This window comes from Perca fluviatilis, chromosome 5 (genome assembly GCF_010015445.1).
Source record: "Perca fluviatilis chromosome 5, GENO_Pfluv_1.0, whole genome shotgun sequence".
NCBI classification, from domain to species: domain Eukaryota; kingdom Metazoa; phylum Chordata; class Actinopteri; order Perciformes; family Percidae; genus Perca; species Perca fluviatilis.
In genome coordinates this window covers 16,668,415-16,790,310 of record NC_053116.1, presented here as the reverse complement: position 1 = coordinate 16,790,310, position 121,896 = coordinate 16,668,415, and the positions used below count along the sequence as shown (strand labels likewise).

The following is a 121,896-nucleotide window of genomic DNA, read 5'->3' as shown; positions in this document are numbered from 1 at the left end:
TAGCTGATGACTCACTTTGACAGGCTGGTGTGGGGCTGGCAAGAAGAGGGTGGGTGGATGGGTGAGTGGGTAGGTGGTGGTGAAAAAAGGGGAGGAGGAGGCAGGAGTAAAGCTCTCTCCCACAGCGAGTACGCTTGTGTGCATTGTTGTTATGAGGGCATGCTGGTTCTCACACACTATAACACAACATAAATACTTGCAAAGGGAGTCAACTCAATCTACATACACTTCCTCACTGTTTTTCTGCCTCTCCAGCCATGGCTGCCTGTAGTCAGACTTGAGGAGAGACACAGAGCCTGGAGGAGAGAGAGAGAGAGAAAGAGAAATAGAGAGAGACTTGTGCTGATCACAGAGGCTGCAGCCCCCAGCCTCCTCTCTGTTGCTGCTACAGTACGTGTGAAAGGCAGAGAGGGAGAGGCAGCTGAGCTGGTGTTTGTCTCTGATACTCGGTGAGATGAGCACTGTGAGCTGTGAGCAGTGCAGAGCAGTGAAGAGACATTCAGTGCTCTGGTATGTGCCCAGTGTGAGTGACTTAGTCCAGTCCCTGCGCATCTCTGCTGCTGTCTGAGCAGCCTTGCACAACAGGACTCTGACAACCATCCTCCCAAACAGGTGAGTCTCAACAGCCTCATCATGAACTACTCTCAGTAGCGTCGTGCCAATTTGACTTGACGCTTATATAATATAATTATGATTTGGTGTTTAAAAAAATCTAACAAAAAGAGACAATGTATTTTTTTAACAAAACATGGATTGCTGAAAGTTTTAAGAAATGAGGTGCATCCATCATTAGTTTTGTGTCCATAGGGATGTGACAAGTGGGGGTGTTTTTTTACTCGTATGTTTTGCATGCGTGTTAGTTTGTGTGAAGGCTAGTTGAAAAAGAAAAAGATCACAGGGACTTGGGGGTGATCAGAGTGAATCCGTTCGATTTCATGTGTAAATCCATGTGTCCCTGAAACAGAAAGTGGGTGGAGTGGGAACCGTTTCAGCTCTGCTACTGTTATCTCAATCTTGTTTGGAAACAGAAAACAAAAACAAAAAAAACTGATGAAGACAGTGCCATCTCAGATGCTGCGCTTTAAGCGGACTACAGTATTTGATGGTATGCAGATTGTGCATACATTTTGGTTCGTAGCGTGTGTGGACAGTCATTTATCGACAACCGTCAGGGCACTCTGCGGTTGTTTACATGTCAGATGTACACAGTTTTTTTTTAGCTTAGTGTGAGCCTTTTGTCTCAACTGCGCAAGAGAACTACTGCATCCAGCCCTAATTGTTATAGCATTGACAGGATGCCATCATTGTAGTATATAACTGTAACACTATTCCCAGATCAAAGTCTAGTCCATTACATAATAAGGTTTTCAACATACTGGAGTCATTTCAAAAACAGAGCTGACATTTAATCATAGATACATGTAATGAGAAAGATAACGCGAGGCTCTTTTTCTGTAATATTATGTGCAAAGGACAATGTGTTGTTAATTTGGCAGGAAGTAGATTTTGTTGCACATATGTCCACTGGTGTCACAGTTTTCTGACTGATTTCTTTTCTAATTGCTTTGGACACGACTGAGCTTAATCTGCATTACATTACTTTATTCTGATATGAATCTGTCTTTTAATTTATCATCTGAACCAAACACTGGAGAATTCATCACCTTCTCCTCCTTCATGTTAGTATGTGACATTTGTCGCTTCTACTGCTGCATCCTGAAAATGTCATTTATGTGTAATGGCAGCTTAGGAGAGTTTACCACAGGAAATCAGCAGGTCGGTCCAGAATTATTTCCTCCAGTGCACCACTTGTTGAATCAAGTTCAGTTCTTTTTAAAGTTTGCCTGTGAAGTTAGTCTTAATCTGCTATGACTTACTTCAAGCCTGTATGATTTGCGGGACAGAGAATTACGAGGCTTTGAATAGGACCATATGGCCGAATGAGATTTCACAGAGAGACATTGTCAGGGTTGAGATGGTTTAAACCCCTGAGCCATGACCGTGATCTGGGCTGCCATTTGAGAGTAAAAAAAAAAATCCCCTGTGTTTGTCTCTCTCACTGTGGATGCTGCTGTTGTTTGCATCTGACTGTCAATCTGTCACCGACTGTGATGTTGAGGAATCAGCCCCAGCTCCCCATTGACCCTGCCACATCCCTTTATCACCCATACCTCAATATAGTATCTGTCCATCCATCCACCCATCCCTTCATGTTTCTCCCACCGGGTTTCAAATGTTTGTCTCTTCACTTTCACCGAGCACCTCCCTCCACCCCCCTCTTCGCACTGGTCGCCACAGAAACGGCTGATTCAGGAAGGGTGGGCGGGTGTCTCAGAGCTCTTGCTGCTCTGCCCCATGTGGTGCTTTCACAGTACATTTCTGCTTCTGTGCTGCTTTTATGGCCCCCATATGCTGACAGTTCAGGTGGCTCAGTCAGATGTTATACAATCATATCAGCAACACAAAGGCTGTTTGTTTCTTTTCCACAAAGGACATGTTCTGTGTTTAGAGCTGCATTGCCATTCATGTTCAGTTGGTGCAAACCCAGGGAACCTCTTCACTGCCCGCTGACAAATCCCTAGCGCTGGGAGATTTTTGGTTAAGGTTTACTGTGCGGAATTTGAGCAGTCATTATTTATGATTCTGACATAAATGTCCATCTCTTGACTGGTCTACTAATTAAGTGTTGGTTTAATCCTGAGAGATTGGAGGCTATTTTTGTTTAAATGTATATGACACCCGGGTCAGAGCCATACTGTGTGTGTTTAGAGATTACACCGAGGTGATTAATAATGTAATATACCATGACTGAGTCATTTAATAATAGATATGCTATGACCTTTCTCTTATATAAGGTTGGTGATGCAGAATGAGAGTGATGGCGTACAGGATTGAAATGAAAAGATGGAATTTAAAAGATATTCTTGGATAAATTACCCCTTACATCACACTCAAAATAAGTGCCAGATCAAAGATTTTCATCTGTAATTACAGATGAATTTATCAGAAGTGGCTTTTTGTTTTTTGTGTTTTTTTTGTTGCATGTTTAGCTTAGCTCTGGTTGCCATGGTGACAGTTTGTACAGTATCTTAAAACACTGCCTTTGAGAAAGGCTTCTGAACAGGACTTGAAAACTGTGATGCACCACAGTCAATTCCAAGAAGGACCCCAAGAGCTCGTCCTACTGTGCCTGATCAAATTAAAATGGGAATTTGTATCCACTGAGGAGGTAATGGGGAAGACCAGCTCTGTCTATATTGTTGTGCTCCCTGAAAATCAAGGTTTTAATGTTGTTGTGTTCACTGTACAAACACATTGTTAGTCACAGTCTTACTAGGGCACACCATCTCAGACGGATTAGCTGTTGTGAAAAGTTCCTTGCAGTTAATATTATTTGACTATTAATTGTTGTGTAAACAGGGATGAAGGGCAGTTTCTAGTGAGTCTGACCAATATTAATATTAACTTGCTCAAAGCACAATTTGATCTCATCATATTTATTGAAACCTCAAATTATGGGTTTTCTTTTTAGTTTTTGAGAACAAAAAGGTGTAAAGATATGCATCCTGCAGGGCTTTCTTCACCCTGCAGTGTTCAGCCATTACAGTCAGTGGTGACGCAGCCCGAGCCTCATACAGCACACTGCAGACCCGTCACTAGACACAGCCAGAACAAAGAGAATACACTGTCATCTAAGAGAAAAACTCAACATGGAAAATAACACAGAAGCAGCCTTTTTACAATGCAAGGACTGTAGAAGACTGGGAGATACAGAACGTGATGAGACCCGAGTGGCTCATCTGACGACTTTTTAAAGACACTGTCCCAGGTACAACTGTAGCACCGGACACCTCAGGTGGGACACTTTTAGATCAGTTTGACATCTATTTGTATGTACCTGTACCTATTCACTTGTTCATGTGAACATGTAAGGTTGTAAATGTATGAGGAGTTCACAGATGACAACAAGCTTAACGTCAGGCACCTTGATGATATCTGTGAGACTGCAGCCTTACTTTATGGTTCCACAAACGCATAACTAAACCGCAAAGGTAAGTTTATACAAGAGGAAATCAGACAATTTGCATATCAATTGACAAATAATTTAAAATGGTGAAAAGGAAAATGTAGACATAAGGTTTTGTAAATACATCTATGTAGACCCCAGCAACATATAGTGAGCGTTGCTGTGATAGCTAAGGAATCTAAATAAAACAAAACTTGCAGCGATCTAATGCAGATTTTAAAGCAACACGCCGACTTATTGAGAATTTAGCTTATTCACCGTAACCCCCAGAGTAAGACAAGTTGATACATACCCTTCTCATCTCCGTGCTTGCTGTAACGCTGTCTGACGGCTCCAGCATTAGCTTAGCCCAGCACAGATCCTGCAGGTAACTGGTTCCAACTAGCCTACTGCTCCGAATTGTGACAAAATTTACAAAATAATGGCAACATGTTCCTGTTTACATGTTGTGATTTGTAGAGTCACAGCATGTACAAAAAACAACGGAACATGAGACAGCCATCTTCTAACCGTAAACAAACCGGGAACTATATTCTCAGACAGGCTTGCTGCGAGCATATCACTCCGCCCAAGTACTATATTCTCAGACAGGCTTGCTGCGAGCATATCACTCCGCCCAAGTACTATATTCTTCCGCCTGAGAATATAGTTCCCGGTTTGTTTACTGTTAGAAGATGGCTGTGTCTCATGTTACGTTGTTTTTTGTACACGCTGTGACTCTACAAATCACAACATGTAAATAGGAACATGTTGGCATTATTTTGTCACTTATTCAGAGCGGGCCAGTATGGCGGGCCAGTATGGCGTTATATATGTGTCACATTTCTGAGGGAGTAATTGTATGTTTTGAGCGCAGAGAACTATATTTTGCAAGCACATTACATTACATTTTGAACAGAAATTTACACTCGCAAAAAATTATTTAGTTTGAGTAAACAAAAACCTATTTCGGGCACAATAAATGTAAGCAGCTGCGCTCCGGTCCTGTCTCCCTCGCTCTCAACCTCTTCTCTCTGTGTGCTCAACTCTAGACACGCTCGCTCAGATTTTCACAGCGTTACAAGTGTGCAACAAAACCAACCAATCGCAGAATCAAAAGGTCAATTCTGGTTGGCTGTTCGTCTCCAATTAGATTGCAATATCAGGAAACAAAAATCTAGGAGGAACCGTCTTTTTCAGTCAACACTTGTTGGTACGGCAAATACCGTCTACAGTGGAGCTGTTCAACTAATGTTACTGGATTAAAACACATTTCGGTCAGTATTTTGTATTATTGACATAGCTATATCACAGAAATGTCTTAATATTTGTGTGTACTATAATGCCGTTGTTTTGTTTGACTCATATCTCCTTATGTTTGACTTATCCTTCACAAGCAATCTAGCTAGCTCACACACAGCAGCCGACATGTCATCTGAACAGGCCTCGCAGCACTAACTAGCTAAGTTAGGTCTCGCAATGCGAGACTGAACAGCAGTAGGCCTGTCACACTATAGCCACGTGTAAGTAGTTTTTAATACTTTGGTTACATTACCGTATTTTATTAACCTGAATTATGTTGCTATATTAGCTTGCGAATGAGCTATCCGTTGCTAATGCTAATTTATTTCAAAAAGCAGAAACGTTAGCTAGCTAACTAATGCCAAGATATGATTTCACGAGAGACCAGAGAGGTGTTATAAGACTCGTCAAGTGTTGTCATCTGTCTTAAAATGAAATCATATCTTGGCAGTAACGTTCGTCAGCTACTGCTTTTTGACATAAATAAGCTAGCTAGCTAATGTTAGCAACGGATAGCTACTTTGCAAGTCAGTTGAACCAACCTTAAAGAATTAAGGTTAATAAAACACCACATCGATGTAACCAGTATTACAAACTTCTTTTAAGTGGCTGTATTGTGACATTTTAGGTTTTTTCAGATGAATATGTTGGATGCATAGACTGTATCCATGCTGGGCTAGCTAATGTTAGATTTCTTGTGAAGGATGATGTTAGTCACACACGGAGATATGTAATTAAAAAAACGGTGTTGTGATTGACACAACTATTAAGGCATGTCTGTAATATACCGGTCGGTCAATAATATAAAATACTGTGGATCAGTGCTTTCCAACCCTTCTGGTCTGAGGTTCCCCCACATCCCTGTCATATTAACTCACATACCCACCCCGTCAATTCCCAATGTGTTCACACTATCCTATTAAAGTGAATATTCTTACATTTTCATGCAATTGAACTATAGACATTTAGGTTGGTTTGGTCAGAAATTCTACTAGCTTGGCCTTTTACTTGAAGTGTGGTTAATGTTTTAGAAGTCATACATTACTTTTAACTAATCATTTAAACTGTTAGCTAAGTCAGTAGGCCACTTTTAGCTTTTATTTCTACCATTGATATACGCCTATATGTTTAAACATATGTGTTGAGCTGTTTCAGCTGATACATTGTTTTAAATCAATCATAATTAAATTATTTTGATTAGTTAAGCTGCTCCACAATCTTTCCAAGTACCCACTAGCTACAGCAGAGATACCCCTTGCTGGGGAATCACTGCAGGAGTTGTGTCAAAAACTGTTTCCGTGTAGATATGTCTTTCCTGCTACTTGCGATCTAATTGGAGGTGAACAGCCAATCAGAATTGACCTTTTGATTCTGGGATTGGTTGGTTTTGTGGCACACTTGTAACGCTGTGAAAATCTGAGCGAGCGTGTCTAGAGTTGAGCACGCAGAGAGAAGAGGTTGAGAGCGAGGGAGACAGGACCGGAGCGCAGCAGCTTTACCTGCGAGCAGAGAAAGACATGCAAATACATTTATTGTGCCCGAAATAGGTTTTTGTTTACTCAAACTAAATAATTTTTTGCGAGTGTTAATTTCTGTTCAAAATGTAATGTAATGTGCTTGCAAAATATAGTTCTCTGCGCTCAAAACATACAATTACTCGCTCAGGAATGTGACACATATATAACGCCATAGGCCAGTACAAAAGTGGGTGGGCCATTTTCTAAAAGACGAAGTAGCAAAAAGGACTAACTGAAAAAAACAGCAACGATTTTACCTTCCAACATACTGCATTACAACGACAATAACAGTACTGTCTACAACATACTCAACCAACAAAGCTCCGTCTAAAAAGTTTGTACACAACAATATAGACAAAAACCTGTAGATTGTAACATATTCAGGCTAAAATATATTTGCACCGGCAGAAACAGCAGCATTGGCTCTGCACAGCACTGTTATAAAATTAACCCTTTTATTGCACAAAGTGGCAACTAAACATGAACCCAAACAGCAGAGAAGGCGTTTACATACTGCAGGACATAGAATAGCCTACATCAGACAGAAATCACACATGTAACAATGCAACAGCATTGTTGCTTCAGGACTATGGTCAGATCATGAGCAGCAAATGGCTACCAGCAGTAAAAGAAAATCAAAGAATGAAAACTTCCAGCCAAGCATTGTTTAGCTAAATTATGAAAGATATAATGAAAAGTGGCCAGCCAGGTGCCAAATCTTAGACAGTGTATTAAGTCCACGGCAGTGACAGGATCAAAGAAAACTCAAAACTAGGTCACTCACAGAGAAGTTATCTTCTTATTTAATGTGGGCAAAACACAAACGCGTTTCAGCTAGAAGCCATCATCAGTATTCACCATTTCTTACTAAAATAGGAAGGTTACTAGGTTAGCTAGGTTACTTAATTAATAACACAAGAAGCGTGAAAGACGTTTGACTTAATGTTACCTGTGTGAGGGCCTCCTCTCTGGATGATGGGCTGTCAGCTCCGCTGGGGAAATGTCTGCACATGCTGCAGAAAAGCTCGTCCTTATTTACACTGGATTCCATCCAAGAAAACTGTCCATACCACTTTAAAAAGAAGCCATTGTTGTCGCGGTAACTTTTAACAGTGCATTGCTTAACACATCCGTGGTAGCTAGCTACGTTGTCTAAATAGCCAGCTAGCTAACGTTAGCTGCTGAAGGCAGCCCGGAGAGTCTGCCTGTTGTTACCATAGCAACCAACTACGTTCCGAAGGCATTTGATCTAATTGTTTGATTGTTTGGTTTAAACAGTTTTGTTTTAATCAGAAGAAAATACACATTAAACACACACAACTAGCTAGTCCTGTTATTATTTCTTTTTTTTTGCATACATTTGAATATTTTTCATAACAAAACGTATTTTGATCAAACTTGGCTGGACGGGCCAGTGAGTAAAGTGGGCGGGCCAGTGCCGCCCTGGCCCATTACTGCCTACGCCCCTGATTCAGAGCAGTAGGATTACTGGAACCATTCACCTGCCTGTTCTGTTATGGGCTGATGCCGCTGGAGCCATCAAACAGCCTTACAGCACGCACTGAGATGAGAAGGGTATGTATCGGCTTGTCTTACTCTGGGGGTTACGGTGAATAAGCTAAATTCCCAATAAGTCGGCGTGTTCCTTTAAATGAATGAATAGATAGAGGTGAAGCCAACCTAGTGCTAGGCTACACTAATATGGTAAACTACCACCCCACGTTTTGCAGGTGGCACTGCAAAGACTACCTGCAACATAAAAAGCCATATGTTTGGTCCACAAATCTACTGACAGTGGCGGAGCACAAAAACCCTTCCCCCTTTTAATACACTCATTATCACACCTGTACAAGTAACTAAAACAACAAGTAAACACATGCATCTGTAGTGGTTATAGGGCAATACATAATCAGTAATAAAGTGTTTGTAATGAATTTTAGAAAGTCTGCACTAAATTAAATCTTTGCATCATTCAAATTATATGATATTGTTTAATACTTATACAAGAGAAGAAGCTCTTATATTGTTTAGCAGCAATAAAAGGTCTGTCAAATATATTCATCCAACAGTATGTAGTTTACATACAGTGCCAATAATGTAAAATTTCAAAATACCAAACCAGAAATAAGTGTCACTCAGTGCAAGATAAACAGGGAAAGTTTTGGAAGCTGGTTTGTCTTCAGAGGGTGTGACACTTCCCTATAAACTCACTAAAACACAGATAGAAGCAGTAAAGAACGCTTGTGATTCACACCAGGCAAAATAAAACTGTCTGAGAAAGATATACCGTAGAAAGGCAACACAGCAGCAGGGATCTTGTTCACTAGCATCAACCTGATTTACCATGATAATAAAGAGCCACAATCATGCACAAAAAAGGTAAACCCCATTTACCTGGGACTTCAGTGTATGAATAAATCCCCAGCAAACCACAGAATCCTGGGCCACATATTGTGCTCCTCCAAAAATGGATAGGAATAAAAATTGTGAAAGGATAAGTCTGGTGAAATTGTATATTTTTCTTATTGTCAGTAAATCCCATTAAAAGACCAAAACCAGGTTATTTCTATTGCTATATTTCTATTTTCTATTTATTTTGAGTCAATCCCACGTACACCATCCTGCTGTTGTACTCACTACAACCAATGTTTTGGAGCTAAGGGGCCACAGACAGGGAGGGGTAGTCAAAAAGTAGACAGACAAACTCATTGCTGGTTCTCCTATTTTAATAGGATTATTTAACAATAACAAAAAGGCAGAATATTGCCAGCCTAATCAGTTAAAATTCAATTAATTAAAAGCCATCCGGATCTGTTAAAAATCTATATCTGACTAATAATTATAGTAGAATAACTTCACCTCTCACCTATGAAAAGGACACACCTGCTAGCTCAAGACAAAGTGTTAACTAAAAGACCAACTAGCATACCTCACATATATGTAGTAGTAGTAGTAGTAGTAGTAGTAGTAGGAGTAGTAGTAGGAGTACTACTAGTATTAGATGTTATTGCTGATATGAAATGGGGGAGCAAAAAATTCAGACTTAGTGGTACTTATAAAAAATTATATTAAGAATATTAGCAGGGAATTCACTGCTCATGTAGGGAGATTGTTTTCCTTTGCTTTGGTGAGCAGATTAATGAGTATTGAGTGTTTCTTCCTTTATTGACTTTACTCTTTCTACACTCTGCAGCCACCAAGAAAGATGTTTCCAATAAGTTGGCCCTGCCTTTTAACTGAGCTATTCTGGTGTTGTATTTGGTAAATAATGTTAATAATGTGTTAACTAATATCTTAGAAATGTGAATGCAGATAACTTTTTTGTAATCTTGGCCATGGACAAGTGAAACGTGAATTTTTGCTTCCCATAAGCTAAAAGGAGCATACTCAGTTTAAAATACACTGAGAGGAAATCCGGTGAATCATGCTCTAAATAATGTCGAGGTGCAGACGGCTTGATTTGATTTCCACATGGAGTGAAAGGTGAATATTTAGCCTCTAACCGGTCGTTACCACAATCAAGCCTCTCTTGAAGTGGATCCTGGATGATTCCCTGCAGTCTGATGACTAATGTTCTCCCAAATGCCATATTAAAGCCTCTTAATTGGTTAGAATAAACCAATCATTAACTTGCTCATTAAAGCTTATTGCAGGGCTGAGCCCACTGTGGCTTGATCATAGCAAACTGCTGTAATTGTTCCCAAAGCCGAGTCATGGTCCTGTCTGCGACATTATTCAGGACTCATCAACACCAATGTCCTGACTCATTTTGGTTCTTTAAAGATTCCTTGCCACTTAGTACCAGGGGGATTTTGTGCTAACCTCGCTTTTCTGGCCACAAATTCCCACCTGGACACACTCTTTCTGCCAGCTGCTTCGCTGCTCTCTTACTGGCCGGTTCCTTTGACAGTTGTGGGTCCTCCAGTTCATAATGGCCCCCACACACACATTTATTTTGGATGAAAAGAAGAAAGGAGGCGAACTGGAAGAATAGAGGAGGAGGCTACAGAGGCACAGAGATTCATAAAGCTCTGGGTTTAAACTGGATTCACCACAGTGCGTTTCTTTAGCGCAGTAGCACTGTGCGTCTCAGCAGTTTCCACCCAATCTCTGTGTATCCTAGAAAGTGCTGACTGGCTTACGATAGGGATCACTAAGAGAACAATATGCAGTTTATGCTTAGTCAGAGGAAGACTGTTTCCCTTAAATTAAAAGTTACATCCAGAGAGGAGTTTAGAGAGACAGGGACAAACTGAGGCTGCAGGTGTATGGAGAGAGATGGCATGATGTAAATGCTGCTGCTGCTGCCGCTGTTGCTCGTGGTGTTGTTGGTTTGGATGTTGGTGCTAGTTTGGCCTCACTGACTGATAGATACAAGGAAACTTAACTCTAGGGTAATCATCTGTGGTGCTGCGGTGCCCTGAGGTTTAGTATTCACTCTATCCTCATACTAATGGCATCATTACTGGGCTTCTAAAATAACATTTTGCAAATCACCACAATGTGTATGTGCACACACACGCAAGTAGTGCACTGTATCACCCATTCACATGCACACACAAAAACCCACTGACTGATGCACACAAAATACCCCAAGAAAAGTATTGTATGTGTGCATGAATTTATGATTGAAAAATACATACTTCCATTTAAAGTAAGATTAATTCAACCATATTGCATTACATTACATACACATACATTTATTTTTTTACAAATAAATTTAGTGAAATAAGTGAAATGTGCAAAATAAGTGTTTCTCTGTGATCCTGACTGAAGTACTTACTGATCTATATTCCCCTACCCTTATTTAGATGACAGGGATGATATAAAAGGATGGAGGGAGTAGCACAACATGTATCTGCCAAATAGGACATCCTTCTACGAGCTTCATTTTGAAATGAAATCATTTCATGACATGTTTCACAGGCAGATGTGAAAATAAGATATGCAATAATACATAGTACCTATAGTTCGACATATACACAAAAAATGGCTGCTATTGAAAAATAGTGACTGAAAACCAAGAACTGAATTTATAAATGCATCCCAAGGACATTTTAAATCACCGCCTTTTGTTTGCTTTATCATGCTTTTACACTCAGATGCAGTATCCAACTGCTGAATAAAATACGTTGCCCATTGGCCAGCATTTTAACTGATTAAATAAAGCATGCTTATTCTGACAAGCGAAGGTTTTTTTAAATTGGATTCCGTATTCATAAAACCCCTTAGATGGACATGATCACTATAGAAAAGGTATTCACCTTTCAACAGGGTATCTGCAAGTCTTTAAAAGCATTACATTTCGTTTTCTTGTACTAGTTATACATTTAATTCTCAAAAGTCTTACATATTTAACATTTAATAAATGTTTATAACACACTACAATGTAGGTGTAAGCAGATATAAGTGTTTATTAATGCATTTGTTAACAACTATAACTTTTTCTGTGGACACCCAGAGCCTGGAGTATAATATAATACAATATAGTATAACACAGTTGTATAACAATAAAATATATAAAATGTGTCTTCATAGGAGAAATTATATATGTTGTTTTATAAATATTTTACATTAATAAACACAAGGATGTCCTTATATCTTTGTCGGCTCCAAAAGGCATTTTACCAATTGGAACGTTGTTCAAGATGGCAGACCTCAATCGATTTTCAGGTCATGGAGAAGCAAAAGAACAAGGATGCATAATTAAGCAGCTGTAAAGAACCCCGCATCACCCCAACGTCCTGGATCCAAATCCAGGAGGGGCCTTTGCTCTGTGTGTCATCTCCCCAAAGCTCTCTCATATTTCCAGTCGCTCTTCAGTTTTAACTATTGTATAAAGACAACCATTTTTTAAATCACAGAAACAAAGGTAAATTGATTGATGATTTCACAGTAGACTATGTTGCTTTGACCTGCCTTATGATAGAAACCTTTTTTTTTTTTAAATCTCCAATTTCTCTTTTTCGCAGTTCCGTCTGTCTTCTCAAATCACTCATGAATTTATCTGCAGCCCTCTTTAAGTCTCATACAATTAAGAATATATGAAAGTAATGTTGAGTATATTTTTTCTTATATTTGAATGGGTATTCCATCTTGGCAAAAGCACTTGATTAGGAGGGTATGGCCAATAAGTGATTCAATAAACTAGTTTTAGGACAATAATCAGAGTAGTTTAGGATTAGTTTCATTTCACAAAAACAAAAAGGGAAATATTGTACCGGACTTTTGATTATAATTGACTTGAATTGATTGATTCAATTAGCTATTTGATGCTAACATTATAGCTGTAATACTGTAAAAAAACAATTACCACTGTTCAAAATACCATACAATTAAATGCAAAGTCAGAAAAGTAACTTGAAAAACAAAACTAAAGCCCCTTTCACACATGCACTGCAAACCTGAAATTATCTAGACATTGCCCGGCCAGCGGAGCTGTATGTGAGAACGCAAATGTCCGAATTGGTTCGACCGGACATCAAGCGCTCTTTGCCCTGCCAGCTTCCTAGTACAAGGTCTGTGTGATCTCCGATGATGGGATTGTTATTAGTTTTATAAGTATTTGGTCATAAACCAAATAACAAAATGTTGACCTGATGATGGCACTATTTGAAAACATTCATCCAGTAGTTAGTAGTAGTAGAATATCAGCTTTAGTTGAGTTATTAAGAAACATCCTCTAGCGACCATGTACATTTCATGGCAATCCATCCAGTAAATGTGAAGATGTTCCTGTCTGGACCAAAGTAGTGGGTCGACAGACCGACCAACATCACCATCCCTAGAGCCTTGCTAAAAAGTAGCACAATCCCCCCCCCCAAAAAATCATCATTTTTGGGCGCCTGGGTAGCTCACCTGGTAAAGCGCTCGCCCATATAGAGGTTCACTCCTCGACGCAGCAGCCGCGGGTTCTGCTCCGACCTGCAGCCCTTTGCTGCATGTCGTTCCCCCCCCTCTCTCCCCTTTCATGTCTTCAGCTGTCCTATAAAAATAAAGGTCTAAAATGCCCAAAGATTATATTTAAAAAAATAATAATAATCATCTTTTTAAGCGTTAGTTGCATTGCTATTCATAATTTAAGTTGATTTAATTCAACTTTTTCTAACAAGGCAATTTGTGTAAATGTAAAATCCCCACTGCACCCCAGAGATGATGTAGAAAAAGACAACAATGCCTGCTCGATCCATTAAATCTTCCGTTACTTGAGACTGCCGTGGAATTTCTTCACTGACCAAAATCTTTGGTTTCCTCTTATGAGCTCTGCGTCACTCTAAAGTGCTTTGACGAGATAAGGATGTGAAGCTGTTAACTATTACATCTCCTCTGAAAACCACACACACACACTCACTCAAATATGTCTAACCACCTGCCTCTCATCAACCCCCTCATCAAGCAGAATAACATCACTGTTAATCCACTCGTCTCAGCCCATGGCATACCAACAGCGCTCCCACTGCAGGGCTCAGCTGTTCCCTCAGGGCTTCCCGGAAGCCAAGAGTATAAGAAAGGTGCTCACAGCCTACACACTTCCTTTATGCTTCTCCCTCCCTGACTTTATTTTATGCACATATGCATCTTTGCTCTTTACTTGTGTTGTATTCTGTTTTTTATTCTGTAAAGGACAAGGTTAGTGGACTTCAGAAAGTCAGGCACATAAACGAGATGTCCAGTCATGAAAAGTAATTAAGTACACTTACTCAAGCACTGCTCTTATGTAGAATTTTTAGATACTTTTCATTTTATTGTACTTTTACTTTACTACATTTTAGAGGCAAATATTTTCCTTTTTATTCCACTACATTAGATATATATATAGATAGCTAGATAGATAGCTAGATAGATAGATAGATAGATAGATAGATAGATAGATAGATAGATAGATAGATAGATAGATAGATAGATAGATAGATAGATAGATAGATAGTAAACCACCGATTCCCAACATTTTTAGCTTGTGACCCTTTACAAAAAGAAAACAGTGTCTTGTCACATTTCAGATGTCTATGAGTTGTTTAAGTTCCATCAAAGAGACATTTCTATATGAGTATTTTTGCATTGTTGTATTGGTCATCTTACTTAAGAAAAGTATCTGAGTATTTCTTCCTCCACTGCTGATGTCTAGGTTTGATTTGAAGTGGAGACCTTTGGTCATCTTAGGGTTGATTTGTATGTCTTTACTCTCGCTGCTCTCGGCTAGCTCCCTAAATGTTTCTCTGACTATTTCTGATTGTGTTGTTCCGTCAATGGCGGATCCTGATGACTGACCTCACAAAATTGGGGGAGTTATGGGAATTATTTTGCTGCAGAGCCCTCCAGAGGACCATCAGGGGAGATCCAGTAACAAGGAGGTAATTGAATTTGTGGTTTCAGCTAATGATTTTTCCAACAGAGGGACATTTTCCCCCTTCTCCTGGGCTCGCAGTGTCATACATGGCCTGCGCAGAGCGTCGCTCAGGCAAGCCCTTAATTATCCAATAATGACTTTGGAGAAGCTTAGTACCTCTTACTCTTTTGACGTGTTATTTAATAGCACTTATTAATCCAACAACATATACAGAGCTTTCCATTTTGTGTGTAGCTGTATAGGCTGTACTGAACAGATGTTAAACTAGATTCATCGCCTTTGGACAAGAGCTTGATTGTTAAAAAACAATTAGGGGCTAATGAATCTCAATGAGCTCAGGATACTATATTAGAACTTCACATAGGAATTCATTAGTTGTCTTATTTAGGTTATTGTGTTTTAAACTACTAAAGGAAGTTGTTAAACCGTTAACCAAGTCACTGACTTCCAGTGGTGGAAGAATCAAAGTACCAATAGCACAGGGTATAAATACGCTGTCACAAGTAAAAGTCATGCATTCAAAATTGTACGAAAGTAGAAAAGTATCGGCATCAAAATATACATAAAGTACCAAAAGTGCTCTTTATGCAGAATGGCCCATTTCAGAATATATATATATATATATATATATACATATACATATATTAATTTGAATCTGCAAAGCAACTAACCTCAAAATTGTACTTAAAGGACAAATCCGGCGCAAAATTAACCTAGGGGTTAATAACACGTGTCCGAATTTGACCATTCTCTAGGATATGTTTTCATGCTAATCGAATGTTATCTTATAACGCTAGTCATCGGGGCACAGATAAAGTAAAAATAAATCACTATTTCTATACCACTAACAAGGCTCAAAATAGCACCACACTTCCACTGTAGCATAATGAGGGTCCCTACATGTAAACTGAAGCATTGAGAGTATTGTAAGTGTACAGACAGTTTATTGAAAAGATAGTTTAGAAAGACAGTACCGTTGACGTATACAGGCAGGTGCCATCTTGGGAAAAAAACAAAAAAAAACCAGGGGAATTTTTTTATTTTTTTTTTTTAAAAAATTTTCCCCATAAATAAATTTAATTTTTAAATTTTTTTTTTATGTTTGTTGGTTTTTTTTTTTTTTTTTGTCACAAAAACTTTTTTCCCTCTCTTCTTTTTTTTTTTCTTTTTTTTTTTTTTTTTTTTTTTTTTTTTTTTTTTTTTTTCTTTTCATTATTTTTTTTTTTTTTTTTTTTCTTTTTTTTTTTTCTTTATTTTTATTTTATTTTTTTTTTTTTTTTTTTTTTTTGTCGCCCTTTTTGCTAAAATTTTAATTTTTATTTTTTTTTTTTTTTTTTCCTTTTCCCCTCAACCACAAAAAAAAACAAAAAAAAAAAAAAAAAAAAACAAAACAACCCCCCCTCTCCTTTCCCCCCCTCCACCCCCGACATCTAGTCGTTGCCCTTCAGCTGAACAGACTCACAAGCTAATGGCCACCAGGTTTTTCTCATTAGATAATTGTGTTTTGTGATAAAGTCTGCAGCTTTGAGCTGTTAGCCGAATGGATTTTAGGCTAATGGTAAGTGATCACCTCTGTACATAGACCAAAATTGGCCTTTTTTGTTCTTGTTGCATTGTCATGGCCGTGTATTAAGCCATTCTTCATTCAGCCACACAGACAAGCCAGTGTTTGTGTCAGTGAACTTTTCTGCAGCATCCTTTTGCAGTATGACTGAGATCAGATGAAAAAAAAACTATATCAGAGATAATAGTGGCTCCCATTGGTCTATATGTAATCATACTCTTACAGGATAGTTGCCCAATATAATTTTCCTCTCAGCCTCTAATTCCAGTTTTCCAGTCATGGAGGTGTGATTCACGGATTCAGTGGTAACACCTGCAGCAGCTTAACACCAAGACCTACATACAAAGATTTGTTCCTCTCAAAATCTTTGTCTGGCTTTGACTTGATCTATTGAGATCTGATCGATTTGTCCCATCTCATTGTCTGCTCCTTTTGGTACTGTCACAGTTAATTATTTTTCTTTGTTCACTTTGGAACGACTCTGACGTGAGTCATTACATGTCCATTGTTGATTGCGCTGCTGCACAAAAGCGCTGGTTTAAAAAAAAAAAAAAGGGCTACAACAATGACAGAGGGTGTCAAATGAATCATACCTTCAGTGGCTACTTTCTACTCATTTGAATTTGGTTTGGTACCCAACAGTCAGTATTGGATTCCCTTTCTTTAAACCCAAGGCTTCTGTGCCAAACAGATGTTGGTGGTGGATTTTCCACTTGCGAATTAATTTTTATAGCGCTTTTTGTTTACAGCACAATGTATGAACTTGTGGTCCTGCAGCAATGATTAAAAGGGTCAACTTTCTTCTTTTTTTTTTGGAGAAGACATTGTCCGGTGTACAGCTAATACATAATCACGCTGCCTCGTCATGGCTTCTCTGACAAAGTGGTCCAACAACAAGGAGACTCAGCCAACTTATCTCCAGACTGAACACCAAAAGACGTCTCTTTCATATGCACGGCACTTTACATGTGCATGGAGAGCAGTAAATGCTTCCCATATGGCAGCATCCACACATTTGTCAGCCCTTCTGTGTTGGTGTAAAAAAACAAAAAATGTTTGCAGCTAGTTCACTGCCATTAAAAGAAAGATTATATATATAGAATATATTGAGATTTATAAAATTGTTTCAGGAGGGAATGCTGATATTGTTACATTCATACAGTGCTGTCACATCGAAGCCAAGTTGTTATCAGTCATAGATGTCAGAAAAGAAAAAGGCTTTCTCTACTGAGCCCTGAATAAATTACCTCTTTTATAATTTATCACATTATAAGTGTCTGGATCATATGTGTGCCATTGTCATTGTCAGTGCTGGACTTAACCCACTAGCTGAAGGTTGCATAATAACGCTAATTTAATGATACTTGCCAAAGAAAGTAACATAATGTAAGTTATTTTCTCATACGACATATGTTAACTTTCTAGTGACAAAGCCCTCTAGCGGCACAGGAACAAAGGAGGAAGTCATGTGACTGTATTATAGAGCCACAATGTCTGCATAGGGAGGCTGTCGGGGTGGATGGATGGGTCAACAAAATGTTGGACTTTAACACGGGAGACTGCTGTTCATTTTTTTGTTTCTGATCATTCAACGTTGGTTTCTTTAAACCAGTCAGTCATTCCCTCACCTTAACCACATGTTTATTATTCTTATTATTCTTATTATTCTTATTATTAACCATGGTGACAATAGTCTCTGCCTACCTTAACTATCTTAACAAAGTACTTGTTTTTAACCCAAACCATGATCATGAAGTTGTTTTCTGCCTATGACTTAACCTCAACCATAGCGTTGTCACATCATAAAACTGATTCATTTATTTATAACAGTGATTTCTAACAGTTTAGGAAGGCACTGACAAATAATGTCTCCTGCCGATAGGCGTCCTTCTGGAGTGCATGGGCTAAGGATGTATTTTGTCGTTTAATTTAAAAAAACTTGTTGCCAAGGGATATTGAAGCATGAAAGCTAGAGAAATGACATTATTTGGTGGGTTCTTTGTGGAAACCCCACACGTTACTTTAATAGCAGCAGTTGGATATATGGATGTGAATTTTGGGCCATTATGGAGCTCAAATGTTACATATGACCCAAATAGCATGACTCTTCACCACAGGTTAAACTGCCAGATAACATAATGCTTCATTCAACCATAAAACACTGTAGTGACTTCACCTGCAATCCATCAAAGTAATGGAGCAATCTGGCGAACCAACAAGCAATTTAAGGGGGTTCAAGCCCTTTTTCCTCGCAGCATCAAGACGGCTCAGGGATGTGCCTGACCTCTAACATTAGGCTGAGGCTTTCAGGGCTTTTACTGCTAAAGTGTTGTTGCATCACAGGAAAATGGCTCAGCTATATGTGTTTAACTCCTCTCTGCCATGATGTTTTATGTGAAGAGACCAGTGGAAGGACATGTAAAAATGCATAGCAACAGACTCTTTCTCGACTGCTCTCTCTCTCTTTTTCTCTCTCTCACACACAAACTCACACTAACACGCACATGCACAGATAAATAAACACACGCCTGTACAGATATAGCACACATGTACCCTCTTAACACAAGGCTCTGTGGAATAATAATGGCCCCATATTGAAGATTACACCCTCAGGCAAAAGATGTAAATGGCAGCACACAATAGCAATTAGCCTCAGTTTGTGAATCACCAGCAGCAGTGGAGGGAGAGCATGCGCTGCTGTTCGCCCAGCTGCACTCCTCACACAGGTCATAGCTTCGGTCTGGAAACTGATCCGCTGTGTGTGCATGTGTGTGTGTTGCCATCCAGACTCAGTCACTCTCCCGTAGCAGCCCACCACTTGCCTGTCATCAAACCTGACCATGCCTGTCTGTCAGATCATTTGGTGAAATTCCCACAAAGATGGGGAGGCTTATGGACACAGGCAGTATCTATTTCCCTTGCTAAGATCCAGGATTGTGCCTGTGCAGTGGTGTAGAGTGCAGATTTGCCTGTTGCAACCCAGCAATTCTATTTCAGGCCATCCCACACACAGTGGGAGAGGAGCAGAAATGTGTCACCCTTTAATTACAGCTTTTCAGGTCCTTGTGAAATTTTGTACATCTGTAGGTAAGAGATTCCTACTTTGGATTTCAGGAACACACCTCCAGCAATTAGCACATCAGTGATATGAACAGCAGTGCGTGCGTGCGTGCGTGCGTGCGTGCGTGCGTGCGTGCGTGTATGTGTGTGTGTGTGTGTGTGTGTGTGTGTGTGTGTGTGTGTGTGTGTGTGTGTGTGTATGTGTGTGTGTCTGCGTGCTTTAATCAGTTTGATTTGAGCATTTGGGTTTATTTTCCCATACTTTTAGGATCCACAGCTTTAGCACATGAAAATGATGATTCCTTCCAGCTATTGATGACAACGCCACGTGAGTAATGCAGACGGCCAATTTGAGTGTGTGTTATGTTCCCAATTATATCACCAGTATTGTCACCCACTCTGAGCTTTTCTCAGTCTGTTCTGCCAGCTGAACTGCAGAGCTTTATTCCTATAGGGTCAACCGCCTTTCAATTAATTTCTTGTTAGTCCTGATCCAAATAAGCTGCAGTAAGAATTTAATCCTCATAACTGGATTACGAGCTGATTGGCGCTGCAAGAGAGCTGGTTGTTATTGAAATGAAGGGTTACATAATTCTGGATTTGATGAGGTATTGACAGCCAATCAGAACTGAACCGTTGAACAGTTGCGTCGTTAAAATCAGAATCTTGTTTTCACAGAAAAGAGGATGATTTCTGGCTCCTATCAGGAGACGAGATTTAGCAGCGTATTGGCTGTTTTCATGAGTGTCCTTGGTACTGATTTTCCACGCAGACCTAAGAGAGCCAATGAACACATACACACACACACACACACACACACACACACACACACACACACACACACACACACACACACACACACACACACACACACACACACACACACACACACACCCCCCTCTGTGCTGATTAAAGAAACAAGATGGAGTAAGGAAGGACACAGAACTTGCTTGAAAGATTGCATTTAAAAATAATGTTTCCACTCCTTCTCAGCTAGAAGTAATCTGACAAAGAAATCTCATATATCTTCAGTCGTCTATTCTATCTTCCATCCAAACACACCGACACATCTTTGTCATCTCCTGCATCTGTATTCCTACATTTAGATAAATGAATAACATATTTCCTGTCGAGCCTCTTTCTTAGTTGCCATGCTGTTATTTTCCCTTTTATTACATGGTGTATATCTGAGAGTTGGGCAAGGGTTACTGTATTTACTCAACCAGCCTGACTCCATGGCGACCGGCTCTTATGTCATTTTCCTATATAGAAGGTTATTGTGCTCTGCCACACTAGTTCTCATCTTTCTGGAGGTATGGATAGAAAGGCTGGAAGTCTGAGGATTGAGAGGTGTTGGTTTTTGTGTATGTTTATTTATAACCCTTATTATTAATCGGGGATAACTGTGAGTTCAGCAGGGGAGGGGGAAAAGGCCAAGGGTTGACATTTGGGCTGTTTTAAGGCCAGTAGGGAGGCTCACACACCAGTGTTAGTGGAGCAGTAGGTTACTGTTTCAGTCCTGCCCACAGTGCTTTGTTGTGTCGCTTTGAAGCTGTGAAAACACATTTGAATGTTTGTGAAGGGGCATCACATTGTGGCTGATTTCAACAGGAATATTTTTTTTAACCTTAAGATTTGTCACACTACATTTATGTGTGTGTGTGTGTGTGTGTGCGTGAGTGTGTGCGCGTGCGTGTGCTTGCGCGTGTTCGTGCGCCTGGGAGGGTTATTGAACACACTCGCCCCAGAACATTGATTCAAACTGTACCCGCTGAGCCATTTGAAAGCCATTTGCATCAGGATACTGGTTGAGGTGAAGAAAATTATACCAGATTTCGTCCATCTGCTGTCTTGTAAAATTTATTTTATCAGTCGATTATGTAAGCGAGTAAAGAGATGAGCCAACAATTTAATTTCATAGTGTAGCACTGGAAGCCAGCAAGAAGGATCCCACAATCAGTTGATGAAACCAATATTATTAACGCCTATCAAAGCATATCTGTTTAATCAACCTTTTCTTTTGTAAAAGAAAAACTATAATATGATACATATCTGAATCCTCTTGTTCTACTTCAAAACCTCTCCATGATTTTCTGTAAAGGCTCTTAGGCAGATAATTACTATTCAAAGTGCTTTAAAAATGTATCTGGGAATATCAGTCTTTCAATGTTTTATGTTGAAAGAGCACAGAGAGGCACACCTAAACTGGAAAATAAATTTGAGCTGTTTCAGCCTCGGACAACAACTAAACAGATATTGCAGAATGTAGCTTATTTTGTATTCTGTATTGGTTGTGTCTGTTAAATGAATGAATATATAAATGGGGCCTGACTAAAGCCATGATACATGTGGGACAATACATTAGAGGACATCAAAAATATCCACTCTCTGTCTGCTTTATGCTACTGAGCTACAGTACACTGAAGCTTGCTTACTCCACAAAAAAAATAGCATTTCAAATTGTTCAATGACTGACCTTTATGTACTTTGTCGCATTATGTATTTGCCTGCCACAATTCTCCCAGCGGCATATTGTTGAAGTGTTTGATGTGTTACAGTTTTTGCAGAGGGGGCCTGAGTACAAAATAAACCACTACCACTTCTTTAACATTAGGAGCATGTAACTAACCACTACACACACATACACACACACGCATGGAACAGAGTGAGCAGAAAATGTATCCAGTGAAAATCTTCAAACCTCCCACTGTAACCTGGCTTTAATATTTCATCGGATGTGCTGAGTCTTTGAGAATGTGAGGCTGTTGAAAGTAGTAAAGCGCTGCCGTTACAAATAGAGAGTAACATGATTTTGACTCTTTTGCATGTGATTTTTAGTTGTTTCATGCACATAGTAAACTGCATTCACAAATCCTGAACCATTGTGTACTGCAGCAAAGTCCACAACAGGATGATTAATGTAATAATAATAATAATGTATACTTTATTAATCCCACTAGGGAAAATTACGTGTGTGTTTTTCCTGTGCTAAGTGTGTTGTGTGTGTGTTGGAATAATAATTTGTTATGTTTGTTTACAGTGAATTAATTGCCTACATACAGCACTGAGATTAGCTGACAACCAAGAAGAGGCGATTAGTATCCTCTTTGTTTGGCTTTTGTGTGTTGAAGGGGACGCGGGAGTGAATACATTCAATTTAAAACTCTTCACCTGTTTTTCAGATTGAAGCCTTTGATGTTTGGTTTCATTTAATGATTAATGTTGATTAGATATATCCATGAAACGCATAATAAGCCCATGTCTCCATTTTTGCATTGTTTTAAAGGGGGAAATTGTAAAAATAATAATAATTTTAAAAAAGAAAATAGAAAACCACGGAATATGTCAACCAAAGGAAATTGTAATGACTGCTGATTTACTGTAAAGTGGTAGCCTAATATAAAGGAGATTAAAAGTCAGCTTTGCGTTGTTTTTGCTGTCGTGGAGAGTCTTTAGTTGATTTTGATTGGTGTTGCTCTCACTGTGTAGAGTTAATAGAGCCTTGGTCAGGCTCTGTGCTTCAGCCGAGCACCTCCTCTCATGTCAGCTTTTACATAAATAAGAGCTTTTTCTCTCCATCACTCCCTCTCCTTTTCTTTCTCTCATGCACACCCACACAGAGCCTGTCAGAGGCACATGAGGATGGGAGGAGGAAGGAGGGAGGTGGGTGAAGCATGACACGTGAAAAAGGAAAAGCGATGCTCTTAACACTGCATCTACAGCCGTCTATTGTTTCTCTGAATTTTCTCTCTCTCCTTCTGTTTTTCAAATATCATATGTATTCAATACTATTTTCTCTTGCTGAAATTTGAGCTATTGTGAGTTTATACGCAGAGTCTCTTCTCTTTGTTCTCAAAATTACCCAATTATCCAAGATCGTCTCTCCTCTGGAACAGAGATGTTGATTAATCTCAGTTGATTTATGTGTGAATTAAGAACTAATTGGATCTAACTGAAGGAAAGGCAAATTCTGGAGAAGAATTAAATTCAGTGATGACTTATGATCTGTAAAGCATGATATGCCTACAGCACATACATTATGCATTATATAACCTCGGTGTGTAAAAAAAGAAAAAGCCCACTAAAATATTCATGCTCCCCAACAACGACAGTGGTCATAAGAAAAATATATTATAGGTCTCTCTCTGTTTGTATTTTTATTGTTAAATCAATAAAATCATATATTTCATCAGACATAGTAAATTGCTGTTGTTCAAGAATTTGCACACCAATCGGTTGCCACAGCAACTTGCAGTGTTTTTTCCAACCTACAGTTGGCTGACTGCTGCCTCACTGAGGTTCAGTTTGGATGAGTTCTCTTCTACATACCAGTCCCTGCACCTGGTTAAAAATAGTAATCATCATTTTCAAATAATTCATACAGTTTTATAAAATCAATTATAATAAAACTAAATCTAGCCTCTCAAACTAAACTCATCACTTAGTTGTGATTATTTGAGAAGTGTCAAGTAGACAATAATTAATTAATTACACTGACCTAAAGGGAGGTCTTCCAAAAGCAGCAAGCTGCCTTCAAAAAGGGTGAATAATTATATTTGTCTACCTGGACCCTTTTTCCTATGCATTTGTGTGAACAAATGTGACTATCTTTGTAATTGGTCCAGTATTGAGTGAGAACGCTGAAACGAGCTGCCACTGACAGGCTCAGACTATTATTCTCTGACTACATTATAGGGGTGTGAATTTTCACTGGTCTCACAATTCGATTTGATTACGATTATCCTGTCAACGATTCAATCCGATTCGATATCCCGATGCATCACGATGCGTCACCTCCTCAAAATGATTATTTATTGCTACGCATGGTTTTCATCAACATATTCAAGCAGTCATATGTATAAGAACTTGCCTTTGTATTGTATCTGCTCTTAAAAAAGACTTTCCTAAATGTAGCGTAGTCTAAACACAACAGACAAAAGGACCGGAAAATCAACAAGTAACATCGATAGGCAATAATCAATTATGGTCTGTCCCTGCATCAATGTAGAATTGTCCACGTCTGCGATGCATCGATGCAATGATTCATTTCAACACCCCTACTACATTATGGAAAGATGGATAAGTTGCCGTTATCCTGCCATACTTTGGTGTGTAACTTACTGATGCCAGGTCAACAGTAACTTTAGCTAATAGCATTAGCTTACCTCCACTCTGTCTGCAGCTCTCCACTCTTGGAACAGCATTTTTCTTTAGGTAAATATTTCTTCTCTTCTTTGGCTGGCAGTAGTCATCCCGGTCAAACTAGTCACTGCAGACCTGATGGTCTGCAAGGCGCAGTGTATGGATCAGAGTATTAGGATCCATTTGTAGCTGTAGAACAACTAGCCTCAACTTCATCCTGTTCGTGTCCAAAGGTAATGTATATGAAAGCTGCGTGAAGTGTAGCTCGACATTTTGTTGGCACATTTCAGAAATGCACAATTGAAAATCTTTAGGATAAGAAAAAGCTATGCTTTCTGTACTCCAAAACAACAAACTCCCCAGATCTCCTCTCTCCCCACTCACGTGACGTACAACTCACGTAAAGTCACCTTGTGAGATTTCAGAACGAGATTTCACCATCTTTTTATAATATAATCTGACACTTATAATAATAATATGAGCCTGTCAGTAGCAAAACAGCCCTTTTAGTGGTTAGAAATTGACAGTGCACATTTGCCCTATTACAGTGGAGCCCAGTTTGCCAGTAACCACATTTCAAAGATCTTTGTTCACATTAGTCACTGACAAACAAATGCATAGGTTGAAATTTTTTTTAATTGTATGTCAAAGTGAAAACAAATCTCTACAAAGTGATCTTTATTAATTACACATATAAAATACTAAATGTTTCACCAACTTTAATAGAACACACCTAAATCATCATTGGTGGAGCCAATTTGTTTTAGAAGTCACATAATTTGTTAAATGGAGATCAACTGTGTGTAGTCAAGGTGTTAAAACTGATACAGCTGCATCTGGAATGTCCAACTTTTGGTGAATCAGTAACTTAACAAAACGTCAAGCAACTCAGGGGATTGATACAAGACAATGTCACACCCTTTTAAGTATGGCTGAGCGATATGACAATATATACTAAACAATATAAAAATGTATATCATATATATTTCTGTATGGTTTCTATTGCTATCAGCGGTCAAACTGATCCATGCACGTTATGTTTATTTTGCACTAAAGTTCTTAATAAAATGAGAAAATACTTAATAGTTTTTATTTGATAAGTATTAATACACACAGGAGTATACAAATGTCAAAATATGCTTTACCATGAGGTTATTTCATATAGACTATAAATGTATTGAATTACCAGAAAACACGCTATATCGTGATATAAAATGCTTGTTATGAAATGACCAATATGGGGATAGGGGATATTGGCCATATCACACAGCCCTATTAATTCATTCATTCATTTATTGAGAAATGGAAAGAGTATGGCACAAATGTAAATCTGCCTAGAGCTGGGTGTCCTCAAAAAAATTAGGAAACGTGCAACATGGAGTAGTGACGAAGGCCACCAAGAGACCTACAACAACTCTGAAGGACAATCTTCAAAGGCTCAGATTGGAGCGACTGTGCATACAACAACAAAACCGGGTGCTTCGCCAGTCCCTTTATGGGAGAGTGACAAAGAGAAAGCCACTCTTACTTTCACTTTTACATTAAAGGGTTGTATGCAGTTGTTCAGTATCAAAAAACCCACAATAAATCTACTTTGTAGATCAGTGTATAAATGTGACGTTTTTGTCTGTTCAATTCAGGCAATATTCATATTTCATTGTAAAAATTCAAAAGCAATTATCCCTACAGTATGAGAGGTTATCATTCCTTTTCACATTACCATGGCAATAAAAACATGATTTAAATACAAGTTTGAGAAATGTCTTTTAGCTATTTAGCAACATCCGAGGCGCAACGTGGCACCCAGAAAGTGGCTCTGATATCAATGATGCTAATTAGGATGTCATTGTGGTTTAAAGATCAAGACTTGAATAAAAGCCAGGGACCAAGGTCAAGACAGATTATAACATGTTAGTAATTATTGTAAACTACATGTTCAGCAGAGAGTCTGCAGCTTTTTATTTCGGCCATACACTCCTCCGGGTGATTTCTCTGATCAGCTCCTCCATCTAGTTGAAGGTGTGTTGATCGGTTGGAAAAAGAACGAGCTATCTCTTGGTCCTGCTATAGGCACAAGGTTGCCCATTTCTGCTGTTGACCTTTACACAATTTTAATTACAAGACAACACTGGTGCTTTCATCAAACCTATCACTGAATTTACCTTTTGTGAGCTTTTCAACTAATGTTTTAATACTGTTTTTCAACATGTCACATTTTACCAAAGAAACATATTGAATGGAGGGCATTAAATGAAATAACTTAATAATGGTCTTTAAAGTGTGTCTCCATTCCTTATCCTACTTAAAACACTGAATGATTAACATCGAAGGAGCACTGTGTTCTATGGACATAAACTCCTAAGAAATGACATTAAAGATTACTATTTTAAACAAAATGATAGTGCTGCATGATTTACTATAATTAGCTATAAAATATACCATGGAGTCAGCAAAATCAACCCTCACTCATCATAGTATGGCTTTTTTAAGATGAATATAAGTAGAAAATTACAAAATAGCAAACACTGAAATAGTTATTTTCTCCCTAAATATATTACCACTTCTTCTTTCTGAAGCATGAATTACCCAAAAGTATGCCTCCTCCAGGAAACAGAAGTTCACAACTTGTCTCTCCTCTCTCCTTGTGTTGCTGGGCAAGAACAGAGGAGTGTGTTATGACTAGCCAGTCGGCCTGGCGAGTGTGTATTACGTCAAAAAGTCACACACTCATCAGCAGCCTTCTGTACCAGCTGAATGTGCATACAGTCAAAAGTTAGGGTGTAAAGACGACTCATTACATTGAAACTGTTTGACACGAACACTGTGTCTTTGTTTAGCAATGCACAGAGACTTAGAGTACATCTTAATAAGTGGGGTGTGAAGGGACCAATAATCGAAGCACTGGTGCACACAGTGACGCTGTCATTCCCTCCATCTAACTGTGTGTGCCAAATGAATTTCTTCACAATTGTTTTACTAATAGAGACACAGAGGGTTCGCCCATTTTACAACAAAATGGCTACTTTATTCTTAGTATGAATTTGTAGTTTATCTACAATACATTTTTAAACTTTCTAAAAAAGAAGGTAGTAGACTTCTCCAAAATGTTAGCACGTATAGACTTTTTCTACAGCAGACATTTTGTCATAGCAAATAAAACACATCACAATAATTATGGCCCCTTTTCATTTAAGCCATGTCACAGAGTCAGCATGCACACCACAATGGCCCCAGCCATCATTATTGTTATCCGTTACATCTGCAGTTTTCCTGCTATGACATGTCAAAATGTCCTTTGTGAAAAAGGGTTATTAAAAAACGTTTTGGTCAAAGACCTTCATTAGGCAAACTTGACTTGTTTCAAGGAACATTCTGACATTATGGGAAATACACTCTTTCTTACCTGAGGTAGACGATGAGATCATCTATGTGGTCAGAAGCAGCTCTGTGACATGTTTAGCCTAGCTTAGCACAAACAATGGAAGCAGGGGGGAGACAACTCGCCTAACTCCACCAAAAGTGCCTTCCAAAGCTGTCGTATATACACACATTGTATCTTGTGTATTTAACACTTGTAAACATAGCAAACAAGACAATGTTGCAGACATGAGCAGTTTTCTTATACAGATTGTAGCCATTTCTTAACAAACAACAGTGAACATAAGCTGCTTCTTGAAAGTTATGTCATAGTAAACTTGCCAGTTTTGCACATTTTCCCATATCTCAACAAAACTCAGTTGTGTAATTGTGGCTAGCTTGTTAACATACAAGATACAATATGTAGCCTAAATAAGGCAATTTTGGAGCTGCTGGAAGGTATAAGGCTTGCTCTGTTTCCCCCTGCTTTCAGACTTCCTGCTAAGCTAGGCTAAACCAACTTTCTTCAGCTCAGAGATTAATAAATTGGAGGTGTTCAGTAGGGGTGTGCAAAAAATATCTATTCACATTCGAATCGCAATTCAAGCTCTACCGATTCTAAATCGATTCATATTTTTTTGTATTTTTTTTTAATTGTATGTCTACTGCAATCACATTGGAAAAGTAACTACATTTACATACTATGAATCGTTTTTTTTTTAATCGAGAATTGTTTTTTAATCGAAAATCGATATTGAATCAAATCGTGACATTTTCTAAATTGTGCACCCCTAGTGTTCAGTATACAAGTCTACAAATCCTTATTCTGAACTGAAGGTTATCTTAAAAAAAAATTTAACTATAAATTCAGTGACTAGGAATGTTTGAAAGGAATAGTTTGACATTTTGGGAAAATAATTCTTGACCTGTCATTAGCGTGAGGTTGCCAGGAAACTAGTGGAGACTCCAGGAAGTCACTGTGCACAATGTACATGACTCGTAATTTTTACACTTACATTTTTGTATGGATTCAACAGACCCAGATAGCAAAAAATATCCGCAGAGCTTCTTTTTGCCGCCGGCCCTAAGCTGTCGGCTATAGGTGCGTCCCGCTGGCGGGGATGAAACGTTTGCCGCCGAATACGTCACTCCCGTTTCTTGCGAGATGCCGCCGGCGAACAGCTGGCGGGCCGACTGCTTCACTTTCTCTGGCGGTTGCCTCTGTCTAATGGACCGCGGCCGGCTGGCGGCAAGCCGCTTTGAAATACAAGGCTACTCTCAAAATCGACCAGCCATGTTGGTTTGGCATGTTGGGAGTTAGAGTGGAACTGACAGCATTTTAACTACTTTTCACATTTGAAGTGATTATAAAATCATAATAGCCTATATGCAGGGGCGGATCTACCGGGGTGGCATAGGGTGGCAAATGCCACCCTAAAAGAAAGCCTTGCCACCCCTGCTGCCACCCCAGTTGGCAGCAACGAATTCAAAGTTATGGCCAATTTGACAATTTACAAGCACGAATCTCCAATGTCCGACTGCAGTCAGTCAAAAACTGTTTGCTTCCCCTCTCACACATCTGCCACTCATCACCTGTCTTACCTTAATGCCTTTCCTGTGATAATGCCCTTTACTTCTATCATACTTCTATCTCCTATTAAGTGAGATCACATTGCATGGTCACTTATTCCTAATATGAACTGTTTCACATGAAACCTCAAATGCAGGACATTGATTGCATGAGATTAAGTTTGTCTGTATGAGTTTGTAAATGGCAGCCTGTGCCCTTTTGTAATGTGTACATACTATTTCTCATCAAACTGTGATAACTGTGATTAAATTCAGTATATATACGTCTGCCATATGTTGCCACCCCTCAAAAATTCCTGCCTCCCTCTTGCCGCCCCATAAATAATTTTCTAGATCCGCCCCTGCCTATATGTGAATTATATCAAATAGTTTTTTGTTCCAAAGCCATTAAGGTTTATAACAGATTCTTGACTCTTGATTCCATGATAAGGTAAGGTTTAGGAAATGACATTTAAATTACTTTGAAACTCTGAAGCGATTATACAGTAATATATGTAAAATATATCAAATTATTTTATACACTTAGGTGAAAATTGTTTACATTTCTTTGATTTATGCACAACTGAGACACACACTAAAAACTAGAAGCTATGACCTGTTAATTTGTGAGATTTGGAGGTGCTGGTAGGTGGATTTCGTTACCTTCGGACAGAACCAGGCCAACCTGTTTCCAGTCTCTATGCTAAGCTAAGATAACTGGCTGTAGCTTCATATTTAATATACAGACCTGAGTGGTATCAATCTTCTCATGTAGCTCTTAGAAAGAAAACAGACGAATATATTTCCCAAAATATTTTGAGTAAATCTTTAATTCTGACAATAAAAACATCAAGTGAATTTCAACACTATAAAAGATATCAAATTAAAACAAATGCTAGTTTAGCCTATTACCCAGATGGTGAGAAAGTGAAATGTATATTAATGCCAGAATATGGTTAAAATTTCAGTTTCTTGAGCAGCTCACTGGTGTGATTTTATAGTGCCAACATAAGTCACGTTTAAACTGACGTCTGACTGGCGCAACAGGCTGCAGTCTTCTCAGCAGGCCCACTCTTACTCAGCCTCAATACACTAATGAATAACAGCCTCGGGCTAGGCTAAAGGCGCAAGGTTACATACCTGTGATCTCTCCTCACAAAGAAATCAGCAGCACCCATCTTACAGAGATAAACAGTACTCAGCTCTGCTTGGAAGGAGGCTGACTCACTGGCTCCGTCTATGGAAACTTCTGCTGTTCCTTGGCCACTGCTTAAGCTCTGTTTTTTCTGTGATTTTTAATCTGTGGGAAATAGTGTTGCTATCTGAAACTGCCCAAAAAGACCTGTCTGGTGCAATCATTTTGAATCAGAAATGTCAGGGCCTGTTCACACTTTCTCCCTGGCCACCATGCCATACCACACCATACATGACCTGCAAAAGAAATCTCAGTTTTCTGTGCTGGCATGTCCACATTGATCCAATTGTCTTCTCTGATTACTTTACAACAACCTCAGCAAGTTCAATAATCACAATGGACATTTCAAATTTATATTAGGTTCTGACACCGTTAAAAACGTTTGTTTCCCTCCACTTTACACTAATCAACTAACATCTCTCCACTCATCAGCTTTCAAAATAACAAGCCATGAGATGTGAACAGAAGTCATTGTTGCTCTCCTTGCTGGCTCACTAAATATTCTCGTTGCCTGTAAAATGAGTTGCATTTCATTTTCATATTTTGGTGGTTGAGATGATACCTACTCCTGTTAATTATTCATGTGTCAGTAATGTGTGCAGCTGTTCTCCTCTCAGACAGAAAGAAGAAGGAGGAGATTGAATTGATCTCTAATCTATTCATTCAAGTAAAGCAGTGAATGCAGATACAGCAGCGTTTCCTGATAACAATGTCTTGGGACTACACTGTTAGTACAGCTTTTTTTTTTTTTCATTACTTTGTGGTAATGTCTGAAGTTCTACCACGGACTCTGTAACATTTTTTTGTAGAAAAAATGCCTGGCTATCAGCATCCTTTACCCAGCGCAACTGGGCGAGCTCATGAATAGTATTGAGCTCAGGCAATATGATGTCAGACTGACAAGCTTTTGTAATTGGCCTGATTTCTCCGCTTATTTCTTTTCAGTGGCTAGAGCTGACAGAGGAGGTAGCAGTTCATTTTCACATTCACGACATAACACAAACACATATGGACCTAACATATTTCAAAAAACGGTTTTGTGTGGCAAGGGTACCTTTAATATAAAGTGTGATATTACAGATCTGGACCACTAACATTTTTGTGATGGCAATGCTTGTCTGCCTGTCAGTCCACCACTTTGGTCCAGACTGAATTTGTTTGACTACTATTGGATTTTGTACATTCATGGTTCCCAAAGCATGAATCCCCATCCCAGTAACTTGTGTAGTAACTAAGTGATCCATTGACTTTACCTGTGGCGCCACCAGCAGGTCAGATTTTTCACTTATCCAGGGAAATATTTACTCAGTGGATCAGCATAAAAATTAGAATAGACATTTGTGGTTCCCAGAGGATTAATCTTAATGACTTTGACGATCTCCTGACTTTTCCTCTAGCACCACCAGTAGTTTTTGTGAAAAATGTCCAGCCAACTATTGAATGGATTGCCATGAAATTTGGTACAGACATTCATGATCCGCTCAGATTCATCCAGCACCATCATCAGGTCAAAATTAAAATGATTCCAATACTTCTTATGACCAGACTGCTCCAAAACTAATGACATTCCTATCAGCCTCAGCTGTACTTTGCGTCCAATGCTTATCAGCATGCTAGCATGTTAAACTAAGATGCATGTTAGCAAGCTGACGTAAGCAAAACCCCACTGTGCCCAAGTACAGCCTCACAGAGCCTCTAGCTTGGGTGTATACACTTTAATATACCCTGAATGCATTTTACAGAGCTGGACTGATGTTTTCTCCTGTGCATATGCGAGACAGAAAAGTATGGTTCATAACATTAATTCTTTTTCTGTAGCCCTGGTACACCTGATGTTTACCACTAGTGGATCTAAATCTGCAAGTTCCACATATAGCCTGGAATACTAATAAGAAGACTTGGTTACCTCCTATTGTTTTCTCTCTTTGCTCACTCTCCTACTCTCTCTTTTTATTTGAACCTTCTTTTCTGCCTCCTTCTCACTTTCTTGTTTCCTCAACAGGAATACCTGTGTCCACTGAAGCGGTTTGTGTAGAGGAGCATGTTGTGACAGCCATGTCTCTGGAGATGGAAAAGACCATCACCAAGCTGATGTACGACTTTCAGAGGAATTCCACCTCTGATGATGACTCTGGATGTGCACTGGAGGAATACGCCTGGGTTCCCCCCGGCCTCAGTCCTGAGCAGGTACACAAGCTCCACAATCTTCCCTTTCAAGTCAAAGATATTCAGCTCGCACAGTAGACACCCCTTTCCCATCGCTCATAAGTGATTCATTAGCTAATGCTTATTTTTGTCCGGCATAGCCAGACCGTATCAAATTGAACCGAATCGGTCAGAAGAATTTAATTACTATAAAGTATCTGTGGCATTTTCCTAATAATCCTGAGATGGAAAATTCTCTGATCTGAAAACAAGCCCGTGTACCATTATTGTTCTTAAATCTCCTTCATGGTGTGTTAGTCTCTGTGAGTTGAAAGGGGGGAAGAGGAGGGAAGGGCATGGGGTGACATACAAATCACTAAGACTTAGCTGTCAAGCGTTTCATGGAAGTAAATCTCTAAGGACATTTTTCAGTCAGTGTTAAAGCTGACACTGTGTAGGAACCAAGTTAACAGTCAGAAGAAGAATGACAACCATAACCGACATCATGAAAAGGAACCACAGATTGATTAGATGATTGCATTGTCTGAAGAACAGATGAATTAAGCAAACGTCTCAATCACTCTGACATCAAAATATGTATTTGTCAACCTTTTATATATTCAAACATGTATATGGAGTCCCAATCCACATAAAGCAATAAGCAATTTCCCTGATTACCATCAAGTAGATCGGGGTATTCAACGTTTTTGAAGCCAAGGACCCCTTAACTTAAAGAAAGTTGGTGTAGAGACCCCCTACTACATATGTTGTATAAAATAAAGTTGCATATTAAACATGTGCCTACAATAATGTGTAGGGTGGCCTAAAACCTTTATCCATATCTTTTTTGCATAGAATACTAAGCTATTGAAATAGCCTAATAATTGTTGCCATGATTTTATAAATCCTGTTTTAATGTTAAACATAAACAGTGAATCTAGTCTGGCAATAGACCAAGCTCAATCTTTTAAGATTGAACATTAGTCTGGGGAGTCTGCTCTGTATTTTCTACTGCACAAGAGGTGTGCTCAACGGGCGTAGTTCAAATGACTCTGTACACAATTGGATAGTCCTTCAACCAATCAGACCAACGATCCGTGTGACGTACTTTGCAACGGGGTTTTTGCTGAGCTCCATTCTTTTGGCCAGCAGCGGGGCTAGCTGGTAAATTAGGCTTTTACCAAAGCCGATTGGTAGTAAGGCAAACACTCTTCCATTTTCAGAGAAAACTTGCCCTTGAAATCTTTTAAAACAGCAGCAACAGCGGCTTCAACGGTTTGCTGCGCTTCGGTGGCCGCCATGTTGAATGTAAACAAAAAGCTACTTGCTGTCGCTTCTCTATCGTCATCGTGTTAAACCCGCCAATAGCGCGCCAGGTGGATAAGCCAGTTTGTGATTGGTCCCCGCAGATTTGTAATGGAAGCAGGATAGAAAAATCAACAGGTTTCCAGCCTGAGCTGCAGGGCAAAATCAAATCGCAGGCATATCTGGCTGGGTTTACCCAGTCTACCGTGAATCCTTAGGATTAACTGTATCTGTGGATGGCCTTAGAGACTACCTTACCTATAGGCCAGTAAGCCTATCATCAGTTGGGATTTATATTTGCTAATAATATGTTGGATTCATTTTAGGACTTTTACATTTTTCAAAAAAACGTAACAATAATTTGGAGCCCCCCCCTGCATTGACGCTGAGGACCCCCTGTTGAAAATCCCTGAAGTAGATGATTATAACATTTCTCCAATAAAATATGAGTAATATGTTACTTTAGAACTGTTCAAATATCATTATTTTTTTCCATTTAATGAATTTGGAATGCTAAGCCTCAATGTGTTCTGTATTTTAGTGTATTCTTGCAAATTTAAACCCAGAGGAATGGAAGTAATTTAAGTCGGTGAATGTTTGGATGAATCTAATTGGAAATAAGTGGCAATGTGTTTATGCATCCAGGTTTCACAATTCCCTGTCTGGACTCATTTGCAGTTTAAATGCCTTGTAATTGCATGCATGGCCAAGCTTATGTAATCAATTGTGCACACATCCAGAGGAAGATATTTCCTCATCATTTCTTTATTTTTGTCCGTTGTTTTCGTAAGTTCTGACATAAGATGAGCCCAGTTCTGTTCAGCTATATTGGGTATAAACACTTGTCTTTATTTAGTAAGGGCAGCACTCATAGGGCTCTGTTAACAGATGACAGGCTGGGCTGATAACAGTCATTTTCTCCAGTCAGCCATCTTGACAGGATGCTCAAAGAGGCTGCATTCTCTCTCATCCAACAGGGGGTACAGGCAATTGTAGCCTCCTGTTGCTTTCTTAATGCATTTGGATATAATGATTTTTAATCCTGTCACTTTGGGTTTCTCTCCGCACAATGTCATTAATGTGACTAAAATTTTAAAAGAAAATCTGTATTTCATGCCTTACAGTTTATCGAGCTGTCCAAACTCAAAATTTTGATTCAGATACAGATACAAACTGTATCAGTATAATATTATCTAAATAATACTTTATATTATTCATATCATATTTTTATTGTTCATTTTCTAAAACTAAAGTTATTTTAAGAGCTTGAGAATACAGGATTTGGTGGGATAGAGGCTCCCATAATTTGAAACAGAGCTGAGACTATCAATTAATCGATTAGTTGATCAACATTAAATTAAGCGGCTACAATTTTGATAATTATCATTAAAGTCATTTTCTACGCAAAAATACCAAAAACTCACAGCTTCTCAAATGTAAATGACTGCTGGTTCTCTCTCTTCTATGATAGTCAATTGAATACCTTCAGATTTTGGACTGTAAGTTTGACAAAATAAGCAATATGAAAATGTCACATTGTGCTCTGGGAAATTGCAACGGACATTTTTCACCAGAAGAGAAACAATTAATTGATTAATTGATAATGAAAATAATCATTTGTTGCAGCCATAGATACATTTTCCATGAGCTTAAAACACAGAAGAGCTGTTAAGGAAAGTGTTTTTGCAGCCAGATAAAATTAAAAAAAATGCTGTATGAGACTGAATATTCAGTGACATACTTGGACTTGAACTTTAAAGCTTACCTGTTTCCTTTTATAATAAGCTCTCCTCATGTGAAGAGGCAGATTCGGGAGAAAAGTTCCTCACTTCAAATAACCCTGACTTGCAGACCTGGCCTAAGGCTCGGTGCCAACCTCTACAGCCACAGCATAGAATAGAACAAGTATAGAGAAGCTGAAGAGCAGCAATCAGAGACGTTCCTTTCCCTCTCGCCCTCCACCCACCCCACTGATCATGTAAATTGGATCACAAAAATCTCAGCAAAATAGATCTTTACACTGCACTGAACACTAGACCACTCAGTGTCACAGGCTGTTTTACTGAAAATCAGAGACAAGTGACAAGATTGCTTTCCTTTCTTTGAGTGTTTACTTCTTAAACACCAATCAGGTTTTCTCTATTTCACCCGCTAACTTGCAAAAATAAAAGGAGGTTCAGGCCGCAGATACCAAGTCCTACTGTATCGTTAATTCTAACTGCAATACCAGCATGGAGAGTTCCTTTAATCAATGCGAATATAGCTGTTAAAAATGTGGAGCACCTGATGCTGTTCAAGGTTGTGTCTGCAGCAGCAGCAGCAGCAGCAGCAGCAGCACAGAGCTCATGGTGCCACACTTTGAATCCCAGACACTAATTTTCAAGGGCAGCGATGATGGAGGGTAAAGCAAAAACATATTAAATTGGCATGAAGACCATGATAAATTCATCTCAAAGTAATTTTAGATTCATTTAGGTGTGTTTGTCACCATGAATTAATGAAATAATGTAGATTATGTAAACTAGACTACCTTTAACACAACATAATGGACTCCGTTACCACTGTGCAAGTCAGCACTATATCTTATGTAAAGTGGCTGTAATCAATATATTTTATATTAATAATATATCACACATTACTTACTAAATTGTATTTAAAAGGTGTCTTTGTGTGCATCTTTCAGCTCATTGTTTAGATTTTCCAGCCATACATGACCTGTTTTGGTTCACTCTCACTGCTTTATCAGCTGTTTTCAGTGGAAAAACCTTTAAAACGTCATAGAGACAAACTTAGCGACTAGCATAGTGGAGCATTTAGCAGCTAAAGAGACAAATCTTTATCTGAGGATAAGTGGAAACCAAAACAGCTAAAAAGAGAGTGACACATGGCCAGAAACACAACTTGAAATGAATGCTAATGTTGCTAACAAGTTTGTCATCTCAACTTTATAAAGCGACGATATGTTACTGTTTTTTACAGTGGCCAAAACATCAATGAATGTCGGTTTAATATTTGAATATCACCACATGTTTGATGTTGTTTCAGGTGCATCAGTATTATAACTCCTTACCAGAAGAGAAGGTCCCCTATATAAACAGCCCTGGAGAGAAATGTCGTATCAAACAACTGCTTCACCAGTTGCCACCACATGACAATGAGGTAAAACAGTTTTAACAGCAACTTTTTACACGTTGACTTTGTTATGACTTTGAGTAGTTAGCATTTTAGTTTGTATGATGATGTCTGATGATGAATCGTGTTATCAGATGCGTTATTGTAACTCGTTGGACGAGGAGGAGAAGCGAGAGCTTAAGCTCTTTAGCAACCAACGGAAGAAGGACAGCTTGGGCAGAGGCAACGTCCGTCCTTTCCCCCTCACCATCAATGGGGCGATCTGTGAAAAGGTAAAATCACCAACTAGCCCGTTGTTCTCCATTTCACTTATTGAAGATATCAATGGACAACCCAACAACTTTTTAAGGCTTCTTTCTGTCTAAAGAAATTGCATGATGTAATATATCTGTATACTTCAGCCCATTTTTCAAATTATACTCTCGGTTGTGCTCACTTGTGCTTCTTTTTGATGTTTCATCTTATGGATGAAAGAGATATAAAAACAGAAGACATTTGAATCTTTAAAACATCATGTTATTTCAAATACCATCTTCTTACCCTCCCTCTCCACATCTTACAGTTTGTACTAAATGCTGCCTCTTGTCCCACACCTACTTTAACCATTTCCTTTCTTTACCTTTAAAGTTGTGTTGTGTTCTCTCCTTTTCTCTCCTCTCCTCTCCTCTCCTATTTTTTCCTCCCCTCTTATCTCTCCCTTTCTTTTTTCCTCTCCTCTCCTCTACTTTCCTTTCCTCTCTACTCCTCTCCTTTTGTCTCCTTTCCTCTCCGCTTTCTCCTCTCCTACAGTGTGGTGGCCAAATAAATGGAGGGGACATTGTGGTTTTTGCTGCAAGGGCAGGTCATGGAAAATGCTGGCACCCGAATTGCTTCGTCTGCAGCATGTGTGAGGAACTGTTGGTGGATCTCATCTACTTCTACCATGATGGCAAGATCTTCTGTGGCCGGCATCATGCCGAGAGGCTGAAACCCCGCTGCTGTGCCTGTGATGAGGTGCGCCTGTCTGGGCCTAGAGCCTTTCAGCCCAGAGACTTGGATGTGGTTAAAAACTGGTCTGGAGAGAAAAGATCTTTCAGTATTCTTGCCATGTCTCAGAAAGTCTGCTTGTTTTCTAACTGGAATGTGTGGAAATCTGGCCTGAGATAATAATAATAATAATAATAATAATAATAATAATAATAATAATAATAAAATAATAATAATAATAATAATAAAAACTCTGGCCACAGTGCTCTGCACTAATTAAAGACTGGTCAGGTTTGTTTTGGGATTTTTATTTGATACAAATTATTTGATTTTCCTTACTCATAAAAAGTTCGGTAACACTTTACTTGAAGTTTTCTACGTAAGAGTGACATGACACTGTCATGAACGCGACACTCACATGATACTGTCATGACACAGTCATGACACATGAACCCTAACCCTAACTCTAACCCTAACCCTAACCATAACTTGTCATGACAAAACCGAATGACACTTACTAAAAAAGCATTATGTCATAAACGTTTATGACTTGTTTATAATGTTTTATGACACATTCATGACAGTGTCATGTCACTCTTATGTAGAAAACTTCAAGTAAAGTGTAACCAAAAGTTCTGTAGGACTGAGATCACTAACCCTAACCCTTTATTAACAGTTTGGGATTTACTTGAAATATGAAAAAGTGCAACTTCCACTTTACATGTCATAAAATACATTTAGGAGTAATGTGTAGATCATCATTGTTATTGGATTAATTATTAGGGATATGTCAGATTTTATAAAGTTATCCAAATAAAACAATGAGAGGGGGGAAATAATTTGGTGGAATTGCAAACAACTCACTGACATATGCAACGTGTAACCAGGAGTTGCTCTTAAAAGTTAAGAGCCACTTTTATGTTACAGGGGTAACATAAAAATATTATGAAAATAGTAATGAGCCAAAGATGGAGCCCTGAACATCATCACCACCCAAGATGAATTTGCTTCTTCAGCAGTGATAATAGTCATCTTTGAAATAAGTGTAATGGAAACTAGTTTAAAGCCAGTTAAAATCTTCATTGAATCTCTGTGTAGAATATCCTCGCTGATGAATGTAATGTCTTGATCATGCAGATAATCTTTGCTGATGAGTGCACTGAAGCAGAGGGCAGGCACTGGCACATGAAGCACTTCTGTTGCTATGAGTGTGAGACCACCCTCGGCGGCCAGCGCTACATCATGAAGGACGGTCGGCCACACTGCTGCAACTGCTTCGAGTCCCTGTATGCAGAGTACTGTGACGCATGTGGAGAACACATAGGTACAGCACATGTTTTACTGCAGCTTTAAATCCTCTAACATATATGAACTGTTACCAAAACACATGGACATGGTTTTAATCATAGAAAACCTCTAACAGGCATTTATTGTAAGTGTGGGTGTTGTCAGCTCAGTGAGCCTTGTGTGCCACAGCTGTGTGGAGGCGGAGTCAGTGCAGTGAGATGTGGATGGTTATTATCATCCCAAGCTCCAGTAACAGTGAAAGAGTGTGTTTCAGAGGATGCTCCCATGTTGAATCCAGATGGGAGCTTTGGAAGATGATTCCCCAGCGAGCAGGGCTGGTGAAATGTATCTTTCATATCAAGCGATCATGTATGGGCACAGAATCACAAATGTTTTTGTGGAGGAAAAAAAGCCCTGTTTATACTTTTACTCCATTTCCAACATGGCATAACCTACTGGCTAATGGCTAAAACAGACTGTGGACTGTGTTCATTAACCACACAGACTTTGTAGAATAAGTATAAGCAGTATAAGAGATAGCTGCCATCACAACATTATAATGTTTAAGCAGTTAAAGCTAGACCACTTGTGTATTCACTAATTAACTTGCTTCATGTCATGTTATAAGATGATGCTTGTTTTTCCCATTTTACCAAAGGCATTGACCAAGGCCAGATGACATATGATGGGCAGCACTGGCACGCAACCGAGGAGTGTTTTTGCTGTGCCCGTTGCAAGCGCTCTCTGCTGGGCCGCCCCTTCTTGCCAAAGCAGGGGCAGATCTTCTGCTCACGGTCCTGCAGCGCTGGACAGGTGGGTCACCAAAATTATGACTTATTGTTATATTTTTAAAAAGTGACCTGTAATGGTAATTTACATTTTTCTGGTTTAATTAAAACAGTTTGTCTACATATGCACAGTTTAATAATTGTACTAATCTGTTTTATTTGAACCATCAGGATCCAGATGAGTCTGACTCCTCAGACTCGGCATTCCAAAGTGCTCGTTCCCGTGAATCCCGCCACAGCACCAAGATTGGCAAAAAGGAGCGCAGGAACGCTGAGCAGGAGCGGCGGAGTGCCGAGGCCCGCCAGACAGCTCCTCCACCCATGCCTGACCGTCTGTCTGCTGAAATTGATCCTCTCTCTGTCCAGATGGACCGGTTAAGCCTCTCATCTAGCCAGACCCCTAGCAGGACACCAAACCGCACTCCGAGCCGCACTCCGAGCCGTGCCCCGAGCCTTAACCAGGTGTGGATGAGCCGGGATGACCCCTACGTCCCTGCTGTCTATGAGGGCCCCCAGGGTGAACCCTCCCCCACACCAGCACCTATACATCTGCTAGGTCAGTGTAACCCCAGGCAGGGCTACAATCCCAACGCAAACGCTCACCCTCCAGCTCAGACTGCTGCCAACCCAGGGAAGAGGCCTGACTCCTGGGGGAAGGAACAAGGCAATACCAAGAGGACCCCTATGGCTGCTCTGAGGGGCCACTCCTTTAATGAAAACTGGACCCACCAAAGCCAGGATGAGTTCAGGCCCAACAAGCTACGCACCCAGATGAGTTTCAATGAGATGTCTAGCCAGAACCAGGGATTCTCTGACAAGAGGAGCATTAGCCTGCATGGATTCCAGAGAGACGGCAGGCCCCCGCTGACCAGGAGGAATCCCATCAATGCTATGAGCTTCAATGAGCCCCTCACTCCTCTAGAACAGACTCCTCGTGGATCCATGGATTCCCTCACTATGTCCAATGCTACAGGTACAGTGATGTAAATGATACAGTATGGTATGATAAGATATAATAAGATATAATGCCAAATTACATGAAAATGTGACATGTGATTTATGGTTTCAACAGGTAACTCTTTGGACGGCGTCAGTAAGCGTCAGGAGCATTTGTCTAGGTTCTCCATGCCCGACCTGAGTAAAGACTCAGGTGTGAATGTGTCTGAAAAGAGCAACATGGGCACCCTCAGCTCATCAGTCCAGTTCCACAGCACAGAGTCGCTGTCCTCCTCTCGCCCCTACACCAATAACATGTATGCTCCACTGAGAGTCGGCTACCCGCTGCAGTACTGGGATGGCCCGCAGCCGCAGGGCTTTGACGGCAAAGGTCGTGTCGGGGTGATGGGCAGCAGTGGAAACCTGCGGATGGCTCCAATGAGCGACAGAATGCCCCGCCGACGCATAAACGGACAGGAACCGGTGTCGCAGCAACAGCAGCCACAACCAAGGCGCCGCAAACACCACCGTGGAAATCACAGTAACAGTCAACACCGCAGTGGCCGCCACCACAAACGCTCTCGCCGCTCCCGCTCTGACAATGCCCTGCACCTGGTGGCAGACCGGCCCGCTCAAATGGTAGAGCTGCCCTACCGTCGCGTCCAGGAGGATTACGATCGCTTCCCCTCCGGTAATGCTGCTCGGGAGTTGTTTGGTCTTGAGCCAGGTGGGTACAGACAGCAGCCCCAACGGCCCTGCCCCCGTACCACTTCTGATCTCACCCTGCAGAATGCTGGCTGGCAACCTGTTGGGCTGGGTGGGCCATGCTGGGGCGATGGGTACATGGAGGCTGCTGACCCCTGGTGCTCCAGCTGCTCCTCTTCTTCCGAGTCTGAGGGAGATGAGGGTTATTTCCTGGGTGAACCAATCCCTCGACCCGTGCAGCTTTGCTACATCAACAACGAAGAGCTGCGCCATCGCTACAGCCCCTCTGGGATAGCTGCCCATCACGGACCTCTGCACGGACCTCTGCACGGACCGATTCATGGCCAGCTGCACACCCGCCAAAGGAGGAAGAGCAAAAACTGTATACTTTCATAGATATAGAGAAAAGATATGGTAAGGGATGAACAGGAGAGTGAAAGAGATGAGAGGGAGAGAGGTAAGGAGACCATTAAAGCAACAGAGAGGTGGAACAGAGGGAGTGGGAAGGTGAGAGTGAGACAGTTGACAGTGTGTGTGTGTGTATGTGTGTGTGTGTGTGTGTGTGTGTGTGTGTGTGTGTGTGTGTGTGTGTGTGTGTGTGTGTGTGTGTGTGTGTGTGTGTGTGTGTGTGTTGGATTTGAAGAAAGAAAAGGCCTATTTTGTGTGCTTGTAAGCTTACACAACTCTACACTGGGTAGTGTTTGTGTACACCTACACAAAATGATCTAATCATAAGAGGAAGCTCAGCTGGCTTACACAACAGTAATGTTTACAATGATAGAGATCAACTCATCTGATGGTACCAGGAAGCACGATGATAAATTTGACAACTAAGTATGTCAAGGTAAATACCATGATGTATGTGTGTGTATGTGTGTGAATCCATGTTACAAAGAGATTGAACCATTCCTTTACAGTTTCAAAAAGGAAGGTAAAACTGGTCGAACTGCAGCAATCTGACTGTTCATGTCGCAGCTCAGTGATTCAAGCTCTGGGCTGTAAAACTTATTCTATGTGGACAAACCAGAAATTGTGTTGGGATAGTGAAAGTTACGTGCTAGATTCCAAGCTATGTCATTGTTTACCTCAGTGGAATTCAAATGCTGCTGGAATATAGTGTTGGCTTGCTAGCCCTGTTATCACTTGTACAAATAGTCTGTTGAACTTTGTGCTCTACATAGCCAGCTCTCCATGCTTTACCAAGGACAGAGCGCTGGACAGCCTCTGCTCCTTGAACCATTCAGGCACAGTAACGTCAGGTATGGTCCCGTTTTCTCTTCTGCAACATGCTTGTTTTTTGAGTTACCCTTAGATGATTAAGAATGATAAAAAATAATAATGCTTACAATAATAATAATAATAATAATGAAAATAATAATTATGAGAATATTAAAGAATAATACCTGTTAAATGTATATATAGTAATAAACTTAATAAACTAATGGATGTAGTAATGTAAATGTTCTGTACATATGGTCTTAAATATTTATATATTTTGTAACTAAAGAATCATTATTTGTATAACATGATGTAGAGATAGGGAGACTTGCATGTTGATTTGTTGTTGTTGTCTCATACTGAAAATAAAGTGTACTTTAATGAACAACCAGCAAGTTGTATCTATAAGTCATTCTGATTGGTCAGCTTGAGTGACACATTAGCTGTTCCACAGATCCATACTGCATACTATTTCTAAGTAGGTTTTGTAAATGCTCACATTGGAAAAAAGAAAAAACTTTGTACACTGTAGACTTTTTTTTACGGTAGACATTTTGACTTGTCATAGCAGGGAAAGCACAGATGAAACAAATTTCCTCAACACAACGGCTCACTTCCATCAGGTGTCCCAGTGAGCCAGCATCCACAATACCAGGACCTTGGAACTGGCTCACCTAAATGGAATGCAGTCGGTTTTGATTTGACCAATTACACCTGCTGCTTTTCTTCCCATGACATGCCAAAATGTATGCTGTGAAAAAGGTCTATTGTCCCACAATTCAATGCTCAAGGGAAATGAAGGAGCTGCTTACAGGTGCAAAAAAGCAATTACCACTAAGTACAGCTGAGGCTCATAGGAATGTCATTACTTTTGCAGGTATTTGGCCATAAACCAAAGATAGTAGGATTCATCCTCTAGTTACTATCGATATCTGTACCAAATTTCATGGCAATCCATCCAATAGCTGTTGAGAAAAACACAATGTCCTACAATTCCCATAATGTAAGTGGATAGCATCTTTTATTAAACCCTCAATGCCTGTTAAACTGACCTTCAAGTGCCACTTTAATAATTGTGACCAAGATATGTACAGAGTAGAAGATTGTACGTTGAAAAATAAAGTTGTCTGTCTGGTGTGTTCCTGAATTTTTCTCTTTGGTATATATCTTTGGTATTTCTGTGCTGCAATTTTTTATCGACTGACATTTATAACGATATATATATATAAATCGTTTTTTATGATGAGGCAATATCGGCCATGCTGATGTATCTGTCGGGCTTTAGGCCAAATATCAAAAAAAGACTTCTTCATTTTACAAATACTTAAAGCCTAAACATGTGGCCTACTTTACCTACTGATGCATTAAAATATGCTTCCTCTAGGCAATATTATTAGGAAACACTATTAACTTTCACTGTTATGCAGATGATACCCAAATATATATATATATATATATATATCCGTGTGCAGGTGGAGGGCAGCACTTCTTGCTATCTCAAAATAACAAAAGGCGTCTTGGGGCCACTGCTATTCATCCTCTATATAAATAACATTGATCATAACGTGTCTAATGTAAAATTTCATTTTTATGCTGATGACACTGTACTGTATTGCTCTGCACCCACTGCAGACCAGGCCCTCTCCCAGTTACAACTTGCTTTTAACAAGCTTCAACAGAATCTTTATGATTTAAAACTCTCTTCAATCCTCACTTCCCAGGGTACAAAAATGGAATGTGTTTCTAAGTACAGATATCTTGGTATTTAATTGATGAATCTCTTTCTTTTACCCTTCATATTCATCAGTCAGCAAAAAGATTAAAACTTAAGCTAGGATTTTATTTCAGAATCAAATCCTGCCTTTCGTTCGAATCTAGAAAGAGGCTGGTCGCTGCCACTTTTATTTCTGTACTTGACTTTGGTGATGTTTTATACATGCATGCTTCATCTCAAAGTTTACATGCACTAAACACTGTATACCATGGAGCTCTGAGGTTCATCACTGGTATGAAAGCCCTCACTCACCATTGTGAACTGTATGAACGTGTTGGATGGCCTTCTCTATCAACACAGAGACTTCAACATTGGCATACCTTCATATACAAGGCTATTTTAGGTCTCCTTCCATCCTACCTTCTGACCTATATCAATGTAAATAGTACCGGGACTAACAATCTTCGTTCCCAGGATCTTTTCCTTCTGTCTGTTCCAAAGGTTAGAACTGAGCTGGGAAAAAAAGGCCTTTAAGTTTGCTGCTCCCTCTGCCTGGAACAAGTTACGGAAATCCATGAAACTTACTGAGCTGGTCTCATTGGTCGCTTTTAAGAGGATGTTGATTGACTTGGAGGTAGCCACATCTGGCTGCAGATGTTTTGCCTGATGTGTTTAGGATTGTGGTCGACTTTGAAAGATTTGCTGTGTCAGTTGTTTTATGTTTTTGGTGTTTTTGTATATATATATATATATATATAAAGCCTGATGAAACCAATCAATTAGCTAAACTTCAAGCATGCGATAAGGACATAAAAACCTGGATGGCCTACAATTTCCTGATTTTAGACAAAACTGAAGTTATTGTACTTGGCTCCAAACACCTCTGATTCTTATTATCTAAAGATATAGCTACTCTGGATGACGTTGCCCTGGTATTCACATTCATTACTCAAGTATAAGTATAGATATTAGGGTTTGAAAAGACTTTTGTAGAAGTTGAAGTATCAACTCAAGCTTTTTACTCAAGTAAAAGTGTAAAAGTACTGGTTTCAAAACTACTTAAAGTATAAAAGTAAAAGTAAGGTAAGTGAAAAAAAATGCCATTAAGGACAAAAGCTTAGCCCGCTCCACAGGGGCCTATAGTGCACTATCCCACCTCCACAAAAAAAGGAAGCACCTTGTTCAATTGTATTTGTCTGTTCTGTATGTTAAAAAATATAAAATAATAAAAAGTTGATCTAAAAAAAAATAACAGCTTGTGTATTGCTAAGGCCACAGGTTCAAAATTTAATGATTTATTAAAAATGTAATAACAATAACTTATAACAATAACTTATTTCAGGCTGAGTCTGTGTTGTTTTTCGGACAACGTCAGATACAATCTGGTGTTACAATCCTCTACAGTGAAATACAGACACACTTTTACACCGTTAGCTGTCAGCATTTTAACTGTGTTTACTCCAGCTGCTAGCTAACGGTAGGCTAACGTTACCTGCTGTCGAGTGTAGTGTTAACTAGCGTTCCGTGCGGCGATGTTTCAGTTCCCTCTAACGTCCGTTTTCGGAGCATCAGAGAGAAGCGCAGGCATCCGTGTTGCTATACGGTCCGGTAGATAACGGTCGTTAAGGCACCGGTACCACCAAGTCTGTACAGGTGCGATGGATCATGTAAAACCAATAGGGTGTCGGAATGATATACTGTATGTTTATACTTCTCATCCAAACACAATCAAATTCACTCTATCCGGATGGCGCGATTTATCCATTGACATATATATAATGGACCAATAGACCCCGTTGCTCTGGATGGAGACCAGTGAAGGCTATTAGAAGCACTTTTCCGGTGATCTCTTGCTTTACTGCGCAGCCTCCAACTGACAGAGACAACGTAAATGTGACGTGAGCAACATGTCTGAAAGTTGGAAGTCTTCTGGTAGCTGTGCCAAGAGAAATCTCAATCATTCCCAATCTTAAAGAGACGGAGAGTGTAGGTATATGTAAGGAGATAATATAAGCACAGGCTAATTATTGCTAACTAACATGCTAGTTAACATTAGTAATTAAACCTAAACAGCTAACGTAAGTCGAAACTGCCTGCGAGCTTCTCCTGTACTATACGGTAATTCCTCTACTGTGCGACAGTAAGTCGCTTGGTTATGACACAATCGTTAGCCTATTTTTACAAAAACGTCTGCTATGGAGCCATAACGTGAGGTACAAGGTAATGGAGCCTTTCATACATTGTCGTGTTTCTTTAGAACTAAACAATGGACAAATAGAGTCTTTAAACATTTCTGATGTAAAGTTATTCGCTGTCAAAGTGGCGCCAAAATGTATGCTAGTCAGTGGAATGCTAACGGGAGGTGATCTCTTTGTAGCGTCAAAATGGCACCATAGGAGGTTCGAGTTCTGAAGCGAAGCTTACCCCTTTGGATTTATCTGGATAGATTGGTTTTTTTTGTGTGTGTTTTTTTGAACGATGACAAGCCGGAATGAAAACAAGCCTGAAATAGGAGTAATAAGGCTATTTTTTTAAATGTAGTATAAAGTACAGATAATTGAGTGAAAATGTAAGGAGTAGAAGTAAAACCTCTGCTGTAAAATAATTACTCCAGTAAATTATAGACACCCAAAATTTCTACTTAAGTAATTAACAAAGTATTTGTACTTCGTTACTTGACATCGGCGCCCACATAAAACAAACTTCAAGGACTGCCTTTCACCTGCACAATATTGAAAACATTAGGCGCATCCTATCTCAAAACAATGCAGAAAAACTAGTTCTGCATTTGTTACTTCGAGGCTGTACAATTGTAATTCCTTATATCACGTTGTTCAAATAAGTCTCTTAAGACTCTTCAGTTGATCCAAAATGCTGTAACACGTGTACTTACAAGAACAAGGAAAATAGATCATATTTCTCCTGTATTAGCATCTCTGCATTGGCTTCCTTTAAAATCCAGAATTGAATTTAAAATCCTTCTCCTGACCTACAAAGCGCCTAATGGTCAGGCACCATCATATCTTAAAGAGCACATAGTACCTAATTGCCCCACTAGAACACTGTGCTCCCAGAATGCATAATTACTTGTGTTTCCCAGAGTCTCCAAAGAGAATGGGAGCCAGAGCCTTCAGCTATCAGGCTCCCCTCCTCTGGAACCAGCTCCTAGTTTTGGTTCGGGAGGCAGACACTGTCCCCACATTTAGGAGTGACCCCAATTTTTCAAAAATGTTTGTCCTTCGAAACATCCATACCACACCGGGAGTGTCTCAGAAGCAGAGCGTCTTGCCTGCCTGACTTGCAAAAAATGTAATGTCTCTACAAGCACTTTACAGAACAATCACGTTTATTTAATTATAAGCTAGAATTTACCTTTCACTCCAAGCACTCCTATAATTAAACTCCATGCCGTCTCTTTTCTGGCGTTGTCCTGATATAATGGATTTGTGATGTCTATTATGTTTTTTCACCTCCAAGATGAATCTCTTGTTGTCCGTGGTGTTGTAGAGAAGACATATACAATATTGGGGTGTGTGTTGTGAAAATAGACCTAGAGCGTACCTTTAGTGGAGCAGAGATCCAACTCATGCACGCTTCTGGAACGCGCCGTGAGGCGGGTGGTTGAATATCAAGCATTGACTTGAATGGAACCGCGCCCGGTGGAAAATAGGGGTAAGCTTAAAACTCTCCTCTCTGATAAAGCTCATGGTTAGGGTTGGCTCAGGTTTTCCTTGGATCAGCCATAGTTATGCTGTAGGTTTAGACTGCTGGGGGACACTCCATCTGCGTGCATTCATGTCCCATTAACGCATGCAACTAACTTAGCTTCTTCCCGAGAGTTCTCACCTTTCAGATTTCCTTGGATTGGGGTGGCACTTGGATCGTAGTTGCAGCTCCTGCCGTGATCCTGCTCGACGGCGTGCTCTGCTACTATTATTATTAGCCATGGTTCTATTATCTTTATCTTCAATGTTACTATAATTGCCACTGTTCATGTCATTCCATTACACTCAGTTAGTCATATTTCTGTATCTCTCGCTTTCTCTCCCAACCGGTAGCGTAAGATGGCCGCCCACCAAGGGCCAGGTTCTGTCCGAGTGTCCTGAGATAACTTCTGTTATGATTTGACACTATAAATAAAATGTAATTGAATTAATGTATTTCCTGCTAGGACTTGATTTTGTCTTGCCCATATAGCCATGAATAAATTACTGAACATATTTTGATCACGTTTAATTTGATGTACACAATTAAATAATTAAAAAGCAAGTTCGAAAAAAAAAAAGAAAAAGGCACATCAGTTATAATTAAAATCAAGATTTTTGACTTTTTGATAAGGACATTTAAACCAATGCATCCAGTGTATTATTTTTATCATAATCATTACATTCTCAACATTAGAAGCAGTATCACATGTCCAAGTCACAGTCAAGTTTACCTTTACATATACAAAAATGTGCGAATGTATTACTTCTACTGGCAAACAAAGAAGAAAAGCAGCATTCAATCACATGAAATACAATTATCAACAAAGCAGTAGGATTAATGCTAGGAGACTGTTTCTCTGATTAGTGAGACAGCTCCCTGGAGTCATAGTCCTCTATAAATTTCTCCATGCCCTCCACACAACGCTTGCCGATGTCCCTTAGGTTCTCCTGCAGCGCGGACTGGATGGGGCGCTCCAGGGTCGGATCCTTTGCTATCAGCATCTTGGCCACAAGGCCAAACATTTCACATTCCTGATGGTACACCTGCAAGACACACCCATCTGTGGTTTTAGGGCAAATGGTATTAGGAGGCAAAGAGTAAGAGTGAGTGGGAGAATAGACGAACAGAAGAGAAAAGTACAGTAAAGTAAGATCACAACAAATGAGCTAGTGGGATTACCAATCCACAGAAACGTACACATGCAAACTGTTCATTAGTATTGTGTGTGCCTGTATGCCGAGTTTTGTGGAAATGTTTTGCACCAGCTACCTGTTGCCAGAGTGCCTTTTCTCACAATGCATCTATAATCCTGCAACCATGGAGATATGAAAAGCAAGAGGCCATGTTTCCCGTCAGGTGGGTGGAAGCACACACACACACACTCTCACACAAACACACCGCCGATTAGCAGTGCATCATGTGATGTCTGTCACACTGGAGACAGCATTAAGGCACGTGTCAGAGCCTCTTGTGATACAGGTGATCAGAGGTAAACAGCTTCATTTTGCATTTTTGCCCAATTAGAAAACTAAAACATCATCAATTATGTCAAACGATGAATAGGACCTTCCTTGTCGAGCTCAGCAAAGCGAAGACAATAATGACACTGAAGTTGCCTCAGGCTCAGCATTTCAAAGTTAATCCACGACAGAAAACAAATCTTTTTTTCTTGTCTCCCGGCGATCTTTTCCTCGGTCACTCATTCTCTAATCCCAGTTTCTGTTATCTGTGCTCTTCCTCTATCGGTTTCTAACCCTTCTCCCAAGGTGTGTGTTTATGGAATGACACTCCCCTACCTCATCTATCTCTCTCCTCTTCTTTTGGATGGCTCTGTCTCGTGTCGCCGTCTGGCTCGCAGTTGAAGGGAGCTCCCGGTCTCTGCTTCGTTCTCGTTCTTTGCTTTTTGTCCCCCTGTGATCTCTCTCCCTGCTTTGGTTCCTGTCGTTCTGACAAACCTGCAACAGAGGTAATCAGAGACAGCTGGCCAAAAACATGATGATGGCTGAGCTGCTAATGGCCAGAAGATGACTTAAGTTCCACACGTCAACTTGTAACACTGCAGAGAGTGAAATATTAATTCAGAATTTGTTCTGTATATGTATGCAATGGCAAAACATGTACATTTGAAAGGGGTGTTAAGTAACAAAAGTAAAAGTCATAAATAAATGAAGAAAAGTATAATAAATTGCAGCAGTTGGCTATATTAATATATTAATTACACATCATTTGCTCAAATGTATGTAGCCATAAATTATTACTCACAACTCTATTAAAGCTGCTATAATGTTTACTTTTAAATTTGAAATGGATCAAATGTGTACATGTAATTTGAAGAGCATCGGGAAACAGTGACTAACATGCTTAGAAGATTTAGTTGTCTAGTGTTAGTCCTTGTATTTAAAGACCTGTTAATAACACAAATTGTACCTTAAGGTAAGCTGATGTTGTCAACAGCTCACATTTGTTAACACTGATTAGAAAATTGAAAATCTAAAAACATGTCATTCTTGGATTCCTCTTCCTCTCTTCACTTTAACTTCACTGCAGCAGTGACCAGCAGTGATTCATCGTGTGTGGCTCCGCTCCTCGCTGGGATTAGGTCAGCCAAGAAATGCAGCACCTGGGCTGTTTGCATTATAGCCAAGTCATTCTCTGCTATGAGCTCAGGTCTATGAACAAACAAAAACACCATCTACATGGATATATAATATATATATAAAATAGCACTCAAACAATTAGGGGAAAAAAGATAATGGATTAATTTTTCAAACCATAACACTAAACTTGGGAGACTATCCTTGAATAAATCAGTAGATTAATCGATGAGTGAAAATAATCGTTAATTACAGCCCTTATTTTTGCCATGTTTTATTAGGTTGTTTATTGCACAGGACAGAAATTTTTTTCTCTTCAAATTGCTTTTATTTGCTAATTAGGATAGAATTGTCAAAAGCGCTTGTAAATCATATCACAATACCAACATTCAGACTGTGCTGCCCTACATCACATCCATATTTTGGAAGGAAAAAATTGTATATTTGGTAATTTCTGAGGAATTGGTGGACCACTATCTTTTAACAAAATGGAAAACCGGAAGCGGGGAAAGCAGAGAAGGTCTTTTTGCTAGTGAACTTACGATGTACTGCATGTCCTTGTCTCTGCTGGACGTTGATCTGGGTAAGAAAGGTCTGGTAGCTGGAAAACATACAAATCACACGGTCAACACAATAACACAACAAGAGAGTAGAGAGATAGCCTGGCTTTTCTATTGACCACGCCTATAGGTACCTACAGCATCTACAGGTGTATCTTTAGACCACCATTGATGGTTAAAGCCCTCTAAGAGCTCTCTCGCTCTCTTCAGCCTCCTGTTAGAAAAATATGTGTTTTTTGCAAGTATCGGTATCTAAAAATCAATATATCTTTAAGCAGAATTTGCTAATATTTGTCAATTTTGCCTTGTAATACTGGACTGCAGTTATCCTATGTGAAGCAATAGTTTTGTTATGGCTCATTATATACTGCTGGCTAGTCTCTCCCTCTCTTATTCACACAAATCAGCGATGAGTCACCATCATCGCACCATCACTCAGGCACACAAAAAACCTGTTCCACACTCACACAAACACACACCTCCACAGTGCTGCAGTGTGCGCACAGATACAGTGCCTGGGTGCAAGAGAAGATAAAAACATACAGTACCAACAGCTCACTCAATAAAAACAACACAACGTACAGCTTTATACCAGGAGAAGATCAACAAAAACATTCACAGTTTGTGTTTGAACCAAGGAAACATGATCGTAACACATTTAAAACCCTCATGTTTACTTCCAGACTCCCACTGACAAATGATGAGGTAATTCGCAAGTATCTAATAAATCTACCTGTAACTAAATTACACAGTTTATATACTGAGACATATAATGACTAATGCATGGACTACTACATCACATCACTACATAATCCATCTACTGAGTCCAGGAAAAGCTTTTTAGTGGTCAGCATTATGTAACACTGGTTTGTTGCTACCAGAGTGTGACTACCTACCAACCACCAGATACCACGATGAGCAAAATACCCTCCAAATATTTGCAATACAAAGTGTCGATGAAAATGTGCATGTGTGTGTGTGTGTGTGTGTGTGTGTGTGTGTGCGCGTGTGTGTGTCTCTGCTTGGTTATACTGCCACCCAATGGTCAATTAATAAAGTGCACGATGATATTATATAGCTTGTAAAGTACATTATTTAAATATACTGTATATGCATGTACAGGAGGTGGCAACAATCACATTTTGCAGTTCATAATGTTTCTGTTGGGAGTGTGTCAGGGGGTTATTTGTTTATGTAACCCTATGACATGTTTCAGGCTGTGGTTTTTGTTGTATTAAACTATATTAAACCTAACCACTGTATGTATGTATGTATGTATGTATGTATGTATGTATGTATGTATGTATATGTGTGTGTGTGTGTGTGTGTGTGTGTGTGTGTGTGTGTGTGTGTGTGTGTGTGTGTGTGTGTGTGTGTGTGTGTGTGTGTGTGTGTGTGTGTGTGTGTGTGTGTGTGTGTGTTCTTCTGTTTAGGCATTAGGTCAGTGCTTTGTATGGAAACATACTCCATGCAACTCATAAATGTGCCCAAACACCATGTGATCAAAAGTATGTGCACACCTAAACATCAACATCTCATTCCAAAAACATTATCACTAAAGGAATAGTTCTACATTATGGGAAATGTGTCACTTTCTTGCTGATCGGCATCTTTAAATCTCACTAATTCACTAGCTGTAGCTTGTTTGTTTTAAAAGAGTAAAGACAACAAGTTTACAAGAGTTTATGTGCCAGACTATTTCTTGGGCCAGTCTAGTCACTTCCTGGAGTCACTGGTGGTTTCCTGGCAGCAAAATTACGAATCCCACTGTGGCCACGGCAAGACCCGCCCTACGAAGCAGCTTGATTGGTTGGGGTAAGGCATTTCACCTCAAGTGGTTAAGGTTAGGATAGCCGATTGGTCAGGGGATAGGACCTGTACAAATCAGGTTACGATGCTTGGCGTGGCCATAGTGGGGAAAAAAATATCGCTTCTTGGCACCTCCACTCTTCTGGGAAGGCTCTCCACAACATTTGGGAGCCTGGCTGTGGGGATTTGCTACCATTTAGCCACAAAAGCATCAGTGGAAAAACTAGTGAAGCCAGTCCAGTCAGTGCACTTATGGCACTTACTTGGTTGCTTACACGTGTGTGTGTGTGTGTGTGTGTGTGTGTGTGTGTGTGTGTGTGTGTGTGTGTGTGTGTGTGTGTGTGTGTGTGTGTGTGTGTGTGTGTGTGTGTGTGTGTGTGATACTGTAGGTAAAAGGGTAGGCTATTGTGGCAGGGGTGTGGGGTTCTGCGTAATGTACTACTTTTGATAGTCATGAACCAAAGTTATGACTAAATAATATAACAGTATTGGGTTTTTTTCATGCAGTTTTTTAGCAAGAGATCTTTTTCACAGCGGACATTTTGACATGTCACAGTAGGAAAAGCACAGGTGTTACTAATAACATTAAAGACGGAATCCAGCCATCATTCATTTCATTATTTATCTGCTGTGAGACCGGTCTTATCTATGTGTTCCTCCAGCTCATTGGAGAAATCATTAGCCTGTAATATTCTTGCAATATTCCAATAGTTGTAATGCCATTGTCTGTGCCGCCACACTTTTATTTTATTGGTTATAAGAGTCTTTACAATTGAATTTACTACATTAAAAGTCTGTAATAGCCTGGTTGGAACTTTCATTGCATATAAAGTCCCAAACTCGTATCTAGTCCTAAAGTCATGTAGTCTAACACATTACGCAACACCACAGGAAAGCATCATCTTTAAAAAGAACACAAAAAGCTTATTTTCTACAGCAACGGTTCTTACAAATGTATTTAATTTCATGCCCTTGTACATAAGAAAACATGCTGTGAGAACCCGGCCTGTAAAATCCCAGTTGTCACACTGTGTGTGCTCACAAGTATGTCTTTGCATTGATTATGCACGTGACTCAAGTTAAATAAGGCCTATAAAAAAAGAAATCTTGAAATAGGTCCTCGTTGTTATAAGCCGATGCCACTAAACATTAGTAAGGTTGGGCGGACAGAGCGAGTACAAACAATAGCTGAGACCATCATATCCATTGCCAAAGACGTTTGATGGGACTGGAGGTGGGCTCTGTGCAGGCCAATCAAGTTCTTCCACATCCCTATCGGAAAACCATTTCTTTATGGATCTCACTTTGTGCACGGGGGGAGATGTCATGTTAACAGGGAAAAGCCTTCCCCAAAATGTTTTCTTAAAATGTTGTAGCATTAATATTCCCTTCAATTGAAACTAAGGAGCACAGTCCAAACCATAAAAAAATAAAAATAAAAAATGTTGGTCCGGTAGCGAACATATTGTCAAAGTCTCTTCATTAAAAAGGTTCAAACGAGATGAAGTATTATCCTTGTTTTCACAGACTTTTGCAACAGACTTACGGACTACAAACTTACGGTTTGGATTTGAAGGTGAAGTTCTCTCAGCGCTTTCTCTGTGCTCGTACCGCTCCTTCTCCTTCTCCCGTTCCCTCTCCCTCAGTGCGATGTGGTGAGGTTTAGGCTGGAAATGATCTCTCCGGTGGAAGGAACCTCGTGGGTTGAAGTGGTGGTATCTCTGGTTGCCAAAGCCAGGTTTGTAGAATGAGTGCTCATCCTTTGTAAAACTGCACCATTTGAGACGGGAAAAAAAGCTTTTAGGACAGCTAGAATCGCCCTCGATGTCGTCATCAATATTTTGCAGGTAACTCAGCAAAAAAGTCAATTGTTGCAAGGAAAACAAAATACAAAGTGCTCCCTGTTCTCGACCAGTCTGTCTTACCGCGGTTTGTAGAATGGCCCTCCAAACTTTGGTTTGTAAGAATTGGACAGCCATGCCCTTGGTCTTGATGGACTTCGCACTCTTCTGATTAGCCTCTTCTTATCCTGTATCCACATGGGTAAACCAATGTATGACACTGTGGAGCTTTATAAAAGAGAGCAGAGCAATCATACAGTCTAAATGGGTAATTTTGAGCTGGACATCTGCGAACAGGATGTACCTGAGAGGGAGACGCAGAGCTGTCAGTGGGCCTCTTTTCGGGAGACTCATCGCTGTGTTCCCTGTGCCGCAACGTGGAGCCCTGAGGAAATAGAACCATGTAAATCACAGTTAATAAGGTTTTGCAGTGCAGGTAGTGTATGGTTATTGTTAAAAGCGGACAAAATTAGGCGATTAGAAAAATAATTGGCAACTTTTTTTGATGACGAATTAATAATTTTCACACATCCCTGTGTTCCAGCTTCTCCAATGTGACAGTGTGTTAGTTTTCTTAGTCTTATGTGACAGTAAACTGTTAGCCCCAGACAGAAGCAAGATGTCACCTTGGACTCTGGGAGACTGTGATGGACATTTTCTACTATTTTCTGACATTTCATAGGCTAAACTAATAATAGATAGTATCGCAAAAACCCTTGGGGACTTAAATCTAATTTACATATGGTTGTTGTAACCTCTAAGTAACACACAAATCCAAGATAACAACAGAGAGGAGAGTGATATCTATTTCCAAAAATAGCCAACTCACATTTTCTGTCATTGTGGAGGATATTGTGAGTAAAATTGTAGTAACATATAGTATATAGTATTATTATTATTATTATTATTATTATTATTAAGTTTCTTGAAAATAAACACCATTGTATATTTCTATTTTGTGTGTGTGTGTGTGTGTGTGTGTGTGTGTGTGTGTGTGTGTGTGTGTGTGTGTGTGTGTGTGTGTGTGTGTGTGTGTGTCTCAGTGGTGCCCTTATCAGAAGAAACATTGAGAGGAAAAGTAGATATACTCTGGTGAAGAAAGGGGTGTGTGTGTGTGTGTGTTATCAGAGCATATGACGAACTTGAGACAACGGGAAGCTCTTCACTCCCAGGAAATGTTTTTTTCATTACCTTGTTCTGCTCGGTTTCTTGCGGTCGTACATGATCCATTTCTGTCTGTCTGTAGCGTTGTTTGATCCGTGTGACTGACTGATTTTCTTTCTAGAGACTCCAACAAACCAGGAAGCGCGTGTGGCCAAATGATTCTCTTCGTTACATCTGGAAAGTGAAATATGTAGCCTACATTTCTGTATTCCTCGCGGTTGATTCGCCTATCTCATCGTGCTGACAAGTGTAAACGGGTTACCTTGTAGTTGAATAGCTCACTATGTCGACAAACGACCTGCGTTTTCTCTGGTGTCTGCTGAAAAATAACTTTACTTCCTTTTTCTACAGCCACCCAATCAGGTTCAGTCTGTGTCATAAAAGCTTGTCAAAAACGAAAGCGGAGAACACGCACGCGCAGCCCACTTTATATGCTGAGGGTTAGGGTTAGGGTTAGCCATATGTGTTAAGTGTTAACCATGTTAACCTATGTTTTACACTCAGGCTGCGCGTGACTGCATGTACACGAGTGTACCCAGTGGTGGGAGACGTACTCAGATCTTTTACCACAAGTAGCTAGGCCTCTGTTACCTCTGTTAGGCTACCAGTAAATGTCCTGCATTCAAAATGTTACTCAAGTAAAAGTACATAGCGTCATTATGCAGAATGTCTCATTTCAGAATAATAATAAATATTGTATTTTAGGATTAAAATTATTGATACATTCATGTGTTCACTTTAATGTTGCAGCTGGCAAAAGTGGAGCAAATTGAATTGAATTACTTTATATACTGCTGGGTAGCTTAATCTTTATAATGTATTATTTGATTTATATTTTGTATATATAGTATAAATCTGCAAAGTAGCTAGCTGCAAAGCTGTCATATAAATGTAGTGGAGTAAAACGTACAATATTGGCTTCCAAAATGTAGTGGAGTAGAACTATAAAGAAGCATGAAATGGAAATACTATTACTAGTACTAATAATAATAATAATGCACAAGTTCCTACAAATTCTACTTTAGTACAGTATTTGAGTAAACGTACATAGTTACTTTCCACCAAATGATGGCACACTACAATGGCAAGTGTGTATTGGAAACTAAAAATAAGCATTTTGTCTATGTTCGGCACCCCACAAAATCTGATGTAGTCTGGTTGTTGAACTCTGAGTAATAAGTAATGTAGGCTAGTCCTACCTCAAACAGTCAACCTCATCATTCCTGCCATGACACAGTCTCCTGTGAGTGGAATTGTAGTGAAATAAAACTGATTATTATTACTCCTGAAGGACCTATGATGGTCCCCAGACCTCAGTTTGGGAATATACTTTAATTCCGTGTTTGTTTTTTTAAGTGATACCCACAGTTCATTTTGTACAATTCGTTTTGTTTTTCAGCCAGGGTTCACATATATAGAATAGAAAAAGTCAACATCAATGACACATCAACACATTAAATCACAGCACTAGAGCAGGGAAATGGAAATTCATACAATGCATGTACAATAGTGCAGCCAGAGTGCTATTTGCTGCTAAGCATATCAATTATAGCACTTGGGATGAAGGAGACATGGAGTCTCTTAGTCCTCCTAACCCTAACCCTGAAATGACATCCTGAGGGCAAAAGCTTAAACTCCTTCAAATATATAAATAAGAAAAATACAGGAAATAGCCTAGAGAATGTATTTATTTTAATAAATGTTATATTAGAACATGTGTGCTCAAACATTCTGTTGTCCAGCTCACATGAACTAATATTACAACTAATGTTGCTGTACTTGGAAAACATTTTTCAGACCATAACATTTCTTCTAACATATAAGATTCCAATGCAAATAAAGAATTTTGTTTTTATCATATACCATAACTGATGCACTGAGACCATGTTTAATGGTGATTTTACACTTTAAATACAATTTGATCAATCTTTGATCATTATATCAATCAGTCAAATAAAAAACAAATAGTTTTCTCTTCAGGAAGATTATTAAACCTGCCTGTTTCTAGTGCTAATGGTAATGGATGTAGCTGAATTTAACTGTGACACTGCAGTTGTTACTTTATGAAACAAATATCTCCCAAACATCAACACACCATATTTCCTCGTACATCAGCAACAATTTGCACTGAGCATCATGAGTATCACACTGTAACCTATACAGTATATATATATATGATGAATGATATGAATTATACAAAACACAGATTCCCCTCACTAATCCAGGGATGTCCATTCAAAATGTCCCACAGTTAAAGATCTTATCTCATGTTCACAAGACTGCTCCAAAGTTAAATCATCTTACAGCTGTATCTTTTCTGTATCATTTGAAGGTTCCCATCCATATCACCACTGATGCACATTGTTTAATTTACAAGATTAAAACAAAACTAAAGGATTTGAAAATACCATAAAGCAATATATAGTAAAGTCATAATGAAATCGATAAAGCAGGAATTCTGGCCCAAATCATCAAGTGTTGATCATTTAGGAGATGTAAAGTGATTAAACATGCTGCAATTCATAGCTTTGTGCCATTTAAACTCAATTTTGTATATGGCTACAGACTGATGCAACATGTCAGCAGGGACACTTTCAAAGACGTAACATAGATATGTGTTAAACGAGACACAAATGTCCACTGTTGGTAAAGTCAGCTCTTAAGTTTGAATACAAACAATCATGAGCTCCAGTCTCACATGGCTTTAGTTACAGTGACATTTTGTTTCCCAAGTGCTTTGAATGGCACAATAGCTAAATGTACAAAGAATAGCTGAGGCCATCACATACTGACATCCTTCTCAGCGGTTTAGTATTCCTCTCTCCACCCACTGTCTCCACCCATCACATTTCCTCCTCCCCTGAGAGAGAGAGAGAGAGACACACACACACAGGGTCAGAGAGAGAATAATTAAAACTAGACAACCTTAAGATGACTTGGAATAAAGTAGTCCTGTTCTTTTTCTCTCCAACATTTAACAGAGGCTCATTTGGAAAGGTAATCCTGAAAAAAACATACTGAAGCTGTTGGGACTTTCTGTTTTGTACTTCTGCTGTCAGTGTTTGGGGTTAAGAACTTGTTGGAGCAGGTTTTCTTTCTCGTCGAGTCAGTTTTACTAATTGTGCCGTGTGAATGTTGGGCTGTGCTTGTTAGGTATGCCTTTCTACTATAATGTGGAGGAGAAGTATAGTTAGATAGGAATGTATAATATTATTGGTTTAACAGTAAAAAAGATGAACTCAGCTACGTCAGGGCATACATAAATGCAGTACATTTGTGAAAGCACCTAACTTCATAACGTGTGATACAGCCGCTCTCATCTGCACAATTGTGTGTTGTAAGTGTTTTTCTCTGGTGTCACATACCTCTGTTCAGGAGGAAAACATTTTAACAGCCAGGGGGAGGGGAAAACAAGAGGTAGACACTGTTCTCAGCTATTCAGTTTCAGTTTGCTTCATCAATCACTCATTGATTTATTGATTTAAATTTATAAAAGTGACTTTATGAGACATGATTTGGTATCTTTTTCACAGCTCCAACACTGAAATGATCCAGGCATCATTCAACATCCCAAGTTCCAGATAAATTTCTATTTAAAGTACGAGGTTGACCGCAAGAAAAGACATGAGGTAAGGACAAAATTCCTTGTAGCATGCTGATAAAATGCTTAAAGGATACCACTGATAGTTTTCTATATTTTCAACAAATCATGTGAAAAGACCAAAACCAATAATGGGTAATTTCACCCCTTTATATCTTCTAATTACCCTGTCTTTGGCACTCCGCCTTGAGCTCATTACTGAAGGTTTATTTTTTATTTTTTTTAAAGGTCACATTAGTTTTAGCAAGCTACCAAATAAACTGGCAACTGAGTGTCTACTTCCATTTAAAGAAAAGGCTAAATCATTTCCGAAAACAGCTGGGCACTGTGGATTTTAGAAAGTGTTCAAATGCATTTATTGGGGACTATTTTCAGCTGCAAATTTGGTGCACTGGTGAGTATATATGACAGCTGGATAGTGAATGTGGGATCACCTCAAATAAATACAGCACTCATGTTCATTTTAATGCAGAAACACGTCAGCCAGTGCAATGCTGTGGCTTATTAATGTGTTTTTGATAACACAAATAAATAAGCTATAGGCTATCAAGATTGGGCCACACATTGAATATTTATTAGAATGAATGAATTGACAAAAAGAAAAATATAGAATAAAACTTATCCATATTTTCTGAGTGCATCAATGGTCTAAAATGGTTTAATGTAACTCAATCATGTCTCACAGGGCGCAAACTTTCCCAAGGGCGCAAATTCTGCAGGAGTTAACTTTGCGATGCCAGGCACTCGCAGCCAATGACAACAGGGGCTTTAAACAGGAGTTTGAGGTAAATAGTATGTTTTATGTTTTTTTTTTTATTGAACTTGGATTAGATTTTGTGAAGCTAAACGTGTTTGTCATGTGTGCTAATGTCTTTGGCTCTGTGAAGGAGCTAGATGAAGTTGGCAAAAACCTCCCCACCCGAGCAGGGGACTCAGAGGCCAACAGAGAAAAGAACAGATACCCCTACATACTGCCATGTAAGTGCAAGACTTGTACTAGAACAGGTTACAGCAAGTATTTGTGGAAATGTATGAGACTTTTCTTTGTCTGCTTTCTATCTGGTTATAGATGACCATTGTCGCGTCAGGCTGTCAGTCCAAAACTCCCAACCACACACTGACTACATCAACGCAAATTTTGTGCCTGTAAGAACTCATTCACCCCGTCAACCAAATTTATTTTGTCATTTTCATTACTCTGTCTGCTTAACCACCTGTCTGTCTGTCTACATCTGTTAATGACTATGGGTCTGTATTCAGGGTGGAGGATCAGAAAGAGACTTCATCTGCACCCAGGGTCCTTTGCACAACACCATGGCTGACTTCTGGAGGATGGTGTGGGAGCAAAACGTCAGGATAATCGTCATGGTGACAGCTCTGAGACACAAGGACATGGTGAGAAAGACACACTCAGTTTGTGTGTGTGTGTCTGTGTGTGTCATTATATCATTTTATTTTAAAGGAATTGTTAGACATTTTGGGGAGTTTCTATCTGTGCAGGTGCTGTGTGATAGGTATTGGCCTCTGGAACGAGGCACAGTTAATCATGGACTGATCCAAGTGATGACAGTGACCTGCAAACAAGGTCCAGACTATTTTATCACCACCATTAACCTCAGACAGGTGAGCAAAACAAACAGCCATCATCACCTTTGGTACCTTTAAACTGCTGCTGTTGACTTCTTTGTGGACTGACGGCACCAGTAATCAATCAAAGAAGAAGTCCTTGTGTTTGGATTGAAGGCAAGTGTTTGTGTTTCAGAGAGCTTGTTCAACAGTCAGGATCATCACACAGTACTACTACCCTGCCTGGCCGGACCGGGGCGTCCCTAAAGACTCATCCTCACTCTGTGCCTTCACTGAGCATGTGCGGCAGGAATTGGAAGCTATTCCACAACTGGGGCCGGCTGTGGTGCACTGCAGGTGTGACCTCTGACCTCCAGCCCATAACCCTCTCCTTCAGGAAAACGCTTTACTCTATGTTAAAACAAATGTGCCCCTTTTAGTATTTATCCTGTAGAGTTTTCAGAGGTTTATCATTCAGATGGTCCACAAGACAGTGTTTAAAGTCTATATATTATATATTATTTGTGTCTTTCAGTGCAGGTGTTGGGCGTTCAGGGACATTTGTGACGTTGTTGTGGCTGATGCAGCTGTGTGCGAGGGGCATCCGGCCTGATATCCGGGCTGCTGTGGAGGATCTACGGCTACATCGAATGTGGATGGTCCAAAATCTGGTCAGTCCAGTAATGACACTCCCATGCAGTGTTGGAAGAAATATTGAGATATTTTACTTGAGTAAAGGAAGCAAAAACAAAGTTTTAAAAAGGTACTCCGTTACCAACAAATGTCCTGCGCTTAAAGTGTTACTCAAGTAAAAGTACAAAAGTATTAGCAGCAAAATGCACTTAAAAAATGTAGTTGAGTGGAAGTTAATCATACAATCATGTGAACTATATCGTAGCAGAAGTACAAAAACAGTACCTCAGAATTATACTTTAATCATTTTCCACCACTGCTTGGTGTCATAATTGTGCTTATTTAAAACATAAAATGTACTAAATATTCAGTTAAATAGACTGTATAGACTGTAGTATTAAGTTAAATTATTCTGTAAATGCACACCTGTAATTCACTCACATGTATTCCATTGCTTTCTTACGATGCCACTGATACATACTAAATCTTATCTCCATACTCATGAACACCATGCTCTCCTATTTCATCCCAAACATGAGATCCTCATTAACCACTCATTCCTTTGTGTTTACTCAGGAGCAGTACATATTTGTTCATCAGTGTCTGCTACACTGGCTCCGTGGAGGAACCTCAGCACGGTAAGAATACAGAAATAACCTCCCAGTGAGCAACAACACACACCAAATTCTGTTTCGGCACTGGCAGCGTATAATTAGTCATTGTAAAGTAAGATGACGTTTTGTAATTAGGCGGCTTCTCTTTCCCCAGCAGGCCACCAGTTCAGGGAGCCAGTTCAAAAATGAACCACCACAGTCAAGATCAACCGCACAGCTCCCTGGGCCATTCAGGGAGGAGACATCGCCATCGTCAGCACACAGTTACATCAGCCCAACCACAGAACACATTGCAGCAGATTTTGAACCCTGGAATGCTACTGAGGAAGTTACTGCCTTCCTCATCACCGTTTAATCCAGGCTCACATGCTTCCTGAACTTACAAACTGTAAAGCTGAGAATACAGAAACAGTCAAGACAAAAAATATTATGCATGTCCTCATACAGCACCTAAGGTAGGACACTGTAGAAATAATGCTGTGTGCACTGTATGACATGTCCTGCAGGTGAAAAAGTGGTTGGACATGCACATACATGCTGGTGAAGAAACCTGAGACAAAGCAGAAAAATTAAGGAAGTACCCTGCCAGTCAGGTCAAACCTGTTCCTTTACTATGAATCACTTACCTTTGAGATTTATGAGAACAAGGTGCTGCTCCCTTTGCATACAGATACATACTGAGGGTGTACATTTTTTCTTTGTTTGCCTCCACTATTGATGAAGTGATGCTGCTAGATGACTTTTATTTAGTTTTTCTTTGTGTGAAAATCATTGTGAATCATTTAATATCACACACTTCTAAGGATGCATGTGCAGAATTGATAGCATACTTGCTAGAAAGGCCAACACATGGTATAGTGGCTGTACAAAAAAGGTCATGTTTCAAAAACACACAGGCACTGCCATTCTCCTTAAATGACTGAAACCCATTACAGTACATGAAGGAGCTATGAGTTTTATACATTATAGAACATAAAGGGCTAACCCCACTTTTAAGAGTCTTTCATCTGTCATGTAATAAACATGTATTATACAATAGATCCCTCTTCGGGTGAGTTTTAGGGTTTGTGAAGACAGGAGAGAGAAAGGCGGATCCAGCAGCAGTCAGCATCCTCCGCCCTCCCTCTGCCACGTCTCCACCGTGTGGCAAGTGCTAGTAGCTGCAGGGTGAGTGGCGTCGCTGTATTGCAACAATGTCTGTGTCCTGACGGAATTTAATGCTGCTGAGACAGTCCAACAGCAAGCAAGTAGCAATAACTAACAAGCAAGCCATCTCCAGAGTTCGGTGTATCCACGTGGGAGCTGAGCTCAAGACAGATGAGTGAAACAAAAAAAAATAAAAAAGCAAAAACAGGAGAATTCACACAACTTGAAAATGAGCTTTTAGCCTTGTTAGGCTACTAAATGCAGTCATAGTACCACTGTGTTTACTGTGACACTTTACAGAGACCAAGGCAGATGAAGGGAAGTAGAGCAATAAAAAGGGATGTCTATGAAAAGCAGCATAGCGCAGGCTAACCCCAGTGAAAATATATAGGAAATATATTACAGATTCAAACAAAACGGGAAAGGAAAATTCCAGACAATTGGTAAGGAGAATCGACAGTTAAAACATTTAAATTAGAGTTCAGGTCCAATAAGAAGATTAGACACTACATCCTTTGGCCAAATAAAAATAAGAAAACAAAACTTGGTGTTCAGGTTAAGAGATTGCCCTCAATAAGACAAATTATCTGTATTGGTTGTATGTACAGTCTATGAATAAGATATGCTGACACATAATGAATATAAACATATACATGCCACCCTTAAAGACCACAAGAGGGTGTGAGAGAATAGAAAACGACTAATTATGAGCAATCAAAGGCTGGGTGTAGAGAGAAGAGTCTAGTCCATTTATTGTTCTCCTCCGATCCAACTAGTGCACGCTCTCCGACATGTTAATGGATTCCTGGATTTCACGGATGACGAGGATGCGGGCGAGCATCTGCTCCAGCTGTTCTTTTGGGATTGGTTGAGTAGAGTACCAGATGGGGCTGTTCGGAGCCACCACAGGTTCAGGAGTCAGGTAGAAGGTGTCATTGCGACCTTTAGCGCTCTGCGGACTGACAGAGACAACACACTGTTAGCATATTCTCAAGATGTGCTTATTTACCAGATTTGCCCATCTCTGCCTATAATACAATTATATTAAGTAGTCTTTGTCTGCAACTGAGAGTGAGAGAATCAGTGGAAAAGTGTGCCGTCATTTCCTGTGGTGGCCACCGTTCCATTTGTCCTATTGAGATTAGGGCTACAACTAACAATTATTTACATTATGGATTTTGCAATTATACTGTATACTCAATTGATAGTTTGTGTGTTGTGCCAATCTACACTATGCAAAAAAATAAGCTAGCAATAACTAGTGAATGGCTGGCATTTTTGTTTGAAAGGTTTACTGCAACAATTAATCAATTATCAAAAATAGTTGAGTAATTTTCTGTCAATTGTCACAAGTTGTGCAGGATGCTGGCATTTTTGTAGACAGCTTAAACCAAAGAAGTTAGTTTCTCTGCAAATTGTTAAGAGGCAGAATCATCAAAAATCATAAGCCATTTTGAGGAGAAAAATTAAGTTATTATAAAACATCAATTTTTTTGTCAGTTGCCTAGCAACAGTGTTTTCACAAGTTTAACCACTTGAGTGCAATGTGTAATCCACAACTCATGTCAATCACAAACAAGAGTTTTATTTAGGCAGCAGCAGCAACTCTAAAGAGAAAATCTGTCTCTCATCATGAAATGATAATAATAACCCTAACACTGGTCAGAGTATAAAACACTACATGGTCGTACAAAGAAGCATTTTTATCAGTTACGATATGACAAATACCATTTCATTATTGTTGAAATATTGGATTAATATTTCATTACATAAAACCACGTTTACACCTAAAGTTAAGTTTCCTGATAAACGCTTTACCATTTGAAGAGGTAGAAATCATAGAGCTTGATGGGACATCGCAGTGGGTTCTCTGGGTCCTCAAGCTGCTCGGAGTACATGTCATCTGTGACTAAACAAAGAAATATGTAAAAACAGATTAAACAAGGTTATTTATTCTTAAAATGAGATTCCATCTCAGACACGACAGCATGAATCCAAATCATGTGCACTCTTACCTTTCTGTCCTATGAACCTCTCTGTTGACTTTAGGTATCGGATGCTGGTGCTCTTGTCTTTGGGGTTGTTGGGACTCTTCCTGGTGTGTCTCAGCACCTTAGAAAAGGCCACTTTTAGATGCTGATCCACTGTCTTCAGGTGGAAATACCTGTTAAAGATATACAGTATATACATTAACTGATTTGGTCAGTTAGTGTTGATTCATAGCTATATGGGGGCAGAGGGGAGACAGAACTATAGCAGGTGTCTTGTGTAGATTAGTATTTTGCTGAAATGTGGGTTGGAAATTATTGGTGTGCAAAACATTTGCTTTTATGTACAGAGGTATGTATCACACAATATGACTGCATGTCAACAAAACTGTATGTGATGACTGTTAACCCAGTTCAACTCACTTGGTGTTGAAGAACATTAGAGTTGTGAGCAGCGTAGAGGGAGAGTGAGCTCCCAGCTGTTTACCTTCCCACAGCATCTCCTCTGTTACATGACTGGGGATAATATAACCTGGTAGGGGAGTTCAAGAGCAGATTATGAAGACCTTTCCGCTAAAGAAACTTCAAAGACTGACACTCATGGGCTACTATACATACCAAAACCATTAAAGGCAATATGGTCTTAGTACTTCAATGTTAGCCTGTGCTGTGATACACTTGCAATGTGCAGCTGTATTATTTAGGAAAATACAAATAGATAGGATGGGGGAGAAAGATTAATTGGTGACACTAACACGGTAGGTTTGTGCATTTACTATTTTGCACTGTATCTAGGGTTGAGTATCATTTGGATTTTTTTCCGATAACAGTGCTAAAATGATACCTTTAAAAACGGTGCCTGAACCGAATAACTAGCGTGACATGCAGGGATGCTCCTGTTGCCTCGTCCGTTTCGGAGCATCAGAGAGCAGGGCAGGCATTAAAGTTGCACCGAAATGAGGCACCGAAATCCGCGTCGCTATTCGGTCCGGTAGATACCCGTCGTTAAGGCACCGGTGCCGTATAAGCACCGGGTCTTGGTACCCAACCCTAACTGTATCTGAGATAATATTAGTTGATAAAACGTTAAGGTGATTACAGAGGAACACGCATTGCAGAGGAACACGCATTGCAAGTCCACACTAAATATTTGGAAAACGACTTTTGTCCACACCTAGCGGATGAATAGATTGTCTCCAAGGCTCCAGGATCTGGTGCAGACTGTGAGCGAAGCGGGTGTAGTACTGATCTGAGAAAACGTCATCCACACGACCATTATCAAACAGATACTGCAGGGAAAATTGGAGAAAGATGACTGCGGTCAAACAGTGTTTCCACATCAAAACTAAGTACCAACAGAGATAGAATGGACGTTGAATGAAGAGTGTGTGTGTGTATGTGTGTGTGTGTGTGTGTGTGTGTGAGTGTTTGTGTGTGTGTGAAAACTTACTTTTTGTATACACAGAAATACATAGTAGAGAACATCAGCCTCATAAGACTCCCCTTCCAACCCACGAGCCTCTGTTGTCATCAAGGAGAGACCCATGCAGAGCTCGGCTACTGCACATGACACCAAGTCCTCCTGGAAACGCAGCGCTTGGCGTCCTAAAACACACACACACACACACACACACACACACACACACACAATTCAGTGATTGGTTTGACAGAGAAGAGATAATGGGAATACAAATGTGCATCAACAACAAAATATTGTACACTATAATAAACATTGTGTATATGCACTTACGGCCAATTGGGGCCAGTTTGTTTTTGTCTGATTTTTCTAACTCTGCGTTTTTCTGCTGAGCCCAAAGCCGCCACACCTCCAGCCCCTCCTCTGGCTTCAGAGTGGCAGGCAGCAGCAGCTCCTGCACATGCACTTGTTGCTGACCTTGTCCATCTACCTCTGCTACCACTGTCTGACCCTGCACAAAACAGAACAAAAACACACCAACAATGTTACCTCATGCAATCAAGAAATACATGTCAATATGTGTATCTGGCCACACAAAAAAAAAGCATGCAAAACATAGCAACACCTGTGTGAGCACCTGCAGCTGCTGTGCATCCTGCCCTGACAGCCCCTGTGTGTGCAGCACCTGCTGCTGTGGATCCCAGATAAGAGACTGTGTAGCGTTGGAGTAGCCCTGTACTGCCACTGGGATGTGGATGTTTCCATTCATCAGCTGGGCAGGGAAGAGTGTGTTTGCTGCAAGTGTGTGCACCACTTCTTCCTGGCCTCCCATTCCCCCGGAACTTGTTATGCTGGAAACGGCCTGCACTGTCTGACTTTGACTTTTCAGCTTGTCATTTTCGACAGTAACTTGTGTTGGCATTGTAGTCATTGTTGTAGTGTTGGGCCCCGTAACCTGCACTGTTCCATAGGCCTCCTGGGGAATGGCAATGTGCGTGACCTGCTCACGGCCTCCGGAACCAGCAGGAGCAGAATAAACAGGGATTGTCCAGGTCTCCCCAGTGGGACTGGTGATAGTGCCTGTAGCACTGTAAAGGTGGGAGCTGTCCACAGTTAGGAGGTCCGGCCGCAAGGACACGTAACTTTGCTGCTGGCCCTGTCCCTGAGGAATAGCGAGGACTGTTGCTACTTGCTGGCCAGGCAGGGCATAGGATACAGTGATGGGCATGTCAACTTTACGCTTCTTGGCTGGCTGGAGGACACCCGCTCCCTGTGATGTGGCAACGGTGGTTCCCAGTACCCTCCTCTCAATATTGTCCTGCTGCTGGGTGGGAGAAAGGGCCCCCACTGTCTGGATTTGAATATGTTGTCCTCCTGCAACAGCTGCCACCAACTGGGCTTGTAGCTAAAACACATGGGAGGAAGATGATAACTGGTAAAAAATTTCAGACTAACTAATGACAAAATTTGCAATTCTGCCAAGATGTTGATTGTGTGTGTGTGTGTGTGTGTGTGTGTGTGTGTGTGTGTGTGTGTGTGTGTGTGTGTGTGTGTGTACCTGTTGGTGTTGCTCCTCGGTGAGTTCCCCTGGCTGAATCAGCTGTGCAGTAGTCACACCTTGGAGCTGTTGATGGGAGCCAGAGGGTACTTGGAGGACCTGACCCAGCATCTGACCTTGCTGCTGACCCTGGATCTGCACCTAAAATAGAGATAATAGGCCAAATTTAGTGGACCAAGGATTAAAATGAACAGGGTATGTGTGATAAATACAACACAAAGGTACAATAAAAAGCTCAAACCTGCACTATCTGTTGCTCTGTATTCTGTTGTACAGACTGCTGCTGAGACTCCTGTATCTGTTGCTGCTGCGGCTGGACCTGCACCTGAACCTGCATTAGAAAAGTGTCTGTCAGAGAGCTTCATTTCAAGAACAGAGCTCTTTAACAAATTGCTTTGTGATTTAGTGTGCTGATTTACCGGACAAGCCAGCTCCAACAATGACCCTGCCACTTCTGTGCTGTCTGTGTAGATGCAGTTAGCCTCTTGTTGGTATACCATAGTGGTGGTGGTGGCTGTAGTATCTCCACCCTGCTGGCTGAACTCCTGCAGGGCATCTGGGCCTTTGCTGGCCAAAGACTCTAGGAACTCCTTCATGCGATGCTGAGGGATGCTCCGAGCTTTCTGTCTCACAAGCTCCTCATAGGAGCCTGTACCATCCAGGGAGTTATTCATTGCTGCTGACAGAGTCTTCTTCTATAGTAGGGATCTGAGGAAAGGCATCATTCATTTCGTAGTGTTTTAAATTAGTTGCAGACTTCTGTACATTCTATATCTGTATCACCAAAGACTAACCATGAATAACATTCCAATAGCCCTGTCAAAACGTGTACGACTAAAACGCATTTGAAAGGTGAGGAGACAGCGACATGGTTATTGATGTAAAAATTAACGGACAGAAACGCAGCGCTGACATCAGTTGGAACTTTACAGTGTTTACAAACTGACCAACAGATCAGTGTCCAGTGGCACCACAGACATATGGTAATACGAAAGGGTTAAATCTATCCGACTGTGTACGAGCAGGGACAAAAGCGCGGCCACTTTCCAAATCCGATACAGCGATGGAAAGTGCTGCATAATGACAACATGCTAGTTTTGCACAACAATCCGGCTACGATTATGTGCATAGTGGAATTGCTCAAGAACAGCTAGTCTAACAGCTGATTACACAACAAGCTAGGTTAGCCAGGTGTACGGCTAACGTTAACCAGCCGCGTTGTTTGCAAATAATACCTAGCTACAGCTGTTTTTGGCAAAGTGTAATAATGCGACCATGTGCATAAACAACAACACAATAGCCAGCTACGTAGCAGTTTGTACATAAACAGAAAGCAACGGAAACTGGCGACTCTCTTGTCCGTAACGTTACACAGACTACATTTTTCTGGTATCCCCAAAGCTAGCAAGCTAACGTTAGCAGGCGCGTAAGCTAGCTACCTCTCTTCCTTAAACGGGCCAAGACTCGAGCCGCCCACAAGCGCTTCTCTGCCCTCAAAACGGTGCTCCTCTTCCAACGAGCAGGGACGCGAAGTGCTAATGGTGTTTCTCTATGGCTGATTTATTCTTTATTTTCGTTAAATGGTCGGCTGTAATTTTTCTTTTTCTCAAATACTCATATTTCGCTGGGCGCCATCTTACAACAGTACCCGGTTCTGACCAATAAGCAAGCGATTTGTAACTCTGTCGTGCTATCGCGGTATTTCCATCTTGTGATATCGCGGTAACTGGCGCTTGCAGGATGGTCCGTTAAAGGCGACACACACAGGCAAAGTAGCCGTCAAGATTAGGTAGATGTCGGTCCACCTTAAAACACAGTTTTGCCAGACAGACGCTCTTAGTGGTTCACTAGCTTCTGAATCTTTTAAGGTAGTCCCAAAGAATATTTGGGTGGTGCTCAATAAGCTGTGAGCAGTTGAGGGTTAATTCCCACGCACTACATCTCAGCGTGTTCTGCATTTCCCACACTGCTCTTGTTTGGACCAAATAATATTTTAACTTTCTATTGCTTATTGGAAAAAGCTGAAAACTGGTAACATATTTCTCTTTTACAGATTATAATGCATATATAACAATATTAAAAAGACAATTCCATATAACATTATTAAATACACCTGTTGGACAGACCAGTGTGTATACATTCAGAGACATTATCAGACTTTATGACAACATGATCTGTCTGTATTTCAACATTTTAACATTACTTTTCAAGTGACTAAAACTAATACACTCTCTAATACTTGTAGGGATAGAATTCCACTGTTTTGCTGCTGTAATTGAAAAAGCAGTTACTTAACACAAACACCAAATCAGCCACAGAAACTAATGTTGTATTAATATCATGATTATTAGCCTGGGATTGTGTGTTTTATTATAGCATAATACAGCTCACATATCTTGGTTACAGTTAAGCAACACTGTACTATTTACTAAAGTTATTAGACTTTTCTTAGTGAAATCAGTGATTACCTTCAGGTAATCAAAATACCTATTACAGTCACCCACCCCTAGATTGAATATTGTGTGATCAATAACCATAACCAAAATATCATCATAAACAAAGTCAAACGTTTGATTCCAATAGTAAAATATCATGATTTAAAATATCACTGGTAGGAGAATGTTAATATCAGCTTCAGAAACTTCAGATTATTAACAAAGAGACATTGCAGGTTTTTTATTTTATATTATTTATTCTTGTCACGTGTCAAAATGACACACGTTCACCCCTCTGAGTCTAAAAAACACATTATGGTTTGGCAAGGATCTACCACCTTTGTAAGAAAGTCATGCATTCCATTTGAGAGCATCTCCTGTGTAACACCAGTTTCGAGCCAATATTACAATAATATACATGTCATCCTTGTTGAACAATGATCAGAGTTGCATCAATTCAACAAAGAAGAAACACTGTAAGTGAATATTATTGCAGCAGATATAGAAAAATGAGTCAAGAGGACTCTTACACTGAGTGACCAAAGTTGAGATTGTGAGAAGTGATACTGCAGTAATTTTGTTTTCGCAGCCGACAATTATATTTTCCCAATTTCAGCAACACAGATCCATGAAAGAGAACTGCAGTTTAGAAAAAAATATGGACATGTAATTATTACGGTATCTTTTCTGAGTCAATCTCAACTCGATCAGTCTGTGCCCTTGCTGATGTTACACATTAATTGATGCAAACAATTTGGACATGTATCTGTGGGCTCATGTGAAGCGGCTTGATCTCTGTCAATTAGATCTTCCCAGGGTCTTCTTTGAGGGTGACTGTTCTGTTGAAGACGAGCTGCAGTGAAAGAAAGATTACAGTCACACTTCACGCTCATTACAAAAATGTTTTTTTTTTTTTTTAAACCAGAGTAGATATAATAATAATTTCTCCAAAGAACTAAAATATTGTGAAAGCTTACATCAATAAGCATTTGTAATATAAACACAACCGTTTCAAAGTTGTTCAATCTTACTGTACCTTGTCTGCAGTGCTGTCGGGGTCCAGGGAGAAGTAGCCGACTCTCTCAAACTGGAATTTGTCAAAAACCTTTGCTCCCTTTACTGAGGTATCAACTAAGGCACTGCTGATCACAAGCAGGGAATTCTAAATGACAAAAAGGAAACACATTAAGCAATCACTAAGCCCAGAAAAAAGTCAGTTGATCTAAACAGGCCTTCTGTCACAGGAGTGCAGAGGTACTTACAGGATTGATGTCACTCAGGAAGCCATTGGGCACTTCAGACGGATCCTCTGGATGTTTGTGCAGGAATCTACGAAGACGTGAGATGTTTTGGGTAACTGAGTTTTCTACATGGAATATCGATTGTGAATGACAGAGTGGTTTTTGTGACTTACAGTCTTTCATAAAGGCGCACTTCACACATCAATGGCTGGCTGACCCAGTGGATAAAGGCCTTTGGTTTCTCTGCATTCTCAGAATTGCAACAGCTCACCTCCAGTTCAACCACTTTACCCTGAGTGTCCTGAGAAACAAAGGAGATTTCAGCTGGACTAGGAAGTACTTACGCACGCACGCACACACACACAGACACACACACACCTAGAGTCTTACCTTGATGACCTTCTGGACAGAGATGACATACCCAGCGTGCCTTAGACCTACAGGCTGTTCTGGAGTCAAACGCTTGTAACCCTTTTCCAATACCTGCAAAAGGAGAGGAGTCCATCATTATCCTCCGTCTGCACAAAGAAAGTATGCTACTTATACTGTGAGGGTATTTGAGTTTTTCTCTCTGACCTCTCTGAAGTCACTCTGTTCAATGAAGATTGTGTGTGTAAATGGGACGGTGTGGCTGCCCTTGGCCTCGTTGGCAGGAAAGTCTGGCACTCGTACTTCTGACTGAGAAAGGAAGAGGACGAAAGCAGGAATATTCAGCACCGGTGATTTGAAATATCATGCAAAACACAGAATATACAGGGTACTACAAGTCCTCAGGGAGCACATGTATGTGTAATGTCTGCATATGTAAGTCATGCACAAACCTTTGAGTTCGCAGGTAGGTTAGTTATGGTGACTTTAAGTGGTTCCAACACAGCCATGGCTCTGGGTGCAGTGTCGTTCAACACGTCCCTCACACACGATTCCAGAAGGTGGGGCTCTGTCGTCGTCTGGGAAACTGTGACTCCGACCTGCCAACAGATGCAACATATCATTACAGCACCGTCCTCATGCGTTTAATTACTACGTCCTCCACCCAACCACTCATCCTTCCTTTGATTCTGCATACCCGTGCACAGAAGTTGTTAATTGCCTCTGCTGGGAAACCTCTTCTCCTCAGCGCAGTCAGAGTGAAGAGTCGGGGATCGTCCCAGTCTCTGGAATTAGAAAAGATACCTTCTACAGTTACCAAACCGATTCTATGTAGCAGGAAGACAGCTGTTGTGATTAAATTGCTGCACACCAAATCACAGTGAGAAGTATATATGATTTGAATTCCCTCATGATGTTTGACTTGTCTATCTGTTGCAAGACATCTGTGTTGTTATTACAAGAAGTGGTTATAGCTTTTAATACACTTAAGCCCTGTTCAGACATGGAATTCATAACATTGCTATTAAATTGGTCTTGGGACATTTACAGGAAGAGTCATGTGCTTGTGCGAAATAATTAAAATAATCTCTAGTTATAATATAGTTAGTAGGCCCTTTTGTACATGCTATTTTTAGTAGTTGATGTTTACCTTATAGAAATTGTAAACCTAAACTGCTGCAAAATTGAATTGATTTAAGGACGATGTCTACTCACTAGATTGTAGGGGTGGGGGAAAAAAATTGATACAGCATAGTATCGCAATATTTTCTGTGGCAATACTGTATCGATACACAGACGCCAAGTATCGATCTTTTATGATACATGCGTTGGTCAGTTTGTCTGCTTGACAATCCCATTTTGCAGGAATACAATTGAAGTGAGATGAACAAACAGAGAAATTTATCTTTTTAGATAAAACAGATGTTGACAAAGTTTCCTTTTGGAGACATAATTTGAAATTGGGAAAAATTTGAAGTTGGAAAAAAGTTAATGAATTGCAATATATCGCAGAATATTGCAATATGTTTAAAATCGCAATAATATCGTATCGTGACATAAGCATCGTGATGATATCGTATCGTGAGGCCTCTGGTGATTCCCAGCCCTACTAGATTGTATGGATTCTTTTATTTCAGTGGTTTATTCACTTCTCCCTAGTTATCCCAGAAGCCCTGACGTTTACATTAAAGAGTTGCATGTCTGAAAGGGGCTTTAGTTAAAAAGTAAATATAAAACAGGGTAGTATGTAGGTAGGGATGCACAGACCCAACTTCTTCTCTACTGACAGCTCGCTTTTCCAAAATTTAAAATCTGTATTCCACACTGCAACACTGGAACTCACTGTGATCATTTTTACATAGGGTAACATAAGATCGTGGGTTCAAGGCACACGTTTTATAATTGACAAATGTTGAACGGTCACTTTTGGCTGACACCTATTCCGCTTAATAAGTATCAGTATAGTATAGTATAGTAGTAGGGCAAATACTCATCCTCCTAACAATGTCATATAAATAGTTAAAATAAATAATTAACAGACTAGAAACAAATGGCTATTTTACCTGACAACACCAGCCTCTACCAGTCTGATGATTTTCCTCTTTGACACAACAGTGTAGGTGAGGTTCAAGCGCCCATATTCCCACTGAACTGGGCAGTATACATCCAGAGCATTACACAGCCAGTAATATGATGAACGCCTGTCACAAACACAAAGGAAACCAAAAAGGACAGTGAACATAACGATGCATTTGTGTTTCGAGCTATGACAGATCACCAAAGATCAGAAAGAAAAGTACCTGGCCTGAAACTCTTTGGTACAGAGGGAGTGTGTGATATTTTCAATGGAGTCACACAGACAGTGGGTGTAGTCATACGTGGGGTAGATGCACCTGCAGAGAAACAGAAGACACAAGAGTAAAATAAGAACACAGCTTGTTGCGTGAACAAATGTATTTAAAATGAAAATACCTGGCTTAAAAAGTACAGCAGTTTGTGTTCTCATACCATTCATCCCCTGTCCGATGATGTGGCGTGTATTTGATTCGGTACGCCACGGGGTCCATCTTCCCGTCCTCCATGACCATCTTCATCCTGAGCGTAGCCTCTCCCTCAGCAAACAGCCCCTTTTTCATCCTCTCAAACAACACCAGCGACTCCTCAATGGGTCGGTCTCTCCAGGGGGACGGAGGAGCGTTATGGCCCTTCAGTTCCTCCCCTTTCTGGTGGCACACGTACGCATGACCCCTGAAGGCAGACAAAGAAAAGAATCCGACATCATCTACTGGCTTGTGCACATTTATCAACATGGACACATGGTTTGGACACCCACCTGCGAATTAAATCCACAGCGAGGTCGTAGAGTTGCTGAAAGTTGTCGGATGCATGCGTGACAGCATGAGGTTCGTAGCCTGTGGAATACAGTAATATTGATAAGAAACTTAATGAATGTGGAGCGTACCTGAAGCTTTCATCAGATCACAAAGGCATCAATCAACAGAGTCAAACTCACCAAGCCACTCCACCATGTCCTTGATACCAGTGAAGTATTTCTCCTCCTCTTTCTCTGGATTTGTGTCATCATACCTCAAGAAACAAATGCCATTGTTTGCCTACAAGAAGAGACAAGGTTTAAAGAAAACTGCTGCATCAGAGAGGATTAAACTGCTTATGTGACAGAGGAGAGAAAGACACGTACCTTTGCATAACCAAAATTAAAATTGATAGCTTTGGCGTGTCCAATGTGAAGGATACCGTTGGGCTCAGGAGGAAAACGAGAACGTATCTAAAAGGAATTTTGTAAAAGGAAAGGGGAAAAATCAATATACATAATCATTTTGAAGTTATCCAAAAGTAACACATATAAAGTTTGTACCTGTCCACCAGTGATCTCCATGTGCTTTTTAAGCAAGTCCATTGTTTTTGGTGTGACCACATAGCCCTCAGTTTTATAGTTCTCTCCTGTATGATGGAAAGTAAGGATGAAAGATCAACATGCTTAGTAAGTAAATCCTTTAAAATTGCTCTAAATGGAGTGTGAAGAAAAAAAAAGGTCGGCAAGCAGAAATGCAACTGCATCTAATTGTTCAGGTGGTTCCTTCTTACCTGGTTTATGGAACTTCAGAGCTTCTCCTCTGAGCTGCTCCATAAGTGACTTTCCCTCCCCAGTCATCGCCTCACCTAAACAACCAACAGCCAAAGTTAAAACCAAACAAACAAACTACCTGTCACTTCAACCTTCTGTCTACTTCGTCTGCCGCTTACCATTCACTGCCACCTCCTCTTTCTTTGCCTTTACTTCATTCTCTGCGACTTTAGCTTTCTGGGGCTGCAAAACAACTGGACATTAACCACAGATGAAACCAAAAGATTAAGTGCAGTGATTTAAGGAATAGTTAGACATTTTGGAAAATAAAAAGTTATTTGCTTTCTTGCAGAGAGTTAAATGAGAAGGTCAATAACACCGTCATATCTGCATGATAAATGTGAAGACAGAACCAGCAGCCAGTTAGCTTAGCTTAGCATACAGACTAGGGAAGCAAGGGGAAACGGCTAGCCTGGCTCTGTCCAAACAGGGAAGGTTATGTGTCGGACCATTTCTTGGCTGGGCACAGGAAGAAAAGGAATAAGCATATTTTCCAAAACGTCACACTAATTCCTTTAAATAATGTGTGTTACCTTAGGTTTCTTTTCCAGGTCAGCCTCGGTCTTGGGTCCTAAGAGGTGTAGGACCTTTACGACAAAAGTCAGAGTTAGTTACAGTACACAGTGAGAATAACCGAACAACCTCAGATGCAAATATACAATAATAATGACACACACACTACTTCTAACAATAGTCTCTATTTCAAAACACACCTGCATGTCCACCTCATTTTTGACGACCTTTCCATCAGCCCATTTAAGGGCAGAGCGTGCCTCTCCTGAAACAGACACAAAAGCTCAGTGAGACATTCTGTCTGTCTGTTAAGCTTTAATGGTTTCAAACATATTTTACTACGCATCATACCCATCAGCAGTCCCATGTTGAAGTGGTACCTCTCCTTTAACAGCTGTTCCTTGTGCTTCTTGATCACCGATTCAACCTGCACAACATTCCACTGTCACTGAACACACCAGTAAAGCTGGTAATAAAGACACACTTTTGGGCAACGTAAGCTCATGCACTTACTCCATCCTCAATTTGTTCCGGGGTTATGACCACGCCCACTCCACATGCTTCTTCAAACTCCCTCTGGTTGATGGGGTCCTGAGGATGACTCTTCACAAATTCAAGTGCAGCTGCAAAAAAAGAGGGAGGAGACATTGATGGAGCAGGAAGGCACAGAAGTCATGCAGGCGGGCAGGGGGCAGTGAAAAAAAAGCCGCGGTCAAGTCGGACAGTTTACAGCCGTTTACAGCAGCCTTCAGGCTGAACAGGAAGTCACAGAAACACATCCAGTTAGGTCCGATTCTGAGTTAATAAAATATTATCAGACCCATATATCAGTCTCCAGTTGTTTTTATTATGACCGAGAAGCTGTTAAAATGCTCTACATGCAATCTGTTGCTGATGTTAATAAACAACAGACTGTAGATGATCCATAATCTGAACATATTTAGTCTCTCTGACTTCTAAACTCACTATCAGCCACACTAACATTACATGTGTTCTGTACAGAATAAACCTTTAAATCAAACAAATAGTAATTAAAATCCCTCCAATTCAAACCCCAAATCCCAGGATGCCCTGAGTCCGCCTGGGTCTTGCAGTCGTTGAAAAGCAACTGCGCTGCCTGCGTCTCAAACCTGCTGCCGTCTTGATCTTGTGAGGTTATCGCTGCCCACGTGTGCATGACGTCAGCAAGTTGGGATCAAGTCGGACACAAATCTAACCGGCATGCATTGGGCAGCGATCGCCGTGATCGATTCTGCGCAGACCTGGCCCATCTCGAACAGGCCTATTTTCTCCAGTCATTCATGTCCACAAACCTATCTCATTCATTTAGACAGTCCAGATAGTCAAGGCTGGCATTCATCCATTCTGCTTTCTCCTATGCTCTCAATGCTTTCATAGCCTCCTTCAGAGGCTATGAAAGCATTGAGAGAGACATTTTTTTACTGCACATTTTATATTCATCAAATGTATTGTATCCCAGACTTTGTTGGCACACTCCCAAATTGAATTGCATATAATGTTGAAATAATGATTTAAACCTTGTGTCCTGGCTGAATTTGGGTATTCAGTATGTTGTGTGTGGGTAGTGGTGGGTGAATAAATGCCATGGACTTCTTAAAATGTCTTTCTAATGTCAGGGAACATTGTGTAAAATTACCTGAAAGATTAATGTTAAAATATGTCATGTTTACATTTTGGTTATGATCTAGTGAAATAAGTAATTGTGCAATATTGTGTATTTTTTTATAATTAATATTGTACAGTGTGTATTATTTTATGCTGCTCTTTTAATTGCCTTTCTTTGTCTTTTTTTATGCAGTTGACTCTGAGAGATATGCACAATTATTCCAATGTATGTGTACTGTCCTGTACCTGTGCAAATGTCAATACATCTCATGAACTTGATCAGTCAGCTTGCAACATGTCAAAGATGTCAGAACTTACCTGCCAGCTGTAGCTCTGTGGTGATTTTCCACTGAACTATGCAGTCTGAAAGGAATGCCAGGCGTCTGGTGTCTTTAAGGCGAGATGCCATACTGTACAGCAATGTGCCCATGGCTTTGTCCACTCCTGATGCCCCACGGACTCGTTGGGCCTTTTGAAAGCAATGAGAAAAGACCATAATTAATCGTTTTGTCCTTTAAAATGTGTGTATGTCAATAGCTAATGAACTGTGTTACAGTCAGACAGGGAAGTGTTACTATTTTCCTTATCTTAACCGTGGGCCGATTGTCTGCAAACAGCCTTTGGAATGTGAAAATGAAAGTATAGTGGCCCAGCCTGTCACAACTACTCAAAAGTTATGAGAAACGTATCCAAAGGTAGGTAACGTTATCTCTGACCCCATAGTTAGAGCTCACTTAAAGTAAAGAAGAAATAAGGGTGGATGCAAGTGAGTTTCAAAAATAAAGTGAATATCAGTCACATTTCTGATTTCACAGCTGTCCCTCCAGGAACTTGAGCCTCCCCATATCGTTGGGTCGTACCTGAACAATTGCGTCCTTCAAGGCAGAACTCAGCGCTTCATTTTTCAGAGTTTCTTTCGCTTTCTGCTCACTGAGCCCAATGGAAGTGAAAAGTGCCACCGTATCTGCCATTTTTCCACCGATCGGAACCACTCAGACACGCCACCGCCACACACAAGTTTTCTTCTCGGAGAGAGAGCGAGGAGGGGACGACTTCCTGTACACCTCAAAGAAAAAAAAAGTACAAAAATATTAGCCAATAGAAAACCGCGGGCACGGATGGCATTGACCAATCGTGAATGAGCTTGATTGAAGTCACCGCCCACTAAGAGCGAGAGAGCCAATCAGCAGTTGTGTTGACATCAGTACGGGAGGGGCTACCGGAATCTGAGAAATGTTGCATCAGATTGACATTACCTTACGCATTAAGTGATTTGGGATCATTATTAACATGAAGTTAGGACTATAACCACGTCTTATTTGTACGAAATAACATTTCGAATTACAAATATCTAAACTTTGCACGTTTTCTTTTCAAATATGCGCAGTTTTGCATCACAGTGTAAGGTCTTTGTTGTCCATCATCATTATCGACGCTAGCTAAAACAACTCCGCGAAAGTTATTTACACTGGCTGTTGTAAACATGAACTCATAGCATGAACTGTACTTAGAAGTTGTAGCTTCCCGTTTACATTAAGGTGTAGGGTTTGTTTTACGCTGCAACATCTACTCTAATCACACTAAGATGAGTTTTATAATGTCGGGACACTGTGGTTGGTCAGTGTAACGTTACGCTTGTTTTAGCTAACCTCTGAACAGTCAGCAGAGTAGCTAACTGTTAGCATCAAAACAGGTAAGTTATGGCCAAACATGCGGTACTGTCATCGGGGTCAAAAATGTGGAGATCTCTGGCCTGTGCAAAGTCGGAGCTGAGTCTTGATCTCACTCTTGCATGTGGACAATCTTTCCGGTAGGTTGGTCTAGCTCAGATGTAACGTTAGTCTCATGATCAACAGGAGAGTTGCTGGACATAACTAATACAATTTAAATCGTGTATTTGTCTTTGTATAAACACATTTCAACCCACAGATGGAGAGAAACCGCAGAAGGCCACTGGACCGGAGTGATGGGAGGACGAATTTGGACTCTGACTCAAACAGGTGACATTCTTTGGTACCACGTTTACAAAAACCATGAACAAAACAGGGAGGTGGGTGGAAGTGACAGGAAGAGGAGGGCTGGTGTTTCTCTACAAATGGAAAACAAGTCAGAGAAGAGGATCAAAGGAGCTTTGAAGAAGGAAGAGGAGGAGCCGGTGGCCTTGACTTCAGTGCAGGACACTGAGGAGGAAGAAGAGATGTTGAGAGACTACTTCCAGCTGAATGTGAAGCTGCTGGATCTCTACAATGAATGGGGAGTAGCAGACCCTCACTTTAAGTGCATTGCAGACATCTTCACAGGTCAGTGTGTGTGCATGCATGCTACCACTTATCATTACATTACTGTAAGTAATGACTAAGCCAATATTTGTTGTGTCTTAAATATATTGTTTGGTCTCTCCCCAGGAGTGCGCATGCTGCGCCAGGACCCCACTGAATGCCTGTTTTCCTTCATTTGCACCTCCAACAACCACATCTCTCGTATCCAGGGCATGGTGGAGAGGCTGTGTCAGGCTCTGGGTGCCCCGCTGTGCCAACTGGATGAAACCTCCTACTACAACTTTCCTTCCCTGTCTGCGCTTGCAGGTACAATATTCTTTCTCTGGCAAATGAAGTCATCTGCACTCACAAATGAGTATATAATACTTTTAATCATAGCAGAAACGCTAAGAAAAGCCTAGGGCAGAAACACGTCTTTTTCATCTCCTGCTGTGCATTATTAAAAGCATGGTATACTTATTTGTGAGTGCTTATGACTTTATTTGCCTGTTTTATGATTTTTGGGTCGGCACCCATTAGGCTCTAAAGATAGTTGAGTTGAACACGGCATTTCTTTTGTTTAAACTACATTCCTTCACCACAGACCTACGCCACTGTTTTAAAATCTTTCTTCGTATCAGTGGTTCAGGGTAGAGCTGGGCGATATGAAGAAAAACAGATCTCACGATATCTTTGACCAAATACATCAATGGCGATATTGCAGCGGTATTGTAGAGTTGACAATTTGTGATTTCAGATTTTTGATAAATAATCATCAGTAATATGGACATAATAAATTGAGCTAAGTGGGTACAGACAAATAATAGAACAGATAGAACAGTCAATCACTTTACTGTGATGCAGCCTTTAAAACCAGGAAAAGAAAACACTTGTGTCATATTACAATATTCAACATTTAGGACCATATCTAGTCTCATATATCGATATAATATTGATATATGTATTGCCCAGCCCTAGTTTAGGGTTTACAACTGCATCAGGTCTCTTGGGTCCTCAATGATATTATTCCCCCTACACTTTTGCTATAGTGTAAGTGGTTCAATAGTAGAAAATCCAACCAGGAGGCCTTGATCTTTACTCTGGCCAATGCAACAATATTTTCAACCTAAGTCATGTTGCAGAATAGAAATAAATGTGCTCACAACCATTGCCTATCATTGCAAATCCACATTTTACAGGAGTTTGTTGACTATCCAGCCTCTGTTATATGAAAATAAGATAATAAGATCAGTGCTTTGGTTGATAGCTGAGTGGTACATAAATCTTGATGCAGGTTCAATGACAAATATGTTATTACCCTCTGTCTTTTTGTTGTGTTTATTTCTTCCTTCAAGTGCCTACATTTCCCATGCTGATGTATACGTGCTGAGAGTCATGTTCACTAGCCATTGTCATCATAATTGTGTTGTTTTTCTACATTGCACTTGACAGACAACAGTGTAGAGGCGTGTCTCAGGGATCTCGGTTTTGGATACAGGGCTCGGTTCCTTCAGCAGAGCGCGAAGCAGATTTTGGACACCCATGGGCTCCAGTGGCTTGAAGGTCTACGCAGTGTCCCATATCTGCTGGCCCGTGATGCTCTGCGTACTCTCCCTGGTGTAGGCACCAAGGTAGAGTAGGAAAATAACCTGTTAGCCTCTTATATTTTTCATGAACTTGTTACAGAAACATGTGATCAAGGCTATGTGTCTCGCTGTAGGTGGCAGACTGTGTATGCCTGATGTCCCTGGATAAGGCAGAGGCCGTACCCATAGACACACATGTGTGGCAGATTGCTAAACGTGACTACAACTATGCTTCTGGCAACGGACAAAAGAGCATCACAGCTAAACTTCACCGAGATATTGGTTAGTATTCACCCACCTTATCGGTAGTATGTTCGTTCTGATTGTAAACACTGACTAGTGGTTCTATTTAATCCTAAACACAATCCGATGTCCATTGCAATATTGTTTCACAGGGGATTTTTTCAGAAAACTGTGGGGTCCTTATGCTGGTTGGGCACAGTCGGTGAGTGTTATCAGTCAGTGTCTGTCTGTGAGTTTCTGTCATGTCTCTTCCAATCTGTCTGCTATAACCACTGTGTGGTCTTTATCTGTTTTAGGTGTTGTTTTGTGCTGATCTCAAGAAGTTCCAAAAGCTGAAAGAAATGCCACATCTGAAACGGCCAAAGAAAGAGGAAAATGATGAAGAAGAACTGAGGGTGGCATGCAAGAAAACAAAAATTAAGAGAGAAGAAAATGGAACTGTGAAGAAGATGAAAACCAAGTCAGCACATCACAAGAAAGCAAAGACTTCTGAATGAGAGAGTTATATAAGGTAAACAAGCTTCTTACATCAGGACTCACATCAGATCACAATACCACATTTTTTCTCACACACTTTGGCTAACTTCATTTTAAAAAACCTAATGGAATTAAATATATAAACTGTATTTTTGTCATGGTATAAAACAAATTATTGTAAGAAGGTTCTTAGGGTTTTCATTTACATGTTTTTTACCTTGACCTTTTCTATGTTTACTTTCCTATGAGTCCACTACGACAGCACACTGGTGGCCTTTGTTTTGGTTTTTACAATAAAGACAAAATAACTTATGTGCTAATGTTTTATGTACGGTATGTACTGTATTTTAAAAGAAGCTCTCATTCCTGAAAAATGTTGCCAGACAAGGCCCCTAGGTGGCAGTATGCATTGAAAGATATTGTTCTGCAAGATAATATCTCATAGTGGGCCATTTGCTTTATATATATATACATATATATATATATAGTGAAAACCTCAGATAATATATACAAATTTTTCAATTTGTGAAGAGTCATTCACCATTTGCTTTATATATATATATATATATATATATATATATATAGTGAAAACCTCAGATAATATATACAAATTTCACTATTTCCCTGGGTGAATACTTTCTGCCAAGCCCCTTGGTTCCTGTTACACCATGCACCAACACGTCATGGCATCTGTATGCATGTCTGAAAAGGTCATAGGACACCAAAATGGTGTGTTGTGTTTCTTCTGTGCATTCCCTGCATCAAAATAGTGTGTCTGTTGGATCGTAAAAAGCTGTTTGGTTGGGTGTCAATCTATAGGCATTGGTTGTCAGCTGGTCTTTTTATAGCAGGGATTGCAGTTATCTGCTGTCAATGCTTGGGGCTTGTGTGACTGTCTCTTGTGACAACATGAACATGTCTCAAGGGTTATTTGACCTGTTACTGTCCCTGTGCAATGACCGTGCAAAATGTTAGTTTGTTTCTAAATATACATAGATAAATCATTCTAAAATGTGGCATCTGTGTACAGCCACAAGCCTAGCAAACCTCTTTCTTATCCTTAGTTTAAAAGGCTTTTTTTTTTTTGGCATGTTGGCGTAAGTGAGCAGGTGCATCATGCATGTAGTTGCATCTGTGTGTGGCTGAACATGCATGTCTTACATCCATAGACAACATTTATTTGTGGAAGTGTGTGCAGCCATGTGTATTAATAAATATGTCAGCTTTCATCCCTACTCTCACTTGAGCCGGACAGAAGCTAGGGCCCAGCTTCAGGGCAGAGTCCCAGTGAAGAAGAAAAGCAGAGTAAAAATAGAGTTGAGACAAAGAAATATATATATTTTTGAAAAGGGCAGGGAGAGGTGAAAGTGTGCTTGAGGTGGGGACATGAATCTTAAAGAAAAAGCCATGTGCGCACGCAAGCTGACACGCAAAGACTCAAACAACACAACAGTGGCCTGCACATTATGTAAGAGATGGGCCTCAGCTTGTGTCATCCCCTCTGGAATTATTCAGTTGAAAGGACATCTCTCGTCGTGTCTACTTGATCTAAGAGGGCTTCATTACTTCCTGCTAGCACTAGGGGGCACCACTTTTGGAGTGTGTGTCAAAATCAAGGGCTCTTGGAGTGGATGATATGAATACAATCTCTAACCCCTATGTACTAGACATATATTATGATATAGTAAAATCATTAGAAAAACGGATAAAACAACTAGTTGGTGATTTCTGTTTTTGACTAATCCAGCTAATTAAATGCCTGGCAAATCATCACACTGATGCAGAAATTATGTAAAATCCAGTATTTCCATAAAGCAGTCCCGCTCATTAATTTGCAATATTGCCTGTAATGGCCAAATAATAAATGGATAGCTACCATGATATGAGAGAGAGTGAGAGTGAGAGAGAGAGAGATGTTACATTTTTCTTACAGTTTCTGAAATGTGTAGTTAAATGCTTATTATTGACGTCAAAGGTGGTGTACTAGAGTCGACTACATAATATTGAGAGGCTTATTTTAATTTTTAAGTACATGAGGGGGGCAGAACATGAGAAACCCGGTATAATGCAGTTCAGTAGAACACCACCACTAACCTCAATACTGGAACCTAAAATTGATGTAACTGTTACAAAAAAAATAGACTTCATGACAGAACAGTTGTATTGAATTGCATAAGATTGTGAGATTTAAAATTATGTAAAATATAGGAATCTATGTTGGATTGGATACTAATAATTATTATTAATAATACAAATTCACAGTAAATCTCTCGACAACATATTTTTTATGGTATATTAATGTTGCCATTTATGTTAAAGCTAACCATATCTGTCAAAGGGATACATTTTTGAAAAATGTTATTGATATTATATAACTGGTATTATCAATTTATTAAATAAGAATTTGATCCTGTTTTGAATATTCAGGCTCTGTGTAGATTTATTATATAACAGTATCTGATACAATACCTAAGATGGATAAAATGTAAAGAGCATTGTGTTGATTCACCTAGACATGTGGTGAAACCCAATGCTGCTGCTGTAGGCAGCCTTGAGGGGAGCCTGAGGGACGGGGGGAAGGCTGTCCCCACATTGAAGTCTGTCTTTGGGGCCCAGAGTTGGGAAGATAATTCTTTGGTGTCTAGACAACCATAGGGTGAAGGGAAAGCCACAGAGAGAAAGTCTGAGAGCACAGAGCTGGCAGAGGTGTTTTAGATCTAAAGCTTTTCTGCCTCATATGTGTGCGGGTGGATGTTAGCATATGAAGGTCTTGGCTGCTCTTAATGAAAGAGGCTTATTTTTTTTGAGAAAATTAATCCTTTTTAACATCTGATCGGATCCCCACTTTGCTGGCTATGTTTAACGTTCAATGCCTTATAGATTGGGAGGAAGAAACAGTTCCGTCTGCTCCGGAGTTAAATTTCAGAGCCCCTACTAGGATCAATTCAAATGACTAGATGGAATGTATTCCCTACATTCCTCGACAAAGATGGTATAGAAACACTATCCACAGTATATATGGGTGAGGGGTAGCATGATTCCCATGTGTGGTTTTGGTGTATGTCAGTGCAGCTAACTCACTCCTTTTTAAGAATTTGTTCATTTAGCTAAATTTAAATACTGCTCTCTTCTCACTTTATTTAAAGCCCACTACAAATCCCCCATATGTATCAAGAGCTGTCAGTCAAAGGCAATAAACGTATGGGTAAGTTACCGGGTTGACCTGCTTTGTGGGACATCAATCAATCAAGCTTTATTTATATAGCAATTAAAAGTGCTGTACAGTGATTGTGACATGTAAACATATGGGTTATTTTATTCTTGCTTGTAAACATTTTTTAATGTGATACTTGGAATTGAGAAAACAGATGACCAAATTGATAATTGAAAATTAAGTGAAAAAAAAATCTAAATTAAAAAAAAAAAAATCAGATGAAAGATTGATGTTTACACATGAGGAGGACCACGCCTGGTAAAGCTTCTCTGTGTCATAATGTACAGTCACCCACTATATAATGTTCACTTTCCTTAAGACTTATTTAGAAAACTGTGGGGCAGGAGGACAAAGTCGCCTCATGTCAGGGCATTCATTTTTAAAGAAAGGGCTAATTTTACTTAGTGAAGCAACATGGGATCACCAAAGTAAGCAAATATTTCACTATATCTTGTGCAGTGTTTGGACACTGCTTAGCTCCCCCTTAATTTAAACAATGAGTAGAAGGCACCTTTGCATGAGAAAAGACTCATCTGGGTCTTTTTATATAGTTTGAGAATGTCAGATGAATCAGATCCCCCTCTGGTACACCAGATTACAGTAATCTTATTAACATACAGTGCCTTGCGAAAGTATTCGCCCCCTTGAACTTTTCGACCTTTTGCCACATTTCAGGCCTCAAACATAAAGATATAAAACTGTAATTTTTTGTGAAGAATCAACAACAAGTGGGACACAATCATGAAGTGGAACGAAATTTATTGGATATTTCAAACCTTTTAAACAAATAAAAAACTGAAATATTGGGCGGCAAAATTATTCAGCCCCCTTAAGTTAATACTTTGTAGCGCCACCTTTTGCTGCGATTACAGCTGTAAGTCGCTTGGGGTAGGGTCTTCTATCAGTTTTGCACATCGGAGACTGACATTTTTGCCCATTCCTCCTTGCAAAACAGCTAGAGCTCAGTGAGGTTGGATGGAGAGCGTTTGTGAACAGCAGTTTTCAGTTCTTTCCACAGATTTTGACGATTTCAGGTCTGGACTTTGACTTGGCCATTCTAACACCTGGATATGTTTATTTGTGAACCATTCCATTGTAGATTTTGCTTTAGGTTTTGGATCATTGTCTTGTTGGAAGACAAATCTCCGTCCCAGTCTCAGGTCTTTTGCAGACTCCATCAGGTTTTCTTCCAGAATGGTCCTGTATTTGGCTCCATCCATCTTCCCATCAATTTTAACCATCTTCCCTGTCCCTGCTGAAGAAAAGCAGGCCCAAACCATGATGCTGCCACCACCATGTTTGACAGTGGGGATGGTGTGTTCAGGGTGATGAGCTGTGTTGCTTTTACGCCAAACATAACGTTTTGCATTGTTGCCAAAAAGTTCGATTTTGGTTTCATCTGACCACAGCACCTTCTTCCACATGTTTGGTGTGTCTCCCAGGTGGCTTTTGGCAAACTTTAAACGACACTTTTATGGATATCTTTAAGAAATGGCTTTCTTCTTGCCACTCTTCCATAAAGGCCAGATTTGTGTAGTATACGACTGATTGTTGTCCTATGGACAGAGTCTCCCACCTCAGCTGTAGATCTCTGCAGTTCATCCAGAGTGATCATGGGCCTCTTGGCTGCATCTCTGATCAGTCTTCTCATTGTATGAGCTGAAAGTTTAGAGGGACGGGCCGGGTCTTCGTAGATTTGTAGTGGTCTAATACTCCTTCCATTTCAATATTATCGCTTGCACAGTGCTCCTTGGGATGTTTAAAGCTTGGGAAATCTTTTTGTATCCAATCCGGCTTTAAACTTCTCCACAACAGTATCTCGGACCTGCCTGGTGTGTTCCTTGTTCTTCATGATGCTCTTGCGCCTTTACACGGACCTCTGAGACTATCACAGAGCAGGTGCATTTATACGGAGACTTGATTACACACAGCTGGATTCTATTTATCATCATTAGTCATTTAGGTCAACATTGGATCATTCAGAGATCCTCACTGAACTTCTGGAGAGAGTTTGCTGCACTGAAAGTAAAGGGGCTGAATAATTTTGCACGCCCACTTTTTCAGTTTTTATTTGTTAAAAAAGTTTGAAATAGCCAATGAATTTCATTCCACTTCATAATTGGGACCCACTTGTTGTTGCTTCTTCACAAAAAATTACAGTTTTATATCTTTATGTTTGAGGCCTGAAATGTGGCAAAAGGTCGAAAAGTTCAAGGGGCCGAATACTTTCGCAAGGCACTGTAACTGGATAACAATCAATTCATAAACAAACACACACATACATTCAATGTCGTGCTAATGATTTAAATTACATGACATCTCTTGTAAAAACTTACATCCATTCCATATTCTGCTCTATTTGGTGGGTCTATAAATATGTAGGGTTTGATAATGTATCTCCTACCTATAGATTATTAGTCATAATCCATGTGCAATAATGTGATTACCATAAGGTGAAGTGTCCCCGCTCCTCCTGTCCCAACCCTTCAGTGTCTCTCCTGCTTGCTCAGTAGTAATGTAATGGCATTAGGACAATCCTCTGAGCTGCACAGGTTATTTTAGGACTGTGCAGTGCAGCCAATCTAATGAGAGTGACGAATGAGAAATAATGATACAGAGTGAGATGGTTGCTGCTGATATGAGAGTTATAGGCCTAGTTAATGTTCTGCATTTTGGCTCAATCAGGTCAGAGCTAGAGTCTCAAGAGCATGTCCAAACTAGAGTGTTGTGTTTGTGTAAGACAGAGAGACAATCAGCTGGGGGATGAAGGAGAGGAGGCACCGAGCCAAGGTGCCGTGCTGCATCAGAAAACAGTATCATCTTGGCTCTGGCAGGCTTGCTCCCCCTCTAAACACTCTGGCTGGAGGGCAGGAGAGGCGTGGGAGCTAGAGTTGCATGCACAGCTCTGTTTCCAGCTCATTGTCCTCCCTGCTGCTGCACCACCCTTCCAGAAATGTCAGGTGCCTCCTCACCTGTCTCGTCCACATGACACTCCTTTCACACCACCCAGACACTTTAACAACCCAGTTTAGATCTTATAAAAAAACAAAACAGAACCTGGATAGTGGCTATGTGATGATGTCAATGCCAGTGTCGTCATATTTCTACTGGGCACTGTCAGAGCAGGCTGCTTTCTAAACGAAGGGTGCTCAGTCTGAAACTGCGTGCCGGACTGCCGTTGTGTAACAGACGTGCCAGTCGGTAAGGTTGGTAGGTAGGCAATCGTGTTTATCCGCTTGTGAGGGAAAAAAAATGAGAGGGAGGGAGCGATGTGGAGAGAGATGGAACGATCGGAGGGGGCGTTCATCTGCTCACTAGCTCATGGGTAGAAAGCTGGCAGTGGTACAAGGCTGCTGAACCTCTCTGTATGTCGATAAAGGACTGTTTTACTGTTTTCAGTTGTAACCAGCGGCTAATTAGCGGTGGACCTGGACTAAAACGCTAGCTACACGTTTCTTTTGGCTAACTCGGTATGTCCTAGTCCTTATAGTCTGCCGCAGAGGACGCCATCGGAGAGGAGCCGCACAGAACCTGCAGGTATGTCTGTAGGTAACGAATGGACTTGTAATAAGATAACAGTTGTGGAGTGGCTGCTATGCGGCGATACTTTGCGCAGTGGTCCACGCGTGATGTTGACTCTTGTAGCAGGTCGGTTCGGGTTTACTTTAACACACGTCGTACGTTCACATTTTAGCTACCTGTACCGTTGTACTTACTTTGTCTGTGTGCACTGTTGAGAGCTTACGTCCCCATCGCGAGGTGTGCAGCACAAAGCGACAGTTTGGGTGAATTTGGTCACTTGAAGCCGTCACGGTGGCGCTGCCTGCCTTTAGGACAGTAACGTCGCCTGCGCAGTAACGCCGTTACTGCTCTTCGTGACCAACGGTGAATAACGTCAGCGAGTGATTGATCATGATTTCTTGAGCCTAAAAACTCCCTAGACCTTTACAGTAGCCAAGTTTACACAAACAAACACGTTATAGCTAACGTGTATCTACGTTACTAACTAACTTACTAAGTTAGCTTAACGTTACTTAAGCTAATGTTAGGTTATAAATTGGCTACCTACGGATAGGCTATTATCTACCTATTTTATTTTCAGCGTGTAACATAGAATATGATGAGAGTCAAGGACCCACCTCAAACGGCAACTACTCAATAATTGATTCAATTAGTCTTATTGTACGTAAAAAGTAGATCATTTGATTCAGTTCCTTAACGAACCCATCACTTAATAGCTTTACAATTATAGTTTGTGTGAAATAAAGGCCATGCGATTCAACCAGCTTCTCCTGTTTCATTAATTTGCATGTCAAACCGGTCAAACCTAGCTAAATGCCCGAATATCCCAGGGAATTGAAAAGGCCTGGCTGTCCAGAAAGTGGAAATAACGACTGGTATCACCAAAGTTATTTCCAATACATCATGGATGAAACGGCAACAAGTGGGGTACTATTTCGCCACTGCTGGCAGGTGCGCAAAGTGTTGTCTGTGTGCATGTGTGTTTACAGTGTATTTACGAGGCTTGTCCAACCTCAACATGTGCAGGGCTGTGGCACTTATATTAGACGATCTGGATTCACCTGTTCCTCATCAGTGTTTGAAAGGATCCAGAAGAGGAGAGGCAAAAGAAGGCAACCGCGCCAATGCCCCGCTCACTGAGAGCGCACAGGCAGAGCTGCTTCAAAGTGCTACTGGATGTAACGCAGAGCCCTGCCATACGACTCCAATTCAAAAGAAAAACAGCACACCCTGATCCACTGACGAGAGAAAAAGGGCCCTATCCAATTGTTAAACAGAGAGAGAGAGAGATTCACTAGCTGCTTTGATTGAGTCTGTTTACAGAGAAGAGGGGTTTTGAAAGAATGTAACAGGACAGAGGATGATCCATGACTGTATGCATCAGTATTGAGTAGCCTATAAATGGCTTACTTTAATGGCTTAATAGCTATTAATCACCCATATTTTGGAGCCAGATGCTTTTAAACTGGCTGTGCAGTTATTCCTTTCAGTTAGCAGCAGACATGAGACCCGTCCCAGAGCATAAAGCCCTACTAAACTAAACTACCAGAATAGCAGAAAATAAAGCATAAACCAAGACAATTAATAAATGAAGGACAGACCCACTAACTAAGCACTAGACGTGATCTGTTCCTAACCCTTTATGGCACTGGATGTTTTTGGCTGTGGGTATACAAAGTAGCCTATACATCATTACATTTTTATAAAATTGTAAATATGCACCAAGGACATCTTATGTAAGATAATATACAGTCTGTTTGCAAATTCAGTGATTAATTTGCCCCACAACACACCACTTAACACAACAGTCATTTTATAGCATCCAGCTGTAACATAGTGAGAGTTTCTGGTTGAAGTGGAGCTGTGGTAAACTCCCTGTAGCAGGCAAGCTGTTTATGCCTGTAATCTCTTTTCCTGAAAGTGTTTTGTGGCTTGACACGGTTTAGCAGCTGTTTCAATTGGTCACCAGACTTGCTATCTCTCAGGTTATGTTTCTGGGAATGGGTGAGTGCTCATTTGAAGTTCTGAATATACTCAATTCACAGTTATTTCCTGAATCTGTGCAGACAATGTACGTTTAAGAAGGTAAACTCTCTTTCCATGGTCACCTATCATATGTCAATATTTGTAGCCTGTGTTTATACCTTGTCAAGGTATTAGAGGTGTGTGTGTGTGTGTGTGTGTGTGTGTGTGTGTGTGTGTGTGTGTGTGTGTGTGTGTGTGTGTGTGTGTGTGTGTGTGTGCGTGTGTGGAGTCACAGTGCAGTTAAAGTGCCTCACCCTTTAATGCTGAACTTCAGCCTTTGATCTGTTGTTCGCATGAAGGCGGAACATCAGTCAAAGATGTTGTGGGGGTCAGCACTTTTAAGTTGGACATCCACTTCAACTGGGGATCAAAAGCATCCGCGATTGGTTCTGGAGCCTCCTCTCTTCCTTTAGCATGACCCTGCTGTGTGGTCGGTTGCTCCAATGCAGTTTTGACACCCCCTGAGGCAGTGGAGCGCCACAAGAGAGGCATCTTTAACAGGGGTTGGTTTGTGTTAGGAGCTAAATGGACAGCTTTAGTCTAAGGCAGAGGTCTAGAAATTGGGTGACCGCCTGGAAAACGTCCTGGAGAATATATAATGCATGTAGAGCTCGTATATCTCCTCATATATAAATCAACTTCATTTAAAGAATAGCATTACTTTATTTTGATGTGGTAGCTATAATTGAAATAAGCAAGAGAATATTGTGGGAGCTGTTTGCAATCCATATGTTATTTCAAGGTGTGGAATTTTTAACGGTCAAATCAGCTACCTCCCCCACTACCCGCATACCAACATAACCGCACATACTCCCTCTCCCATTTCCCCCCCTCACTCTTTTTCTCTCTCTGTCTCACATACACACAAATTCACATACATACACTGCTTCACAGTCTCACATTTCTCCCTCTACATAGCACAGTACAAACAAGTTACACATCTGTATGGCAAGTCATAGTTGGACTGAGGAGCCGTTGCAGTGTAGTGGTCCACAGTGACACACAGCTCTCAGCTGGTTTATTCCAGTCTCTTTTTCTTTCTGCCCATCTTTACTATTGCTGTCACTGCAGAAGCCCTACTACTGTACCTCTCTCTCGTTGTAATGTGATTCTTCCTATCATTTATATTTTACATTTTTTTTTAGAAAGATTTGTATCTTTTCTTATTCTCTCCGGCCCCACTCATGTTATTCTCTATCATCCATTAACAAGATCTTCCCATCTCTGGCCATGGGTGACTTTGACTGTGAAGTCCTGATCATTTAAGAGCCACCTTGACATTGGATACTATGAGTCAACTCAGGTATTGGACACTCAGTTAAAGACTTTGCCTTGTAATCTCATGGCCTGAAACACAGCACAAGCATGTGTCCACACATATTCACACATATAATGATGGAGACTATAGCTACTAACGGCGATAGCAATGTCGGTCAGTCGGTCTACCACTTTGGTCCAGCATGAAATATCTTAACAATTACTGGATGGATTGCTTTTTTTTTTTTTTTTTTTTTACAGACATTCATGGTCCCCAAAGGATGAATCTTACAGACCTAGGTGATCGCCTGACATTTTATCTAGGCGAGTAAAATTTCTTATCAACTATTTTTTTAATAAGATTTCATGTCCCTCTCAGGATGAATTGTAACAACTCTGCTGATCTCTGACTTTCCATGAAGTGCCATCAGCAGGTGTAAATGTATTTTGTCCAATACTTGCAAAACTAATAACATTCCCATCAGCCTCAGCTGTACTTTGTGTTTAGTGCTAATTAGTAAATGTTAGCATTCTAACATGCTAAACTAATATGGTAAACATTACCTGTATCAGTATGTAAGCATAGTTATTGTAGGCATGTTAGCATGCTAATGTTAGCATTTGGCTTAAAGCACCGTTGGCTGTGTCTAAATACAGCCTCGCAGAGCTGCTGGCATGACTGTAGTCCAGTTTCAATACTTGTGCTAATGTTATTACCTGAGTTTTGTTAGCAAGGCCAAGACAGTACTTATTTGGATACCTTTCTTTGAGGAATATGAACATGTTTTATTACAAAACCCTTTATTTCATATAACAAATGAAACCATAGTTCTCAAATGTTGGTGTCTAAACACATGCAGCAGTACAAGATCTTTGCCTAAATAAATTACAGTCTAAAATTAGCGAAATTGTGATGTCAATCAGGAACTATCTAATTAGATAATAAGTTAACAAGATTACAAATCTGACCAGACATTCAATTCTATCTTTCAATAATTCAGTTCCCTCTGTCCACAAACAGACTTATGTTTGTCCCTGGAAATATTCACTCAAATGAATGGAAATGTTGCACTGCCAAGCTGTCTGGAATCTGGCAGAGAAGAGAGAGAGAACACTTGCAAGAAAGAGGGAGATTCTCCAAAACTTCACTCCCTCTGCCTGGTTCCTTATGTAAAGTACGGACATTAGCTTGTCATATTAATACATCAGTGTAGACATGACATCAGTACTGCAACGATTAACTGATTAGTAACAGCTGCTGTTGTACTGACTTATGTGATTGTATAACCAGCAGGTCTATACTGTGGGCAACGAGTTTAGAGTAATCTTCAGATTGTTGCTGGCTGCTGTACTATTGGATAATATGCATGGCCATTTCCTGCTCTGGATAAAGAACGTATTGTGCAGGAGAAAATGACGACATCTACACAACATGCACACCCCAGTGCAAATAACATGCAGAGCGATACGTCTTTCTGCCCCGAGGGTCAGAAAATGGTTAAAAAAAAAAACAAATACCATCTGCCTTCCTCCCATGGACAGTCACAGAAGGACTAACTGTCTTGTGTGTGTGTGTGTGTGTGTGTGTGTGTGTGTGTGTGTGTGTGTGTGTGTGTGTGTGTGTGTGTGTGTGTGTGTGTGTGTGTGTGTGTGTGTGTGTGTGTGTGTGTGTGTGTGTGTGTGTGTGTGTGTTGTGTTAGTCAAGCCAAGCACCAAACCAGCTGATTACACAGGTCTTTGTAGTGTTACATTGGAGATGAAATCCAATAGGGCTGGGCAATATATCGATATTATATCGATATCGTGATATGAGACTAGATACCGTCTTAGATTTTGGATATCGTAATATCTTGATAGACATAAGTGTTGTCTTTTACTGGGTTTAAAGGCTAACATGATGTACTTTTCTGAACTTACCAAACTGTTCCAGCTGTTCTATTATTTGCGTTTTCCCCACTTAGACATTATGTCCACATTACTGATGATTATTTATCTAAAATCTAAGTGTGAAGATATTTAGTTAAAGCACCAATTGTCAACCCTAGAATATCGCCGCAATATCGATATCGACTTATTTGGTCAAGAATATCGTGATATCTGATTTTCTCCATATCGCCCAGCCCTAAAATCCAACAACACACATGGTTGTCTGTTCCTGGCCTGTAATTCTGTCTGCTTTGATTAACTGCCAATCAGCCTACATTTACTACATTTGTATTACTTCAATGGAAACTTGTAGTCAAATTGTTTAAAAAATATATTTTGGGGAACCACTGTTGTGTGTGTGGGTTTATGGCCCATGTGTGGAGATGAGATTAATAATGCTGACAGTGTTTCAAATAAAGCAGCAGTGTTTCTCTCCTCCAGCTAAAGCTTATTTGGCAAAATGTCTTTTGAGATTTACTAATCTCTTCCACCTACCTTCAAACACGTACACATAGGATGACGCATGTTGGATCAGTATAGTAGTATGTTTTCTAAAAGCAATTTCTCAATAGTTAGGTTGTTTATCTCTGGCTGCACACCTGCCAGTTAACCTCAGAGGAAAGGTGAAGCAGGCTCAGTTTCTCCGCATGCCTTCGTCGACAGACCGCCATATCTGCGCTTGGACCATAACAAACCTGTTAATCCCGAAACATAGTTTCCTTGTGACTCTTCCTCTTTGCTTCACATATTCTGCTTCTTAGTTTCTGTCAGTTTATCAACCAGCTATCTCTAAATATAAAGCCCTTACCACTTCTCTCAGTCTCAATTTTGTCACAGATCCCATTAATCCTTGCCCCCTCCATTCACTGTACCCTCCACTGTCAGCTTCATCACCGTCACCATGCCTCCTCCATCTTCTCCGTTCCTATCATACACCTTATCTCCCTATCTGCAGGGCTCTCTTTCAACCCTCACCTGCTGTAGGACTGTGTTGAAACCACTCCAGCTAAATGGGGGATTAAAGGAAAAGAAAGAAAGGGGAAAAACAGGAATTAATCAGAGGTTGGATTGGCCAACAGCCAACTAGACAGAGTAGAAGAGGTGGCTGAGACAGGAAGGAAAATAAACACAGACTACTGTGAGTGGGTGGAGATTGAGATATACTACCGCTTATATTACTGTACTCATTGCCAGTTTTTCTCACCAGCTGCTTTTGTGTAACACTTAGTAAAGAGGGAGATAAAATACTGATTGACAAGCTCAAAAGCTAACTGAGATTGCGCCAGTCTACATTTTCTCACACACCTACAATATGCTCTGTGACTTCCTGCTTGGTATACACACACACACACACATACTTTTTCCATATACTACCCAGATTACTCCGATTTTACATGAGTACGAACTGCACATGCCAACCGTGGTGTGCAGCTGCAGTATTTTCTCAGAGAACCATACACTGCAGCTGTGAATGGACCCTAGGTGAGTCATAAGCAGTAGAATGAATTCTGCCATAGGCACTGATTTCTATTTTCTGTGCTTTTCCTCCTAATGTTTCAGCTGAAGTTTCAGTATGATCCTAACTGCTCCCCCAGGTTATCTCCCACTGTGAGTCATAGACAGACTAGTTTGAACAAGGGAGGTTTACGTAAGTCAGGGGCTGACATAGTAAAAGAAAAGGGGTGGGGTTTTTTGTATAAGAAGTGCATGTTGAGTTGAGGGGATGCGGCTGGCAGCTGTTTAGCTAGATGAGTCGTAGGATTGTGTAATCCTCAAGGGCCCAGGGGTCTCTCCGTGTCACTGGGCTCCCTGAGCTTCACCACTAGGTGCTACAGCTGTCAGCTCCTGGCATCCATGACTCAAACAGAACTGGCAGAAAAGTGGAGCAGAGTCCTGTTCCTTGGAACAAAACAACTGAAGACTTTGGAGGAGAAAGAAACTGATGTTCATCCAAAGAACATTTTATGGCAGGGATAGTAAGAAAAAAAGTGAATGTGTCCATCTGCCACTGAATCAAACCATCTGTAACTCCTTTTTTTTTTGGCTTAATAATTTTGATGGTGCAACGTGTTATATAACTTAGAGGTTAACTCTTTCCTTTGTCTGTGTCTGTGTGCGTCGGCACATGTGCCATGTATTCTGAAACCATACACCTTACCACACCCTGTGTGTCCGTCGGTGTCAGGCTGCTAAAACCTTGCAGGAGTTTGATTGACCTGTCCTCTGAATCAGCATAGCAAGACAGCAACATGCACTCCTCAAATTAGCCATCATCACAAATTCTTACTGATTTACACTGTTTCATGAATGAAATTAGCTATGGAGCATTGCTACTATATAGACAAGAATTCTGCAAAAGGTGAATTAGGTATCTTATGGCGTTTTTCCATTACATGGTACCTGCTCGCCTCGACTCGACTCGGCGCACTGTGCGTCCCTTTTCCATTGTAGATTTTAGTACCGCCTCAGCGTGGCTTGTCGTCATAGCGACTGCCGTGGGCGTGGCTTGGTAGCGTTGCATTCCCCCCTTCGACTCATTTCCTGGTTCTCCTTCTCCTTAAACAACATGAAATCAACAAGACAGTTAACTTTTACTGCTCCAGATTTCCCACCGTGGTCAGAAAGAACAGGGCAGACACTACTCGCTGCGGAGCTAATCGCCGGCACTCTCTCACTTCTCCCTCGCTCACCAGCTACACACACACACACACATGGCGACTCGACACACACCAGCGCACAAGTATAAACATCAGGCCACTTGTATGCTACGGAGAAAGCTCTGCGTGGAGCCTCCGGCAGCAAAAAAACACCGCTGGCTAAACTATTTAAAAATGCCGTCTGTCGCTAGCAATGCAGTGACGATTCTTTCCGACCAATCTGTAGCCTGCAGGTTTTCACGTCACCTTCTCAGCTCACCTCAGCTCGCTTGGAACCTCGACTGAGGAGGTACTAAAAAAAGTACCTGTTAGCAGGTACCAGGTACTTTTTTTTTGTAATGGAAAACCAAAAAAGACGAGTAGAGTCGAGGCGAGGCGAGTAGGTACCATGTAATGGAAAAGCACCATTATTGTCTACATGCTTTTTGTGCTTGTTTTATTTCATGAAATGTAAAAGTGACCTGTTTTTCTCTGTCAACAGCAACACCGTTAAAGGATGGTGTGACACATAGACAGACAGACAGCCAGAGGGACCAGTGCTCACTAGTCAGAGGCAGACCATGGCTCCCATGCCTCTCCTTTTCCTGGGCTTCATCCTCTCCTTCCTCCATCCTTCAGATTCCCAGACCCTCATTGGCTCCTCCTCCTCATTCTCTCCTCTGGACCTGCTCTCTCCACCTCAACCAACCAAGCAGACTACTAGATTCTGGCCTTCTCTGCCTCCCAGAGGGCGTAGTGATGTGCCAATAAGGGCTACAGTCCGGGATAAACTGACAACTACGAATGCAGTGCAACAGGGGCGAGAAATGTCCACTCCTATTATATCTGCCCTTTCTACGCAGAATCTCAGCAGCGGGCCAGTTTTAACTCAACCAACAGCCTCCAGGCCCAGGACTGACACAGCTAGTTTAGCATCCAGCAGGACTGTAAAGGGAGATGCTATTACAAAAACTCCACCTCTGCCCACTTTGCCCTCTGGTGCTGTTGCTGAGTCTGCGGGTGATAAACCAGTGACGGCAGGGAATCCAGAGGAGAAAGAGACAGAGGATGATGATTTGCATGGGTTGGGATCAGGTAGTATTCCAACAGTGATGCCTGTGAAGGAAGAATCACCTGTTCCTCAGTCAACAGTTGGTGATGAAATGGCGCAGTATCAGCCACAGGCACAGACGGCGATATCTAAAGTTTCTGAAAATACACTACTGGTAAAAACACCACCACCGGACGGTCAGACTGCGAAGCCTCACCTGTTTGTGCTTACAACAGCTGGTAAAATCTCTATGACCCCACAAACTGAGACGAGAGCCACACCGTCCCCCATGGTAACACAGGCGACACCTCGGACTGTAGTATTAACAGGTGAGAAATCAATGATCTGATAGATTGCTGTTGATTTAATTTTTTTTATTTATTTAACCTTTATTTAACCAGGAAAAGTCCCATTGAGTTACAATAACTCTTCTTCCAGGGAGCCCTGGCCAAGACAGGCGGCAATAAGTTTTACCAAATGCATAAAAGACAGGACAATGGTTACATACTACAGCACAAATCTCTATACATACTAGAACACAAACAAGACATTACACTTAACTTAAGCTAATGCAGACATACAACTTAAAGGGCACCTATGTCAAAGTCTTTACACTATGTCATGTCACAAATGTTTCTATTCCACCATTCCTTTAGGTGAACTGACAGAGAACACTCCTTCCACCGTCAGAGACACTCCAAAGCAGGACTCTGCTGCTGTGACATTACCACAACCCACGACTACCACCACTGGCTCTAACTATAAACAGTCACAGACTGCAGAAGAACCATTAAACACCAAGACACAGCAAGTGACAACCACATCTCCAACTAGTGTGCTTACTACTACACAGGAGGCTGTTAGAACCTCCTCCAAAACAACAAATCAACCCAATGGAACAGCACAACTAGGAAGAAATACAGCTAGCACAACTGTACAGTCATCAAGGCCAGGTAAGAAATGGGGGTCTTTTGCTCTGAGGTTAGTCTGGCTCAACGGATGTACATTGCTAGGATAAAGCCTGACATCCAGCGCGTCTCTTACATGCTGGATGTCCCTCCCCTTCCGCTACCTCCACTATCTATTTTGCAAGGGCACCATCGCTGCATCCCGGGCTTAGCGCCACCAGGGATGGTTGTGATTGGTTTAAAGAAACATAAACAAGCCAGAGTGTTCTTTTTCCGTATCCCAGAATAGATTAATGGTGTAACTAGACCATACTCCAGCACTGACACAGCGCTGTGGAGATAGGTCTGGCAATGCAAGACTACTCTGTAGTTGACTAGTGTCCTTTATCCTTTGAAAATTTTAAATGGAATTATTTGTACAGCTGGAACTTTTTTACTGGAAGAATCTGGAAATGGCTTCAAAGGAGGGAAAAAGCAGAGGCACTTTTCCATGGAAAGTGGGGTGGTAGTTGTGTGGGGTAGACACAGCGAGGGAAGAAAGTATGAGCACTAGGTGAGAGGGAGGGTTGAAGAGGAGGCGGGTAGAATCGCAGCTATGCAAAGAGATAGACAAGAGGAAAGTAGGGTCTGAAAAAGAGACAGTTGGGAATACAGATGAGAGAGTATATGGGGTGGGTGAAAGTGTGATGAAAGAAAGGTACAGGCATGGGAGTGGGGATGGTAATGTAAACCAGATGCACAGAAAAGGGATGTAGGGAGGGAACTTGAAAAAAATGGAAATGGAAAAGGAAAAAGCATGACACATGGGGTGCATGAGCCAGTCTCTTAGATACCACGAGAACAACATATTCATGACTTTTAAACACTCAGGCTCCCGTGAGCACATTTAAAGTCTTCTAGTAGATTCCTTGGCAGGTCATTGAAATTAATAATGTTGCATCCATGGCAATACCAGTTTGTACTGTATGTACTGTATATATCTGTCTACATTTGTATCGGGGTCATACACATTATTGTGTGAACAGGATATAATAGATCATTACAACGTGTGTGTGCGTGTGAGCGTGTGCATGTGAGCATGTGTTAAAGAGAAAACTCAAGGGTAGGGGTAAGTGTATCCAGCTGTGAAATGTGATCAGCACATCTGGAATGTGTCTGGATCTTGCTCCTGTAAGACAGAAAAAAGGAGTTTGAGGGAAGGAAGTAAAACACACCTTTATATAAATAAAGGCGTGTGTCTGTGATATGTATGCAGCGCTCGCCTATGTGAGTCTGAAAGTAAAACGTGTGTGTGTGATAGGAGGGATGGAGCGAGGGAGGGAGCCAGGAAGTGAAACACATGTTGGAGTGAGTCATAAGTCAGTGTGTCAGCTTTATGGGTGGCTTCCACACGGTGAGAACGGGCTTAACGTCCTCCAAGTGGCTGATGGTTTGAGTATTTTACCATGGATCATGTTGTTCCACCATCCATCACGTTTAAAAGTTCAATGTTGCATTAGAAATCATTCCAGATAGATAACCTTTAGCTACCACTGTTTCTTACTGTAATTCACCATCAGACACAGAGTCGTTATACTTTACGTGTTTACTGTCTTCCTATAAAATACTTAGACATAATTACATTTTGTAGTGTTATTATTCACAGTTCATCGTGTGTTATCTTTACATCTGAGTTGTTCTCAAAGCGCTCAGTGATGAATGGCCCCATGAGTATAATGCTGTTGGGTGTTTCCTGCATTTTGCAGGAGGCCTTGAACAAACAGAAGTATGTGTGTGCATGTATTAAATGAAAGAGAGATAGACATAATGAGATGCCACATTGTCAAGTTGTTGTCTTATCCCATGAGGTAGTACTTAAGTATTATATAACACTGCAAATTTGAACAGAGAGTTTTCGTGTCACTCTGGTGTTTTGTTATGTAGATGTTCTTGTTAATTATATAATGTAATCCAATTAAGCCACACAATTACTATTCGGTTATCCCGAGAACTTTTGGTCAGCATAAATGTCTTACGAATGTATGAATATAAAGTGGATGATGCAGTGGCATAGTATTTAAATAAAGATTAATAGCATCTTATGATTGCTATTAAATGACCTTCCCTACATAATTTTCTTTTTTTTTTTAATACTCGAAAATACATAATTAGACTTTGGCTCGAATTCTTCTGACCCTGCATGTTGCTATTAGCTAATACATTGTGCCTTGTTTTTGGGTTACATTTGCAGTTGTCTGTGCCTTATTGAGTACATTCGTGATTTATATTCTGTACAGTTATGCTCACAAAACTGCACTGTCTGTGGTTAAGGTGTGTTATTTCCATACTAAGCCATCTTTTGGGATACAATGTGACAGCTGATGGGTAGCAACACACTAACCTGATACTTGCAGAGAGGAGAGAAGTGATGCATATTTAATAAGATTTCAAAAATAGAAGTTATTGAGACTGTACAAGTTGGGTAATTTCTTGTCTTCATATTTGTAATATAGACCTAGGACAATGTGTCCGTGCAGAACCGATTAAGTTCCAATGAAGAACTGAGAGATGGTTCTAGCTCATGACTTTGATGGTGAGCTACACCCCTCTAGTGGCTCTGAATAGTATTTCATGTACTACAAACTATTGCTCTGCTTTTCCAATAAATGGTGTTTAGAAGTAATACTTTTAACATTTTGTTTTCATATATTAAAAAAACTGAAACCAAGATCTGTTTCTCTTTTTGTAGGGACCTCTTCCTTACTTGCCACAGGTATCGTACCTGTTACCCGAACAAGGTTAAGCCCCACATATCAGGCTGGTATTGGTCAGAGGAACCGCTCCATTCTCCTAGAACATCCTCACCAAGCTCCCCACTCTACTTCTAATCCAGCCCCCTCTCCCAGCGACAGCCCCTCCTCTAATGGCACACATCTCTACTGGGGTGACCTAAGCCAGACGCTGGCTTTCGCCTGGGAGCTGCATGTATACGGCTCAGCGAGCCTCTTCCTCGTCCTGTTTGCTGGAGCTGCTCTTGGCCTCACCCTGTCCCCTGGAGCAAACTGTCCTCATCGCGGGGCTCTTGCACTCGCCAATGCTCTATTGTTTCTAGCCGGAGGCCTTAGGGCAGCTCTCTTTCTAATAGACCCCTATGGCACACGAAAATTCCTCCCTCGCCCTGCAGTCATGGTCCTCTACAACTTGCCTCTACACCTGCTGGTGTGGACACAGGCTGCCCTAGCACTGCTGGCATTGAGGGTGGCAGGAGTAAGTGTGTTACCTTCCACTTTGGAGCGTCCTCCTCTGGTGGCTGTATTGGCTGTGTTGCAGTGTACCCTGCTGCTGGCGGCTGATCTGCTTTTCCCAGCCCTGTCCCCTGTGGTGCCCGTCACCCTACAGGTCCTGTCCTTATGCTGGGGCCTGGCACTCTGTCTGGGCTTCCTCTGCTATGTGTTTCCACGTATACGCAGCCCCTCCATTCCCCACCCCGGAGTCCCTGAAGAGGCCAGGAGGAAGGCTTGGACAGGGAGCAGGAGGACAGGGGTGATCCTGGGGAGAGTGTTGGCAGTCTGTGCAGTTCTAGGCTCACTGTGCTGTGGGCTACATGTTCATGCCACCTTATGGCTCTATGGACTGTTAGGGAACTGGATGCGCTTCAACTGGGGATGGTGGCTGGTGCACTTCTGGGCCCGGCTCTTGGAGCTGGCCTGGGGGTTCTCCCTCCTGCTCCTGGGTTCCTGGGTGTTCTGGAGGCCTCAAGGTTGCAGTGGAAGGGAGGAGGGTGGACCAGATGGCAGAGCAGCAGGAGACCTGCCGTCCCCTGGCCAATCTACGGGCTCCTCTCAAAGACATACCTGCTGGTCCAAGATAGTCCAGAGCCTGAGGGGGAAGCCCTGTAGAAAGTCTGACAGTAATGGGGTGGGAGGAGGAGGAGGACCAGGGGAATTGCCTAACAACTGGGCTGGCCAGGAGCGTCCTGGAGCTGACATCAGCAAGAGTCTGATCAGGAACCAGAACCACGAGCAGGCCACCGCCCAGCCACGTTGCGTCAAAGACAGCAACCGGGGACGCAACCATAGAGGCCACTCTGCAGAACGAGGCGTATCTGACGGCTCCACAGGCTCCCTGCTGAGACTGCAAGCGCTGGGCCGACCTCCACAGCGCTCAGTGAGTGGCAGTCTGGATCAGGATAGGGACACTTCACTGTCTCTTTATGAATTCGATCTGCGGCCCCCATCTCCCATTGACCTGACCCGCAGCATTGACGAGGCCCTGCACAGGGAACACCTGCTCGGAGGAGGAAGTTTGTTTCATCCTTTTAACCAAACTTCGCAGTCCCCGTCCCCAGGATCAGGGGTCAGCCAGGGGCCCTGGCTCCGCAGAAACAGTGATCCTCAGATGCTTTCTGAGAGCAGTGATGCACCGACAGAGTCTTCCATGCCGCTGGGGGGCAGTGTTCTCAGCAGTGTGCCCAGCAGGCAGGTGACTGCTCCCCCCACGCCCTCTCACCAGGGTCACAGGTGGGCCGGGGACGTGGTAGGAAGCGTCCCCTCATCAGTGTCCTGCCCTGTGTCATTTCGTCCCTCCAGAACATCAACGGGGCATCTAGGGGAGGATGGAGTGGGACTTGAACTTTAAACACCAAAAAAAAAAAAGGGGAAGGGAAAAAAGGGGAAAAAAAAAAAAAAAAAAAAAAAAAAAAAAAAAAAAAAAAAAAAAAAAAAAAAAAAAAACACGCGGGTCACCAAAAAACAAAAAAAAAAAAAAAAAGGAAAAAAAAAAAAAAAAAAAAAAAAAAAAAAAAAAAAAAAAAAAAAAAAAAAAAAAAAAAAACACAAAAAAAAAAAAAAAAAAAAAAAAAAAAAAAAAAAAAACAAAAAAAAAAAAAAAAAAAAAAAAAAAAAAAAAAAAAAAAAAAAAAAAAAAAAAAAAAAAAAAAAAAAAAAAAAAAAAAAAAAAAAAAAATAAAAAAAAAAAAAAAAAAAAAAAAAAAAAAAAAATATTAACAAAAAAAAAAAAAAAAAAAAAAAAAAAAACCTATTGGCTTTTAAAGGCTTTTAAAGAACTGTGTTTGTGGAACAGATATGGTATGCCTTTTACTCTGGGAGTAAAACTGGGAGATATAGCACAGATAAACATAAACAACACAGCACACTCATAACTCTTTCTCACTCAAACATTATTGCCCTCTCTTTCTTGTCCTGTTTTATCTCAAACACACAGACCTGCATAACACTGGTGTCACTTCAAATACACTGGGACCATACATACATTTCAACAAGTCCTAATAATGGCTCTTTAGCATGTCTGGGAACAGCACCACCGAGAGTTTCAATACTTTTGAAAAGACAAATGTGGCTCCAAGCGTCTGTAAGTCCCATTTCTATTGTTTCTGTGAAAAGAAATGTCTGCATATCAACAATCGTGAATGTCATTGCTTTCATAGAGTTTATTTGCTGTGTTCCATATTTCAATTTGCTTTGTGATGTAAAGATGTGCCATACATAACCTTGTTTGGTTCCGTGATATTTGTATGGTTCTATAAATCCATTATTTGGGTTAACTCTCTATAGCGTCTTAACAGTATCATAGTGACTCAGCTACGGATTACTACTTCTAAGCTCTTAACGTGCTGCTACTGCTATTGTTGTTGTCCAGTCTGCCTTGTATGTTAATGTCAACCTGGTTGCATAAAGACATGGGCAGTAAACAACGGCCAGAGACATGCAGACGCATGCTTGTACTTCTGAAACTGTCGCTTAGGCTTTTAGCTGGAGCTCAACTTCACAATGAGATTCAAGCATTCACTTGTGAGGTTAATGCATTTCATCTTGTTATTTTGCTGTAGGACAAAGCTTTTGCAATCAATAATTATGTACGATTTAAGCCTCTGACTGCATTTTTACAGGATTTGACGAAGAATATTAAACATTATCATAATCCATTCAGTCGCATTGAATCAATTCAGACAGTTGTATATGTTATGTTAAATGCTACACAGCTTTGCAGGGCGGCACCACCTGAGACTTGCTTGGCATGAACCTCAGATCTCTTATAATAGACCTAAATCAACAGAGCACTTAACTCTAAGCCTGAGCACTAGACTGAAGTATTTTACTACTCAAGAGGAAAATATCTTTCAAATATATGATGTATAAGCAACAATGTAAATAATGTTATTTTTGATGTTCTTGAATAAAGGTGTATTTGAAACATAGTTGTAGTGGTTACTGTGAAAGACAATCTAAAGTGCTTATGTGTGTGAGCTGTGCAGACAGTTTTTTCAACATCAGTGTCCAGTATAGGACGTGCTTTGACAGTTAATACTTCACTGCAGAGGTTGTTACAAGATGTGCTCAGGATTATATTGACGCAGAGATTGCTAAATAAATAATGAACCGACTACGGTCTGCGGGATTTACATTTTTTTATTCTGTCATTAAATGACGACAAAGGTATCGGAAAGAAACACAAAACACTTCACATGTAACCATATTTAGTCTATTAATTAACTTGAATCTGTTTGGTGATCCTGGTCCAGTGGTTTCCTCCTTACATTTGAAAAGTTTTGTTCCAACATGATATTACAAGTATTCTGTTTTTTAAAAACTGAGCCTTGTTCTAACAAAATGATTACTGACATGTTATTGTTGTTCCTGATGAGAGCCATACCATGACTTGTTTTCGGTTACCTCAGGGTGACTTCCAGTATCTCCCAGTGATTTGAGATGCTTGACTTGGTTAGTATTTACAGTACAATGGCCTTGTGTTGTTGTCGACATTCCAATGAACCCGTAAGATTTCACTGTATCAGTACTTGCTGTTTCCTCTTTTATTTCATGACCAGGGTGGTACCTCCAGCACCCATAGTGTTGTCCCCTCCATAAACGCAGTACGTGCCATAGAAAATCAATCAATCAATGTGCCGCCTCTAGTCTGTAGCCACAGTGCAGAAGTACAGTGTTAGATTCATTAGTTTACTTTGCTCATTGAACTTTTGTTCTTGTATTCCTTGCTGCATTTCATGTATGGATTCAAATAAAAATGAGAAATTTATAACTATTATACTAGTATTATTATTATTGCTGTTTATTATTGCGGTTTATTATTAGTGTATTCATTTTTATGTAGGCTATTTCACATAGCTAAAACAGTGCCCGTTCAAAACATGCCTGTCCGTAGCGGATGGAGTGTTTTTGGGACCCAAACAGCTATACATTTATTATGTTTAGATAGCCTTTGAAAAATATTGAATTATGTTACTCATTGTATCTTGAAATAACTAAAAATATGATATTGTTAAACGTTCAGATACCATGATGATGATAAATGCACCAATTGTTATTAAAGAGGCTGTACATATTCAGAACATTAATATAGCAATAAACAAATATTTGCCATGAAAAGATATGGTGGAGTTAATGGCGTCCTGAGCAGAGAATAAAGTAACACTCCCTTTGTGTGTGTTTTAATCTGAGTTTCTCTGTTATTATGCCGTTCTGGCCTCATGTGCATGTCAGTGCATGTGGCCATAAAAAAAAAAAACGTATGTATTTCAAGTATTGGGAAACGATCTGTGAGAGCTGTGTGGAGGCATCCTTGCCCGCTGTTTGTTTTTCTTCTCAGTATTTTGGGTACAGCTCCTTCAATTTATTGCACACTCCCTGGCACACAGCCTTTACATACTGTATAATATACAATATAACAGAATGACATGTGAATCCATGTGAACAATTTAGTTTACTGATTTAAGTAAAAGACTGAGAATTACCACCACGTCATAAAAGTGTTTGCATATTTGTGACATATGTAATATGGTGAGTATATACCATAGTTAATTCAACCTGGCTGCAGAGAAGGGAAGGCGGCCTCCAACATAGGCACCCTGTTATAAATAGGGATGGATGTCTGACGCTCTGTCTGACCAAAATACAGCAGTTCAAGGATGTAGGTTCCTAAAAGAAAGACAATAATCAATTAAATAAAAAGATAATATAATAATATAAACAATAAATAAAGATATAAGATAATCCTTTATTAATTTGGGTTAATAAATTAAGATAATTTTAGACTTCCATACACATATCTAATCCAAACTACAGTATAAAACAAAGCACATCCTGTTCATCTGTGTGTGAACTGACCTGCTTTGAGGTATGTTGCAATAAGTATATCATCTGGCCTGGCCTGAAAGTTTTGCATGTTCTCCCAGTTGTCTGTGTAAAAGTGAGTCATGCAGACTCCGTGAAAATCAAACAGTTCTGGTCGAGAAGTTACAGCCATCTTTGAAAAAAAGAGAGAACAGAATCAAAACATAGGCTGCAAAACATATTGTGTAATCAAACTCAAGTCAGATTTTCTTAGAAAAATAAAAAAGGAGAGAAACAACAATAACTTAAGAATCCAAAAGAAACTAGGAAAGAAAACAACTATGGAAATGAACAGAAACAGAATTATTCACAATCATAGCTAGCTAACTATGAGCAGTGGTAGAATTTAAAAAAGGTGAAAACAGGGCTGTTTTTCTGATATGCATGAAAAGTTGACTTTTTGGAGATAGGTGGTTCTCACAGGAAAGCGACAACGCTACAAACATAAGATGATCTTGGAGAATATGATGCATTTCTAAATTAAACTACCCAACAGTTACTGTTATACCTACATACTTTTACTTAAGTAAGGTTTGAATGCAGGACTTTTACTTGTAGTATTTTCACAGTGTGGTATTGCTACCTTTACTTAAGTAAAGGATCTGAATACCTCTTCCTGACTATGCATCTAATTGAACCCCACTGAAAAGCGGGATGCATATATTGAAAAAAAAGAAAAACAGGACATTATAAAGAATTAAATTATCTGGAGTCATACCATGTCCAAATTACTGATGGTTTCCTTTGACTGCTCTTTCCTGGTTGTATTTTCCTCTTCTCCCAGTGTGTTTCTTCACCTGTGTTAATAGTAGCCTACATTTTACTTTACTGTAACGTTAATCACCTCTCCTGGCAGATGTGATTTGACAGCCACCGAATTGTGGAATTAGATTTGTGCCAATATGTTCAAACAACACTTCTTAAGTATCAAACAAAAATCACTCACTAAGGCAAAAAGTAAAACGTACAACTTTGTTTACAGTTCCCTTTTCTTCTTTCTGCACTGATCAGACTCTTTCACCCTTGCGGTCATGATCCCAGCTCCCTTGATTGCACTGCCTGACACACCTCTTGCATGGGCGGGTCTTTTCAGAGGTGCGTCCCCATTGGCTAATGAGTTTTTAAGTGACAGCCAGACATTCAGTGCAGCAGCTGAGTTTTAATGACAGACGCCCAAAACAGTGGCACTACTGTATTCCTATCACGATTTATAAAGTGTTAGTATTGATCATATATGTTTTCTGTGCTGTACTAGGCGTTTTGTTGTTAAGTTACAGCTAAGCTTTGCTATGTAAGGTAGCATTTAACGTTAGGAAACTGCTATCTATAATAGGCCTCCTCCCAGCTCGACGTGCCTGGAACACCATCCTACGGAGACGCCCAGGGGACATGTTTACCAGATGCCCGAACCTTGGTGTTATTGGTGGAGGTTGTGTGGCCTAGCTTACTTATACAGTGGCATGGACGTGATAACATTATTAAATATATACTAAAGTATTTAGGCTATTTATGTATTAATACAATAATACAATACACTGCACAATATAATGTAATTATAATATGTGAATATGTGATTTTCCACCATGGGTCCTGCTGTTAGAGATGGGACCAAGCCTGAAGCTCTGCAGTGGGACGCTACTGCAACTAAAAGTACAACAAGCATTAGAATCAAAATGTACTTAAAGTACCAAAAGTTAAAGTATTCATTATGCAGATTGACTCATTTCATAAAAATGAACATTATATTATTGAATTATAATTAGTGATGAATTCATGTGTAAGCATCACTTGCAGCTGGTGAAAGAGGAAGTGATTTCAATGTAATATGGGTTTTTAATCTATAATAATCACAATTTATTAGTTGATTATATTTTGTATGAACAATCTGATTCTGCATAGTAACTAAATCTGTCAAATAAATGTAGTAGAGTAAAATGTACAATCTTTCCCATGTAGCCTAGTGGAGTAAAAGTATAAAGTGGCAGGAAGTGGAAATACTCAAGTAAAGTACGAGTACTTCAAAATTGTGTTTAAGTAAAGCCTATTACCTATTATCTGATCATTTTATTATTTGATGTCTCATGCATAGAAAAAAACAAAATGAACATCATGAATGAGTTATTGTTGTTTTTATTGGAAATATAAAAATTATAGATATGAATAAAAACATTTGGATTCATTTTATTGATCACACTAATGTCTTGATCTCATTAGAGAATATCAGTGTAAATTGTTTAGTCATACAGCTGCTCTTTAATTACACATTAACATTTCATTCTTCTGAAGAGTTAGACTGTACATGTGGACAATATGGTGGACAGGATACTATTCAGTTTTTTATTTAAGGATTTTTGACCAATTACATCATTGGTTAATTTTCTAAATGCTACATTTTCTTGTTATGAAAGAAATATGAAATCTATGAAATTAAAATAAAAAATATTTAAAAAAAATATTATTTGTGGAACTCTAAAGCCTTTTGAAAAAAAAACAACATTAGCCTACATCATGATAATTTAAATGAATGAATGTGAAAACTTTTCACGGATCCCCTGGGAGAGTGCCACAAACCCCACTTTGAGAAATCACTGCATTAGAAGCAACTGTAACTTGATTTTTTCATAGAAACACCACATGTCCAGTCCGTCATAGATCCATCTCCAAATATACACAGCCTGTCCAGTCCTGTTTAAATTTCAGTGCGGAACTGAAGTGTGGAATTCTTCATCTTTTTCTTGTAATCTTCATCAAACTGTTCATTCTGGGCCACAGTGAAATGGTTCTTCCAGTCACCAACCTGCCCTGCAGAACCACAGAGAGAATCACTGTTTTTTTTTAGCTAAAAGAGGAGATCTGATTTAGTTTTTCTTGTCACACACATTTAACTATTTATTCATTGAAGCTAAAGTGCGTGGTTTCTGTCGCCCCCATGAGGAATTCTAAGTAATGACAACAATTCACATGATACAAGCCTTCTGTGATCGCAACTAACACCCACCCCTCCTCCACACAGTTGCTAGTAGCCAAGGAGGACACAGAAGATTCAAAAAACATGATGTACTCTTCAGAAGAGGTAATTATTTTGACTCGAGTTTGATGCGCAAAGTAGCCGGATGACACAATCTTCTGAACATAGCCATACTGAGAAATACATAAAGAGTTAGCTTTGTATCAACTTATTTGGTAATGGCTTGAATGTAACAGATGTTCATTAATATCAAAAAGTTGCGCACTAAAGCTTACCTTTTCTCATAAAAGGAGAAATTTTGAAATCCATAAAAAAGTTTGTAGAGTAATTGGCCATGTCGTCCTTTCTCATATTGTCAAACTGCACTCCACTTGTAACTCTTTTCTTCTCCTCGACTGAACGAGACAAACCAAGAAAGGAGCAGAGTTTGTCTATTTCCCGTCCAGTATCCTGGAAACATAGTTGTCTCAATCAATGCATTGTTACCAGCTAGAAATGAAAGGTAGCCTGAGTAGGAAGAGACACAGAACAACAACTAAATTACCTCAATCAGATCTTCGTAGAACATGTAATGGAGTTTTGAGTAAGTTTGTTTCTTCTTCCACCAGCCGTTCACATGGTCATACCAGGATCCAAACACCACTGTATAGCAACAGACCAACGCATAAAATCACTGTAGTATTCAGGAAAAATCCATGCATCTCTGTATCAATAAAATTCATCATCATAAATCATACATACTCTTTCCCTCCATGAATCTGTGGATGTAGCTGCTCCATTCTCCCGGCTCTGGCTGAATCTTGTTCATGCGATCAAAGTGAAAATAAGACACCATGTTGTCTTTGGCATTGCGGGCCACGTAGACCATCTACAGAAGAAGAAAAAAACGCTTCAATGATCTGAAGACCAACATTACATGAGACATAATATACTTTTACACACCAAGTGTTTGTTGTAGTAACTGATGGTAGACATGCCTCAAGTTCTACTCAAATTTTCTTCCTTTTTTATTATTAGTTTTTCAGCACGACAGGTGCGTGTACTGTTTGTGTGTATGTGGTGTGTATGTGCAGGGGTGCAACTACCCAGTGTCAGAGGGGTATGCAGCAACAATTGTGGCGCCCCCCCCCCGTAAAAAAAACAAATAAATAAAAAAATAAGTGTGCCGACATCATCATGTATGGGCTTTAAATAATAAAGGTTTATTTTCAAGTATATCAGCCACTGTAGGCCTACCAAAATTATAAATAATCATATGGTATATACATACAGAGGTGGAAAATATAACAATTATAGATGTCTGACAGCAGGGACAAATCACAATGCAAATTTAAACATCCGCAACGCATATGCAATCAATGATGATTTATTTATTGTAATGAAAATACAGTACAAGAAAAAAGTGGGCTACAATAATGTGCCATGGGGGCAACCAGGGGTGATGATTAGGTTGCCACTTGTCACAATTTGGTTGCCAAGGGCAACTGTTAATGTCGAGCCTGTATTTATATATATATATATATATATATATATATGTATATATACACACACACATATATATATATATATATATATATGTATAATTTGTAGCCTAAATCTTTTTTTTTTTTACCATCGCCCCTATGCGCCGCATATAGCACATACCCACTTTTTGCGCCACTGTGTATGTGGTGTGTAAGCGTGCAAGCATGTTTGGAATGATACTGTACCTTCTCAGGAAATCCACAGCAAATGTAGTTGTGTAATATGCAGTGGAGAGGGCTGGGGTGCAGGGGCAAAGGTCTCAGGAGTCAATTGAGGGTCAGAGGAAAAGGGCGACCAAAGGGGGCTTACTTGTAGTTGATATAATGCAAAGAACACACAAACTACTGACCCTGCAGTTTTGCTCCCAAAAGGACTTTGGCACAAATTGGAATGGAAAGTGAGTTTTAATGAGTCGAGGAGAAGTCAGGAGGTTGTCTGCCTGGTCTTTTCCTGTATGAAGAGGTAAAGATGGAGTAAGCAAAGTGTCACAGAGCAGAAGTAATGGGTACATTTGTTTGCTGTGGTTTTTATGTTACATGATTTTATGTATTGGGTTTCATTTTTGGCCCATTGTTTGTGATGCATGTACATGTATGTTTGATCAACCTGAACCGAAAGACGGGACGATGAGCTCCAAAAAAGGCACTCTTTCAAAGATTGGGATGGATGTCTGACGCTCTGTCTGACCAAAATACAGCAGGTCAAGGATGTAGGAGACCCATGTGGTTCCTAAAAGACAGACAGAGAGAGAGAGAGAGAGAGAGAGAGAGAAAGAGAGAGAGAGAGATAGAGAGAGAGAGAGAGAGAAACAAAAATGAGATAAGTAGATAGATACTGTAGATACCTTATTCATCCCGAGGGACATTTTAGGCATCCAGTAGCTTAGACAACCATAATACAACCATAATACACACATACGTCTCACATGCATATAATCACTCACAGAAATTTAAAGAGTTAACAATTTGTGAAGTGCAGGGATTGAACAGTGCAATAGCTTATTATTAAATATTAACTATGACTATGAAAAGACAAGAATGTAAACATAATAGAATTGCTTGACAAATAATACAAGAAATAATATACTATAAGAACAATATATAACAGGGAATACGTTATAAGATGTAGATGTTATGACCACAGTACAGATTTTGTAGGAGGGCTAATATAGCCTGTAAGACAGTCAGGTGTACAGCAGACAAAGTGATATAATGGTAGGTGCTGAGAGAGACAGGCTCATGCTGAAAAGCCAATTTCTCCCCTCCCCCTTTGTGTGGTATTAGCCTCTTTCTGACCAGGTAGTTACAGGAACATAGTTATAGGAAAAGTCCACTTCTAAGCAGTTCTACTAACTACTATCCCCCAAAACCGTTTTTTCAATTTGCATTCGCACCGCTGGTGAGGGTAGGAATGAAAACTGACTGGTAGATCGAGAGCTTTGCCTTCTGGCTCAGCTCTCTTTTCGTCACAACGGTGCGATAAATTGAATGTAATACCGCACCCGCTGCGCCGATTCTCCGACCAATCTCCCGCTCCATTGGCCCCTCACTCGCGAACAAAACCCCAAGGTACTTGAACTCCTTCACTTGGGGTAAGGACTCATTCCCTACCTGGAGTAGGCACTCCATCGGTTTCCTGCTGAGAACCATGGCCTCAGATTTAGAGGTGCTGATCCTCATCCCAGCCGCTTCACACTCGGCTGCGAACCGATCCAGTGAGTGCTGAAGGTCACAGGCCGATGATGCCATCAGGACCACATCATCTGCAAAGAGCCACGATGAGATCCCCAGCCCACCAAACTGCAACCCCTCCCCTCCCTGACTACGCCTTGATATCCTGTACATAAATATTACAGACAGAATTGGGGACAGAGTGCAGCCCTGGCGGAGGCCAACCCTCACCTGAAACGAGTCTGACTTACTGCCGAGAACACTGACACAGCTCTCACTTTGGTCGTACAGAGATTGGATGGCCCTGAGAAGAGACCCCCTCACCTCATACCCCCGCAGCACCTCCCACAGTATCTCCCGGGGGACCCGGTCATACGCCTTTTCCAGATCCACAAAACACATGTAGACCGGTTGGGCATACTCCCAGGCTCCCTCCAGGATCCTTGCGAGAGTGAAGAGCTGGTCCGTTGTTCCACGACCAGGACGGAATCCGCATTGTTCCTCTTCAACCCGAGTTTCGACTATCGGCCGAACCCTCCTTTCCAGCACCTTTGAGTAGACTTTACCAGGGATGCTGAGAAGTGTGATACCCCTGTAATTGGCACACACCCTCTGGTCCCCCTTTTTGAACAGGGGAACCACCACCCCTGTCTGCCACTCCTTAGGTACTGTCCCAAACTTCCACGCAATGTTGAAGAGGCGTGTCAACCAAGATAGCCCCTCCACACCCAGAGCTTTAAGCATTTCTGGATGGATCTCATCAATCCCTGAGGCTTTGCCACTGTGGAGTTGTTTGACTACCTCAGTGACTTCCACCAGGGAAATTGATGACAATCCCCCATCATCCTCCCGCTCTGCCTCTAACATAGAGGGCATATTAGTCGGATTCAGGAGTTCCTCAAAGTGCTCCTTCCACCGCCCTATTACCTCTTCTCCAAACTTCTCCCACACCCGCTGCTTTGCCTCTTTCACAGCAGAGGCTGCAGCCCTTCGGGCCCTTCGGTACCCTGCATCTGCCTCCGGAGTCCTCTGGGATAACATATCCCGAAAAGACTCCTTCTTCAGTCGGACGGCTTCCCTGACCACCGGTGTCCACCACGGTGTTTGTGGGTTACCGCCCCTTGAGGCACCTAAGACCCTAAGACCACAGCTCCACGCCGCAGCTTCAGCAATGGAAACTTTGAACATTGTCCACTCAGGTTCAATGCCCCCAGCCTCCACAGGGATGCACGAAAACTCCACCAGAGGTGTGAGTTGAAAGTCTGTCGGACAGGGCCCTCCTCCAGACGTTCCCAATTTACCCGCACTACCCATTTGGGCTTACCAGGTCTGTCCAGAGTCTTCCCCCACCCCCTGACCCAACTCACCACCAGATGGTGATCGGTTGACAGCTCCGCCCCTCTCTTCACCCAAGTGTCCAAAACATACGGCCTCAGATCAGATGACCTTTTCATTGACCTATGGCCTAGGGTGCTCTGGTACCAAGTACACTTATGAGCATCCCTATGTTCGAACATGGTGTTTGTTATAGACAATCCATGACTAGCATAGAAGTCCAACAACAAACAACCACTCTGGTTTAGATCAGGGAGGCCGTTCCTCCCAATCACGCCTCTCCATCATTGCCCACGTGCGCGTTGAAGTCTACATACTAAATCTAATGTATATAGCATATTTGTCATAATTTAAACAAGTCTCCCGAAGAGAAACGGGTATCTCTCTCTCCCTCGCCTCTGCCGGCTGCGTTGTGGATGTGTGTGTGTGTGTGTGTGTGTGTGTGTGTGTGTGTGTGAGAGACGGCCGGAACGAGGTATTGTGAAAGCCGGCAGGGCGCGCGCTTGTGGAGTTTAACTCCGAAAAGACAATTAACCACAGGTTCCCGTTAATCTTATGATGGACATGTGTTGTGATATTTAAACAAACGAACTGTCAATGGCCAAATAAAAGCCTCTCATTTACGAGAGCGGTCTGAGAGACCTCCAGCAGACAGCGGGGTTTCTGAGCAGGACATGGCCGAGCAGCGAGCAAGCGGCCGGGGCAGGCACCTGCCGACTGTCGCCTCACTTCATGCAGCTTCTCACCTCCGAAAACTTTTAAGCAAATTGTCAATTCGTCATAAATTTTCGCAAGACTGCCGATATTTGAAATGTTAACAGTTCATTTCTCGCCTAAAACGTTGTCAGAAGTGAATTTAGTGATGAATAAGATGGCGAAAATTGTTAAAATTGTACCGTTGTTGGTCTGTCTGTATCGGAAACTCGACCCTCGTTTACCTAGGTCCCTATGCTGAGAAGGGAACAGCGAAAAGACCCTGCCCTGAAGTAGGAGCTGAAAGAGTTACAGGAACTGCAGCCAGAGGAACTTAAAAATCCCCAAATTGGTCCAGTCGGAACACAAGAAAAAAAGAGTTCTATGAATTTTATGTTCTAGGAACTGCAAAAATCCGTCCGGTTGGAAAGCGGCTATTGAAGAGTTGGATGGCCCTGCATGGGGACAAAGGACCTCCTCAACCTGTAGAGCATGACAATGACAGAAGTCTGAAACTGAACATGCACCTCTGTTTAAAGAACGTGCTGTGTAGTGGGTGGCGGTCATTGTCCATGATCGCCAGCATTCTACTCATAGTCCGTTTCTCTGCAGTTGCTGTGAGTGACTCCAGCTCAATGCCAACAACAGAGCCAGCTTTCCTTACCAGTCTGTTCAGTAGCCCAGCGTCTCTCTTCTTAATGCTGCCTCCCCATCACACCACAGCATAAAACAGGACACTGGCAATGACTGACTGGGAAAACATCCAGAGGAGCTTACTGCAGACATTGAATGACTGCAGCCTCCTCAGGAAGTAAAGTCGACTCTGCCCTTTTTGATACAGTGCATCCGTGTTGGTTGACCAGTCCAGTTTATTTTCCATGTGTACCCCCAGCTACTTATATGTGCTAACCACCTCCACAACGACCCCTTCAATGGAGACTGGTAGCATATGTGGCTTAGATCTCCTGAAATCCACCACCAACTCCTTGGTCTTTGTTGCGTTCAGCTGCAGATGGTTGAGCCTGCAACATTGCATAAAGTCATCCACCAGGTTCCTGTACTCGTCCTGTCCATCCCTGATACACCCCACAATTGCATGTATTTGTATTTGTAATTGTTGTAGCTGAAGTCAGAAGTGTACAGGGTGAACAGGAACGGTAAAAACACAGTCCCCTGAGGCGCTTCGGTGCTACAGATTACAGTCTCTGAGAAACAGTTCTTCAGCCTGACGAACTGTGGTCTCTCAGTCAAGTAGTCTGTTATCCAGGATACCAAGTGAGCATCAACCCCCATCTGCACAAGCTTGTCTCTCAGTCTGACAGGCTGAATGGTGTTAAAGGCGCTAGAGAAATCAAAGAACATGATTCTCACAGCACTTGTCCCCTTGTTCAGATGAGATTGCACTCTGTGCAGTAGGTATATGATGGCATCCTCCACGCCCATCTTCACCTGATATGCAAACTGGAGCCGGTCGAGTGAGTGGCTGACTTGGGGTCTGAGGATGTAAAGTAGCAGTCGCTCCATCGTCTTCATCATGTGTGATGTTAGAGCGACAGGGCTAAAGTAATTTAGCTCACTGGGATGTGGCTTCTTAGGAAATGGGATGAGACATGATGTAATCCACAGTGCTGGTACCTTCTCCAGTCGGAGGATCAGACATGCTGCAGAGGCTCCCCCAGTTCCACAGCACATGCTTTGAGCATTCTGGGACACACTCGGTCTGGGCCGGCTGCTTTCCTTGGACGAAGTCTACTCAGCTTTCCTCTGACCTGATACACCGTGATGATGGGAGGTAGGGGGGTCCCTTTGTTGAGTACTGGGGGGAGGGGTACATCTGGGAATGGTGGCTGTAGGCTGAAGTGCATGGAACCACACTGTCTGTGGTAGCAGCATGGGGGAGGGGAACATCAGCAGTTGATTGTGGAGGTGAGCATGAGGGTGGGGGAGCATGCGGTGAACAGATTGGAGTAGGTGGCGGGTGCGGTGTGGGGGTTGGACAGGCCATTGCAGCAGGAGCAGGGCAATCAAACCTGTTGTAGAACTGGTTGAGCTGATTTGCTCTGACCACATCCCCATCAATGCTATACACATATCTTTAATGAGCTCATAAAGCATTTATATTTGCTGTTTATGTTCATGGACTGACCTGCTTTCGGGTATGTTGCAATAAGTATATCATCTGGCCTGGCCTGAAAGTTTTGAATGTTCTCCCAGTTGTCTGTGAAAAAGTTAATCATTGAGACTCCGTGGAAATCAAAGATTTCTGGTCGAGAGATCTTAATGAAAAAAAGAGAGAGAGAAAAGAATTGTAAATCAAAGCATATGATCATTGTGTGCGAGTAATTGAACTGCAGCAATTTGACTGTGTGGAAAAGAATGCAAAGATTGTTCACTGTCAGTTGCAGACACAGAAGTCAGAATGTAAAAAAACAATGAACTTCTACATGTCATCTTAAAAGGAGAGAAACAACAAATAGCTCATCAAAAGGACATGTTGTACTGTAAGTTTTAGTGTTAAGTTGTGTTTTAAAATACTTCAGTCCACAAGTCCATTCTCTTTTCCTCAGCATTACAGTGAAGTAGCTCTTTGAAAAAAAAGATGTTTAGACTTTAGATGAAATTAAAGACATACCTTGTCCGGATCAAATGACATTCTGAATGCTGCTGGTTTCTCTGCTGTATTTTGGACACTTTTCTCTTTCTTCTGCTCGGATTTTTCTCAGATAAGCAATCTGTTTTCCTTCCTCTCTCTTCTTGTTGCATAACACTTTCTCCATTGTAATTGGAGGCTCAGTCACATGTGATATGGTTCTCCAGGCCCTCCCCTTTCTAGATGTCCAGGCCTTTACATTGTATTCCCCTGTTCTCTCAGAAGTACAGAGATATATGGAACCATATAGCCTACTTATTTGTCAAGAATCAACTTCTTGGAGTATGTACAAAACATGCAGGGGCATGAAGAATTTAAACAGGAAATATACAAAAAACATACTGAATGCACATTTAAGCAATGTCAGCCACTTGAGTTAGCGACACAGTGTGCATGGTTTCAACTCAAAACATGTTGCATTCATTTGACTTTGAAGTGCCTTTGAGTTCATAATATATGGAAAGAATAACAAAGCTTTTTTGCAGTGTTCTGTTTTACATCTACAGCTCTGCTCTGTCAAAAAAAGACAGCTCTTTAACAAAAAGGTCTATCTCTGTAATGTTGTACGACAATTAGAATATTAATCTGAGACTGTCAGCGGTAAAAACAGCACTTTGTGGATGTAAATTGAAGGTGCGCAATTATCTTATAATTTACGTTGAAGCTTGTTTAGCAGCTGCCCACTGCAGCGATCTCGCTTTATACTGGACCAGTGTCGAAGATTGTTGTTCCCATCAGTAACAAGAACAGAAAAATAGGGTCGAGGTTGAAAAACCCGAAGTTACCCTTTAAATTGTGCACTTTGTTTTCAAAGTGGTTTTACAAATGACGAAAAAAAAACAACTAAAATATCAACCATGTGTAAATCCTGAGGAATAAACACAAAGAATTTTTTTTTTTCGAAAACTCTTAAAATTGTTTTCATAAGTGCTTCACAGGAGAAAAAGCGGTCCATCTGGTATAGCAGTACCAAAGATGCCTGTTGGGGTATCTCTGACAGCTCAGTCTTTACTGAAAGAGCCTGTTTTCAGAGAGCAAACTTTTGCGTTGTTTGCAAAAGGTTATTTCCATGCAAATCCTATATATATATAACGAAGGTCAGCAGGGTAGCTGAAGTTCAGGGCATACATTAGTCCAAAGAGCATAGCAATAGCTAATGCTACATTATCAAGATCTTGCAACACCTTGATGCCTTCAAGGACAATTCCGATGTCCTCTGGCACACAACCTTTACATGTAATATACAATACAACAGAATTACATGTAAATCAATGTGAACATATTAGTAAACTGATTTAAGCAAAAGACTGAGAATTACCACCACGTCATAAAAGTGTTTGCATATTTGTGAAATATGTAATATGGTGAGTATATAATAGTTAATTCAACCTGGCTGCAGAGAAGGGAAGGCGGCCTCCAACATAGGCACCCTGTTATAAATAGGGATGGATGTCTGACGCTCTGTCTGACCAAAATACAGCAGTTCAAGTATGTAGGTTACCCAGGTGGTTCCTAAAAAAGAAATACAATAATCAATTAAATGAAAAGATAATATAATAATATAAACAATAAATAAAGATAGAATAATCCTTTATGTATCCTCCCCAGAGGGGGAATTTGGGTTAATAAATTAAGATCATTTTAGACTTCCATACACATATCTAATCCAAACTACAGTATAAAGCAAAGCACATCCTGTTCATCTGTGTGTGAACTGACCTGCTTTGAGGTATAAGTATATCATCTGGCCTGGCCTGAAAGTTTTGCATGTTCTCCCAGTTGTCTGTGTAAAAGTGAGTCATGCAGACTCAAATCAACCAGTTCTGGTCGAGAAGCTACAGCCATCTTTGAAAAAAAGAGAGAACAGAATCAAAACATAGGCTGCAAAACATATCATTGTGTAATCAAACTCAAGTCAGATGATCTTTTTACAATAACTTAAGAATCCAAAAGAAACTAGGAAAGAAAACAGCTATGGAAATGCACAGAAACAGAATTATTCACAATCATAGCTAGCTTACTATGAGCAGTGGTAGAATTTAAAGGTCCCATGACATGGTGCTCTTTGGATGCTTTTCTATAGACCTTAGTGGTCCCCTAATACTATATCTGAAGTCTCTTTCCCGAAATTCAGCCTTGGTGCAGAATTACAGCCACTAGAGCCAGTCCTACAATGAGCTTTCCTTAGGATGTGCCATTTCTGTGCCTGTAGCTATTGAGGAGGAGAGAGGGAGGGGCAAGGTGGAGGGTGGGGGTGTGGCCTTGACCAACTGCCACTTTGCTCATTTGAAAGCCATGATGCCTCTCTCTCATGGGTTCGGTCGCCTCTCGGGGGGCAAAGCAGAGAAAGGGGAGGTAACCTTGCTTGTTATGACCTCATAACAAGCAAGATTCCAGAACGGCCCATCTGAGCTTTCATTTTCTCAAAGGCAGAGCAGGATACCCAGGGCTCAGTTTACACCTATCACCATTTCAAGCCAATTGGGGACCTTAGGCAGGCTGGAGGAACGCATTTTAATGTTAAAAAACCTCATAAAGTG

General features: G+C 40.6%; 8 protein-coding genes and 1 long non-coding RNA gene across 17 annotated transcripts; 4 read left to right on the top strand and 5 right to left on the bottom strand.

Annotated features, from left to right (window-relative positions):
- Positions 1-347: 347 nt before the first annotated feature.
- LOC120559825 (prickle-like protein 2) lies at positions 348-43,932 on the top strand. The gene is made up of 9 exons (XM_039801855.1): positions 348-612; positions 33,062-33,246; positions 37,555-37,668; positions 37,776-37,913; positions 38,431-38,634; positions 39,745-39,931; positions 40,553-40,707; positions 40,854-41,655; positions 41,755-43,932. The coding sequence occupies exons 2-9, from the start codon at positions 33,115-33,117 to the stop codon at positions 42,717-42,719; spliced, it is 2,697 nt and encodes an 898-aa protein (XP_039657789.1). The 5' UTR covers positions 348-612; positions 33,062-33,114; the 3' UTR covers positions 42,720-43,932.
- A 5,679-nt stretch (positions 43,933-49,611) lies between these two features.
- On the bottom strand, positions 49,612-57,317 carry LOC120559776 (serine/threonine-protein kinase fray2). Of its 2 annotated transcripts, XM_039801780.1 has the most exons (8): positions 57,194-57,317; positions 56,959-57,105; positions 56,072-56,152; positions 55,852-55,955; positions 55,488-55,696; positions 52,100-52,158; positions 50,760-50,918; positions 49,612-50,006 (listed from the first exon to the last, which is right to left on the bottom strand). In XM_039801780.1, exons 2-8 carry the CDS (start codon positions 56,995-56,997, stop codon positions 49,824-49,826), a joined length of 834 nt encoding a protein of 277 aa, XP_039657714.1. In that variant the 5' UTR covers positions 56,998-57,105; positions 57,194-57,317; the 3' UTR covers positions 49,612-49,823. The 2 variants fall into 2 exon arrangements, with proteins under 2 accessions (XP_039657714.1, XP_039657713.1); XM_039801779.1 differs by having other exon boundaries at positions 56,959-57,311.
- A 2,340-nt stretch (positions 57,318-59,657) lies between these two features.
- Positions 59,658-64,334, top strand: LOC120559488 (receptor-type tyrosine-protein phosphatase V-like). Of its 4 annotated transcripts, XM_039801202.1 has the most exons (12): positions 59,658-59,928; positions 60,307-60,348; positions 60,465-60,560; positions 61,218-61,317; positions 61,420-61,510; positions 61,602-61,678; positions 61,793-61,927; positions 62,033-62,155; positions 62,295-62,455; positions 62,634-62,769; positions 63,308-63,369; positions 63,500-64,334. In XM_039801202.1, exons 3-12 carry the CDS (start codon positions 60,556-60,558, stop codon positions 63,720-63,722), a joined length of 1,113 nt encoding a protein of 370 aa, XP_039657136.1. In that variant the 5' UTR covers positions 59,658-59,928; positions 60,307-60,348; positions 60,465-60,555; the 3' UTR covers positions 63,723-64,334. The 4 variants fall into 4 exon arrangements, with proteins under 4 accessions (XP_039657136.1, XP_039657138.1, XP_039657135.1 ...); XM_039801204.1 differs by lacking the exon at positions 60,307-60,348 and having other exon boundaries at positions 63,503-64,334; XM_039801201.1 differs by lacking the exon at positions 60,307-60,348.
- LOC120559487 (glutamine-rich protein 1-like) lies at positions 64,072-71,139 on the bottom strand. 2 transcript variants are annotated; one of them, XM_039801199.1, is made up of 12 exons: positions 70,894-71,139; positions 69,874-70,162; positions 69,696-69,785; positions 69,455-69,595; positions 68,522-69,301; positions 68,230-68,407; positions 67,930-68,084; positions 67,654-67,768; positions 66,903-67,011; positions 66,507-66,655; positions 66,310-66,400; positions 64,072-65,450 (listed from the first exon to the last, which is right to left on the bottom strand). In XM_039801199.1, the coding sequence occupies exons 2-12, from the start codon at positions 70,126-70,128 to the stop codon at positions 65,264-65,266; spliced, it is 2,250 nt and encodes a 749-aa protein (XP_039657133.1). In that variant the 5' UTR covers positions 70,129-70,162; positions 70,894-71,139; the 3' UTR covers positions 64,072-65,263. The 2 variants fall into 2 exon arrangements, with proteins under 2 accessions (XP_039657133.1, XP_039657134.1); XM_039801200.1 differs by having other exon boundaries at positions 68,534-69,301.
- Positions 71,140-72,122: 983 nt separating this feature from the next.
- qars1 (glutaminyl-tRNA synthetase 1) lies at positions 72,123-80,333 on the bottom strand. The gene is made up of 23 exons (XM_039801226.1): positions 80,145-80,333; positions 79,603-79,753; positions 78,172-78,281; positions 78,010-78,085; positions 77,859-77,923; positions 77,679-77,732; positions 77,265-77,328; positions 77,106-77,180; positions 76,876-76,961; positions 76,699-76,785; positions 76,513-76,612; positions 76,333-76,411; positions 76,008-76,247; positions 75,800-75,892; positions 75,563-75,700; positions 74,197-74,284; positions 73,952-74,098; positions 73,707-73,808; positions 73,521-73,613; positions 73,304-73,431; positions 73,152-73,218; positions 72,926-73,051; positions 72,123-72,742 (listed from the first exon to the last, which is right to left on the bottom strand). The coding sequence occupies exons 1-23, from the start codon at positions 80,253-80,255 to the stop codon at positions 72,692-72,694; spliced, it is 2,331 nt and encodes a 776-aa protein (XP_039657160.1). The 5' UTR covers positions 80,256-80,333; the 3' UTR covers positions 72,123-72,691.
- Positions 80,334-80,541: 208 nt separating this feature from the next.
- On the top strand, positions 80,542-84,160 carry ogg1 (8-oxoguanine DNA glycosylase). Of its 2 annotated transcripts, XM_039801228.1 has the most exons (7): positions 80,543-81,094; positions 81,214-81,584; positions 81,690-81,869; positions 82,995-83,173; positions 83,263-83,410; positions 83,524-83,573; positions 83,668-84,160. In XM_039801228.1, the coding sequence occupies exons 1-7, from the start codon at positions 80,985-80,987 to the stop codon at positions 83,866-83,868; spliced, it is 1,239 nt and encodes a 412-aa protein (XP_039657162.1). In that variant the 5' UTR covers positions 80,543-80,984; the 3' UTR covers positions 83,869-84,160. The 2 variants fall into 2 exon arrangements, with proteins under 2 accessions (XP_039657163.1, XP_039657162.1); XM_039801229.1 differs by lacking the exon at positions 83,524-83,573 and having other exon boundaries at positions 80,542-81,094; positions 83,668-83,813.
- On the top strand, positions 83,772-105,004 carry LOC120559001 (proline-rich transmembrane protein 3). The gene is made up of 4 exons (XM_039800424.1): positions 83,772-83,882; positions 98,931-99,808; positions 100,136-100,432; positions 103,116-105,004. Exons 2-4 carry the CDS (start codon positions 99,010-99,012, stop codon positions 105,002-105,004), a joined length of 2,985 nt encoding a protein of 994 aa, XP_039656358.1. The 5' UTR covers positions 83,772-83,882; positions 98,931-99,009.
- A 1,772-nt stretch (positions 105,005-106,776) lies between these two features.
- LOC120559512 lies at positions 106,777-109,730 on the bottom strand. Of its 3 annotated transcripts, none has more exons than XR_005639303.1 (4): positions 109,463-109,730; positions 109,235-109,313; positions 108,511-108,649; positions 106,777-108,321 (listed from the first exon to the last, which is right to left on the bottom strand). It is a non-coding gene; the product is annotated as an uncharacterized LOC120559512 (long non-coding RNA). The 3 variants fall into 3 exon arrangements; XR_005639304.1 differs by having other exon boundaries at positions 109,485-109,730; XR_005639302.1 differs by having other exon boundaries at positions 109,235-109,725.
- A 1,236-nt stretch (positions 109,731-110,966) lies between these two features.
- On the bottom strand, positions 110,967-119,483 carry LOC120559511 (cytosolic sulfotransferase 1-like). Its single transcript, XM_039801232.1, has 8 exons — positions 119,339-119,483; positions 118,853-118,982; positions 113,615-113,737; positions 113,358-113,458; positions 112,226-112,352; positions 112,029-112,126; positions 111,760-111,934; positions 110,967-111,318 (listed from the first exon to the last, which is right to left on the bottom strand). The coding sequence occupies exons 1-8, from the start codon at positions 119,357-119,359 to the stop codon at positions 111,206-111,208; spliced, it is 888 nt and encodes a 295-aa protein (XP_039657166.1). The 5' UTR covers positions 119,360-119,483; the 3' UTR covers positions 110,967-111,205.
- Between the last annotated feature and the right edge of the window lie 2,413 nt (positions 119,484-121,896).

Excerpts from the sequence above, each read along its gene's own strand:
- LOC120559487 (XM_039801199.1), bottom strand. The coding sequence starts at position 70,128 with ATGAATAACTCCCTGGATGGTACAGGCTCCTATGAGGAGCTTGTGAGA. Across the intron at positions 67,012-67,653 it reads ACAATCTATTCATCCGCTAG|GTTATATTATCCCCAGTCAT; the intron begins GTGTGGACAAAA and ends CTCCCCTACCAG. Across the intron at positions 66,656-66,902 it reads CTAATGTTCTTCAACACCAA|GTATTTCCACCTGAAGACAG; the intron begins GTGAGTTGAACT and ends TATCTTTAACAG.
- LOC120559776 (XM_039801780.1), bottom strand. The coding sequence starts at position 56,997 with ATGGATCATGTACGACCGCAAGAAACCGAGCAGAACAAG. Across the intron at positions 56,153-56,958 it reads AAGAAACCGAGCAGAACAAG|GGCTCCACGTTGCGGCACAG; the intron begins GTAATGAAAAAA and ends CTATTTCCTCAG. Across the intron at positions 55,697-55,851 it reads GGGCCATTCTACAAACCGCG|TTTTACAAAGGATGAGCACT; the intron begins GTAAGACAGACT and ends CAAATGGTGCAG.
- ogg1 (XM_039801228.1), top strand. The coding sequence starts at position 80,985 with ATGGCCAAACATGCGGTACTGTCATCGGGGTCAAAAATGTGGAGATCT. Across the intron at positions 81,095-81,213 it reads GCATGTGGACAATCTTTCCG|ATGGAGAGAAACCGCAGAAG; the intron begins GTAGGTTGGTCT and ends TTCAACCCACAG. Across the intron at positions 83,574-83,667 it reads ATGCTGGTTGGGCACAGTCG|GTGTTGTTTTGTGCTGATCT; the intron begins GTGAGTGTTATC and ends TATCTGTTTTAG.
- LOC120559825 (XM_039801855.1), top strand. The coding sequence starts at position 33,115 with ATGTCTCTGGAGATGGAAAAGACCATCACCAAGCTGATGTACGACTTT. Across the intron at positions 33,247-37,554 it reads CCGGCCTCAGTCCTGAGCAG|GTGCATCAGTATTATAACTC; the intron begins GTACACAAGCTC and ends ATGTTGTTTCAG. Across the intron at positions 37,914-38,430 it reads ATGGGGCGATCTGTGAAAAG|TGTGGTGGCCAAATAAATGG; the intron begins GTAAAATCACCA and ends CCTCTCCTACAG.
- LOC120559511 (XM_039801232.1), bottom strand. The coding sequence starts at position 119,359 with ATGTCATTTGATCCGGACAAG. Across the intron at positions 113,738-118,852 it reads TGCAACATACCCGAAAGCAG|GAACCACATGGGTCTCCTAC; the intron begins GTCAGTCCATGA and ends TCTGTCTTTTAG. Across the intron at positions 111,319-111,759 it reads TTCTCCTTTTATGAGAAAAG|GGCAGGTTGGTGACTGGAAG; the intron begins GTAAGCTTTAGT and ends GTGGTTCTGCAG.
- qars1 (XM_039801226.1), bottom strand. The coding sequence starts at position 80,255 with ATGGCAGATACGGTGGCACTTTTCACTTCCATTGGGCTCAGTGAGCAG. Across the intron at positions 76,786-76,875 it reads TGGAGATCACTGGTGGACAG|ATACGTTCTCGTTTTCCTCC; the intron begins GTACAAACTTTA and ends AATTCCTTTTAG. Across the intron at positions 76,412-76,512 it reads GGACATGGTGGAGTGGCTTG|GCTACGAACCTCATGCTGTC; the intron begins GTGAGTTTGACT and ends TGTATTCCACAG.
- LOC120559488 (XM_039801201.1), top strand. Across the intron at positions 61,318-61,419 it reads GCTTTAAACAGGAGTTTGAG|GAGCTAGATGAAGTTGGCAA; the intron begins GTAAATAGTATG and ends GGCTCTGTGAAG. Across the intron at positions 61,928-62,032 it reads CTCTGAGACACAAGGACATG|GTGCTGTGTGATAGGTATTG; the intron begins GTGAGAAAGACA and ends CTATCTGTGCAG.
- LOC120559001 (XM_039800424.1), top strand. The coding sequence starts at position 99,010 with ATGGCTCCCATGCCTCTCCTTTTCCTGGGCTTCATCCTCTCCTTCCTC. Across the intron at positions 99,809-100,135 it reads TCGGACTGTAGTATTAACAG|GTGAACTGACAGAGAACACT; the intron begins GTGAGAAATCAA and ends CCATTCCTTTAG. Across the intron at positions 100,433-103,115 it reads TGTACAGTCATCAAGGCCAG|GGACCTCTTCCTTACTTGCC; the intron begins GTAAGAAATGGG and ends CTCTTTTTGTAG.